Source organism: Oncorhynchus mykiss, chromosome 13 (genome assembly GCF_057628025.1).
Source record: "Oncorhynchus mykiss isolate SJ-2025 chromosome 13, ASM5762802v1, whole genome shotgun sequence".
In the NCBI taxonomy this organism is placed as follows: Eukaryota; Metazoa; Chordata; class Actinopteri; order Salmoniformes; family Salmonidae; genus Oncorhynchus; species Oncorhynchus mykiss.
Window position 1 is genome coordinate 19,502,275 of NC_143034.1, and position 135,226 is coordinate 19,637,500.

Consider the following 135,226-nt stretch of genomic DNA (forward strand, 5'->3'; position numbering starts at 1 on the left):
TTGTAAAGTGGAAATTACAAACGTTAGAAGCCTTTTTAAATTCTCAACCACAAAAGAGTGATCAAATTCAGATCCTACATCTGTACACTGCCCTGTAAGCACAGGGAAAGTAAGTAGCATGGCATCTGTCCAGTTGTTTCCTATCAGTGCAGAATCAGATGAAGGAAATGACACAAGGAGAAACAGCCTTAATTAGAACATGGACAGGGAGCGTCTCCAGTCCACACTATTGAGATGCCTTACCTCACCTGAACCTCTGTATCAATAACAGTGTTACTGTCTCTGCTGTGCTCCTCTGGTTCATGTTGTAACAAGGCAGCACCTTTCTGAGTGTGCGTGTGTGCGTGTGTGTGTGTGTGTGTGTGTGTGTTGTCTTTGTGTATGTTCAGACTTGAAAGAGAAGAGAGGCTTGTACAATCAGTCCTGAAGCTCTAGCAGGCGTGGCTCACTTTTTGAGCGAACACTAATGTGTGTGTGCTTGATTACGTGTGTGTGTGTTAGTGTACGAGGGTGTGTGTGTGTGTGTTAGTGTACGAGGGTGTGTGTCTGTGTTAGTGTACGAGTGTGTGTGTGTGTGTGTGTGTGTGTGTGTGTGTGTGTGTGTGTGTGTGTTAGTGTACGAGGGTGTGTGTGTGTTAGTGTACGAATGTGTGTGTGTGTGTGTGTGTGTGTGTTAGTGTATGAGGGTGTGTGTCAGGTTTTTGTATCCTTCCATTACCTCGAAAAGAGGGGATTCTACAGTACTCATTCTGATCCCTCCCTCCCTCCCTCCCTCCCTCCCTCCCTCCCTCCCTCCCTCCCTCCCTCCCTCCCTCCCTCCCTCTCCAGGTGGCTAAGGTGGAGTATGTGAGGAGGCGTCCTAAACTGAAGGAGGTGCTGGTGCGGCTGGAGGAGCACCTTGAGTGTATATGCACCTCCAAACGACACATCAAGGAACTCTACGACACAGACAATGGTAAATATCTTACTCTACTCTACTGCTGACAGTGTGTGTGTCAGCTCCTGTCTGAGAGTGTCTCTCTACACTGATATAAACTGATAACAGTTGAGGAATTGAAATGGTTCTCCCTCAGGGTATTCCACTCCTTTTTTCATTCCCCTTTTTTCTTTATAGACCCCCCTCTTCCCCCTCCTCCCCCTTCATTCACAGGACCCAGTAGGACCAAGGGTAAAGGGAGGAAACGTAAAAAGCTCAAAAACCTCAAAGAATTTCTCATACCTTTCTCGGGCATGTGGAAAAACATGAGTGTTTATTAGTGTCATTACGGTAGGCATTAGCACTACGGCCAATCAATGATCTGGGTTTAAACGGCAATCATGGGAATCGCCAATCAGAGACCAGTATCAATCGAACAGGAAGAGGGGGTGAAATTAGGAAGTGGTTTTAATTGGTGACTGGTGCCTTGGCTGATTACATTGGGTATGGAGGTTGTATTTGGTGGTGAAAGATGGGGGTGCTAAAGATTCATTGTTTTAAGTGGTGAACATTTGACATTGGGGGGATGACTTGAATTGTCTGATTGGCTAAGCTAACGTTTGGTACCTATTTCTCTCCTCCCATCAGGCGTAAGGTGAAGACAGATGGATGAAAGAGAGAAGAGTGAAAGAGAGGAAGAGGGAAGAGAACATGTTTCTCAGACTGAGATATGAACTTCAGCCACGTTGTGTGTGATGGCAACAAGAGAAGTGGGGACAGAGGACAGAGAACATATTCTATTTATGTTATATTCTATATCTTCCCACAAGACGAACCTTCAAAAATCAATCATTTTGATAACGTCAAAATATTGCCAGAATCGGGAATGATGTTTCTGGAAGATGGAAATAAGGACTTCGGTATTAGGAGTGGGTGTGGCTTCAATTTGATGATTGACAAGTGTCAAATAACATGACTACGCCAACTGGGAGAAGAAGAGAGGTAGATGATTGGATACTGGAGGACTATGGGAGTTGCAGTCTTTATATAAAGGACTTCTGACTACAAGACTACTCCCATGATTTTGGATGACACGCGGTTTGTAATCCTCCCAAGATGCTTCTGGATTTTTCCATCGGATTCCGAGGACAGTGACTGGGATTATGTTTTGTATATTACAAGATTCCAAGATGTACTCTCCTTCTGGAACGGAAGGAAGTCACCTACATGATGTATATCCTCTTATTTTTGTAACCCTGGTTTTCTATTGCTGACTGACTTCTTGATTAGTTTCTGGTATGTTATTCACATAAAGGAAGTTACAAGTTACTAATAAATATTTATAATGTCAATTTGTTATAATGTCTTTAGTTATAATGTCTTGAGAGAGAGAGAGAGAGAGAGAGAGAGAGAGAGAGAGAGAGAGAGAGAGAGAGAGAGAGAGAGAGAGAGAGAGAGAGAGAGAGAGAGAGAGAGAGAGAGAGAGAGAGAGAGAGAGAGAGAGAGAGAGAGAGAGAGAGAGAGAGAGAGAGAGAGAGAGAGAGAGAGAGAGAGAGAGAGAGAGAGAACTTAGTACAACTTAAGGGGTCACCTCTTATGACCCCTACTCAGACACTTTGAACATGAAACCCCTGTGAACTAGTAACTGAGTATATCTCTGCTCTCACTCATACATACCTTCAATACAGAGAGGAAGGAAGTAGATATCAAGACCAACACACTGCTAATGCCAAAGCAACTCTCAGGTTATAGAGCAGGGCCTGTATTCTAAAGCGTCTCAGAGGAAAAGTGCTGATCTAGGATCAGGTTCCACCTGTCCATTGTAATCTTATTCATTATGATCTAACAGGCTACACTGATCCTAGATCAGCAATCTTTTCTGAGACACTTTGTCAACACAGGCCCAGGTAACGGTTTTACTAAGATAGTCTTATTATTGTACTCTCTCAGTAAGGGATGAGATACTGTGTTTAGGAAAATAGTAAAAAGTCAATGCTGTTATTATTCTGTAACTTTTCAAAGAATCCCAGATGCTGACTTAGTTTCAACATATAAATCACTTCAAAGTTCTCACAGAAAGGAAATAACTTTGATAATACAGTGTATACACTCATGTATGACATGCAGTTTTTACATCTTAATCAGTGACACCTTAGTTGAAGTGGTAATATGGCATCTCTTTAGTTCCCACAATCCACCAGTGTTATAAGACGCCATGGACGGACAGACCCGGCTCCATTGGTTTAGCAAGACTTTTACTTAGTGAATAAACCAGTGAAATTGAGGAGGGATTGTGTGCCTTTGTGGTTTCTCAAAATTATATTCACCCTCTCTGCCAAACCATAAACTGCTCCCCCATAATCCTTTTCCAAACCCAAACTACAGCCCAAAATGCAACCCTCGGAGCCAGAAGCCTTTCTCTCGCTCTGTCTCTGTGTCATTATGACGTTACAGTCTATGGTGGCAGTAACACGGTACTCACTCCCAGTCAAACTCCCCTTCACATTTCCTAACGTCAAAAGATAATCATGACATAGCATAAAAATGCTACCATTTAGTGAGTGTCACAGTGGACTATATTCATAACAAACAATGAACAAAACTAATGTTTGTCGGGTTGTGGTGTGGTTTTAAAAGGAGGCGACACAAACACAGACAGACTTCATATTAGTTTGAGGTTGGGTTACATAACCAAATGTTGCCAGGGTATTTCTCTTGGATCGGTTGATATAAACGCTTACTGAAGACGTTTGCCAATATTCGAAACAGACTGACTGGGCTTTTGGACCCACCCACACACACACACACACACACACACACCCACGCACGCACGCACGCACGCACGCACGCACACACACACACACACACACACACACACACACACACACACACAGACACACCAGGCTTTTGGACTGGAGTGCCCGCTCACTGCTCGCTGCAATACATACACTTCCTAATTGAGTGAGTTATACAGTACTGCAGGACAAAGGGGACACTGTGTCTGGTGTGTGTGTGTCTGGTGTGTGTATGGTGTGTAAGGAGAAAAGCCCTTATGCTTTCATTCTACATTATGCTACAAATGAGATTTTAACATACTGTACACATGCTATGGTTGTCCAGCTTTTACCATGAGAAAGAGGGACAGAAAGAAGGCGAAAGAGGGATAGAAAATGAGAGAGAGAGAGAGAGAGAGAGAGAGACAGAGCAATGGAGTAGGAGAGGTATAGGAAGAGAGTGAGATCAAATCAAACCTTAAAATGTCCCTCTCTCCTTCCTTCCATTCAAATAAAATCTAATTGTATTTGTCACATGCTTTGTAAACAACAGGTGTAGACTAACAATGAAATGCCACATCTCAACAATGCAGAGAGAACTAAAGAGGAATATTAGAAATAGAACAACATGACACAATGAGGAACGATAACTTTGCTAACAGGGTACGGGTACCGAGTCCATCTGCAGGGCTACGAGGTAATTGAGATATATATGGGTTAGGGTAGGCCGTCATTGTAAATAAGAATTTGTTCTTAACTGACTTGCCTAGTTAAATAAAGGTTAAAAAACTTGTAAATATATATATTTAACTACAGTAACTATTTAGCAGTCTTATAGCTTGGGGGTAGAAGCTGTTCAGGCTGTTCAGGGTCCTGTTGGTTCCAGACTTGGTGCATCGGTATGGCTTTTCGTGCGGTAGGAGAGGGAACAGTCTATAACTTCGGTGGCTGGAGTCTTTGCCCATTTTTAAGGCCTTCCTCTGACACCGCCTGGTATAGAGGTCCTGAATGACAGGGAGCTCGGCCCCAGTGATGTACCCTCTGTAGTGCCTTGCGGTCGGATGCCAAGAAGTTGCCATATCAAGCGGTGATGCAGCCAGTCAAGGTGCTCTCAATGGTGCAGCTGTAGAACGTTTTGAGGATTTGGCAAATCTTTTCAGCCTCCTGAGGGGGAAGAGGCATTGTTGTGCCCTCTTCACGACTTTATCGGTGTGTGTGGACCATGTTAAGTCCTTAGTGATGTGGACACTGAGGAACTTGAAGCTCTCGACCTGATCCACAACAGGCCATTTGATGTGGATGGGGGCATGCTCAGATCTCTGTATCCTATAGTCCACCATCAGCTCCTCTGTCTTGCTGACATTGAGGGAGAGGTTGTCCTGGTACCACACTGTCAGGTCTCTGACCTCCTCCCTATAGGTAGTCTCATCAGCTCCTCTGTCTTGCTCACATTGAGGGAGAGGTTGTTGTCCTAGTATCACACTGTCAGGTCTCTGACCTCCTCCCTATAGGTAGTCTCATCAGCTCCTCTGTCTTACTCACATTGAGTGAGAGGTTGTTGTCCTGGTATCACACTGCCAGGTCTCTGACCTCCTCCTTATAGGCTGTATCATCAGCTCCTTTGTCTTGCTGACATTGAGGGAGAGGTTGCTGTCCTGGTACCACACAGCCAGGTCTCTGAACTCCTCCCTAAAGGTTGTCTCATTGTTGTCGGTGATCAGGCCTCCCACTGTTGTGTCGTCCGCAAACTTAATGATGGTGTTGGAGTTGTGTTTGGCCACGTGGTCGTGGGTGAACAGGGAGTACAGGAGGGGACTAAGCACGCACCCCTGAGGGGCCCCAGTGTTGATGGTCAGCATGGCGGATGTGTTGTTGCCTACCCTTACCACCTGGGGGAGACCCGTCAGGAAGTCCAGTATCCAGTTTCAGAGGGAGGTGTTTAGTCCCAGGGTCCTTAGCTAGGTGACGAGCTTAGAGGGAACTGTGGCGTTGAATGCTGAGCTGTAGTCAATGAACAGCATTCTCAAATAGGTGTTTCTTTTGTTCAAGTGAGAAAGGGCAGTGTGGAGTGCAATAGAGATTGCGTCATCTGTGGATATGTTGGGGCGGTATGCAAATTGGAGTGGGTCCAGAGTGTCTGGGATGATGGTGTTGATGTGAGCATGACCAGCCTTTCAATGCATTTCATAGCTACAGACGTGAGTGCTACAGGGCGATGGTCCTTGAGACAAGTTGCCTTGGCGTTATTGGGCACAGGGACTATGGTGGTCTGCTTGAAACACGTAGGTATTACATACCGGGTCAGGGAGAGGTTGAAATGTCAGTGAAGACACTTACCAGCTGGTCAGCGCAGAGGGCGGAGCGAGAGAGAGAGGGAGAGATAAGGAAGAGAGACAGAGAGCGAGGGAAAGAGGTGGAGAGGGAGGGAGGGAAAGTAGAGAGAGAGAAAGAAAGAAAGAAAGAAAGAACGAAGGAAAGAAAGAAAGCGAGACAGATGGGGTTTAAGATTGTGTGTAAGAGGGTTTGAAAGGTGAGAGGAAGGGGGTGAAATGAGAAAGAGGAGAGAGGGATGGAGAGAAAAAGAGGGAGAGCGGGGAAACCCCAGCTAAAGCCGTAGCTCGACAAAGCCAGATTAACTCTCCCCTGGGTCTCCAGCTGAAATCTGAAAGGGTCAGTGTTCTACAGGCCATGTATGACCTGCTATAAGTCTCTGTCACCAGACAACTGATCTAGGATCAGATTACCTTTAGCCCCAATCCTAACTGCAACCATTAGTGGCTGAGGACAGATCTGACCCCAGATCAACGGTTAGGAGAAAAAGTCAACCTCATATTATAAGCCGAGTAGCTACTGTTCTGGCTTTACTGTCGGGTTTCATCAGTGACTAAGCTGGATTGCTTAGTCAACTGCTGTAACAAGTCTGTGTACGCTACCGATTTGATTTGATTGTCCCATGTAATCCTGAACACTGTAGCCTGAATCCCAGCTCTATTTCAGTGATGACCTGAAACGAAGGTGTAACACAGAACATCTACAGGTAACTGCCTAAATAATGGAAACACTTGAGGAAATTAGTTATGCAAAGCATATTGAAAGCAGGTGCTTCCACACAGGTGTGGATCCTGAGTTAATGAAGCAATTAACATCCCATCATGCTCAGAGTCAGGTTTAAAAATGCTGGGCAGGCCATTATTTTGGGCATTATTTTGGCTACCATACCTATGCCCCATAGGAGGACAATGAGCCCATCCACAGGGCATGAGTGGTCACTGAATGGTTTGATGAGCATGAAAATGCATCCAATTAAACACTTATTGGGGATTCTGAAGTAGTGCCTGAGGCAGCGTTTTCCACCAACATCAACAAAATACCAAATCATGGAATTTCTTGTGGAAGAATTGTGTCCCATTCCTCCAATAGAGTTCCAGACACTGGTAGAATCTATGCCAAGTTGTATGAATCTGTTCTGACTCGTGGTGCCCCAACGCCCTATGAAGACACTTCATGTGTGTTTTCCTTTATTTATACAGTGCTTTTTAAGTATGTGTAGGTGATCCCTACAAGAATTGAACCCAGTACCTTAGTATTTTTGGGGGGTTGTATCATTTGATTCACAAATCCCCCCCCCCCCCCCCCCCCCCCCAAGGCACTGTATAAAACATTATTCCTTAAAATATACTTTTTTGAAAGTTCTAATGTTGCTGTCCCCACTACAACGAAATAATACTGAAATACATTTCATTTTGTCCTTGAAACATTGAATTGACATACAGTAGAACTCCATTCATTCCTATGGAGGACTGCTCCTACTGGGGCGTGCCAGTATGTTCAGCCTCTCATTGGCCAATACATTGCATCAGTACTTCAGGGTTTATATGCATCATTGGTTGTATGTTTTATCTTTGTGCATCAACAGCCTCCATAACGGACCAAATATGTCCAACTAATAGAAGGATGTTTTTACGAGCCCAGGACCAGACGACGATAGAAATGGTTATATCGTTACATCTAAGCATTAATAAACGAGTCCAAAATAGATACAATTTTTATATAATAAATAATGGATTCCAAACAAGTCATAACGGCTTCATTACAAAATGCTTTAGGTGTTGATTCACATCCAGGAAATTGGAATGTTCTGGAATTCTGGAATCACTGCTTCCATTTATATTACAAAAAACCCACTTAGCTTTTCAATCTGCAAGACCACGGGACAAGACCATCACATCAAGACCACGGGACAAGACCATCACATCAAGACCACGGGACAAGACCATCACACCAAGACCACGGGACAAGACCATCACATCAAGACCACGGGACAAGACCATCACATCAAGACCACGGGACAAGACCATCACATCAAGACCACGGGACAAGACCATCACATCAAGACCACGGGACAAGACCATCACATCAAGACCACGGGACAAGACCATCACATCAAGACCACGGGACAAGACCATCACACCAAGACCACGGGACAAGACCATCACATCAAGACCACGGGACAAGACCATCACACCAAGACCACGGGACAAGACCATCACATCAAGACCATGGGACAAGACCATCACATCAAGACCACGGGACAAGACCATCACATCAAGACCACGGGACAAGACCATCACATCAAGACCACGGGACAAGACCATCACATCAAGACCACGGGACAAGACCATCACATCAAGACCACGGGACAAGACCATGACATCAAGACCACGGGACAAGACCATCACATCAAGACCACGGGACAAGACCATCACATCAAGACCACGGGACAAGACCATCACATCAAGACCACGGGACAAGACCATCACATCAAGACCACGGGACAAGACCATCACATCAAGATCACGGGACAAGACCATGACATCAAGACCACGGGACAAGACCATCACATCAAGACCACGGGACAAGACCATCACATCAAGACCACGGGACAAGACCATCACATCAAGACCACGGGACAAGACCATCACACCAAGACCACGGGACAAGACCATCACATCAAGACCACGGGACAAGACCATCACATCAAGACCACGGGACAAGACCATCACATCAAGACCACGGGACAAGACCATCACATCAAGACCACGGGACAAGACCATCACATCAAGACCACGGGACAAGACCATCACATCAAGACCACGGGACAAGACCATCACATCAAGACCACGGGACAAGACCATCACATCAAGATCACGGGACAAGACCATGACATCAAGACCACGGGACAAGACCATCACATCAAGACCACGGGACAAGACCATCACATCAAGACCACGGGACAAGACCATCACATCAAGACCACGGGACAAGACCATCACACCAAGACCACGGGACAAGACCATCACATCAAGACCACGGGACAAGACCATCACATCAAGACCACGGGACAAGACCATCACATCAAGACCACGGGACAAGACCATCACATCAAGACCACGGGACAAGACCATCACATCAAGACCACGGGACAAGACCATGACCAAAGAAGCCATAATACCACAAGACCAACACATCAAGACCACATGACCACATCACCACAACATCATGAATTGAGCAAACAATATCATGTACAGCAAGCACCCTGTTCTGTCTTAACCAATCAGAAGAAGCTGTTGTCACTACCTCAGTGACTCAGCCCTTAGGGTCAGGGTAAAGGTCAGGGTTGAGTGTTTGGGATGTCAACTTGGGTTGAGAGAGGGAGCGAGGGAAGGAGAGAGAGACATCCCCCCATGCCCCCAATACCATGACATGAGAGCAACAGGTTTTCATAGTGTCTCCTCCCCTCTCTCTCCTCACTCAGATTTGCTCCTCTCCTCTCCTCTCCTCTCCTCTCCTCTCCTCTCCTCTCCTCTCCTCTCCTCTCCTCTCCTCTCCTCTCCTCTCCTCTCCTCTCCTCTCCTCTCCTCTCCTCTCCTCTCATTTCCTAATCTCCTCTCCTCTCCTCTCCTCTCCTCTCCTCTCCTCTCCTCTCCTCTCCTCTCTACCATGATTAAAAGTAAACAGGTCTTCTCCACACCCTGTGTGTCGTACTGTGGTTCTTTATGTCTGATTACCAGATAAACACATCTGCCTCCCACTGCCGGGTGATTCCCACTCACTCTCTCAATGTTCCCACCACCAGACACACCATTGCAATACTGCAGTATATAACAGAAAGTGAATGGATGCTGCAGTAATATCAGAGATGGAAGAGGAAGCGAGATATCTCACTTGCTCCTTTTTTCTGATTCATGTACATTCAATGAACTAAGCAGACCAGACTCAGCTGCTAATGCGTTGGTGCCTATGGGAGAGCCATCCCTTAAGCAGACCGGAACTGTGACCATTTTTTTCAATGTTAAACATTGTGAGACATCTTCATTTATCTAATTATTTATTTATCTTTGGTAATATGCTTCATCCTAACCCACCATAACAAATCACCTCATCCTCTTTTGTTTACTAAATTTCTGTGTTTGCGTCTCTTCTTCTCCTTCTTCCTGCCTGGAGGGCCATGGTGAATAAATTGACTATATCCCATAAAGGCTGTTTACTATTGGAAGAAATGGTCACAGTTCCATTCTACTTAAGGGATGGCTCTCCCATAGGCACCAGTTGTCATAGCAACGGGGTCTGGTCTACTTAGCTCATTGACTGTATATGAACCAGAAAAAAGAAGCCTATGAAATGTCTCGCTTTGTCTCTGGGCCGTAGGCAGGGAGACTCTATAAGGACACTGCTGACCTTCAAAACCACTAATCAAAATCTAAACTTGACCTTAACCAAACATTTAACCCTTAACCCTGACCCTAACCCTAACCTTAAAGATGCATTCCGGGATCTTAAGCACTTGCAAATTCGTAACATATTGTACCAATTGGAAATCATAATATACAGACCAAAGGTATGTGGACATCTGCCCGTTAAACATCTCATTCCAAAATCATGGGCATTAATATGGAGTCGGTCCCCCTTTGCTGCTGTAACAGCCTCCACTCTTCTGGGAAGGCTTTCCACTAGATGTTGGAACATTGCTTTGGGGACTTGCTTCCATTCAGCCACAAGAGCATTAGTGATGTCAGGTACTGATGTTGGGTGATTAGGCCTGGCTTGCAGTCGGCGTTCCAATTCATCCCAAAGGTGTTCAATGGGGTTGAGGTCAGGGCTCTGTGCAGGCCAGTCAAGTTCTTCCACACCGATCTCGACAAACCATTTCTGTATGGACCTCGCTTTGTGCATGTGGACATTGTCATGCTGAAACAGGAAAGTGCCTTCCGCAAACTGTTGCCACAAAGTTGGAAGCACAGAATTGTCTAGAATGTCATTGTATGCTGTAGCGTTAAGATTTCCCCTCACTGCAACTAAGGGGTCTAGCCCGAACTATGAAAAACAGCCCCAGACCATTATTTATTCTCCACCAAACTTTACAGTAGGAACTACGCATTCGGGCAGGTAGTGTTCTCCTGGCATCCGCCAACCCCAGACTTGTCCGTAGGACTGCCAGATGGGGTTCTCACTCTAATGGTGGCGAGCTTTACACAACTCCAGCCAGCGCTTGGCCTTGCACATGGTGATCTTAGGCTTGTGTGCGGCTGCTCGGCCATGGAAACACATTTAATGAAGCTCCCGATAAACAGTTATTGTACTGATGTTGCTTCCAGAGGTGGTTTGGAACTTGGTAGTGAGTGGAACTCGGTAGTGAGAGCTGCATCCGAGGATAGACCATTTTTACGTGCTACGCGCTTCAGGACTCGGCGGTCCCGTTCTGTGAGCTTGTGTGGCCTACAACTTCCCGGCTGAGCCGTTGTTGCTCCTAAACACTTCCACTTCACAATAACAGCACTTACAGTTGATCGGGCCAGCACTAGCAGGGCAGAAATTTAACAAACTGACTTGTTGGAAAGGTGGCATCCTATGATGGTGCCACATTGAAAGTCACTGAGCTCTTCAGTAAGGCCATTCTACTGACAATGTTTGTCTATGGAGATTGCATGGCGGTGTGCTCGATTTTATACACCTGTCAGTAATGGGTGTGGCTGAAATAACCTAAACCACACATTTTAAGAGGTGTCCACCTACTTTTGTATATATATTGTATCATACCAATTGGATGACGTGATACACAATTGTGCACAATGTTCAGGGACCCGTTTTGGCTCGTGAACACTTCTTTCAAAAATACCCTCTGAAATTACGCAGAAGCTCTGGGAGTGTCACTTTTAACCAAATTTGAACCAATTCTGATTACAGGATGTGACATCACAATATACCTATCATCCCTCCACCACCACCCACACCTGAGGGTACAGCTCTAGAATAAATACGTCCAAGAATTATCTATTTGTTTTGTTGAGCCCGACAATCTCATTTCCTGTATCGTCCCAGAAATCTTTCACTGGGAATGATTAGAATAACTCTGATAACAGATCTTGAGAAAACAAGAAATGGCTAATAATTACATATGAATCTGTTATTTGATAGGGAAAGTTTTCCCTTTCATTGTGTTGTGTCACATGACAGTAAGAAAGGGCCTGGCTGTGGCTCTTCAGTTAGTAGTGGTGTTATATTGAATTGAGAGAGACTAGCGGAGAAGAGGATAGGGAGGAGGTATTGGTGTGTTTAAGCTTACTCCAAGACATAAGAGGAAGCAGCAGGGTTTGGGCCTGGAGAAAGATGGGTAGTGGGGAGTGAGAGAAGAGGAGAGGAGAGTGGAGGAGGTGGAGGAGGGTAGAGGAGGTGGAGGAGGGTAGAGGAGGTGGATGAGGTGGAGGAGGTGGAGGATGGTAGAGGAGGTGGATGAGGTGGATGAGGAGGTGGAGGAGGTGGATGAGAGCAAGAGGGGTTGTTCAAAGAGTCACAGAAGGACCCTCGGGGGAATTTCTGCTTGATTGGTATCAAATGAACCCCCCCTCACTCCTCCCCAACCCAACCCCCATTACCCTTACCCACCTCTACCCCACTCTCCCTCCCTGATGACTATTATTCAGCTTCTTTAAAGCTTTTAAAGCTCCCCTTTAACCCCCTGACTGCCCCCCACACTATAAGAAGCCTTCCTGCTGTCATCTATAGTCACACTGTGTCACACACACACACACACACACACACACACACACACACACACACACACACACACACACACAACCCTATACCCCCCCCCCCCCTCCATCTCACATACACACACCACCCCCTTCAAACTTCTACACCTCATCAGTCCGTCAGTCCATCACCACAAAAATCATTGTCTTTAGTTGGCCCAGTGAAGAGTGTGAAAATGCCCTGCCAGTTAGTTTGTTTTAGACAGACAAAGAGACGAGAGACGTGTAGGGTCAGAGTGAATGGGAGTCAACAGGGAGAGAAGGTAGAGAGAATAGGAGTCTCTGTCTGTAGGTCGCTAAGTGCTTTTTGAGTGTCAGCTCCGGTCACACAAACAGCTGGGGGCTGGAGTGTGTGTGTATGTGTGCTTGCGTGTGTGACACTGAATTACTTAACATTGCATAACCCGACCTAACATTCTCAGTTACACCAGTCCAGCCCGTTCTCACATCTCCAGCTTCCTCTCGAAACTATTTGCTGCTGCTGCCTGTGTTGCAGATTGAGTGGTTCAGTGTGTATGAGAGGGACAGTAAGCAAAGTCTATTAACAGTTATTGTAGTCGTTAACGGTCCAGTTTACTCTGTTCTCTGGCTCTAATCCTCGATGGTGCATTTTCATTATCTTCAAACGCCATTAAGAGCCCGTGTCTGAGTCCCAAATGGCAGCCTATTCCCTGTATAGTGCACTACTTTAGACCGGTGCACGTAGGGCCATTTGGGACGCAAGCAGTGTGAGTTCTGCTAACTCCTAGCTAACACCACCGTTGGGAAAGTCCATGTTAAACCCATATACTTGTCAACTATAATGAACGTTAACTGCAGAATATAAAGAGTACATACGATATGTAGGAACGTCATCTGACCAGTGTTGTCGCAGCAAAATAATCCTGCAGCAAAGAGGATCTGAACGTTTTGTGCATAATGTTGCTTGATCTTATTATCGGGACAAAAAAAGGTTAGAGGAGAAGCGCAATGATGTTAGTGTGGGTTTTCAGTGAATTCATGTAGATCATTAAGCTCATCTGCATTTCCTGTGTTGCAGGACAATTCTCAGCAACAAAAGAGTGATCAAATTAAGATCCTACATCTGTACATTGAATAGCCTATATTGTCAAATTTAAACATGGGATGGGTATGAATGGGTCCAACAAACCCATTTCCTTTTGTAATGAAGGGAAGGGATTAGAAGAACAGAAGTTGGAGCGTGGGAGCGTGGGAGGGGAATCAGGTCAGTTTGTCACTCAGTACCATGAGGCAGGATGACATGATACTGCATGATAGAGAGAATGTAAGAGGGAGGAGGAGAACAAGAGGATAGAGGACCGGAGGTGAATAAAGCGGTTGCATTTGACTGTTTGTCATTATTGTGAACGTCAAAGTCATCAAGTCTAGTGAAGGATGCTACCATCATCAAGCCTGGTAAAGGATGCTACCATCATCAAGCCTAGTAAAGGATGCTACCATCATCAAGCCTAGTAAAGGATGCTACCATCATCAAGCCTAGTAAATGATGCTACCATCATCAAGCCTGGTAAAGGATGCTACCATCATCAAGCCTGGTAAAGGATGCTACCATCATCAAGCCTAGTAAATGATGCTACCATCATCAAGCCTGGTAAAGGATGCTACCATCATCAAGCCTAGTAAAGGATGCTACCATCATCAAGCCTACTAAAGGATGCTACCATCATCAAGCCTAGTAAAGGATGCTACCATCATCAAGCCTGGTAAAGGATGCTACCATCATCAAGCCTGGTAAAGGATGCTACCATCATCAAGCCTGGTAAAGGATGCTACCATCATCAAGCCTAGTAAAGGATGCTACCATCATCAAGCCTGGTAAAGGATGCTACCATCATCAAGCCTAGTAAAGGATGCTACCATCATCAAGCCTAGTAAAGGATGCTACCATCATCAAGCCTAGTAAAGGATGCTACCATCATCAAGCCTAGTAAATGATGCTACCATCATCAAGCCTGGTAAAGGATGCTACCATCATCAAGCCTGGTAAAGGATGCTACCATCATCAAGCCTAGTAAAGGATGCTACCATCATCAAGCCTACTAAAGGATGCTACCATCATCAAGCCTAGTAAAGGATGCTACCATCATCAAGCCTGGTAAAGGATGCTACCATCATCAAGCCTGGTAAAGGATGCTACCATCATCAAGCCTAGTAAAGGATGCTACCATCATCAAGCCTGGTAAAGGATGCTACCATCATCAAGCCTAGTAAAGGATGCTACCATCATCAAGCCTAGTAAAGGATGCTACCATCATCAAGCCTGGTAAAGGATGCTACCATCATCAAGCCTGGTAAAGGATACTACCATCATCAAGCCTGGTAAAGGATGCTACCATCATCAAGCCTAGTAAGGATGCTACCATCATCAAGCCTACTAAAGGATGCTACCATCATCAAGCCTACTAAAGAATGCTACCATCATCAAGCCTAGTAAAGGATGCTACCATCATCAAGCCTAGTAAGGATGCTACCATCATCAAGGCTAGTAAAGGATGCTACCATCATCAAGCCTAGTAACGGATGCTACCATCATAAAGCCTAGTAAAGGATGCTACCATCATCAAGTCTAGTAAAGTGTGCTACCATCATCAAGCCTAGTAAATGATGCTACCATCATCAAGCCTAGTAAAGGATGCTACCATCATCAAGCCTAGTAAAGGATGCTACCATCATCAAGCCTAGTAAAGGATGCTACCATCATCAAGCCTAGTAAAGGATGCTACCATCATCAAGCCTAGTAAATGATGCTACCATCATCAAGCCTGGTAAAGGATGCTACCATCATCAAGCCTGGTAAAGGATGCTACCATCATCAAGCCTAGTAAAGGATGCTACCATCATCAAGCCTACTAAAGGATGCTACCATCATCAAGCCTAGTAAAGGATGCTACCATCATCAAGCCTGGTAAAGGATGCTACCATCATCAAGCCTGGTAAAGGATGCTACCATCATCAAGCCTAGTAAAGGATGCTACCATCATCAAGCCTGGTAAAGGATGCTACCATCATCAAGCCTAGTAAAGGATGCTACCATCATCAAGCCTAGTAAAGGATGCTACCATCATCAAGCCTGGTAAAGGATGCTACCATCATCAAGCCTGGTAAAGGATACTACCATCATCAAGCCTGGTAAAGGATGCTACCATCATCAAGCCTAGTAAGGATGCTACCATCATCAAGCCTACTAAAGGATGCTACCATCATCAAGCCTACTAAAGAATGCTACCATCATCAAGCCTAGTAAAGGATGCTACCATCATCAAGCCTAGTAAGGATGCTACCATCATCAAGGCTAGTAAAGGATGCTACCATCATCAAGCCTAGTAACGGATGCTACCATCATAAAGCCTAGTAAAGGATGCTACCATCATCAAGTCTAGTAAAGTATGCTACCATCATCAAGCCTAGTAAATGATGCTACCATCATCAAGCCTAGTAAAGGATGCTACCATCATCAAGCCTAGTAAAGGATGCTACCATCATCAAGCCTAGTAAAGGATGCTACCATCATCAAGCCTAGTAAAGGATGCTACCATCATCAAGCCTAGTAAAGGATGCTACCATCATAAAGCCTAGTAAAGGATGCTACCATCATCAAGTCTAGTAAAGTATGCTACCATCATCAAGCCTAGTAAATGATGCTACCATCATCAAGCCTAGTAAAGGATGCTACCATCATCAAGCCTAGTAAAGGATGCTACCATCATCAAGCCTAGTAAAGGATGCTACCATCATCAAGCCTAGTAAAGGATGCTACCATCATCAAGCCTAGTAAAGGATGCTACCATCATCAAGCCTAGTAAAGGATGCTACCATCATCAAGCCCAGTAAAGGATGCTACCATCATCAAGCCTAGTAAAGGATGCTACCATCATCAAGCCTAGTAAAGGATGCTACCATCATCAAGCCTAGTAAAGGATGCTACCATCATCAAGTCTAGTAAATGATGCTACCATCAACAAGCCTAGTAAAGGATGCTACCATCATCAAGCCTAGTAAAGGATGCTACCATCATCAAGCCTGGTAAAGGATGCTACCATCATCCAGCCTAGTAAAGGATGCTACATACTATCACCAACAACTGATTACCAAGTCATCCAGCCTAGTAAAGGATGCTACCATCATCAAGCCTAGTAAAGGATGCTACCATCATCAAGCCTAGTAAAGGATGCTACCATCATCCAGCCTAGTAAAGGATGCTACCATCATCAAGCCTAGTAAAGGATGCTACCATCATCAAGCCTAGTAAAGGATGCTACCATCATCAAGCCTAATAAAGGATGCTACCATCATCAAGCCTGGTAAAGGATGCTACCATCATCAAGCCTAGTAAAGGATGCTACCATCATCAAGCCTAGTAAAGGATGCTACCATCATCCAGCCTAGTAAAGGATGCTACCATCATCAAGCCTAGTAAAGGATGCTACCATCATCAAGCCTAGTAAAGGATGCTACATTCTATCACCAATAACTGATTACCAAGTCATCAAAGACAGCGTTCTTTCTTGTTTTGCACTTAAAATATGTCTTAAATTATTGTCACATACACCATGACAAGTGTTGTTTTACAGGATCAGCACCTATGTAGTCCAGCACCTATGTAGCAAATTAGAGTTACGTGCCTTGCTCAAGGGCACATCAACAGATTTTCACCTTGTCAGCTTGAGTATTTGAACCAGCGACCTTTCAGTGACCGGCCCAACGCTCTAACCGCTAGGCTACTTGCTGGTAGGCTACCTGCTGCCTTTCACGTGTAGAATTCTATGAGTTATGAAGCTCTCTGAGAAGATAATTCATCTGGTGTTTCAACATGGCAGAGGAAGAGCCTTCAATGGGCTGAAAGAGGAAGAGGGAAGAGAGGAAGAGCCTTCAATGGGCTGAAAGAGGAAGAGCCTTCAATGGGCTGAAAGAGGAAGGGCCTTCAATGGGCTGAAAGAGGAAGAGGGAAGAGAGGAAGAGCCTTCAATGGGCTGAAAGAGGAAGAACCTTCAATGGGCTGAAAGAGGAAGAGGGGAAGAGAGGAAGAGCCTTCAATGGACTGAAAGAGGAAGAGGGAAGAGAAGAAGAGCCTTCAATGGGCTGAAAGAGGAAGATGGGAAGAGCCTTCAATGGGCTGAAAAAGGAAGAGAGGAAGAGCCTTCAATGGGCTGAAAGAGGAAGAGGGGAAGAGAGGAAGAGCCTTCAATGGACTGAAAGAGGAAGAGGGAAGAGAAGAAGAGCCTTCAATGGGCTGAAAGAGGAAGAGGGGAAGAGCCTTCAATGGGCTGAAAGAGGAAGAGGGGAAGAGCCTTCAATGGGCTGAAAGAGGAAGAGGGGAAGAGCCTTCAATGGGCTGAAAGAGGAAGAGGGGAAGAGCCTTCAATGGGCTGAAAGAGGAAGAGCCTTCAATGGGCTGAAAGAGGAAGAGCCTTCAATGGGCTGAAAGAGGAAGAGCCTTCAATGGGCTGAAAGAGGAAGAGCCTTCAATGGGCTGAAAGAGGAAGAGGGAAGAGAGGAAGAGAGGAGAAGAGGAGGGGAGGGCTAGAGATGAATAGGCCACTGGGCCAAGAGTTTTTATGACCGTGTTGAGTTGTAGAGCACAGAGAGATGATGGTCCTCTAATGAGTGGACAAACAGAACAACCCAATTCACCTAACCCAAATTCGTTAGTTCTCTTAATCGCGAACATAAATTCTCCCCACAATTCTCCTTTCTTGTTACTGTGTAACAAGCGACCTGGTCTCAGATAAAGATGTGCAATACTATACATCCTCCAACTACAACATCCATTTCGTATGCTATTGTACGACCGGTTAAGACGTATCATACTATACTTCCTCTAATTCGTACGATATTGTACGACGGCTATTCCATTCATAATGTAACCTAGCATATCAAACTAAATGGAGTGTCACAGATGTACCTACAGAATAATACAAATTGCCCTGAGACCACATTGGACATGCAAAGTTGAAGATCACTAGACTGAGGATCACGGTCAAACACACCCGCATACACATTCACAAGCATAGACACACACACACACACTCACAAACACCGGTCTGGTAGCATGCATTGTTTTTAGGCACTACACGTGTATTGAATTCTATTACTCAGTCACTCCAAACACTTCTAGTTCATCAATCCTCCGCGGACACTTTCAGAACACAATTCAAACGTGAGAAAAAAAGACTGCATCCAACTGTTGCATCCAGCTACATGCTTTCCATTTCCTGTCCAGAGATATTTGTTGATGTTGTAAATAGGACAGGACTTAACTAGGCCTATCTCAACCTCCATCTGCCGGTCTGGACACCAAAGTGCCCGTCTGAATGCTGAGGCTGGGGATCATGCTTCAGTGAAGTCCTCACAAAGTTAAAAGTCAAAGCCGCGCAGCGACCCATCAAACAGAGCCACAGTCCTCTGCTCTACACGACCCATAAACCATCTTCCTCGGACAACACAGAGGACAAAAGAGAAGGCAGGTGAAAGAAAGACTCGTCTATACATCCTCCTCTTCTCCTTGTCCTCCTCCATCTCCCTGACTTGAAAGGAAAGAGAAAAAGGATGGAGAAAGTAGAGATAGAATCTTAAGAGCACACAACCTTGAAAGAGCAGGATCTTGTCAATGTGGATTCAAGTCCATTTCTTGCATACCTCAGATAATGTGTTGCTATTTATGACTATTTCATAGTATTGATACAGTGACTCACTTACCTATTCAAAAGAGGCAGGGCCTCAGTTTAAACATACAGTTAATAGGAAAGAAGGTGAATTGATATAGAGGTACTGACCATTCATTCATCCACTTCCACATCGAGGCTCTTCTCTTAACCTCCGACCTTTAACTGGTGACCCCTGACCTCTGGCTTTGTCCACCAGTCAGGTGCCAGCTTGCCCTCCGTACAGAGACGAGATTCCACGGAGGCGCTTTCACACATGGGGGGCGAGAGAGGGGGGAGAGAGGAGGGAGGAAGGGGGAAGGGGAATCTTAGCTCAACAAAGAGAAGGGACACCAATCACTGCCCTGTCAACCCCCCCCCCCCCCTCCCCCACACACAAAAGCATGCAGGCATACAAGCAAACAGTCTACTCTGTGCTCTTGTAGGCTCGCACTCTCTTTCTCTCTCTCCCTCTCTCTCTTTCTCTCTCTTTCTTTCTTTCTTTCTTTCTTTCACTCTCTCTCTCTCTGTCCACCTCTCTGTCTCTCTCTCCTCTCTCTGTCTCTCTCTCTCTTTTCTCTCTCCCTCCTCTCTCTCTTCTCTCTCCCTCACTCACTCACTCACTGACTCACTCACTCACTCACTCACTCACTCACTCACTCACTCTCCTCCTCTCGCTCTCCTCCTCTCATTCTCCCTCCTCCTCTCTCCTCTCCCTGTCCTAAAGCCCATACAGCCCTCAGGCTTTCCTACAGTTCTGATGTCTCTGTGTCTTAATCTCCATAGGCTTATTAGGGAGACATGAAAGACACTACGGCTCCACACACAGAAACACACACACTCACACACACACAGCTTAGAGGAGACATGAAAGAGAGACACTTTGCTCTTCACTTCACTTCTGTCCTGCTGTTTGATCCTGTATACTGAGCTCCAAAATCCTCTTCATCGACAGGATGGGGGAGAAAGGGGGAGGAGGGAGGAGAAGGGGGGGGGGGAGAACAAAATAAAAATACTCAGGAACAAAGAGAAGAGAGTAGCTTGGCCAATATGAAAGTCTGATGCCAGAGTTGAGGTAACTTGACTTGGCTCCTGGTTTAATGTTGTTTTGAAACGGTGATGAGAGAAGAGGGGATAAATGAGAGTAGAGAGAGAGAATGAAAGGGAGAGAGAAATACAGAAATACTATATATAGACAGAGAGAGATATACAGAGAGAGAGAGAGAGCGAGTGCAAAGGAGAGATAGATAGATCGATAGATAGATAGATAGATAGATAGATAGATAGATAGATAGATAGATAGATAGATAGATAGATAGATAGCGAAAGAGTTAGAGAGTTAGAGTGAGAGAGAGAGACAGGGAGAAAGGTTGTGGAGATATGTCTGATATTGAAACCATGTCTGATATTGAAACCATGTCTGATATTGAAACCATGTCTGATATTGAAACCATGTGGCCATGTGAAAAGGAAGAAGTCATCATTTAGGGTAAAGTTCCAGTGCAATATCCAAGAACATATAGGATCTCTGTTGTCCTACGTACAGTACACATGTACCTACAGCACCACTGGAAGAAGGGAGGAAAGAAAAAGAGGACGACAGGATGAATGAGAGGGGAGGACAGGAGCGGAAAGATATCCCATTGTTTTGATATCTCTGTCTGATGCGTGTCTGAAATTCTTTGGCAATAGCAAATCATCCTCCTGCCAATACAGTAAAGGGATTTCTGATGAAAAGAGGGAAGAACAGACGAACAAAGACACCGAAAAGAGGAGGAAATGGAGACAGCAGATATGGGGCTTCAGTTATTGGACCCCTCAGGTGTGTGCATGTGTGCCTGCATGAATTTCTGTTTGTGTGTGTGTGTGTGTGTGTGTGTGTGTGTGTGTGTGTGTGTGTGTGTGTGTGTGTGTGTGTGTGTGTGTGTGTGTGTGTGTGTGTGTGTGTGTGTGTGTGTGTGTGTGTGTGTGTGTGTGAGAGAGAGAGATCAAGAGAGAAAGCCTCAAGAGCACAAGAATGAAAAGAGAAAGGAGTCCTGTTCATATCATAAAGACAGTTCAATTTATGACTGGATTTGATGGGATTTCCAGTGGTCTGTATGACTGGGGCTGACTGGGGGTTATGGTAAAGCTATACTATAGCTGTTGTGCAATACCTTGATGTCCCGTCATGCACACTGTCCACTGCATGCCGTGCCTGGACCTAAGCTCTGGCCAGATGTCGTTTTGGGATCTAAGCCATCAATACCCTGCATCCTCTTCCTCCGTCCTCCTCTTCCATCCTCCTCCTCCGTCCTCCGTCCTTCTCTTCCATCTTCGTCCTCTGTCCTTCTCCTCCGTCCTCCATCATCCTCTTCCACCCTTCTCCTCCATCCTCCTCCTCCGTCCTACTCCTCCGTCCTCCGCCCTCCTCTTCCATCTTCCTCCTCCGTCCTCCGTCCTCCGCCCTCCTCTTCCATCCTCTTCCTCTGTCCTCCTCCTCCGTCCTCCTCTTTCATCCTCCTCTTCCATCCTCCTCCTCCGTCCTACTCCTCCATCCTCCGCCCTCCTCTTCCATCTTCCTCCTCCGTCCTCCGTCCTCCGCCCTCCTCTTCCATCCTCCTCCTCTGTCCTCCTCCTCCGTCCTCCGTCCTCCTCTTCCATCCTCCTCCTCTGTCCTCCTCCTCTGTCCTCCTCCTCCATCCTCCTCTTCCATCCCCCTCCTCCGTCCTCCTCTTCCACCCATCTTCATCCCTTCTTTCTCATCTTCTTCACTGAAGTTCAGGGGAGCCCAACGTGCTTTATCAGTAATCCCATATCTCTGACATTCTATGGCATCACCAAGTAATCAAGTTGTGTATTCTGTATGTTGGAAAGGGAGGAGAAGGAGGTTATGTTGTGTCTATAAATATTTACTACACATTGCGGATATGTTGTAGGCTATCTGATCAGGCATTAGGGGCAAATCAAAAGTCCTGATTGGTTAAAACCACTTCCTGTACCACAGTGAGTCATCAGCATTATCAAGATGGATCCACTCTACTCAGACAGGGGTCAACGACTACCACCCTCTGTAATTTGTACATAGTCTGCACTCCCACAGTGTGTGTGTGTGTGTGTGTGTGTGTGTGTGTGTGTGTGTGTGTGTGTGTGTGTGTGTGTCTAATTTGTAAAAGCAGACCTCTTCCACAGGCCTAACCACCATGCAGTTCCCAGGAACTTCCTTCCTATCTCTCCATCTCCTCCAGACCAAAGACCCTGCTTGGCATCCCTCCACCCCAGACCAAAGGTCCGGGTGAAGCCTGGGGCTCGTGACACTCTGGGGTCCCAGCCCCTCACCGCCCAGCCCATCCCTTTGACCTTCCCCCTGGGGTGGTTGTTAAGCTATGTGGCCTCCAGCTACAGGTCAGGTCTTCACCTCCTTTTGCTCCTCCTCTTTTAACCTCCACCTCTCTTTTCTCTATCGCTTCTTCCATGAGACCACCAACGCTTTCAGCTTGTTTTTCTAGCCTCAGGTAGGTTTTTCTGGGCAGGTCGGCCAATGTCTTGTCTCTCTCTCTCTCTCTCTCTCTTTCCCTCTCCCCCCCCCTCTCCCTCCCCCCCCCTCCCCCCCCCCCCCCCCCCCCCCCCCCCCCCCCCCCCCCTCTCTCTCTCTCTCTCTCTCTCTTGTTGAGCACTTCACATACCAAGTGGAGACATAAGCCATTAGAGATGTTTGTCTTGTCTCTCAGGTTGAGAGAGAGGTGAAAAGTGTGGAGAGAAGGGAGGGCCGGGGGGGGGGGGGGGGGGGGGGGGTTAGAACTGCAGAAAACCCAGGCCGTGGCAGGATGTTAGGCTAGGTGAAGAGTTCTGTCAACAGGACAAGCTGTAGTACCATAGACATGTCATTCTTCTGTTTGAGTCCACTTGTCTTGTTCCTTGTAGCCAGCCTCTCTCTGCTTGTCTCGGACAATGGTAACAGTTGTTATATGTTACAGCTTGGCATGGCGACCTCAAAGGGTTGTGGTGACAGATGGGCTCTCTGTGTTGAGGCTGAGCACAGTCCATTTCCTGGATGCTACAGATGAAAAGTGGAAGCGAGGGACAAAGGGAGTGAAGAAGAGGAGGGATGTGGGGAAAATCTTTCAACAGTATCCCGTCGTCTCCTCCCCTCTCCTTCCTTCTCCTTCCCTCCACTGCTATCCTCCTCCTCCATCTCTACTTTTAAGCCCCTACAACTCTGATGTCTTGTGGCTGATTTTTCAAATCATTGAAACATGTGAGTCAGGCCTGGTCTCTTTTTAGAATCAGAGTCAAATGTTTTGTGGTTTGCCAAAGGGTTTCCACCAGGGAACATATTCACATTACAGTGATACAAATCCACAAATCCGGAGCCTTGATAAGTAAAGTAGCTCCGCGGACATGGTTCCCCCACAGCTATTAAAATCAGCAGAGGCAGTTATGTGTGTGTGTGTGTGTGTGTGTGTGTGTGTGTGTGTGTGTGTGTGTGTGTGTGTGTGTGTGTGTGTGTGTGTGTGTGTGTGTGTGTGTGCTAAAGGGGAACCAGACAAGGACCCAGGAGAGACCCAAAGCGGACCACCCACTCACACATAACCCAGAAATGGTGCTCTCACGAACTGGCATTGCAAAAAATATAAATGTTGGCTAACATTCCCAGTGAATTGGTCTGTTCTGCTCATAATACCCGGAACACACAGTACAGACAGACAGTACCTGGACTCAGTGAGCTGACTCTGTCTGGAGCTAGTTTGGAAAACTATCCTCAGGATATGCTACATGGTCATCCAACATACTGTTATGCATAGATACAACTGATATCCTCCCTCAAAGGAATGTGTGTCCTTACCTTTTTCATTGTCCTGGGTGACTCCATTTGTTCAGGCCTGGATACCTGACTGCAATAAATAACTTGGTCACGCATTGATTCTTTGCATCTACAGGAAACCTCTTCTGAAGTCACATTCTGATGCCATTGTAAAGCTATTGCGAAGCTCAATGCCTTAGGGCAGGGTTAGGTCCATTTTAATTCAGTCAATTTGGGAAGTAATTCCAATTCCAAATTGGAAGAAGAAATGACCCCAACCCTGCCCTAGGATTCATGACCCCAACCCTGCCCTAGGATTAATGACCCCAACCCTGCCCTAGGATTCATGACCCCAACCCTGCCCTAGGATTCATGATGACAACCCTGCCCTAGGATTCATGACGACAACCCTGCCCTAGGATTCATGACGACAACCCTGCCCTAGGATTCATGACCCCAACCCTGCCCTAGGATTCATGACCCCAACCCTGCCCTAGGATTCATGACCCCAACCCTGCCCTAGGATTCATGATGACAACCCTGCCCTAGGATTCATGATGACAACCCTGCCCTAGGATTCATGACGACAACCCTGCCCTAGGATTCATGACCCCAACCCTGCCCTTGGATTCATGACCACAACCCTGCCCTAGGATTCATGACCCCAACCCTGCCCTAGGATTCATGACGACAACCCTGCCCTAGGATTCATGACGACAACCCTGCCCTAGGATTCATGACCCCAACCCTGCCCTAGGATTCATGACGACAACCCTGCCCGAGGATTCATGACGACAACCCTGCCCTAGGATTCATGACCCCAACCGTGCCCTAGGATTCATGATGACAACCCTGCCCTAGGATTCATGACGACAACCCTGCCCTAGGATTCATGACCCCAACCCTGCCCTAGGATTCATGACCCCAACCCTGCCCGAGGATTCATGACGACAACCCTGCCCTAGGATTCATGACGACAACCCTGCCCTAGGATTCATGACCCCAACCCTGCCCTAGGATTCATGACCCCAACCCTGCCCTAGGATTCATGAGCCCCAACAAAGAAGATGACCCTAACACCCTGATCTGACCGCAATGATCAAGTCTATTCTGATGACCCTAACACCCTGACCTGAAGCAGTAACACCTCAACGATCAGGTCTATTCTGATGACCCTAACACCCTGACCTGAAGCAGTAACACCCACTCAACGATCAGGTCTATTCTGATGACCCTAACACCCTGACCTGAAGCAGTAACACCCACTCAACGATCAGGTCTATTCTGATGACCCTAACACCCTGACCTGAAGCAGTAACACCTCCTCAACGATCAGGTCTATTCTGATGACCCTAACACCCTGACCTGAAGCAGTAACACCTCAACGATCAGGTCTATTCTGATGACCCTAACACCCTGACCTGAAGCAGTAACACCCACTCAACGATCAGGTCTATTCTGATGACCCTAACACCCTGACCTGAAGCAGTAACACCCACTCAACGATCAGGTCTATTCTGATGACCCTAACACCCTGACCTGAAGCAGTAACACCCACTCAACGATCAGGTCTATTCTGATGACCCTAACACCCTGACCTGAAGCAGTAACACCTCAACGATCAGGTCTATTCTGATGACCCTAACACCCTGACCTGAAGCAGTAACACCTCCTCAACGATCAGGTCTATTCTGATGACCCTAACACCCTGACCTGAAGCAGTAACACCTCCTCAACGATCAGGTCTTACCTGATGACCCTAACACCCTGACCTGAAGCAGTAACACCTCCTCAACGATCAGGTCTATTCTGATGACCCTAACACCCTGACCTGAAGCAGTAACACCTCAACGATCAGGTCTATTCTGATGACCCTAACACCCTGACCTGAAGCAGTAACACCCACTCAACGATCAGGTCTATTCTGATGACCCTAACACCCTGACCTGAAGCAGTAACACCCACTCAACGATCAGGTCTATTCTGATGACCCTAACACCCTGACCTGAAGCAGTAACACCTCAACGATCAGGTCTATTCTGATGCCCCTAACACCCTGACCTGAAGCAGTAACACCTCCTCAACGATCAGGTCTATTCTGATGACCCTAACACCCTGACCTGAAGCAGTAACACCTCCTCAACGATCAGGTCTATTCTGATGACCCTAACACCCTGACCTGTAGCAGTAATACCTCCTCAACGATCAGGTCTATTCTGATGACCCTAACACCCTGACATGAAGCAGTAACACCTCAACGATCAGGTCTATTCTGATGACCCTAACACCCTGACCTGAAGCAGTAACACCTCCTCAACGATCAGGTCTTACCTGATGACCCTAACACCCTGACCTGAAGCAGTAACACCCACTCAATGATCAGGTCTTACCTGATGACCCTAACACCCTGACCTGAAGCAGTAACACCTCCTCAACGATCAGGTCTTACCTGATGACCCTAACACCCTGACCTGAAGCAGTAACACCCACTCAATGATCAGGTCTTACCTGATGACCCTAACACCCTGACCTGAAGCAGTAACACCTCCTCAACGACCAGGTCTATTCTGATGACCCTAACACCCTGACCTGAAGCAGTAACACCTCCTCAACGATCAGGTCTTACCTGATGACCCTAACACCCTGACCTGAAGCAGTAACACCTCCTCAACGATCAGGTCTATTCTGATGACCCTAACACCCTGACCTGAAGCAGTAACACCTCCTCAACGATCAGGTCTATTCTGATGACCCTAACACCCTGACCTGAAGCAGTAACACCTCCTCAACGATCAGGTCTTACCTGATGACCCTAACACCCTGACCTGAAGCAGTAACACCTCCTCAACGATCAGGTCTTACCTGATGACCCTAACACCCTGACCTGAAGCAGTAACACCTCCTCAACGATCAGGTCTATTCTGATGACCCTAACACCCTGACCTGAAGCAGTAACACCTCCTCAACGATCAGGTCTTACCTGATGACCCATGGCCTAACGTAGGTAGTATACATCAGTGGTTCAGCGGGGTCAACCTTCACACCTTGTACTGTGTGTGTGTGTGTGTGTGTGTGTGTGTGTGTGTGTGTGTGTGTGTGTGTGTGTGCGTGGGTGGGTGGGTGCGTACATGTTTAGTGTCAGTTGTTTAATCAGTGATATAGTAGCAGTGGTTAAGGTCTTGGTCTGGTCATGTTACCTGATGGAATGCGGTCGTCTTGACCACACCAGAATGACTCACAGGTGTGGAATCTTATTTCCTTGTGACCCGTAGGTGTTTATCTCGATAATCAGTATTTTAGACTCAATCATTTAGCAAAGCCTCTGTCCACTTTGGGTTAAGGCTATACACTCACTCTTTCTCTCTCACGCCGTCTCTCTCTCTCTCTCTCTCTCTCTCTCTCTCTCTCTCTCTCTCTCTCTCTATCTATCTTGCTCACACACAGGAATGCACACACACACTCCCTCTCTCTCTCTCACTGTTCTCTCTCAAAAACACACAGACTAACTCCCACCATTAGTGCGAAGTCCGTAGTACTTAAATAAATCTTTGAGAAAGGAGAAAGGCAGTCTTTGTGTGGCCATATTGCGTCACCTAATCTGCAGAATCAACAGCGGAGGTTTCTGTCAGGCCCCTGTGGTTCTGTGGTGGCGGGCCTGTTTGAGGTGACTGCCACGGGGCTGGCCATACATGTCTTTGGTGTCCCGAATGGTTCTGCTCCCAGCCACTGTGGTGTGAGTGTGTGTGTGTGTTTATGAATGAGTGATGTCCTATGCACACTTTGACTCAAGCACATAGTCCTAGCAATGGAGCATCCATCCATCAGATTCTTACCCGATCCTTAGTTCTGTCCCTCACTGTCACAGAGAGAACTGACTTCAACCTACTGAAGTACACACCACCCTTTGGCCTTGGCTTTGAGTAAATAGCACCACCTATAGGGACAACAATGAAATTACATAATGAGTGATTGACTGACGATTGAGAGTCTGATAGAGGGCTAGAGTCAAACAAATTGACATCCCCAAATCAAATCAAAGTTTATTTGTCACGTGCGCCGAATACAACAGGTGTTCAGTGAAATGCTTACTTATAGGCCCTAACAAACAGTGCAATTTCTAAGTAAAAATAAAATAAAAATAAAATAGGTATTAGGTGAACAATAGGTAAGTAAAGAAATAAAAACAACAGTAAAAAGACAAAATATTGGTTGTTTTGGCGGTTAGAGGCCTGTTGCATGACCTTATTGGGGACACTGTCATTGGATGCAACCAATGACACCACACCAGTTACCTCTCCAACACCGATATGTCAGCTCATACTGCAGTTATCTCTCCAACACTGATATGTCAGCTCATACTGCAGTTACACCTCCAACACCGATATGTCAGCTCATACTACAGTTACCTCTCCAACATGTCAGCTCATACTGCAGTTATCTCTCCAACACCGATATGTCAGCTCATACTGCAGTTATCTCTCCAACACCGATATGCCATACTGCAGTTACCTCTCCAACATGTCAGCTCATACTGCAGTTATCTCTCCAACACTGATATGTCAGCTCATACTGCAGTTACACCTCCAACACCGATATGTCAGCTCATACTGCAGTTACCTCTCCAACATGTCAGCTCATACTGCAGTTATCTCTCCAACACTGATATGTCAGCTCATACTGCAGTTACACCTCCAACACCGATATGTCAGCTCATACTGCAGTTATCTCTCCAACACCAATATGTCAGCTCATACTGCAGTTACACCTCCAACACCGATATGTCAGCTCATACTGCAGTTAGCTCTCCAACACTGATATGTCAGCTCATACTGCAGTTAGCTCTCCAACACTGATATGTCAGCTCATACTGCAGTTAGCTCTCCAACACTGATATGTCAGCTCATACTGCAGTTACACCTCCAACACCGATATGTCAGCTCATACTGCAGTTACCTCTCCAACACCGATATGTCAGCTCATACTGCAGTTACCTCTCCAACATGTCAGCTCATACTGCAGTTATCTCTCCAACACCGATATGTCAGCTCATACTGCAGTTATCTCTCCAACATGTCAGCTCATACTGCAGTTACACCTCCAACACCGATATGTCAGCTCATACTGCAGTTATCTCTCCAACACCGATATGTCAGCTCATACTGCAGTTACCTCTCCAACATGTCAGCTCATACTGCAGTTATCTCTCCAACACCGATATGTCAGCTCATACTGCAGTTATCTCTCCAACACCGATATGTCAGCTCATACTGCAGTTACCTCTCCAACATGTCAGCTCATACTGCAGTTATCTCTCCAACACCGATATGTCAGCTCATACTGCAGTTATCTCTCCAACACCGATATGTCAGCTCATACTACAGTTACCTCTCCAACACTGATATGTCAGCTCATACTGCAGTTACCTCTCCAACACCGATATGTCAGCTCATACTGCAGTTACCTCTCCAACATGTCAGCTCATACTGCAGTTATCTCTCCAACACCGATATGTCAGCTCATACTGCAGTTACACCTCCAACACCGATATGTCAGCTCATACTGCAGTTACCTCTCCAACACCGATATGTCAGCTCATACTGCAGTTACCTCTCCAACACCGATATGTCAGCTCATACTGCAGTTACACCTCCAACACCGATATGTCAGCTCATACTGCAGTTACACCTCCAACACCGATATGTCAGCTCATACTGCAGTTACACCTCCAACACCGATATGTCAGCTCATACTGCAGTTACACCTCCAACACCGATATGTCAGCTCATACTGCAGTTACACCTCCAACACCGATATGTCAGCTCATACTGCAGTTACACCTCCAACACCGATATGTCAGCTCATACTGCAGTTATCTCTCCAACACCGATATGTCAGCTCATACTGCAGTTACACCTCCAACACCGATATGTCAGCTCATACTGCAGTTATCTCTCCAACACCGATATGTCAGCTCATACTACAGTTACCTCTCCAACACTGATATGTCAGCTCATACTACAGTTACCTCTCCAACACTGATATGTCAGCTCATACTGCAGTTACCTCTCCAACACCGATATGTCAGCTCATACTACAGTTACCTCTCCAACACTGATATGTCAGCTCATACTACAGTTACACCTCCAACACCGATATGTCAGCTCATACTACAGTTACCTCTCCGACACCGATATGTCAGCTCATACTACAGTTACCTCTCCGACACCGATATGTCAGCTCATACTACAGTTACACCTCCAACACCGATATGTCAGCTCATACCGCAGTTACACCTCCAACACCGATATGTCAGCTCATACCGCAGTTACACCTCCAACACCGATATGTCAGCTCATACTGCAGTTACACCTCCAACACCGATATGTCAGCTCATACTACAGTTACCTCTCCAACACTGATATGTCAGCTCATACTGCAGTTACCTCTCCAACACCGATATGTCAGCTCATACTGCAGTTACCTCTCCAACACCGATATGTCAGCTCATACTGCAGTTACACCTCCAACACCGATATGTCAGCTCATACCGCAGTTACACCTCCAACACCGATATGTCAGCTCATACTGCAGTTACCTCTCCAACACCGATATGTCAGCTCATACCGCAGTTACACCTCCAACACCGATATGTCAGCTCATACTGCAGTTACACCTCCAACACCGATATGTCAGCTCATACTACAGTTACCTCTCCAACACCGATATGTCAGCTCATACTACAGTTACCTCTCCAACACCGATATGTCAGCTCATACTGCAGTTACACCTCCAACACTGATATGTCAGCTCATACTACAGTTACCTCTCCAACACCGATATGTCAGCTCATACTACAGTTACCTCTCCAACACCGATATGTCAGCTCATACTACAGTTACCTCTCCAACACTGATATGTCAGCTCATACTGCAGTTACACCTCCAACACCGATATGTCAGCTCATACTGCAGTTATCTCTCCAACACCTCCAAAACATCTGCTACGTGGTTGTCGGCCAACGCTGGTTAGCGCTGGCTAACGCTCGATCTGATTGAATCCAGGCCCGAGTTGTATCAATACACACAAGGCTTGTGTAATTAAAGGAGAATAGGAGTATGATTGAGTTGTCAAAGCATACACAAGGAGTCAGGGAGTGTCATTGCTATAGGCTAAAAAAAGGCCCTAAGGCTTCCAGTCCAACCATTAGCCTAGCTACGGTCAACCACAAACACACCACACCAGCCACATTCAAGTCCATTATTCAAAATGGCCCAGTTAATTGAAATGAAAACATCCAGAAACCCCTGTTCGAGACTCTTTCAATGTGATGTTTGTTTTCACACTCTAGAGTTCCACGATATTCTGTTTCCACATTACGATTCAACAGATGACGCCATTTTCTTTCTTATTGTGCTTTTGAAAAAAAAAAAAAGCCAACATAACAGAGGGATTAAGTTAACAGATTACAGTACATTATTATCAGACTAATCAAGCAATGTGCCACCCACATCGGTTTGAATATAATGTCTCAGTCAGTCCCAGAACTATAATATTCTAGTGAAGGAGTGAAGGGCGAGGAGAGGGAAGAGGAGGAGGAGAGAGGAGGAGGAATAAGATGAGTGAGAGATGAGGACGTAATGATGAAGATAAAGAAGAGGAAGATGAGAAGGAGAGCTGGGTCCATAGGGTAATCTCTATATGGTGAACAATGGTTACTACTGTCTGTCATGAGAGACTATCTATGGGGAAGTCACTGTGTTGTGGTGACAGTAGTGGGGCTGAGGGTTCTCTATAGTACATCAGTCACTGTGTTGTGGTGACAGTGGTGGGGCTGAGGGTTCTCTATAGAACATCAGTCACTGTGTTGTGGTGACAGTGGTGGGACTGAGGGTTCTCTATAGTACATCAGCCACTGTGTTGTGGTGACAGTAGTGGGGTGGTGGGACTGAGGGTTCTCTATAGTACATCAGTCACTGTGTTGTGGTGACAGTTGTGGGGCTGAGGGTTCTCTATAGTACATCAGTCACTGTGTTGTGGTGACAGTGGTGGGGCTGAAGGTTCTCTATAGTAGATCAGACACTGTGTTGTGGTGACAGTGGTGGGGCTGAGGGTTCTCTATAGTACATCAGCCACTGTGTTGTGGTGACAGTTGTGGGGCTGAGGGATCTCTATAGTACATTAGCCACTGTGTTGTGGTGACAGTGGTGGGGCTGAGGGATCTCTATAGTACATCAGCCACTGTGTTGTGGTGACAGTGGTGGGACTGAGGGTTCTCTATAGTAGATCAGACACTGTGTTGTGGTGACAGTTGTGGGGCTGAGGGTTCTCTATAGTACATTAGCCGCTGTGTTGTGGTGACAGTGGTGGGACTGAGGGTTCTCTATAGTAGATCAGACACTGTGTTGTGGTGACAGTGGTGGGGCTGAGGGATCTCTATAGTACATCAGCCACTGTGTTGTGGTGACAGTGGTGGGGCTGAGGGTTCTCTATAGTACATCAGCCACTGTGTTGTGGTGACAGTGGTGGGGCTGAGGGTTCTCTATAGTACATCAGCCACTGTGTTGTGGTGACAGTGGTGGGGCTGAGGGTTCTCTATAGTACATCAGTCACTGTGTTGTGGTGACAGTTGTGGGGCGGTGGGGCTGAGGGTTCTCTACAGTACATTAGCCACTGTGTTGTGGTGACAGTGGTGGGGCTGAGCTGCTGTGAGAGAGAGGAGAGGACACTGATTCTGGAGAACAGGCATGTTTGGGTGACCGTGGTGGGGTTGAGCTGCTGTGAGAGAGAGGAGAGGACACTGATTCTGGAGAACAGGCATGTTTGGGTGAGAACTACAAATACAGAGGTTTCTATCATGTCCTGTAATCTCTCCTCTGTTGTTTGAGGATTGCAAGACAGAATTTAAAACTCTCCCTTATTCACACACACACCCCCCTCATCCCTCCCTCCCCCCTCCCCCTCCCTCCCTCCCTCCCTCCCTCCCTCCCTCCCTCCCTCCCTCCCTCCCTCCCTCCCTCCCTACCTCCCTCCCCCCTCCCTCCCCCCTCCCTCCCTCCCTCCCTCCCTCCCTCCCTCCCTCCCTCCCTCCCTCCCTCCCTCCCTCCCTCCCTCCTTCCCTCCCCCCTCCCCCTCCCCCCTCCCTCCCCTCCCTCCCTCCCTCCATCCCTCCCTCCCTCCCTCCCTCCCTCCCTCCTTCCTTCTCCATCCATCGTGTTGTTTTGACGGAGTGGTGGAAGAGGTTTGTCCCCTGATATCTGTTCTCTTCTGTCCCTTCTCCCCCCTCCCCCTCCCTCCCTCCCTCCGCCACAGGCACCCTGACCTTTTAAGGTCATAAAAACAGCAGAGAAGAGAGGGATGAGAGAGAGAGAAAGAGAGAGAGAGGGGGTTGAGAGAAAGGACAAGAAGAGAAGTTGACTTACAGTAATGTACAGCAACTCTCCCACTCTTCATGCTTGCACTTGTCTTCAAACATAGCGTACATACCATACACTGTATTTTAGATTCAGAAATCTACCTATATAGTGTATCAATGGCATGAAAAGGAATTCAAGCAGTCAGCCAACACACCCCCAACCATGCAACACAGTTTATCCCATTCAATACTGTACTACTGCCACACACACACAGCTGTCCGGGTAGCCTGAGGGCAAAGTCTTAGTATCCAACAGAAACTATCAGCAGTGTGAAGAGGGGGAGGCGTCACACACACACACACACACGCACACACACACATACACACACACACACACACACACTGTGTTCTGTTATGGAGATGATAGGGCTGTTGTGGAGATGAACTCTCACTGCTTCTGCCTCTCTGGCTGTCTAACAATGTTTAGTTCTGTTCACTCACAGCACAAAGACTGTACAGCTGTGGGGTTGATAGAGAACTATGGCTGGAACCATAGAAATACAAGTCCATCCATTGCAGACCCATTGCATTGAATGGGAATGGCTGTTCTAGTAATTGTATTTCTATGGCTGGGATTCAAGGAGGAACATGTGGCTAAAGAGGTGTTTGTATGTCTGTGGAGGTCTGTAGAGATCTGAATATTTTGGTGAATGAACTGTGAGTGTTTACCGTAAGTTAGAGAGGGAGAAAGGTAGAGGTCTCTAGAGGTCTGAATGTTTTGGTGAATGAAGACGTTTACTGTGAGTGTTTACCGTAAGTTAGAGAGGGAGAAAGGTAGAGGTCTGTAGAGATCTGAATGTTTTGTTGAATGAAGACGTTTACTGTGAGTGTTTACCATAAGTTAGAGAGGGAGAAAGGTAGAGGTCTGTAGAGATCTGAATGTTTTGTTGAATGAAGACGTTTACTGTGAGTGTTTACCATAAGTTAGAGAGGGAGAAAGGGAGAGGGCTGGAAAGGAGTAAATCCATTACAGATTTAGGATCTTCAATTCAGCCAGTTTGCTACATCCAGACAGGAATCCTGCAGCAACAGGAAATGTTATTAGAATTGATGGACATTTTTGTAGGTGTGATACATTTTCTGTAAGGGAAAATCAAGTCCGAAATTTCAAAGTAGAAATTACAAACTTCCAAAGCCTTTTTAAACCTCAAATACAGTACAAGTTTTACATTTCCTGCATTGCAAGAAAGTTATTCTGCAACAAGGTGATCAAATGAAGATCCTACATCTGTACACACTTGAAACTCTCTATGTAAGTGCCTCTATGATTTAATAGAGCTGCCATGCTATGATGAAGGTCCAGCCAAGGTGTCCTCAACACAGTTCACATAAAAGCCTCAACCTTCTGAGGCCTGAAGTTGACCATGAGATCTGACCAGAAAGAAAACTCTGAGTTACGCTACAACCAAGGCCCAGAGTTTTTCCTTGTTAGGGGTATATTCATTAGTGCTCACCATAGCTAACTGCACCATAAGGTTCATTAACAGAAAACGTTTTGCAACGAAAACGAGAGTTTCTATTGGAAAGAAATCAGTTAGGTCCCGCCCTGTTTCGATCCGTTTGCTTTTGTTCGGCTCTGTTTGGTCCCTAGTGAATACACCCCAGTACACGTGCTCACACATGTTACAGTATCACCCTTCATTTAGGCTGCCTAGAGTAGTCCGGGTCACCAGTGTTTTCCCATGTAGCTTAGGCCCTGAGGTTATGGATAGCTGGGCGGCCCTCTGTCACGGAGAGAATGATGTATGGCCGTTTATTACCGTCATTCATTACCCCAAACACGGTCATTACAAGCAACAGTCAACCACAGGGTTGATGGAACGTTTAGGGCTGAACCCTCCCTGCCGACGCTTTGAACTCTGCTGGCTGGCTCTTTATGACATCACAGCGGGGTGTAGGCTAATGACTGGCGGAGAGCGGAGGGACGGGGAGAATATGGATCAGCCAGCCCAGCCCCCAGCTCAACTGACGCTGTCTCAATTCCCAAACCCTTGACCCCATGCATTTACCCACAACAGTTGAACATTCTCAACAGTTTCCCAAACAGAACCAGTTATAGGCCTACATCCAGAAGTACCAGGTTTGGTGAGAGAAACACCCTGATTCCAACCTAACAGATAATACACTATACCTTATAGATAGCATTGAAGACACAACATGGTGAGGATAGAGTTAAACACAGCCAAACATTCAGCTGGTTGTAGCATTAAAGACACAACATGGTGGGGATAGAGTTAAACACAGCCAAACATTCAGCTGGTTGTAGCATTAAAGACACAACATGGTGGGGATAGAGTTAAACACAGCCAAACATTCTGCTGATTGTAGCATTAAAGACACAAAATGGTGGGGATAGAGTTAAAGAGTTGCTCAATCTGTGCCTGTTGTTCAGTGTGATATTTACAGTAGTCCGTGGCCAATGTCAGACGTCTCCTGAAAAATGCATTCCACCAAGACAGGCCCAGCTGGGATGCTATTTAGCAGGTTGCCTTGGAGATGGAGGGGAATGGCAGAGGGAGAGAGAGAGAGAGAAAGGGAGGGAAGCGAGGGAGAAAAAAAGAAAGAAAGGAAGTTTAACTTTCTTTCATCTCTTGTCACGTCACAAGTGACATCTACTCAACAACCTCTCTCTTTCACTGACATGATAGTGACATATGTTCCTCTGAAATCCCACAGCACTTTACTGGTCGTGTTAGTGAATAGGAGAAGACAGCCCAAGCTGATTGTTCAAAGTAACACGGTGTAAAATGATCTCTATGCGATGCACACCCAACAAACTTCCACAGAAAAAAGGTATTTAAATAATATAATATAAAAAATCAGAATACACACATTTGCTACCAGAACTCAAACAGTGAGTGAATAGTCTTCTTCTTCTCTTTTCAGGAGACAGCCCAACCCAAACCTAGCACCTTTCAGTCCTTATCAATATCATGTCAATATCAAACTTGACTGGTCAGTCTGCTCAGTAGTGGTCCATCTTACAACTACACAAAACACGGTCTGACCTAATTTTGACCTCTCACTGCAGATGGGACAATTGAATTATCCCCCTATTATCTGTGGTGAGTGCTATCCCAGGATCCTTGAGACCCCCCTACCTTAAACCTTAACCCCTACCTTTACCCTAACCCTAACCATTTAAATATCAATTTCAATGGGGTACGGCCATCCCAAGGATTGCAGATATCACAGACCTATTATCTATCTGTGTCTTCTTTTGTTGACCTTTCACCCCTCATCCCTTCACTGGCCTTATGTCCATTCCGTGCAGTCAAATCCATGATGAGATTAGATTGGATTAAATGTGATGGTTGCCATGGTGACGGGCCACCATCTTGAGTTTTGATGTGAGGCTGCTTCACGTCAAGGTTGTCTGTTATTGGCAGGATCATTTTACAGGTTGTGGGAAAAGGTCTGCAGCATTGTCACATGGATCTGCGGTATTTTAGGTCATTGTCAATAGCATTGGTTTTTGACTGGGATGGATTATTTGTGGCAAAGTATCGCCATCTAGTGTTTGGAATGGGAGGTGACAGTGAGTTGAAAACAAGGAAGAGCATTCAGTAAATTTAGAGCAGTGGTGACTGCAGTGGTGAAAAAAGTACTCAAATCAAATTGTATTTGTCACATGTGCCGAATACAACAGGCTGCTGCTGCTACTCTCTGTTATTATCTATCATAGTCACTTAAATAACTCTACCTACATGTACATATTACCTCAAATATCTCGACACCAGTGTACTCTGTACCAGTACCCCCTGTATATATCCCAGCTATTGTTATTTACTGCTGCTCTTTAATTATTTGTTAATCTTATCTCTTACTTTTTTTATAGGTATTTTCTTAAAAATGCGTTGTTGGTTAAGGGCTCTGTTGTACCTGTTGTAAATTACTCAAATAAAAATAAAAGTCACCCAGTAAAATACTACTTGAGTAAAAGTCTAAAAGTATTTCGTTTTAAATATGTTGCTAAAATATACTTAAGTATCAAAACTTAAAGTATAAATAATTTCAAATTCCTTAGATTAAATAAACCAGACGGTACAATTTTATTTGTATTTTTTTTATTTACGGATAGCCAGGGGCACACTCCAACACAGACATAATTTACAAACAAACCATTTGTGTTTAGTGAACCCACCAGATCAGAGGCAATAGGGATGACCAGGCATATTTTCTTGATAAGTGCATGAATCGGACTATTTTCCCGTGCTGTGAAGCATTCAACGAGTACTTTTGGCTGTCAGGGAAAATGTATGGAGTAAAAAGTACACTCTTTGTAGTGAAGTAAAAGTTAAAAGTTAAATATAAATAGTAAAGTAAAGATACCCCCCCAAAAAACTTAAGTAGTACTTTAAAGTATTTTTACTTCAATAATTTACCCCACTGGATGGTGGGAGGCTGGTGGGAGGAGCTATAGGAGGACACTCTCATTGTAATGGCCGGAATGTAAAAAAGGGAACTTGGTCAGACATGTGGTTTCCATATGCTTGATCTGTTCTATACAGTTCTATTTATTCCATTCCAGACATTACATGAGCCTGTCCTCCTATAGCTCCTCCCACCAGCCTGGATTAGAGCCACCATGCCCAGAAATGACTCTTTGGTTTAGATACTACAGTAAGACCATTTTTTAACTGATCTGCTTGTTACCATAACCAGCGTCCTCTTAAAGCACCATTTCAAAACAGCAGTAAGCTTCATGTCCAACACCTTAGGTTTCATTGAAAGTATCAAATTGCACATCTTTCTCACCAAACAGCTATAGTCACCTGTTTGCTTTAATCACATCTGAAAATATTTTACCTAAAGGTTTACTCATTTATGCCTTTGGCTGTTTATTGCCCCAAGTCATTCATTGGCCAGATTTATACAAAACATTCATGTTTTATATTACTGCTATTCATGTTTTATATTACTGCCATTGTACAAAGTACAGATTCCTAGACGAGACGTCAAAAACCTGTCAGTACTATAGAACTGCTGGTGAAAGGTAGTTGAAGGGGCATTTGAAGTGAATGTGGTTTGGCTGATTCAACATGAAAAACCCATCTGGTGAGTTTAGTTCTGTATATTATTTTGCTCTAAATATAAAGATATAAGATACACACGATTACTAGCCTAGTCAAAACGGCATACTCTTGCCTTGGCTCAGACTTATGTTGACAATGTATCGTACACAAGCTGACACCCATTATAATGTTTGCTTTATTTTTTTTATGTGTAAAAGTAAAGTCTAAACAGTGTTCAGATTACCCCTGGCAGACAACTTGTATAATATTCAAACCTTAATAGCACTAAATCCTTCCCTCTTTTGTGTCCAGAACGTACATTGGTTGTCATCGGCAACCCTGGAGCTATATCATGGGCTGCCCTGGAAGGAGGCGAAGAGAAGCCCCTGAGGACCACCAGACTCTGGGTTACTACAGGCACCATCTCAGGACGCCCCCTCTCTGTGGTAAACATGCCTGGTGCAGTAACCACCACCCAGAGCCAGGGGGCGCTACAGGTGAGTGTGGCGTGGCATAGTCTGCTGTGCTTGTGTATGCCTTGTGTCTGCCTTGACACACGTCCCAAGGATTCCAGATAGCAAGGACCCATGTTTTTGTGTCTGCTGTTTGTCTGTTTTGGATTTCTCTGTTGTTGTTTCTTGTTCTTATTTATGTTTTTCTCTGTAGAGTGTGTTGAGACTGGGTGAATCTCAATTGTACATCCTTGATTCCACCTGTCACATCCCCTTGCCTCGTTCTGAAAATACATTGGAGGAACACCAGATCTTCTGCTCCAATCTGCTTTGAGAAGGAGACAAGGAGGGAGGACGTGAGGAATAAAGGAAATATAATTGAGATTTACCCACTGTGAAAGGCACTTCAAATAAATTGTGACAACTTATCTACAGGACTGGGCTCTGGAGTGTCTGTCCCTGTCTGAGTGTTCCAAGGGGATCCACTCTTTCCTCCTGGTGGCGCCGTTGGGTCGTCTCACAGAGCAGGAGAGAAGAGGGGCTCAATGCATCCGAAGGATGTTCGGAGAGAAGGCCCATGGCTTCACTCAAGTCCTCTTCACCTACGAGCTGGAGCAGAAGGATAGTCTTGAGGATCTACTGAAGGAGAGAGAGGCCCAGAGGCTGGTTGAGGAGTGCGGGGGACGTTTTCACGTCTGCCCAAAGAGCATTGGTGAAGAGCTGGAAGTCACAGGGTTACTGGGAAAGGTCGACTCCATTTTGGATCAGGGCACAGACCGCTGCTACACCGTGGAGATGCACCAAGAAGCTCAACCGCTATTGGTGGAGTTTAGGGAGCAGCTTAAGGGCCTATTGGATGGCTTTATCAGACTTAAGGAAATTATCAATGAAAGGGAGAGAATGCAAGTGAATGTGGAGAATTTGGAACACAGGATCTTCAGAGAGAAGCTAGCGAGGCTTCAAGATGAGCTATTGTTGAAGCAGATGGAGAAAGAAAGAGACAGTGGCATGGAGGTCCAGGCGCTGAGCTTTATATATGAGTTGGACAGGTTAGTTGACAAGCTTGCCCTAAAAAGAGTGAGAGCAGTCGAGGAGGACCATAAGAGCAGAGAGGACGTGCAGAGGTTTAGGGAGGAGTTGGGGAGGATGGTGGATGAAATGGTTACCAATCAGAAACACAAGCATAGACAGATGTGTCGGGAGAAGGGAGAAGAAGAGTGGGAGCTTCAGAACTTCAGGGAACAGCTAGAAAGACTGAAAAACAACATGAAAAAGACAGAGAAGAGAGGGAACAGGAAAGAGAAGGAAGGAGTTTGTGAAGGGGGCAGGAAAGAGAAGGGAGGGAAGGAGTTTGTGAAGGGGGCAGGAAAGGGGGATGAGGGAGAGAGAGATTCCAGAGGGAAGCACGGAGGGAGGGTTTGAAGGAGCTTGGAGGAAAGGAAAATGTGATTAAAAGGGTGCTGGAAATTATCTATAGATTCTAGCTATTGGCTACATTAATTTAATACATTATTTTTTATGGATGACATTCTATGATGCATTTTAAACAAATCAATGAATGTTGATGATATTGTGTGTCAGGTTGTTGCATGATTAACTGTTAAATATTTGTTACTAATTCATCATAGGATTAGAGAATAAACAAATAACTTTACCACGTATCATTCATGCATTAATCATATGCTTACCATGCTGAACTTGAATTCAATAAAGATGAATCCAAATAATAGCAAAACAATACTGCACATCCATAATAACTTAGAAAGATGTAAATAATCATAGAAATAAAACATTGTATCTACTCTCAGTGCTTGCCTTGCCTCTCTGACCTGTACATTTATATTTTTTATTTTTTCCATTATTTAACTAGGCAAGTCAATTAAGAACAAATTCTTATTTACAATGACGGCCTACACGGCCGGAAGTGATGCAGCCTTGATCAAACCAGGTACTGCAGTGACGCCTCTTGCACTGAGATGCGGTGTCCATATATATTGTAGCGATGAGACAAGATGTAAAATGTAAAAAAAATAAAATAATAATATATATATCCTATATCCCGCACATGCGCAGTGCACCGCCGGCCTCTGTAGCGATGCAAAGATGGCGTCCTCCCTGGCTATCTGCAATGCACGTTTACTCAACTCTGTAGGACTGTCTTCTGGCCACCGTCGGGCTTGGTTGCTGCTTGCCTCGGCTAGACATGGAGAAACCTGTGCCACGGCGATCTTGGGGATACAACGGTGCAGGATAGGGGGCGACTTTGGCTGTTTGAGACCTGAAAATGCAGTGACATTGAGACTCACAGGTGAGAGAGGAAGGACTGTCTGGAGTTGGTGTCAGTGAACTTAGGTAGTAGTTTGTTGCTATAGAAAGATATTTGTTTTGTCAATCATTCTGTATATGTCGTTTTTGTGTTTTCATGTCGCGATCAGACACTCGACACTTGGTCGGTACACCTGCAACAACATTGTGCAGAAGCTGGACGTGCATGATGTAACGTTAACTGTCCTCAGTCAATGGTCAAGCACAATATGTACATGACACAATCTACAGTGTCTACACTGGTAGTTAACTACTAACTAGCTAGTCCGTATAGCTAGCTAGCTAGTTAGCTAGTACAGTACACTTCGAAATGCATTATTCTCATTATTTGTCGAGCTAGTTAGCTATGTCTAACACAGACATGCCAAACACCATTACCCAGAATGCTCTGCTTCAATACAAGGACAGAAGTTATGGCTCTTTGACGCAGCTCATATCTCCTTCTCTCCACAGGACTGAGGTCCCCCCATGTTGTCAGCAGTAGTCACTCCTTCCACACTAGCTGCTCCTCAGCTAACAAACAGGACTTGTATGATGTTCTGGGGGTGCCTCGCACAGCCACTCAGAAAGAGATCAAGAAAGCCTACTATCAGGTGAGAGGGTTGTCTATTAGGAGAGCCTGCACCTGTAGCTCTGTTGCTGTGTGGGTAGTTGTTGTAGAAATATAGGCCTAGACTGTTGTCATTATGGAGTTCTAGAATGTTCATAAACATTGAAATAGTACATGGCCTTGTCCAGTGAAATCAGCTGGGTAGGCTATATAATACCATTGGTCTATTCTATTCCAGATGGCTAAGAAGTACCACCCAGACACCAACCAGGATGACCCTCAGGCCAAGGAGAAGTTTGCCAAGCTGGCAGAAGCCTACGAGGTAGGCATTCAATTGGTCCCTGGCCTAATTCTACAAATTCAAGTCCTGCATGTTTTCGACTGGCCAATAATTACATTTCCAATATATCAAAATGCTCTGCCAAGCCAGGCATAGGATCTGATGAGGAGCTGACCCTAGAGCTGTACCTATTTGAGCAACTTCTAGTCTCTTCTATATTATCTGTAGATTGACAGTGACACCCAAACCCCTTAGCAATGACTGGGATATTGTTCCTGATGCTGTTCCCCCAAGGTGCTGAGTGACGAGGTCAAGAGGAAGCAGTATGACACATACGGGGCGGCAGGCTTCGACCCCAGCCAGGCGGGAGGGGGGGCGGGGGGACAGCAGTACTGGAGGGCCGGGGGGGCCAGCGTCGACCCAGAGGAAATGTTCAGGAAGATCTTCGGAGAGTTCACAGGAGCGCAGGGTTTCGGAGACTTCAACAGCATGTTTGAACAGAGGCCAGAGGTGTGGTTATAACATTTTATAACAGATGAATAACCCGGTTATAACATGTTTCATGATTCGGTATAGAAGTAGAATTGGTAGAATGTACAAGTTCTAATGAACAGCAACGTTACATGATTTCATGTGAGTGTTTAGAGCTCAGTTATTCATATTCAGCCATATGTTTTAGTCTGTAACTGCTCAGTTATTCATATTCAGCCATATGTTTTAGTCTGTAACTGCTCAGTTATTCATATTCAGCCATATGTTTTAGTCTGTAACTGCTCAGTTATTCATATTCAGCCATATGTTTTAATCTGTAACTGCTCAGTTATTCATATTCAGCCATATGTTTTAGTCTGTAACTGCTCAGTTATTCATATTCAGCCATATGTTTTAATCTGTAACTGCTCAGTTATTCATATTCAGCCATATGTTTTAGTCTGTAACTGCTCAGTTATTCATATTCAGCCATATGTTTTAGTCTGTAACTGCTCAGTTATTCATATTCAGCCATATGTTTTAGTCTGTAACTGCTCAGTTATTCATATTCAGCCATATGTTTTAGTCTGTAACTGCTCAGTTATTCATATTCAGCCATATGTTTTAGTCTGTAACTGCTCAGTTATTCATATTCGGCCATATGTTTTAGTCTGTAACTGCTCAGTTATTCATATTCAACCATATGTTTTAGTCTGTAACTGCTCAGTTATTCATATTCAGCCATATGTTTTAATCTGTAACTGCTCAGTTATTCATATTCATCCATATGTTTTAGTCTGTAACTGCTCAGTTATTCATATTCAGCCATATGTTTTAATCTGTAACTGCTCAGTTATTCATATTCAGCCATATGTTTTAGTCTGTAACTGCTCAGTTATTCATATTCAGCCATATGTTTTAGTCTGTAACTGCTCAGTTATTCATATTCAGCCATATGTTTTAATCTGTAACTGCTCAGTTATTCATATTCAGCCATATGTTTTAGTCTGTAACTGCTCAGTTATTCATATTCAGCCATATGTTTTAGTCTGTAACTGCTCAGTTATTCATATTCAGCCATATGTTTTAGTCTGTAACTGCTCAGTTATTCATATTCAGCCATATGTTTTTGTCTGTAACTGCTCAGTTATTCATATTCAGCCATATGTTTTAGTCTGTAACTGCTCAGTTATTCATATTCGGCCATATGTTTTAGTCTGTAACTGCTCAGTTATTCATATTCAACCATATGTTTTAGTCTGTAACTGCTCAGTTATTCATATTCAGCCATATGTTTTAATCTGTAACTGCTCAGTTATTCATATTCAGCCATATGTTTTAGTCTGTAACTGCTCAGTTATTCATATTCAGCCATATGTTTTAGTCTGTAACTGCTCAGTTATTCATATTCAGCCATATGTTTTAGTCTGTAACTGCTCAGTTATTCATATTCAGCCATATGTTTTAATCTGTAACTGCTCAGTTATTCATATTCAGCCATATGTTTTAATCTGTAACTGCTCAGTTATTCATATTCAGCCATATGTTTTAATCTGTAACTGCTCAGTTATTCATATTCAGCCATATGTTTTAATCTGTAACTGCTCAGTTATTCATATTCAGCCATATGTTTTAATCTGTAACTGCTCAGTTATTCATATTCAGCCATATGTTTTAGTCTGTAACTGCTCAGTTATTCATATTCAGCCATATGTTTTAATCTGTAACTGCTCAGTTATTCATATTCGGCCATATGTTTTAGTCTGTAACTGCTCAGTTATTCATATTCAGCCATATGTTTTAGTCTGTAACTGCTCAGTTATTCATATTCAGCCATATGTTTTAATCTGTAACTGCTCAGTTATTCATATTCAGCCATATGTTTTAATCTGTAACTGCTCAGTTATTCATATTCAGCCATATGTTTTAATCTGTAACTGCTCAGTTATTCATATTCAGCCATATGTTTTAGTCTGTAACTGCTCAGTTATTCAGCCATATGTTTTCATCTGTAACTGCTCAGTTATTCATATTCAGCCATATGTTTTAGTCTGTAACTGCTCAGTTATTCATATTCAGCCATATGTTTTAGTCTGTAACTGCTCAGTTATTCATATTCAGCCATATGTTTTAGTCTGTAACTGCTCAGTTATTCATATTCAGCCATATGTTTTTGTCTGTAACTGCTCAGTTATTCATATTCAGCCATATGTTTTAGTCTGTAACTGCTCAGTTATTCATATTCGGCCATATGTTTTAGTCTGTAACTGCTCAGTTATTCATATTCAACCATATGTTTTAGTCTGTAACTGCTCAGTTATTCATATTCAGCCATATGTTTTAATCTGTAACTGCTCAGTTATTCATATTCAGCCATATGTTTTAGTCTGTAACTGCTCAGTTATTCATATTCAGCCATATGTTTTAGTCTGTAACTGCTCAGTTATTCATATTCAGCCATATGTTTTAGTCTGTAACTGCTCAGTTATTCATATTCGGCCATATGTTTTAGTCTGTAACTGCTCAGTTATTCATATTCAACCATATGTTTTAGTCTGTAACTGCTCAGTTATTCATATTCAGCCATATGTTTTAATCTGTAACTGCTCAGTTATTCATATTCAGCCATATGTTTTAATCTGTAACTGCTCAGTTATTCATATTCAGCCATATGTTTTAATCTGTAACTGCTCAGTTATTCATATTCAGCCATATGTTTTAGTCTGTAACTGCTCAGTTATTCATATTCAGCCATATGTTTTAATCTGTAACTGCTCAGTTATTCATATTCGACCATATGTTTTAGTCTGTAACTGCTCAGTTATTCATATTCAGCCATATGTTTTAGTCTGTAACTGCTCAGTTATTCATATTCAGCCATATGTTTTAATCTGTAACTGCTCAGTTATTCATATTCAGCCATATGTTTTAATCTGTAACTGCTCAGTTATTCATATTCAGCCATATGTTTTAATCTGTAACTGCTCAGTTATTCATATTCAGCCATATGTTTTAGTCTGTAACTGCTCAGTTATTCAGCCATATGTTTTCATCTGTAACTGCTCAGTTATTCATATTCAGCCATATGTTTTAGTCTGTAACTGCTCAGTTATTCAGCCATATGTTTTAATCTGTAACTGCTCAGTTATTCATATTCAGCCATATGTTTTAGTCTGTAACTGCTCAGTTATTCAGCCATATGTTTTAATCTGTAACTGCTCAGTTATTCATATTCAGCCATATGTTTTAGTCTGTAACTGCTCAGTTATTCATATTCAACCATATGTTTTAGTCTGTAACTGCTCAGTTATTCATATTCAGCCATATGTTTTAATCTGTAACTGCTCAGTTATTCATATTCAGCCATATGTTTTAGTCTGTAACTGCTCAGTTATTCATATTCAGCCATATGTTTTAGTCTGTAACTGCTCAGTTATTCATATTCAGCCATATGTTTTAGTCTGTAACTGCTCAGTTATTCATATTCGGCCATATGTTTTAGTCTGTAACTGCTCAGTTATTCATATTCAACCATATGTTTTAGTCTGTAACTGCTCAGTTATTCATATTCAGCCATATGTTTTAATCTGTAACTGCTCAGTTATTCATATTCAGCCATATGTTTTAATCTGTAACTGCTCAGTTATTCATATTCAGCCATATGTTTTAATCTGTAACTGCTCAGTTATTCATATTCAGCCATATGTTTTAGTCTGTAACTGCTCAGTTATTCATATTCAGCCATATGTTTTAATCTGTAACTGCTCAGTTATTCATATTCGGCCATATGTTTTAGTCTGTAACTGCTCAGTTATTCATATTCAGCCATATGTTTTAGTCTGTAACTGCTCAGTTATTCATATTCAGCCATATGTTTTAATCTGTAACTGCTCAGTTATTCATATTCAGCCATATGTTTTAATCTGTAACTGCTCAGTTATTCATATTCAGCCATATGTTTTAATCTGTAACTGCTCAGTTATTCATATTCAGCCATATGTTTTAGTCTGTAACTGCTCAGTTATTCAGCCATATGTTTTCATCTGTAACTGCTCAGTTATTCATATTCAGCCATATGTTTTAGTCTGTAACTGCTCAGTTATTCAGCCATATGTTTTAATCTGTAACTGCTCAGTTATTCATATTCAGCCATATGTTTTAGTCTGTAACTGCTCAGTTATTCAGCCATATGTTTTAATCTGTAACTGCTCAGTTATTCATATTCAGCCATATGTTTTAATCTGTAACTGCTCAGTTATTCATATTCAGCCATATGTTTTAATCTGTAACTGCTCAGTTATTCATATTCAGCCATATGTTTTAATCTGTAACTGCTCAGTTATTCATATTCAGCCATATGTTTTAGTCTGTAACTGCTCAGTTATTCATATTCAGCCATATGTTTTAATCTGTAACTGCTCAGTTATTCATATTCAGCCATATGTTTTAATCTGTAACTGCTCAGTTATTCATATTCAGCCATATGTTTTAGTCTGTAACTGCTCAGTTATTCATATTCAACCATATGTTTTAGTCTGTAACTGCTCAGTTATTCATATTCAGCCATATGTTTTAATCTGTAACTGCTCAGTTATTCATATTCAGCCATATGTTTTAATCTGTAACTGCTCAGTTATTCATATTCAGCCATATGTTTTAATCTGTAACTGCTCAGTTATTCATATTCAGCCATATGTTTTAGTCTGTAACTGCTCAGTTATTCATATTCAGCCATATGTTTTAATCTGTAACTGCTCAGTTATTCATATTCGGCCATATGTTTTAGTCTGTAACTGCTCAGTTATTCATATTCAGCCATATGTTTTAGTCTGTAACTGCTCAGTTATTCATATTCAGCCATATGTTTTAATCTGTAACTGCTCAGTTATTCATATTCAGCCATATGTTTTAATCTGTAACTGCTCAGTTATTCATATTCAGCCATATGTTTTAGTCTGTAACTGCTCAGTTATTCAGCCATATGTTTTCATCTGTAACTGCTCAGTTATTCATATTCAGCCATATGTTTTAGTCTGTAACTGCTCAGTTATTCAGCCATATGTTTTAATCTGTAACTGCTCAGTTATTCATATTCAGCCATATGTTTTAGTCTGTAACTGCTCAGTTATTCAGCCATATGTTTTAATCTGTAACTGCTCAGTTATTCATATTCAGCCATATGTTTTAATCTGTAACTGCTCAGTTATTCATATTCAGCCATATGTTTTAATCTGTAACTGCTCAGTTATTCATATTCAGCCATATGTTTTAATCTGTAACTGCTCAGTTATTCATATTCAGCCATATGTTTTAGTCTGTAACTGCTCAGTTATTCATATTCAGCCATATGTTTTAATCTGTAACTGCTCAGTTATTCATATTCAGCCATATGTTTTAATCTGTAACTGCTCAGTTATTCATATTCAGCCATATGTTTTAGTCTGTAACTGCTCAGTTATTCATATTCAACCATATGTTTTAGTCTGTAACTGCTCAGTTATTCATATTCAGCCATATGTTTTAATCTGTAACTGCTCAGTTATTCATATTCAGCCATATGTTTTAATCTGTAACTGCTCAGTTATTCATATTCAGCCATATGTTTTAATCTGTAACTGCTCAGTTATTCATATTCAGCCATATGTTTTAATCTGTAACTGCTCAGTTATTCATATTCAGCCATATGTTTTAGTCTGTAACTGCTCAGTTATTCAGCCATATGTTTTCATCTGTAACTGCTCAGTTATTCATATTCAGCCATATGTTTTAGTCTGTAACTGCTCAGTTATTCAGCCATATGTTTTAATCTGTAACTGCTCAGTTATTCATATTCAGCCATATGTTTTAGTCTGTAACTTCTCAGTTATTCAGCCATATGTTTTAATCTGTAACTGCTCAGTTATTCATATTCAGCCATATGTTTTAATCTGTAACTGCTCAATTATTCATATTCAGCCATATGTTTTAATCTGTAACTGCTCAGTTATTCATATTCAGCCATATGTTTTAATCTGTAACTGCTCAGTTATTCATATTCAGCCATATGTTTTAGTCTGTAACTGCTCAGTTATTCATATTCAGCCATATGTTTTAATCTGTAACTGCTCAGTTATTCATATTCAGCCATATGTTTTAATCTGTAACTGCTCAGTTATTCATATTCAGCCATATGTTTTAGTCTGTAACTGCTCAGTTATTCATATTCAACCATATGTTTTAGTCTGTAACTGCTCAGTAATTCATATTCAGCCATATGTTTTAATCTGTAACTGCTCAGTTATTCATATTCAGCCATATGTTTTAATCTGTAACTGCTCAGTTATTCATATTCAGCCATATGTTTTAATCTGTAACTGCTCAGTTATTCATATTCAGCCATATGTTTTAGTCTAACTGCTCAGTTATTCATATTCAGCCATATGTTTTAGTCTGTAACTGCTCAGTTATTCATATTCAGCCATATGTTTTAGTCTGTAACTGCTCAGTTATTCATATTCAGCCATATGTTTTAGTCTGTAACTGCTCAGTTATTCATAGTCAGCCATATGTTTTAATCTGTAACTGCTCACTTATTCATATTCAGCCATATGTTTTAATCTGTAACTGCTCAGTTATTCATATTCAGCCATATGTTTTAATCTGTAACTGCTCAGTTATTCATATTCAGCCATATGTTTTAGTCTGTAACTGCTCAGTTATTCATATTCAGCCATATGTTTTAGTCTGTAACTGCTCAGTTATTCATATTCAGCCATATGTTTTAGTCTAACTGCTCAGTTATTCATATTCAGCCATATGTTTTAGTCTGTAACTGCTCAGTTATTCATATTCAGCCATATGTTTTAGTCTGTAACTGCTCAGTTATTCATATTCAGCCATATGTTTTAGTCTGTAACTGCTCAGTTATTCATATTCAGCCATATGTTTTAGTCTGTAACTGCTCAGTTATTCATATTCAGCCATATGTTTTAGTCTGTAACTGCTCAGTTATTCATAGTCAGCCATATGTTTTAGTCTGTAACTGCTCAGTTATTCATATTCAGCCATATGTTTTAGTCTGTAACTGCTCAGTTATTCATAGTCAGCCATATGTTTTAATCTGTAACTGCTCACTTATTCATATTCAGCCATATGTTTTCATCTGTAACTGCTCAGTTATTCATATTCAGCCATATGTTTTCATCTGTAACTGCTCAGTTATTCATATTCAGCCATATGTTTTAGTCTGTAACTGCTCAGTTATTCATATTCAGCCATATGTTTTAGTCTGTAACTGCTCAGTTATTCATATTCAGCCATATGTTTTAGTCTGTAACTGCTCAGTTATTCATATTCAGCCATATGTTTTAGTCTGTAACTGCTCAGTTATTCATAGTCAGCCATATGTTTTAGTCTGTAACTGCTCAGTTATTCATATTCAGCCATATGTTTTAATCTGTAACTGCTCAGTTATTCAGCCATATGTTTTAATCTGTAACTGCTCAGTTATTCATATTCAGCCATGTGTTTTAGTCTAACTGCTCAGTTATTCATATTCAGCCATATGTTTTAATCTGTAACTGCTCAGTTATTCATATTCAGCCATGTGTTTTAGTCTAACTGCTCAGTTATTCATATTCAGCCATGTGTTTTAGTCTAACTGCTCAGTTATTCATATTCAGCCATGTGTTTTAGTCTAACTGCTCAGTTATTCATATTCAGCCATATGTTTTAGTCTGTAACTGCTCAGTTATTCATATTCAGCCATATGTTTTAATCTGTAACTGCTCAGTTATTCATATTCAGCCATATGTTTTAGTCTGTAACTGCTCAGTTATTCATATTCAGCCATATGTTTTAGTCTGTAACTGCTCAGTTATTCATATTCAGCCATGTGTTTTAGTCTAACTGCTCAGTTATTCATATTCAGCCATGTGTTTTAGTCTAACTGCTCAGTTATTCATATTCAGCCATATGTTTTAGTCTAACTGCTCAGTTATTCATATTCAGCCATATGTTTTAATCTGTAACTGCTCAGTTATTCATATTCGGCCATATGTTTTAGTCTGTAACTGCTCAGTTATTCATATTCAGCCATATGTTTTAGTCTGTAACTGCTCAGTTATTCATATTCGGCCATATGTTTTAGTCTGTAACTGCTCAGTTATTCATATTCAGCCATATGTTTTAGTCTGTAACTGCTCAGTTATTCATAGTCAGCCATATGTTTTAATCTGTAACTGCTCAGTTATTCATATTCAGCCATATGTTTTAATCTGTAACTGCTCAGTTATTCATATTCAGCCATGTGTTTTAGTCTGTAACTGCTCAGTTATTCATATTCAGCCATATGTTTTAATCTGTAACTGCTCAGTTATTCATATTTAACCATATGTTTTAGTCTGTAACTGCTCAGTTATTCATATTCAGCCATATGTTTTAGTCTGTAACTGCTCAGTTATTCAGCCATATGTTTTAATCTGTAACTGCTCAGTTATTCATATTCAGCCATATGTTTTAATCTGTAACTGCTCAGTTATTCATATTCAGCCATATGTTTTAATCTGTAACTGCTCAGTTATTCATATTCAGCCATATGTTTTAGTCTGTAACTGCTCAGTTATTCATATTCAGCCATATGTTTTAGTCTGTAACTGCTCAGTTATTCATATTCAGCCATATGTTTTAGTCTGTAACTGCTCAGTTATTCATATTCAGCCATATGTTTTAATCTGTAACTGCTCAGTTATTCATATTCAGCCATATGTTTTAATCTGTAACTGCTCAGTTATTAATATTCAGCCATATGTTTTAATCTGTAACTGCTCAGTTATTCAGCCATATGTTTTCATCTGTAACTGCTCAGTTATTCATATTCAGCCATATGTTTTAATCTGTAACTCTTTCTCCCTCTCTCACACCTTATTACCTTCCTCCATTTTTCTCCCACTATACCTCCATCTCTTTACCCTTTTCTCTCTCTCCCCTTTCCTGTCTCTCTGTTCCCTCCCTCTCTCTCCCCTTTCCTGTCTCTCTGTTCCCTCCCTCTCTCTCCCCTTTCCTGTCTCTCTGTTCCCTCCCTCTCTCTCTCAGTTTGTGATGGAGCTGACGTTCACCCAGGCAGCTAAGGGAGTGAACAAGGAGATGACAGTGAACCTGGATGGTGCCTGTCAGAGATGTGACGGTAAAGGTAGCGAGCCGGGAACCAAGGTCCAGCACTGTCACTACTGTAATGGCACCGGCATGGTGAGTGGTGTCAACCTACTGTCGCCGTCAGGGACCAGGGCCTGTATTCCCAAAACGTTACACAATGATTTATTATGATTTAAAAGGCGAAACTGATCCTAGATCAGAACTGCTACTTTGAGTACAGGCCCTGATGTTTTACATGGTTGTCTCCACCATGACCGTATCCCTTTTATAAAACAGGCATCTCAGGGAGGCAGTAGCCATTCTAAATTCACTATCTACTCAATTTACTTCAGGGCTTAACTTTTTTGATCCGCACTCCCATAACGTAAGGCACCTTTATTATCATTATAGTGTAGTAATAGCCATGTTAAAAATGTCTGATCATCTTAATGTTGGTCTCTGTGCTGCCCCCTGTAGGAGTCTATAAACACCGGTCCCTTCATGATGCGCTCTACGTGTCGACGCTGTGGTGGGCGGGGCTCCATCGTGACCACGCCCTGCGTGATGTGTCGCGGCTCGGGACAGACCAAACAGAGACAGACCGTCACCGTGCCTGTACCCGCAGGTGAGAGAGAGGGGTGTGAGAGAGAGACACTGACTGACGGTGTGTGTCTCTGGTTGGGCCATGATACGAGGAGACAATTGTTCAATGATGTGATGTGAAAATGCAGATTGACTTCAGACATGGACTGATGTTGTCTTGCAGGAGTAGACAATGGACAGACTGTACGTATGCCAGTGGGGAAGAAGGAAATCCACATCACATTTAGAGTAAGTGTGGACAGCATTTAGCTAGTTGTTTTTACCCTCCCCTTCAATGAGCTCCCAGACATCAGTTATACGACGCTATGCTTTTACTTTCTCTTTGGGAGATTGGGTGCGTAGATATCTGAAGTATTATTAATGTCAGTCCTTGTTTGATTGATTGTGGTTCTGATGATCCAGCTTTGCTTTGCCTGACCCACCTGAAGCCCTACTAATATTCTGGAGACCTATCCTCTATAAAAAAACATTGGGGAAACAATTATATTTTTCTCATTTGTGAGACACTTATTATGACACTGTTATATTTGTGATGGTTCTGATGGTCCGGTATCTCCTTCTTCTCTCCAGGTCCAGAGGAGTCCAGTGTTCAGACGTGATGGGATCAACATCCACTCTGATGTCCACATCTCTGTAGGCCAGGCTATTCTGGGGGGCTCTGCCCGGGCACAGGGACTCTACAACACCATAGATATACAGGTGGGAGAAAGAGTTAGATCTCTGTAGGCCAGGCTATTCTGGGGGACTCTGCTAGAGCACAGGGACTCTACAACACCATAGATATACAGGTGGGAGAAAGAGTTAGATCTCTGTAGGCCAGGCTATTCTGGGGGGCTCTGCTAGAGCACAGGGACTCTACAACACCATAGATATACAGGTGGGAGAAAGAGTTAGATCTCTGTAGGCCAGGCTATACTGGGGGGCTCTGCCCGGGCACAGGGACTCTACACACACTCACGGCCAGTTTGTAGGTACACCACACTGTTCACCAAACTGTATCGCTCCTACAAACAGTGAGTCACGTGACCATGGCTTGTTGTATAAAGCAGGCAGAAGGGCATCAAGGCATTAATTGTCTGTTGGATTAAGTGTTAGACTGGGTAAAAGGAGTGACCTAAGGGACTTTGAGTGTTGTATGATCGGCGGTGCCAGGCGCACCGGATCCAGTATCTCAGAAACGTCCGCCCTCCTGGGCTTTTCACGCACAACGGTGCGACAAACAAAAAACATCCAGTTAGCGGCAGTCCAGTCGGCTGAAACAGCTCGTTGATGAGAGAGAACATCCAGTCAGCGGCAGTCCAGTCGGCTGAAACAGCTCGTTGATGAGAGAGAACATCCAGTCAGCGGCAGTCCAGTCGGCTGAAACAGCTCGTTGATGAGAGAGAACATCCAGTCAGCGGCAGTCCAGTCGGCTGAAACAGCTCGTTGATGAGAGAGGTCGAAAGGAGAATAGCAAGAATTGTGCACGCTATCAGGCGTGCCACAAACATACAAATAACGGCGCAGAACGACATCTTGGAACGCACAAATTGTCGATCCTTGTCACTGATGGGCTATTGCAGCAGACGACCACACCCGGTTCCACTCCTATCAACTAAAAACAAGGAAAAGCAGCTCCTGTGGGCATGTGAACACTGGACACTTGAGGAGTGGAAAAACATCACCTGGAACATGACAGCGAGTTCAGTTTAGTTGAGTGGCCTGGACAGTCCCCAGACCTCAACCCTACAGAGCATCTTTGAGATGAGATGGAATGAGATGTTTGCAGCATGAATGTGCCACCAGTCCAATCTGCAGTAACTGCATAATGCCATCGCGTCAGCATGGACCAACATCCTTGTGGGACGTTTCTGACACATTGTAAATACCCCAAAGAATTCAGGCTGTTTTGGAGGCAAACGTCTGACCCGGTACGAGGTGAGTGTATACAGGTGCGAGGGAGGGAAAAGGAGGCAGGAGGGATGGAAATAAGTTGTTTTCTGCCCGGTCACAGGGACTATACAACATTATAGGCATCCATGTGAGGGAGGGGAAAAGGAACTGACTGTTGAATTTATCTACATGAAGTATTTCAATGTTTGGGTGTCATTTTGTTCAGTATTTATTTCATTACCACGTCTTTCAATCTGACAACCATCTGGATATATGACATTAGATACATTACACTGACCTAGTCAATCTGACAACCATCTAGAAATATGACATTAGATACATTACACTGACCTAGTCAATCTGACAACCATCTAGAAATATGACATTAGATACATTACACTGACCTAGTCAATCTGACAACCATCTAGATATATGACATTAGATACATTACACTGACCTAGTCAATCTGACAACCATCTGGATATATGACATTAGATACATTACACTGACCTAGTCAATCTGACAACCATCTGGATATATGACATTAGATACATTACACTGACCTAGTCAATCTGACAACCATCTAGAAATATGACATTAGATACATTACACTGACCTAGTCAATCTGACAACCATCTAGAAATATGACATTAGATACATTACACTGACCTAGTCAATCTGACAACCATCTGGATATATGACATTAGATACATTACACTGACCTAGTCAATCTGACAACCATCTAGAAATATGACATTAGATACATTACACTGACCTAGTCAATCTGACAACCATCTGGATATATGACATTAGATACATTACACTGACCTAGTCAATCTGACAACCATCTGGATATATGACATTAGATACATTACACTGACCTAGTCAATCTGACAACCATCTGGATATATGACATTAGATACATTACACTGACCTAGTCAATCTGACAAGCATCTAGAAATATGACATTAGATACATTACACTGACCTAGTCAATCTGACAACCATCTAGAAATATGACATTAGATACATTACACTGACCTAGTCAATCTGACAACCATCTGGATATATGACATTAGATACATTACACTGACCTAGTCAATCTGACAACCATCTGGATATATGACATTAGATACATTACACTGACCTAGTCAATCTGACAACCATCTAGATATATGACATTAGATACATTACACTGACCTAGTCAATCTGACAACCATCTAGAAATATGACATTAGATACATTACACTGACCTAGTCAATCTGACAACCATCTAGAAATATGACATTAGATACATTACACTGACCTAGTCAATCTGACAACCATCTGGATATATGACATTAGATACATTACACTGACCTAGTCAATCTGACAACCATCTAGAAATATGACATTAGATACATTACACTGACCTAGTCAATCTGACAACCATCTGGATATATGACATTAGATACATTACACTGACCTAGTCAATCTGACAACCATCTGGATATATGACATTAGATACATTACACTGACCTAGTCAATCTGACAACCATCTGGATATATGACATTAGATACATTACACTGACCTAGTCAATCTGACAACCATCTGGATATATGACATTAGATACATTACACTGACCTAGTCAATCGGACAACCATCTAGAAATATGACATTAGATACATTACACTGACCTAGTCAATCTGACAACCATCTGGATATATGACATTAGATACATTACACTGACCTAGTCAATCTGACAACCATCTGGATATATGACATTAGATACATTACACTGACCTAGTCAATCTGACAACCATCTAGAAATATGACATTAGATACATTACACTGACCTAGTCAATCTGACAACCATCTAGAAATATGACATTAGATACATTACACTGACCTAGTCAATCTGACAACCATCTAGAAATATGACATTAGATACATTACACTGACCTAGTCAATCTGACAACCATCTAGAAATATGACATTAGATACATTACACTGACCTAGTCAATCTGACAACCATCTGGATATATGACATTAGATACATTACACTGACCTAGTCAATCTGACAACCATCTGGATATATGACATTAGATACATTACACTGACCTAGTCAATCTGACAACCATCTGGATATATGACATTAGATACATTACACTGACCTAGTCAATCTGACAACCATCTAGATATATAACATTAGATACATTACACTGACCTAGTCAATCTGACAACCATCTGGATATATGACATTAGATACATTACACTGACCTAGTCAATCTGACAACCATCTGGATATATGACATTAGATACATTACACTGACCTAGTCAATCTGACAACCATCTGGATATATGACATTAGATACATTACACTGACCTAGTCAATCTGACAACCATCTGGATATATGACATTAGATACATTACACTGACCTAGTCAATCTGACAACCATCTGGATATATGACATTAGATACATTACACTGACCTAGTCAATCTGACAACCATCTGGATATATGACATTCGATACACGTTATAGTGACCCTAGTCTTGCTTGTCCAAGCTGAAGGGTCTACTTGGCTTGTCACTAGACACACTGGCAGATGTGAAAAGAGACTGGATTGACCGAACCACTGCCTTCTGTTTTGTAGATCCCTCCAGGTTGCCAGGCCGACCAGAAGATCCGTGTTCAGGGAAAGGGGATCCAGAGGATGAACAGCTATAGTTATGGAGATCACTATGTTCACATCAAGATCAGAGTACCTAAGTAAGAGAGAAAGAACACACACACACACACTCCCAGAAACACACACAAATCAAATCTAGTTTTATTGGTCACATACACAGATTTACAGATGTTATCGAAAGAGAAGCAAAATGTTTGTGTTTCTAGCTCCAACGGTGCAGTAATACCTAACAATACAATATCAAACACATAATACACACACAATCCCATAGGAACTAGAAACAGGGTGGCGTGTCTGTCGGCGCCATCTGGTGGAGAGTCTGACGTTAACACAGACCCATTCACATTACTCTGCCTGTTGTCTATCTAGCATGGCTTTGTGTGACTGCTGCTTTCCCTTTTTCACGGTTAGAATAGTGTGTTATTAACCCTCCCTCTGGTCTTCTACCACTGTAGGAAGTTAACCCGGCGACAGCGCTCCCTGCTGCTGAGTTATGCAGAGGAGGAGACTGACGTGGAGGGGACTGTCAACGGAGTCACTGCTGCTACCACAGGTAGGTTGTTTATACCTGGGAATGATACTATATAGTTCCACATCACCTTGTCTTCTCCTGCCACTGCTAGCCTGTCCCCTCTCAACACACACACATTTTAAATGCTTTACTTCATCTACAAATCACATTACAGCCAATAAGGATTCAAACATTTCAAACACACGCCAAGCACACAAGTGTATACACAAACACATGTTAAAACATGAAGCAAACATGGGCCGTATTTTGGATGGTGCATGTAGTACCTGTTTTTGTCTAGGTGGGGGCAGGAGTGGTCAGAGCTCTGAGTCTGGGGCAGGACAGGGCAGAACAGAGGGGCAGGAGAAGAAGAAAGAAGAAGAAGAGGAGGGCGGCATCCTTTCCAAAATAAAGAAAATGTTTAGCTGACAGCCACACCTCAGGTAGGACCCCCCCAACACCCTAAACACTAGCTGTGTAATGTGTGTTAGTCTGACTAACATGAATACTATACCTTCAGAATACACACACACTAACATATACATTTCTCCAACCTGCAGTTTGGCTGTCCTATAGTACAGTGGTTCCTATAGTACAGTGGTTCCTATAGTACAGTGGTTCCTATAGTACAGTGGTTCCTATAGTACAGTGGTTCCTATAGTACAGTGGTTCCTATAGTACAGTGGTTCCTATAGTACAGTGGTTCCTATAGTACAGTGGTCCCTATAGTACAGTGGTTCCTATAGTACAGTGGTTCCTATAGTACAGTGGTTCCTATAGTACAGTGGTTCCTATAGTACAGTGGTTCCTATAGTACAGTGGTTCCTATAGTACAGTGGTTCCTATAGTACAGTGGTCCCTATAGTACAGTGGTTCCTATAGTACAGTGGTTCCTATAGTACAGTGGTTCCTATAGTACAGTGGTTCCTATAGTACAGTGGTTCCTATAGTACAGTGGTCCCTATAGTACAGTGGTTCCTATAGTACAGTGGTCCCTATAGTACAGTGGTTCCTATAGTACAGTGGTTCCTATAGTACAGTGGTTCCTATAGTACAGTGGTTCCTATAGTACAGTGGTTCCTATAGTACAGTGGTTCCTATAGTACAGTGGTTCCTATAGTACAGTGGTTCCTATAGTACAGTGGTTCCTATAGTACAGTGGTTCCTATAGTACAGTGGTTCCTATAGTACAGTGGTTCCTATAGTACAGTGGTCCCTATAGTACAGTGGTTCCTATAGTACAGTGGTTCCTATAGTACAGTGGTTCCTATAGTACAGTGGTTCCTATAGTACAGTGGTTCCTATAGTACAGTGGTTCCTATAGTACAGTGGTCCCTATAGTACAGTGGTTCCTATAGTACAGTGGTTCCTATAGTACAGTGGTTCCTATAGTACAGTGGTTCCTATAGTACAGTGGTTCCTATAGTACAGTGGTTCCTATAGTACAGTGGTTCCTATAGTACAGTGGTTCCTATAGTACAGTGGTCCCTATAGTACAGTGGTTCCTATAGTACAGTGGTTCCTATAGTACAGTGGTTCCTATAGTACAGTGGTTCCTATAGTACAGTGGTTCCTATAGTACAGTGGTCCCTATAGTACAGTGGTTCCTATAGTACAGTGGTCCCTATAGTACAGTGGTTCCTATAGTACAGTGGTCCCTATAGTACAGTGGTTCCTATAGTACAGTGGTTCCTATAGTACAGTGGTTCCTATAGTACAGTGGTTCCTATAGTACAGTGGTCCCTATAGTACAGTGGTTCCTATAGTACAGTGGTTCCTATAGTACAGTGGTCCCTATAGTACAGTGGTTCCTATAGTACAGTGGTCCCTATAGTACAGTGGTTCCTATAGTACAGTGGTTCCTATAATACAGTGGTTCCTATAGTACAGTGGTTCCTATAGTACAGTGGTTCCTATAATACAGTGGTCCCTATAGTACAGTGGTTCCTATAGTACAGTGGTTCCTATAATACAGTGGTTCCTATAGTACAGTGGTTCCTATAGTACAGTGGTTCCTATAGTACAGTGGTCCCTATAGTACAGTGGTTCCTATAGTACAGTGGTCCCTATAGTACAGTGGTTCCTATAGTACAGTGGTTCCTATAGTACAGTGGTTCCTATAGTACAGTGGTTCCTATAGTACAGTGGTCCCTATAGTACAGTGGTTCCTATAGTACAGTGGTCCCTATAGTACAGTGGTTCCTATAGTACAGTGGTTCCCAACCTGCGGTGTGGCTGTCCTATAGTACAGTGGTTCCTATAGTACAGTGGTCCCTATAGTACAGTGGTTCCTATAGTACAGTGGTTCCTATAGTACAGTGGTTCCTATAGTACAGTGGTTCCTATAGTACAGTGGTCCCTATAGTACAGTGGTTCCTATAGTACAGTGGTCCCTATAGTACAGTGGTTCCTATAGTACAGTGGTTCCTATAGTACAGTGGTCCCTATAGTACAGTGGTTCCTATAGTACAGTGGTTCCTATAGTACAGTGGTTCCTATAGTACAGTGGTTCCTATAGTACAGTGGTCCCTATAGTACAGTGGTTCCTATAGTACAGTGGTCCCTATAGTACAGTGGTTCCCAACCTGCGGTGTGGCTGTCCTATAGTACAGTGGTTCCTATAGTACAGTGGTCCCTATAGTACAGTGGTTCCTATAGTACAGTGGTTCCTATAGTACAGTGGTCCCTATAGTACAGTGGTTCCTATAATACAGTGGTCCCTATAGTACAGTGGTTCCCACCCTGCGGTGTGGCTGTCCTATAGTACAGTGGTTCCTATAGTACAGTGGTTCCTATAGTACAGTGGTTCCTATAGTACAGTGGTCCCTATAGTACAGTGGTTCCTATAGTACAGTGGTCCCTATAGTACAGTGGTTCCTATAGTACAGTGGTTCCTATAGTACAGTGGTTCCTATAGTACAGTGGTTCCTATAGTACAGTGGTCCCTATAGTACAGTGGTTCCTATAGTACAGTGGTTCCTATAGTACAGTGGTTCCTATAGTACAGTGGTTCCTATAGTACAGTGGTCCCTATAGTACAGTGGTTCCTATAGTACAGTGGTCCCTATAGTACAGTGGTTCCCAACCTGCGGTGTGGCTGTCCTATAGTACAGTGGTTCCTATAGTACAGTGGTCCCTATAGTACAGTGGTTCCTATAGTACAGTGGTTCCTATAGTACAGTGGTCCCTATAGTACAGTGGTTCCTATAATACAGTGGTCCCTATAGTACAGTGGTTCCCACCCTGCGGTGTGGCTGTCCTATAGTACAGTGGTTCCTATAGTACAGTGGTCCCTATAGTACAGTGGTTCCTATAGTACAGTGGTTCCTATAGTACAGTGGTCCCTATAGTACAGTGGTTCCTATAGTACAGTGGTCCCTATAGTACAGTGGTTCCTATAGTACAGTGGTTCCTATAGTACAGTGGTTCCTATAGTACAGTGGTTCCTATAGTACAGTGGTCCCTATAGTACAGTGGTTCCTATAGTACAGTGGTCCCTATAGTACAGTGGTTCCCAACCTGCGGTGTGGCTGTCCTATAGTACAGTGGTTCCTATAGTACAGTGGTCCCTATAGTACAGTGGTTCCTATAGTACAGTGGTTCCTATAGTACAGTGGTCCCTATAGTACAGTGGTTCCTATAATACAGTGGTCCCTATAGTACAGTGGTCCCTATAGTACAGTGGTTCCTATAATACAGTGGTCCCTATAGTACAGTGGTTCCCAACCTGCGGTGTGGCTGTCCTATAGTACAGTGGTTCCTATAGTACAGTGGTTCCTATAATACAGTGGTCCCTATAGTACAGTGGTTCCCAACCTGCGGTGTGGCTGTCCTATAGTACAGTGGTTCCTATAGTACAGTGGTTCCTATAGTACAGTGGTTCCTATAGTACAGTGGTTCCTATAGTACAGTGGTTCCTATAATACAGTGGTCCCTATAGTACAGTGGTTCCTATAGTAGAGTGGTCCCTATAGTACAGTGGTTCCTATAATACAGTGGTCCCTATAGTACAGTGGTTCCCAACCTGCGGTGTGGCTGTCCTATAGTACAGTGGTTCCTATAGTACAGTGGTCCCTATAGTACAGTGGTTCCTATAGTACAGTGGTCCCTATAGTACAGTGGTCCCTATAGTACAGTGGTTCCTATAGTACAGTGGTTCCTATAGTACAGTGGTTCCTATAGTACAGTGGTTCCTATAGTACAGTGGTCCCTATAGTACAGTGGTTCCTATAGTACAGTGGTCCCTATAGTACAGTGGTTCCCAACCTGCGGTGTGGCTGTCCTATAGTACAGTGGTTCCTATAGTACAGTGGTCCCTATAGTACAGTGGTTCCTATAGTACAGTGGTTCCTATAGTACAGTGGTCCCTATAGTACAGTGGTTCCTATAATACAGTGGTCCCTATAGTACAGTGGTTCCCACCCTGCGGTGTGGCTGTCCTATAGTACAGTGGTTCCTATAGTACAGTGGTCCCTATAGTACAGTGGTTCCTATAGTACAGTGGTTCCTATAGTACAGTGGTCCCTATAGTACAGTGGTTCCTATAATACAGTGGTCCCTATAGTACAGTGGTTCCCACCCTGCGGTGTGGCTGTCCTATAGTACAGTGGTTCCTATAGTACAGTGGTTCCTATAGTACAGTGGTTCCTATAGTACAGTGGTCCCTATAGTACAGTGGTTCCTATAGTACAGTGGTTCCTATAATACAGTGGTTCCTATAGTACAGTGGTTCCTATAGTACAGTGGTTCCTATAATACAGTGGTCCCTATAGTACAGTGGTTCCTATAGTACAGTGGTTCCTATAGTACAGTGGTTCCTATAATACAGTGGTTCCTATAGTACAGTGGTTCCTATAGTACAGTGGTTCCTATAGTACAGTGGTTCCTATAGTACAGTGGTCCCTATAGTACAGTGGTTCCTATAGTACAGTGGTTCCTATAGTACAGTGGTTCCTATAGTACAGTGGTTCCTATAGTACAGTGGTTCCTATAGTACAGTGGTCCCTATAGTACAGTGGTTCCTATAGTACAGTGGTTCCTATAGTACAGTGGTTCCTATAGTACAGTGGTCCCTATAGTACAGTGGTTCCTATAGTACAGTGGTCCCTATAGTACAGTGGTTCCTATAGTACAGTGGTTCCCAACCTGCGGTGTGGCTGTCCTATAGTACAGTGGTTCCTATAGTACAGTGGTCCCTATAGTACAGTGGTTCCTATAGTACAGTGGTTCCTATAGTACAGTGGTTCCTATAGTACAGTGGTTCCTATAGTACAGTGGTCCCTATAGTACAGTGGTTCCTATAGTACAGTGGTCCCTATAGTACAGTGGTTCCTATAGTACAGTGGTTCCTATAGTACAGTGGTCCCTATAGTACAGTGGTTCCTATAGTACAGTGGTTCCTATAGTACAGTGGTTCCTATAGTACAGTGGTTCCTATAGTACAGTGGTCCCTATAGTACAGTGGTTCCTATAGTACAGTGGTCCCTATAGTACAGTGGTTCCCAACCTGCGGTGTGGCTGTCCTATAGTACAGTGGTTCCTATAGTACAGTGGTCCCTATAGTACAGTGGTTCCTATAGTACAGTGGTTCCTATAGTACAGTGGTCCCTATAGTACAGTGGTTCCTATAATACAGTGGTCCCTATAGTACAGTGGTTCCCACCCTGCGGTGTGGCTGTCCTATAGTACAGTGGTTCCTATAGTACAGTGGTCCCTATAGTACAGTGGTTCCTATAGTACAGTGGTCCCTATAGTACAGTGGTCCCTATAGTACAGTGGTTCCTATAGTACAGTGGTCCCTATAGTACAGTGGTTCCTATAGTACAGTGGTTCCTATAGTACAGTGGTTCCTATAGTACAGTGGTTCCTATAGTACAGTGGTCCCTATAGTACAGTGGTTCCTATAGTACAGTGGTTCCTATAGTACAGTGGTTCCTATAGTACAGTGGTTCCTATAGTACAGTGGTCCCTATAGTACAGTGGTTCCTATAGTACAGTGGTCCCTATAGTACAGTGGTTCCCAACCTGCGGTGTGGCTGTCCTATAGTACAGTGGTTCCTATAGTACAGTGGTCCCTATAGTACAGTGGTTCCTATAGTACAGTGGTTCCTATAGTACAGTGGTCCCTATAGTACAGTGGTTCCTATAATACAGTGGTCCCTATAGTACAGTGGTTCCCACCCTGCGGTGTGGCTGTCCTATAGTACAGTGGTTCCTATAGTACAGTGGTCCCTATAGTACAGTGGTTCCTATAGTACAGTGGTTCCTATAGTACAGTGGTCCCTATAGTACAGTGGTTCCTATAGTACAGTGGTCCCTATAGTACAGTGGTTCCTATAGTACAGTGGTTCCTATAGTACAGTGGTTCCTATAGTACAGTGGTTCCTATAGTACAGTGGTCCCTATAGTACAGTGGTTCCTATAGTACAGTGGTCCCTATAGTACAGTGGTTCCCAACCTGCGGTGTGGCTGTCCTATAGTACAGTGGTTCCTATAGTACAGTGGTCCCTATAGTACAGTGGTTCCTATAGTACAGTGGTTCCTATAGTACAGTGGTCCCTATAGTACAGTGGTTCCTATAATACAGTGGTCCCTATAGTACAGTGGTCCCTATAGTACAGTGGTTCCTATAATACAGTGGTCCCTATAGTACAGTGGTTCCCAACCTGCGGTGTGGCTGTCCTATAGTACAGTGGTTCCTATAGTACAGTGGTTCCTATAATACAGTGGTCCCTATAGTACAGTGGTTCCCAACCTGCGGTGTGGCTGTCCTATAGTACAGTGGTTCCTATAGTACAGTGGTTCCTATAGTACAGTGGTTCCTATAGTACAGTGGTTCCTATAGTACAGTGGTTCCTATAGTACAGTGGTTCCTATAATACAGTGGTCCCTATAGTACAGTGGTTCCTATAGTAGAGTGGTCCCTATAGTACAGTGGTTCCTATAATACAGTGGTCCCTATAGTACAGTGGTTCCCAACCTGCGGTGTGGCTGTCCTATAGTACAGTGGTTCCTATAGTACAGTGGTCCCTATAGTACAGTGGTTCCTATAGTACAGTGGTCCCTATAGTACAGTGGTCCCTATAGTACAGTGGTTCCTATAGTACAGTGGTTCCTATAGTACAGTGGTTCCTATAGTACAGTGGTTCCTATAGTACAGTGGTCCCTATAGTACAGTGGTTCCTATAGTACAGTGGTCCCTATAGTACAGTGGTTCCCAACCTGCGGTGTGGCTGTCCTATAGTACAGTGGTTCCTATAGTACAGTGGTCCCTATAGTACAGTGGTTCCTATAGTACAGTGGTTCCTATAGTACAGTGGTTCCTATAGTACAGTGGTTCCTATAGTACAGTGGTTCCTATAGTACAGTGGTCCCTATAGTACAGTGGTTCCTATAGTACAGTGGTTCCTATAGTACAGTGGTTCCTATAGTACAGTGGTTCCTATAGTACAGTGGTTCCTATAGTACAGTGGTTCCTATAGTACAGTGGTTCCTATAGTACAGTGGTTCCTATAGTACAGTGGTTCCTATAGTACAGTGGTTCCTATAGTACAGTGGTTCCTATAGTACAGTGGTTCCTATAGTACAGTGGTTCCTATAGTACAGTGGTTCCTATAGTACAGTGGTCCCTATAGTACAGTGGTTCCTATAGTACAGTGGTTCCTATAGTACAGTGGTTCCTATAGTACAGTGGTTCCTATAGTACAGTGGTTCCTATAGTACAGTGGTCCCTATAGTACAGTGGTTCCTATAGTACAGTGGTCCCTATAGTACAGTGGTTCCTATAGTACAGTGGTCCCTATAGTACAGTGGTTCCTATAGTACAGTGGTTCCTATAGTACAGTGGTTCCTATAGTACAGTGGTTCCTATAGTACAGTGGTTCCTATAGTACAGTGGTCCCTATAGTACAGTGGTTCCTATAGTACAGTGGTTCCTATAGTACAGTGGTCCCTATAGTACAGTGGTTCCTATAGTACAGTGGTCCCTATAGTACAGTGGTTCCTATAGTACAGTGGTTCCTATAATACAGTGGTTCCTATAGTACAGTGGTTCCTATAGTACAGTGGTTCCTATAATACAGTGGTCCCTATAGTACAGTGGTTCCTATAGTACAGTGGTTCCTATAATACAGTGGTTCCTATAGTACAGTGGTTCCTATAGTACAGTGGTTCCTATAGTACAGTGGTCCCTATAGTACAGTGGTTCCTATAGTACAGTGGTCCCTATAGTACAGTGGTTCCTATAGTACAGTGGTTCCTATAGTACAGTGGTTCCTATAGTACAGTGGTTCCTATAGTACAGTGGTCCCTATAGTACAGTGGTTCCTATAGTACAGTGGTCCCTATAGTACAGTGGTTCCTATAGTACAGTGGTTCCCAACCTGCGGTGTGGCTGTCCTATAGTACAGTGGTTCCTATAGTACAGTGGTCCCTATAGTACAGTGGTTCCTATAGTACAGTGGTTCCTATAGTACAGTGGTTCCTATAGTACAGTGGTTCCTATAGTACAGTGGTCCCTATAGTACAGTGGTTCCTATAGTACAGTGGTCCCTATAGTACAGTGGTCCCTATAGTACAGTGGTTCCTATAGTACAGTGGTCCCTATAGTACAGTGGTTCCTATAGTACAGTGGTTCCTATAGTACAGTGGTTCCTATAGTACAGTGGTTCCTATAGTACAGTGGTCCCTATAGTACAGTGGTTCCTGTAGTACAGTGGTCCCTATAGTACAGTGGTTCCCAACCTGCGGTGTGGCTGTCCTATAGTACAGTGGTTCCTATAGTACAGTGGTCCCTATAGTACAGTGGTTCCTATAGTACAGTGGTTCCTATAGTACAGTGGTCCCTATAGTACAGTGGTTCCTATAATACAGTGGTCCCTATAGTACAGTGGTTCCCACCCTGCGGTGTGGCTGTCCTATAGTACAGTGGTTCCTATAGTACAGTGGTCCCTATAGTACAGTGGTTCCTATAGTACAGTGGTTCCTATAGTACAGTGGTCCCTATAGTACAGTGGTTCCTATAGTACAGTGGTCCCTATAGTACAGTGGTTCCTATAGTACAGTGGTTCCTATAGTACAGTGGTTCCTATAGTACAGTGGTTCCTATAGTACAGTGGTCCCTATAGTACAGTGGTTCCTATAGTACAGTGGTTCCTATAGTACAGTGGTTCCTATAGTACAGTGGTTCCTATAGTACAGTGGTCCCTATAGTACAGTGGTTCCTATAGTACAGTGGTCCCTATAGTACAGTGGTTCCCAACCTGCGGTGTGGCTGTCCTATAGTACAGTGGTTCCTATAGTACAGTGGTCCCTATAGTACAGTGGTTCCTATAGTACAGTGGTTCCTATAGTACAGTGGTCCCTATAGTACAGTGGTTCCTATAATACAGTGGTCCCTATAGTACAGTGGTTCCCACCCTGCGGTGTGGCTGTCCTATAGTACAGTGGTTCCTATAGTACAGTGGTCCCTATAGTACAGTGGTTCCTATAGTACAGTGGTTCCTATAGTACAGTGGTCCCTATAGTACAGTGGTTCCTATAGTACAGTGGTCCCTATAGTACAGTGGTTCCTATAGTACAGTGGTTCCTATAGTACAGTGGTTCCTATAGTACAGTGGTTCCTATAGTACAGTGGTCCCTATAGTACAGTGGTTCCTATAGTACAGTGGTCCCTATAGTACAGTGGTTCCCAACCTGCGGTGTGGCTGTCCTATAGTACAGTGGTTCCTATAGTACAGTGGTCCCTATAGTACAGTGGTTCCTATAGTACAGTGGTTCCTATAGTACAGTGGTCCCTATAGTACAGTGGTTCCTATAATACAGTGGTCCCTATAGTACAGTGGTCCCTATAGTACAGTGGTTCCTATAATACAGTGGTCCCTATAGTACAGTGGTTCCCAACCTGCGGTGTGGCTGTCCTATAGTACAGTGGTTCCTATAGTACAGTGGTTCCTATAATACAGTGGTCCCTATAGTACAGTGGTTCCCAACCTGCGGTGTGGCTGTCCTATAGTACAGTGGTTCCTATAGTACAGTGGTTCCTATAGTACAGTGGTTCCTATAGTACAGTGGTTCCTATAGTACAGTGGTTCCTATAATACAGTGGTCCCTATAGTACAGTGGTTCCTATAGTAGAGTGGTCCCTATAGTACAGTGGTTCCTATAATACAGTGGTCCCTATAGTACAGTGGTTCCCAACCTGCGGTGTGGCTGTCCTATAGTACAGTGGTTCCTATAGTACAGTGGTCCCTATAGTACAGTGGTTCCTATAGTACAGTGGTCCCTATAGTACAGTGGTCCCTATAGTACAGTGGTTCCTATAGTACAGTGGTTCCTATAGTACAGTGGTTCCTATAGTACAGTGGTTCCTATAGTACAGTGGTCCCTATAGTACAGTGGTTCCTATAGTACAGTGGTCCCTATAGTACAGTGGTTCCCAACCTGCGGTGTGGCTGTCCTATAGTACAGTGGTTCCTATAGTACAGTGGTCCCTATAGTACAGTGGTTCCTATAGTACAGTGGTTCCTATAGTACAGTGGTCCCTATAGTACAGTGGTTCCTATAATACAGTGGTCCCTATAGTACAGTGGTTCCCACCCTGCGGTGTGGCTGTCCTATAGTACAGTGGTTCCTATAGTACAGTGGTCCCTATAGTACAGTGGTTCCTATAGTACAGTGGTTCCTATAGTACAGTGGTCCCTATAGTACAGTGGTTCCTATAATACAGTGGTCCCTATAGTACAGTGGTTCCCACCCTGCGGTGTGGCTGTCCTATAGTACAGTGGTTCCTATAGTACAGTGGTTCCTATAGTACAGTGGTTCCTATAGTACAGTGGTCCCTATAGTACAGTGGTTCCTATAGTACAGTGGTTCCTATAATACAGTGGTTCCTATAGTACAGTGGTTCCTATAGTACAGTGGTTCCTATAATACAGTGGTCCCTATAGTACAGTGGTTCCTATAGTACAGTGGTTCCTATAGTACAGTGGTTCCTATAATACAGTGGTTCCTATAGTACAGTGGTTCCTATAGTACAGTGGTTCCTATAGTACAGTGGTTCCTATAGTACAGTGGTCCCTATAGTACAGTGGTTCCTATAGTACAGTGGTTCCTATAGTACAGTGGTTCCTATAGTACAGTGGTTCCTATAGTACAGTGGTTCCTATAGTACAGTGGTCCCTATAGTACAGTGGTTCCTATAGTACAGTGGTTCCTATAGTACAGTGGTTCCTATAGTACAGTGGTCCCTATAGTACAGTGGTTCCTATAGTACAGTGGTCCCTATAGTACAGTGGTTCCTATAGTACAGTGGTTCCCAACCTGCGGTGTGGCTGTCCTATAGTACAGTGGTTCCTATAGTACAGTGGTCCCTATAGTACAGTGGTTCCTATAGTACAGTGGTTCCTATAGTACAGTGGTTCCTATAGTACAGTGGTTCCTATAGTACAGTGGTCCCTATAGTACAGTGGTTCCTATAGTACAGTGGTCCCTATAGTACAGTGGTTCCTATAGTACAGTGGTTCCTATAGTACAGTGGTCCCTATAGTACAGTGGTTCCTATAGTACAGTGGTTCCTATAGTACAGTGGTTCCTATAGTACAGTGGTTCCTATAGTACAGTGGTCCCTATAGTACAGTGGTTCCTATAGTACAGTGGTCCCTATAGTACAGTGGTTCCCAACCTGCGGTGTGGCTGTCCTATAGTACAGTGGTTCCTATAGTACAGTGGTCCCTATAGTACAGTGGTTCCTATAGTACAGTGGTTCCTATAGTACAGTGGTCCCTATAGTACAGTGGTTCCTATAATACAGTGGTCCCTATAGTACAGTGGTTCCCACCCTGCGGTGTGGCTGTCCTATAGTACAGTGGTTCCTATAGTACAGTGGTCCCTATAGTACAGTGGTTCCTATAGTACAGTGGTTCCTATAGTACAGTGGTCCCTATAGTACAGTGGTTCCTATAGTACAGTGGTCCCTATAGTACAGTGGTTCCTATAGTACAGTGGTTCCTATAGTACAGTGGTTCCTATAGTACAGTGGTTCCTATAGTACAGTGGTCCCTATAGTACAGTGGTTCCTATAGTACAGTGGTTCCTATAGTACAGTGGTTCCTATAGTACAGTGGTTCCTATAGTACAGTGGTCCCTATAGTACAGTGGTTCCTATAGTACAGTGGTCCCTATAGTACAGTGGTTCCCAACCTGCGGTGTGGCTGTCCTATAGTACAGTGGTTCCTATAGTACAGTGGTCCCTATAGTACAGTGGTTCCTATAGTACAGTGGTTCCTATAGTACAGTGGTCCCTATAGTACAGTGGTTCCTATAATACAGTGGTCCCTATAGTACAGTGGTTCCCACCCTGCGGTGTGGCTGTCCTATAGTACAGTGGTTCCTATAGTACAGTGGTCCCTATAGTACAGTGGTTCCTATAGTACAGTGGTTCCTATAGTACAGTGGTCCCTATAGTACAGTGGTTCCTATAGTACAGTGGTCCCTATAGTACAGTGGTTCCTATAGTACAGTGGTTCCTATAGTACAGTGGTTCCTATAGTACAGTGGTTCCTATAGTACAGTGGTCCCTATAGTACAGTGGTTCCTATAGTACAGTGGTCCCTATAGTACAGTGGTTCCCAACCTGCGGTGTGGCTGTCCTATAGTACAGTGGTTCCTATAGTACAGTGGTCCCTATAGTACAGTGGTTCCTATAGTACAGTGGTTCCTATAGTACAGTGGTCCCTATAGTACAGTGGTTCCTATAATACAGTGGTCCCTATAGTACAGTGGTCCCTATAGTACAGTGGTTCCTATAATACAGTGGTCCCTATAGTACAGTGGTTCCCAACCTGCGGTGTGGCTGTCCTATAGTACAGTGGTTCCTATAGTACAGTGGTTCCTATAATACAGTGGTCCCTATAGTACAGTGGTTCCCAACCTGCGGTGTGGCTGTCCTATAGTACAGTGGTTCCTATAGTACAGTGGTTCCTATAGTACAGTGGTTCCTATAGTACAGTGGTTCCTATAGTACAGTGGTTCCTATAGTACAGTGGTTCCTATAATACAGTGGTCCCTATAGTACAGTGGTTCCTATAGTAGAGTGGTCCCTATAGTACAGTGGTTCCTATAATACAGTGGTCCCTATAGTACAGTGGTTCCCAACCTGCGGTGTGGCTGTCCTATAGTACAGTGGTTCCTATAGTACAGTGGTCCCTATAGTACAGTGGTTCCTATAGTACAGTGGTCCCTATAGTACAGTGGTCCCTATAGTACAGTGGTTCCTATAGTACAGTGGTTCCTATAGTACAGTGGTTCCTATAGTACAGTGGTTCCTATAGTACAGTGGTCCCTATAGTACAGTGGTTCCTATAGTACAGTGGTCCCTATAGTACAGTGGTTCCCAACCTGCGGTGTGGCTGTCCTATAGTACAGTGGTTCCTATAGTACAGTGGTCCCTATAGTACAGTGGTTCCTATAGTACAGTGGTTCCTATAGTACAGTGGTCCCTATAGTACAGTGGTTCCTATAATACAGTGGTCCCTATAGTACAGTGGTTCCCACCCTGCGGTGTGGCTGTCCTATAGTACAGTGGTTCCTATAGTACAGTGGTCCCTATAGTACAGTGGTTCCTATAGTACAGTGGTTCCTATAGTACAGTGGTCCCTATAGTACAGTGGTTCCTATAATACAGTGGTCCCTATAGTACAGTGGTTCCCACCCTGCGGTGTGGCTGTCCTATAGTACAGTGGTTCCTATAGTACAGTGGTTCCTATAGTACAGTGGTTCCTATAGTACAGTGGTCCCTATAGTACAGTGGTTCCTATAGTACAGTGGTCCCTATAGTACAGTGGTTCCTATAGTACAGTGGTTCCTATAGTACAGTGGTTCCTATAGTACAGTGGTTCCTATAGTACAGTGGTCCCTATAGTACAGTGGTTCCTATAGTACAGTGGTCCCTATAGTACAGTGGTTCCCAACCTGCGGTGTGGCTGTCCTATAGTACAGTGGTTCCTATAGTACAGTGGTCCCTATAGTACAGTGGTTCCTATAGTACAGTGGTTCCTATAGTACAGTGGTCCCTATAGTACAGTGGTTCCTATAATACAGTGGTCCCTATAGTACAGTGGTCCCTATAGTACAGTGGTTCCTATAATACAGTGGTCCCTATAGTACAGTGGTTCCCAACCTGCGGTGTGGCTGTCCTATAGTACAGTGGTTCCTATAGTACAGTGGTTCCTATAATACAGTGGTCCCTATAGTACAGTGGTTCCCAACCTGCGGTGTGGCTGTCCTATAGTACAGTGGTTCCTATAGTACAGTGGTTCCTATAGTACAGTGGTTCCTATAGTACAGTGGTTCCTATAGTACAGTGGTTCCTATAGTACAGTGGTTCCTATAATACAGTGGTCCCTATAGTACAGTGGTTCCTATAGTAGAGTGGTCCCTATAGTACAGTGGTTCCTATAATACAGTGGTCCCTATAGTACAGTGGTTCCCAACCTGCGGTGTGGCTGTCCTATAGTACAGTGGTTCCTATAGTACAGTGGTCCCTATAGTACAGTGGTTCCTATAGTACAGTGGTCCCTATAGTACAGTGGTCCCTATAGTACAGTGGTTCCTATAGTACAGTGGTTCCTATAGTACAGTGGTTCCTATAGTACAGTGGTCCCTATAGTACAGTGGTTCCTATAGTACAGTGGTCCCTATAGTACAGTGGTCCCTATAGTACAGTGGTTCCTATAGTACAGTGGTTCCTATAGTACAGTGGTTCCTATAGTACAGTGGTTCCTATAGTACAGTGGTTCCTATAATACAGTGGTCCCTATAGTACAGTGGTTCCTATAGTAGAGTGGTCCCTATAGTACAGTGGTTCCTATAATACAGTGGTCCCTATAGTACAGTGGTTCCCAACCTGCGGTGTGGCTATCCTATAGTACAGTGGTTCCTATAGTACAGTGGTCCCTATAGTACAGTGGTTCCTATAGTACAGTGGTCCCTATAGTACAGTGGTCCCTATAGTACAGTGGTTCCTATAGTACAGTGGTTCCTATAGTACAGTGGTTCCTATAGTACAGTGGTTCCTATAGTACAGTGGTTCCTATAGTACAATGGTTCCTATAGTACAGTGGTTCCTATAGTACAGTGGTTCCTATAGTACAGTGGTTCCTATAGTACAGTGGTTCCCATAGTACAGTGGTCCCTATAGTACAGTGGTTCCTATAGTACAGTGGTTCCTATAGTACAGTGGTTCCTATAGTACAGTGGTTCCTATAGTACAGTGGTCCCTATAGTACAGTGGTTCCTATAATACAGTGGTCCCTATAGTACAGTGGTCCCTATAGTACAGTGGTTCCTATAATACAGTGGTCCCTATAGTACAGTGGTTCCCAACCTGCGGTGTGGCTGTCCTATAGTACAGTGGTTCCTATAGTACAGTGGTTCCTATAATACAGTGGTCCCTATAGTACAGTGGTTCCCAACCTGCGGTGTGGCTGTCCTATAGTACAGTGGTTCCTATAGTACAGTGGTTCCTATAGTACAGTGGTTCCTATAGTACAGTGGTTCCTATAGTACAGTGGTTCCTATAGTACAGTGGTTCCTATAATACAGTGGTCCCTATAGTACAGTGGTTCCTATAGTAGAGTGGTCCCTATAGTACAGTGGTTCCTATAATACAGTGGTCCCTATAGTACAGTGGTTCCCAACCTGCGGTGTGGCTGTCCTATAGTACAGTGGTTCCTATAGTACAGTGGTCCCTATAGTACAGTGGTTCCTATAGTACAGTGGTCCCTATAGTACAGTGGTCCCTATAGTACAGTGGTCCCTATAGTACAGTGGTTCCTATAGTACAGTGGTTCCTATAGTACAGTGGTTCCTATAGTACAGTGGTCCCTATAGTACAGTGGTTCCTATAGTACAGTGGTCCCTATAGTACAGTGGTCCCTATAGTACAGTGGTTCCTATAGTACAGTGGTTCCTATAGTACAGTGGTTCCTATAGTACAGTGGTTCCTATAGTACAGTGGTTCCTATAGTACAGTGGTCCCTATAGTACAGTGGTTCCTATAGTACAGTGGTTCCTATAGTACAGTGGTTCCTATAGTACAGTGGTTCCTATAGTACAGTGGTTCCTATAGTACAGTGGTTCCTATAGTACAGTGGTTCCTATAGTACAGTGGTTCCTATAGTACAGTGGTCCCTATAGTACAGTGGTTCCTATAGTACAGTGGTTCCTATAGTACAGTGGTTCCTATAGTACAGTGGTTCCTATAGTACAGTGGTTCCTATAGTACAGTGGTTCCTATAGTACAGTGGTCCCTATAGTACAGTGGTTCCTATAGTACAGTGGTTCCTATAGTACAGTGGTTCCTATAGTACAGTGGTTCCTATAGTACAGTGGTCCCTATAGTACAGTGGTTCCTATAGTACAGTGGTCCCTATAGTACAGTGGTTCCCAACCTGCGGTGTGGCTGTCCTATAGTACAGTGGTTCCTATAGTACAGTGGTCCCTATAGTACAGTGGTTCCTATAGTACATTGGTTCCTATAGTACAGTGGTCCCTATAGTACAGTGGTTCCTATAATACAGTGGTCCCTATAGTACAGTGGTCCCTATAGTACAGTGGTTCCTATAATACAGTGGTCCCTATAGTACAGTGGTTCCCAACCTGCGGTGTGGCTGTCCTATAGTACAGTGGTTCCTATAGTACAGTGGTTCCTATAATACAGTGGTCCCTATAGTACAGTGGTTCCCAACCTGCGGTGTGGCTGTCCTATAGTACAGTGGTTCCTATAGTACAGTGGTTCCTATAGTACAGTGGTTCCTATAGTACAGTGGTTCCTATAGTACAGTGGTTCCTATAGTACAGTGGTTCCTATAATACAGTGGTCCCTATAGTACAGTGGTTCCTATAGTAGAGTGGTCCCTATAGTACAGTGGTTCCTATAATACAGTGGTCCCTATAGTACAGTGGTTCCCAACCTGCGGTGTGGCTGTCCTATAGTACAGTGGTTCCTATAGTACAGTGGTCCCTATAGTACAGTGGTTCCTATAGTACAGTGGTCCCTATAGTACAGTGGTCCCTATAGTACAGTGGTTCCTATAGTACAGTGGTTCCTATAGTACAGTGGTTCCTATAGTACAGTGGTCCCTATAGTACAGTGGTTCCTATAGTACAGTGGTCCCTATAGTACAGTGGTCCCTATAGTACAGTGGTTCCTATAGTACAGTGGTTCCTATAGTACAGTGGTTCCTATAGTACAGTGGTCCCTATAGTACAGTGGTTCCTATAGTACAGTGGTCCCTATAGTACAGTGGTCCCTATAGTACAGTGGTTCCTATAGTACAGTGGTTCCTATAGTACAGTGGTTCCTATAGTACAGTGGTTCCTATAGTACAGTGGTTCCTATAGTACAGTGGTTCCTATAGTACAGTGGTTCCTATAATACAGTGGTCCCTATAGTACAGTGGTTCCTATAGTAGAGTGGTCCCTATAGTACAGTGGTTCCTATAATACAGTGGTCCCTATAGTACAGTGGTTCCCAACCTGCGGTGTGGCTGTCCTATAGTACAGTGGTTCCTATAGTACAGTGGTCCCTATAGTACAGTGGTTCCTATAGTACAGTGGTCCCTATAGTACAGTGGTCCCTATAGTACAGTGGTTCCTATAGTACAGTGGTTCCTATAGTACAGTGGTTCCTATAGTACAGTGGTTCCTATAGTACAGTGGTTCCTATAGTACAGTGGTTCCTATAGTACAGTGGTTCCTATAGTACAGTGGTTCCTATAGTACAGTGGTTCCCATAGTACAGTGGTCCCTATAGTACAGTGGTTCCTATAGTACAGTGGTTCCTATAGTACAGTGGTTCCTATAGTACAGTGGTTCCTATAGTACAGTGGTTCCTATAGTACAGTGGTTCCTATAGTACAGTGGTTCCTATAGTACAGTGGTTCCTATAGTACAGTGGTTCCTATAGTACAGTGGTTCCTATAGTACAGTGGTCCCTATAGTACAGTGGTTCCTATAGTACAGTGGTTCCTATAGTACAGTGGTTCCTATAGTACAGTGGTCCCTGTAGTACAGTGGTTCCTATAGTACAGTGGTTCCTATAGTACAGTGGTTCCTATAGTACAGTGGTTCCTATAGTACAGTGGTTCCTATAGTACAGTGGTTCCTATAGTACAGTGGTTCCTATAGTACAGTGGTCCCTATAGTACAGTGGTTCCTATAGTACAGTGGTCCCTATAGTACAGTGGTTCCCAACCTGCGGTGTGGCTGTCCTATAGTACAGTGGTTCCTATAGTACAGTGGTCCCTATAGTACAGTGGTTCCTATAGTACAGTGGTTCCTATAGTACAGTGGTCCCTATAGTACAGTGGTTCCTATAATACAGTGGTCCCTATAGTACAGTGGTCCCTATAGTACAGTGGTTCCTATAATACAGTGGTCCCTATAGTACAGTGGTTCCCAACCTGCGGTGTGGCTGTCCTATAGTACAGTGGTTCCTATAGTACAGTGGTTCCTATAATACAGTGGTCCCTATAGTACAGTGGTTCCCAACCTGCGGTGTGGCTGTCCTATAGTACAGTGGTTCCTATAGTACAGTGGTTCCTATAGTACAGTGGTTCCTATAGTACAGTGGTTCCTATAGTACAGTGGTTCCTATAATACAGTGGTCCCTATAGTACAGTGGTTCCTATAGTAGAGTGGTCCCTATAGTACAGTGGTTCCTATAATACAGTGGTCCCTATAGTACAGTGGTTCCCAACCTGCGGTGTGGCTGTCCTATAGTACAGTGGTTCCTATAGTACAGTGGTCCCTATAGTACAGTGGTTCCTATAGTACAGTGGTCCCTATAGTACAGTGGTCCCTATAGTACAGTGGTCCCTATAGTACAGTGGTTCCTATAGTACAGTGGTTCCTATAGTACAGTGGTCCCTATAGTACAGTGGTTCCTATAGTACAGTGGTCCCTATAGTACAGTGGTCCCTATAGTACAGTGGTTCCTATAGTACAGTGGTTCCTATAGTACAGTGGTTCCTATAGTACAGTGGTTCCTATAGTACAGTGGTTCCCATAGTACAGTGGTCCCTATAGTACAGTGGTCCCTATAGTACAGTGGTTCCTATAGTACAGTGGTTCCTATAGTACAGTGGTTCCTATAGTACAGTGGTTCCTATAGTACAGTGGTTCCTATAGTACAGTGGTTCCTATAGTACAGTGGTCCCTATAGTACAGTGGTTCCTATAGTACAGTGGTTCCTATAGTACAGTGGTTCCTATAGTACAGTGGTTCCTATAGTACAGTGGTTCCTATAGTACAGTGGTTCCTATAGTACAGTGGTTCCTATAGTACAGTGGTCCCTATAGTACAGTGGTTCCTATAGTACAGTGGTTCCTATAGTACAGTGGTTCCTATAGTACAGTGGTTCCTATAGTACAGTGGTTCCTATAGTACAGTGGTTCCTATAGTACAGTGGTTCCTATAGTACAGTGGTTCCTATAGTACAGTGGTTCCTATAGTACAGTGGTTCCTATAGTACAGTGGTCCCTATAGTACAGTGGTTCCTATAGTACAGTGGTTCCTATAGTACAGTGGTTCCTATAGTACAGTGGTTCCTATAGTACAGTGGTTCCTATAGTACAGTGGTTCCTATAGTACAGTGGTTCCTATAGTACAGTGGTTCCTATAGTACAGTGGTTCCTATAGTACAGTGGTTCCTATAGTACAGTGGTTCCTATAGTACAGTGGTCCCTATAGTACAGTGGTCCCTATAGTACAGTGGTTCCTATAGTACAGTGGTTCCTATAGTACAGTGGTTCCTATAGTACAGTGGTTCCTATAGTACAGTGGTTCCTATAGTACAGTGGTTCCTATAGTACAGTGGTTCCTATAGTACAGTGGTTCCTATAGTACAGTGGTCCCTATAGTACAGTGGTTCCTATAGTACAGTGGTTCCTATAGTACAGTGGTTCCTATAGTACAGTGGTTCCTATAGTACAGTGGTTCCTATAGTACAGTGGTTCCTATAGTACAGTGGTTCCTATAGTACAGTGGTTCCTATAGTACAGTGGTCCCTATAGTACAGTGGTTCCTATAATACAGTGGTCCCTATAGTACAGTGGTCCCTATAGTACAGTGGTTCCTATAATACAGTGGTCCCTATAGTACAGTGGTTCCCAACCTGCGGTGTGGCTGTCCTATAGTACAGTGGTTCCTATAGTACAGTGGTTCCTATAATACAGTGGTCCCTATAGTACAGTGGTTCCCAACCTGCGGTGTGGCTGTCCTATAGTACAGTGGTTCCTATAGTACAGTGGTTCCTATAGTACAGTGGTTCCTATAGTACAGTGGTTCCTATAGTACAGTGGTTCCTATAATACAGTGGTCCCTATAGTACAGTGGTTCCTATAGTAGAGTGGTCCCTATAGTACAGTGGTTCCTATAATACAGTGGTCCCTATAGTACAGTGGTTCCCAACCTGCGGTGTGGCTGTCCTATAGTACAGTGGTTCCTATAGTACAGTGGTCCCTATAGTACAGTGGTTCCTATAGTACAGTGGTCCCTATAGTACAGTGGTCCCTATAGTACAGTGGTCCCTATAGTACAGTGGTTCCTATAGTACAGTGGTTCCTATAGTACAGTGGTCCCTATAGTACAGTGGTTCCTATAGTACAGTGGTCCCTATAGTACAGTGGTCCCTATAGTACAGTGGTTCCTATAGTACAGTGGTTCCTATAGTACAGTGGTTCCTATAGTACAGTGGTTCCTATAGTACAGTGGTTCCCATAGTACAGTGGTCCCTATAGTACAGTGGTCCCTATAGTACAGTGGTTCCTATAGTACAGTGGTTCCTATAGTACAGTGGTTCCTATAGTACAGTGGTTCCTATAGTACAGTGGTTCCTATAGTACAGTGGTTCCTATAGTACAGTGGTTCCTATAGTACAGTGGTTCCTATAGTACAGTGGTCCCTATAGTACAGTGGTTCCTATAGTACAGTGGTTCCTATAGTACAGTGGTTCCTATAGTACAGTGGTTCCTATAGTACAGTGGTTCCTATAGTACAGTGGTTCCTATAGTACAGTGGTTCCTATAGTACAGTGGTTCCTATAGTACAGTGGTCCCTATAGTACAGTGGTTCCTATAGTACAGTGGTTCCTATAGTACAGTGGTTCCTATAGTACAGTGGTTCCTATAGTACAGTGGTTCCTATAGTACAGTGGTTCCTATAGTACAGTGGTTCCTATAGTACAGTGGTTCCTATAGTACAGTGGTTCCTATAGTACAGTGGTCCCTATAGTACAGTGGTTCCTATAGTACAGTGGTTCCTATAGTACAGTGGTTCCTATAGTACAGTGGTTCCTATAGTACAGTGGTTCCTATAGTACAGTGGTTCCCAACCTGTGGTGTAGCTGTTCTATAGTAGATAATATGTAGGTCTAGATATACCTGCTGCTCATTCCTCTGTTCTATAGAACCAGCCTCACACCTGTAGATGTCTCCCACCAACCCTGACTAATATAGTCACTTTTGGAAGCATTTGTCTGACCTCGTTCCCCCCCATTTCCTCTCCCCAGGTAAGAGATCAACAGGACAATAATGGGAGAAGGTTAGCGACTGGCACTCTGTCCCGCTCACTACCCTCCCTCACATACCGCCTGGATAGAGGGAGAGAGAGGGAGGTAGAGAAATTGAGAGAGGGGTTTGGATTTGTAAGATCATCCATTTAGACAAGGAACGGGCCACCAAGAAAGCCAAACCCTGCCACACTGTTCGGTCCCAAAACACACAGGTGTTGGGTTGAGGAACTAAAAACTCATTTCACCTGGAGGGGATTCAAAATGGACGTCAGCAAGGAGTACAGGAGAAGATTTGCAAAGAGAAGCGAAGACAATAATTTGAGCAAGCTTTTCACAGTGAGTGTGTTTCAGATACACAAATTCTGCACAGATGATCAGGACCTGTATTCAGAGTAGGAGTGCTGATCTAGGATCAGTTCCCTGTTGTCCATTCATTTTAATCTGAGGCTAAACTGATCCCAGATCAGCATTCCTACTATGAGACGCTTTATGAATACGGGCCCTGATCTTACAATGGCTGGTCTGGAGAAGTGTCTCAGGAACCACGTCCATAAGAGAGTGTTTGTATAATCTGTGCAGAATGTGTCTAGAACACAGCCATTGGCATCATGTTGTGGTCTGATAAAGGCTGATGCATTTAGTTGTATTGTCATTGTGGTGTTGTTGTATGTGTAAGGGACAACACAGCTCTGCAAGACTTTGTTAATAAAATACAACTTCATCATACATAAAAATGCTTAATTGTGGTCAACATAGTTGATAATCATAGTTGTATCAGTGCATCTCTAAACCCTTCTGGAGTACAGTATAGGTGGACCATGTTTATTTGGCAGCAATTGGAAAACATAGTAACAAAGTAGTAGATAAACTATATCTACTACAACAATATAGCCACATCAATCTATATGCACAACAATAACAATGTTGGTTTCTCCATGTGATCTGTCACTCTTTTCCCTCATCATTCCCTTTTCTGTTGTTCCCCCCCCCCCCCCCCCCCCCCACATTGTTTACCAGTCTGCCTCGCTGTTCTCTGAACCTCAATCTTCTCTCGATCTCCTTCCATTCAAATCCAATTTGATTTGTAGCATACTTCATAAACAGGTGTAGACACAGTGAAATGCTTACTGGTCCACCCCAACAGCGTAAAGGAGAAAACAATAGAAAAATAGTAACACAAGGAATAAATACACAATGAGTAACGATAACGTGGCTATATACACAGTAGCGTATGTGATGAGAGCAAGTGTGTGTTTCGACAGTATGCTTGTGTGTGTGTGTACACACACACACGCGTGTTGCAGTGTCAGTGTGAGGGTAGAGTCAAAATAGTTAGTGCAAAAAGGGTCCGTGCATATAGGGTCTGTGCATATAGGGTCTGTGCATATAGGGTCTGTGCATATAGGGTCTGTGCATATAGGGTCTGTGCATATAGGGTCTGTGCATATAGGGTCTGTGCATATAGGGTCTGTGCATATAGGGTCTGTGCATATAGGGTCTGTGCATATAGGGTCTGTGCATATAGGGTCTGTGCATATAAGGGTCCGTGCATATAGGGTCTGTGCATATAGGGTCTGTGCATATAGGGTCTGTGCATATAGGGTCTGTGCATATAGGGTCTGTGCATATAGGGTCTGTGCATATAGGGTCTGTGCATATAGGGTCTGTGCATATAGGGTCTGTGCATATAGGGTCTGTGCATATAGGGTCCGTGCATATAGGGTCCGTGCATATAGGGTCCGTGCATATAGGGTCCGTGCATATAGGGTCCGTGCATATAGGGTCCGTGCATATAGGGTCCGTGCATATAGGGTCCGTGCATATAGGGTCCGTGCATATAGGGTCTGTGCATATAGGGTCTGTGCATATAGGGTCCGTGCATATAGGGTCTGTGCATATAGGGTCTGTGCATATAGGGTCTGTGCATATAGGGTCTGTGCATATAGGGTCCGTGCATATAGGGTCCGTGCATATAGGGTCCGTGCATATAGGGTCCGTGCATATAGGGTCCGTGCATATAGGGTCCGTGCATATAGGGTCCGTGCATATAGGGTCTGTGCATATAGGGTCTGTGCATATAGGGTCTGTGCATATAGGGTCTGTGCATATAGGGTCTGTGCATATAGGGTCTGTGCAACTAGGGTCCGTGCATATAGGGTCCGTGCATATAGGGTCCGTGCATATAGGGTCCGTGCATATAGGGTCCGTGCATATAGGGTCCGTGCATATAGGGTCCGTGCATATAGGGTCCGTGCATATAGGGTCCGTGCATATAGGGTCCGTGCATATAGGGTCCGTGCATATAGGGTCCGTGCATATAGGGTCTGTGCATATAGGGTCTGTGCATATAGGGTCTGTGCATATAGGGTCCGTGCATATAGGGTCTGTGCATATAGTCTTAACTATTTATCAGTCTTCTGGTTTGGGGGTAGAAGCTCAACAGGGTCCAGTTGGTTCCAGTCAGCCGGTGCATTGCAATATACTGTGCATGTTTTTGTTTTCTTCGTGGCTTTTTTCATTATTTGATCTTAGCGAATCACATTACAGCTGGGCATGGCACCAAATCAAGACATTCTCTAACTCAGCGTCTCATCTCCCCTCTCATTTTCTTAAATAAATTGTGTATCCAATGTAGAACCTGGTCGAACATCACATTAAATTTGATAATCATCGACGTTGTCAGCGTCGTCCTCCACTGCATCACGGTGCCGAGGGGCCCCCCAGGTTCATCACGCTGACTGATCTCAGTCTGCTCCCAACTCACTGTGACAAAAGGTAGAAGCAAAATTGAGTGTTGGGGTGGGACACTAAGGACTTGTAATAACTGGAGGGGGATCAGAGTGGACGCCAGCCAGTGTCTGCATGCTTGGCAAGGAAGGGAAGACGAGAAGATTAGCGGCAAGGAGAAGAGAGAACATGAGCGAGCACTTCACAATGAGTGTGTTCCAGACACCAACATTCTGCACAGACGCTCAGGGCCTGTATTCATAAAACTTCTAACAGTAGGAGTGCTCAGTGCTAACCAAGTCTATATGATATAACGATCCTATAATCTGCACAGTATTAGGGTGTCTAGAACACAGCCATTTGCATCATGTTGTGGTCTGATAAAGGCCGATGCATTTAGTTGTATTGTCAATGTGGTGTTGTATGTGTAAGGGACAACACAGCTCTGCAAGACTTACCTAGGTTTAAATAAATTAAAATGTTATAGTAAAAACAATACTCTGTTATTACTGCCTTTTCAATCATGTGTGAATGAAGAATCAACCCATTGCAGATTACTTCATTTTGGTACTATTTTCACATGGTGTGTACATTGTATAACATCTTAATTGCCATGAAAGTGGAAATAAGTGACTAAGTGACAAATACATCAGACAATATGTCCAGAATAAGACAATACGTCTAGAATAAGACAATACGTCTAGAATAAGACAATACGTCTAGAATAAGACAATATGTCCAGAATAAGACAAGACATCTAGAATAAGACAAGAGGTCTAGAGTAAGACGAGGTCTAGAATAAGACAAGAGGTCTAGAATAAGACAAGTCTGCAGTAAGACAAGAAGTCTAGATTAAGACAAGAGGTCTAGAATAAGACAAGAAGTCTAGAATAAGACGAAGTTGAGAACAAGACAAGACATCTAGAATAAGACAAGAGGTCTAGAATAAGACAAGAGGTCTGCAGTAAGACAAGAAGTATATAATAAGACAATAAGTCTGCAGTAAGACAAGAAGTATATAATAAGACAATAAGTCTGTAATAAGACAAGAAGTATATAATAAGACAATAAGTCTGCAGTAAGACAAGAAGTATATAATAAGACAATAAGTCTGTAATAAGACAAGAAGTCTAGAATAAGACAATAAGTCTGCAGTAAGACAAGAAGTATATAATAAGACAATAAGTCTGCAGTAAGACAAGAAGTATATAATAAGACAATAAGTCTGTAATAAGACAAGAAGTATATAATAAGACAATAAGTCTGCAGTAAGGCAAGAAGTATATAATAAGACAATAAGTCTGTAATAAGACGAAGTATATAATAAGACAATAAGTCTGCAGTAAGGCAAGAAGTATATAATAAGACAATAAGTCTGTAATAAGACAAGAAGTATATAATAAGACAATAAGTCTGCAGTAAGACAAGAAGTATATAATAAGACAATAAGTCTGTAATAAGACAAGAAGTCTAGAATAGGCCCTCCCGAGTGGCACAGTGGGCTAAGGCACTGCATCCCAATGCTTGAGGCGTCACTTTGTTCCCAAACTGTGTTACAACTGGCTGTGACCGGGAGTCTCATAGTGTGGCGCACAATTGGCCCAGCGTCATCCGGATTAGGGGAGGCTTTGGCCGGGGGGGGGGGATTTTCTTGGCCCATCGCGCTCTAACGATTCCTTGTTGCTGGCTGGGCGCTTGCAGGCTGACTTTGTTCTTCAGTTGAAAGGCGTTTCCTCCGACACATTGATGCTTGGCGGGTCATGTTTTGGATTACTCATGACTCGACTTTCGCCTCTCCTGAGCCCGTTGGGGAGTTTCAGCGATGAGACAAGACCGTAATTGTATTGTAATTAGATATCATACAACTGGGGAGATAAAAAGGGGTAAAATACATAAAAACAACAACAATAAAGTCTACAATAAGACAATAAATCGAATACGTCTATTATAAGACAATAAATCTGCGGCGGCAAGTAGCCTATTGGTTAGAGAGTTGGGCCAGTAACCGAGAGGTTGCTAGATCAAATCCTGAGCTGACAAGGTAAAATCTGTTGTTCTGCCCCTGAACAAGGCAGTTAAGTTAACCCACTGTTCCTAGGCTGTCATTGAAAATAAGAATTTGCCCTTAACTGACTTGCCTAGTTAAATAAAAAAAATCTGTAATAAGACAGTATGTCTAGAATAAGACCTTTTCCCCCTCATTCTCTCTGTGCTCAGGTGTTCAGAAACATCTTCTCATTCTTACTTACAATAGAGGTGTTCAGAAACATCTTCTCATTCTTACTTACAATAGAAGTGTTCAGAAACATCTTCTCATTCTTACTTACAATAGAAGTGTTCAGAAACATCTTCTCATTCTTACTTCTAGTAGAGGTGTTCAGAAACATCTTCTCATTCTTACTTACAATTGAAGTGTTCAGAAACATCTTCTCATTCTTACCTCTAATAGAGGTGTTCAGAAACATCTTCTCATTCTTACTTCTAGTAGATGTGTTCAGAAACATCTTCTCATTCTTACTTCTAGTAGAGGTGTTCAGAAACATCTTCTCATTCTTACTTCTAGTAGAGGTGTTCAGAAACATCTTCTCATTCTTACTTACAATAGGTGACTCCAAATGACCCAATATATTATTCACCATTCAGTTCCTATTCGGCAAAACACAACGAAAACAAACAGCAAATGTATCCAACAAGTTTGTCAACTTTATCAAAAGCTTGATTACTACAGAGCTCCAGTATCTAACATTGTACCATGTACGTAGGCCTACTACTTCCTTGTGGATTGGACTGTTGCTTAGGCCTCTCCCAAGTATAGTCTACTACTCTGATCTGTTCTAGGTAAGACCGTTCTAAGTGTAGAAGAGAAGGACAGACTGAAAAGGAAAGCCTGCCTGTAGCAGAAGGGGTCTCCATAGTGATTGAGACAGTTGCTGTGTGACCGCGTTACATTGTTTGATGTTTTTCTGTGCCGACACCTGATCCAGGGCTGTAGAGATTCTGGTCCAGAGGTTTCCAATAGACTGTGGACTTTAGTGCCATTGGTCTTCATGAGACAGACCACATGTCTTATGCCATATCATAAGTACCAAGAGGGTGAAAGTGAAAACAGTGTTGAGTGAGCTTGCTTATAAACCTACTGCTTTTACATTAGGGTGTCGTGTCCCAAAACACATTTAAAAAGTATATAACCTTCATTTAAACACATATTCGGTCTTTGTAACAATTATTTTATTGAATTGACCCTTACTAAAAGTCAGTGCTGTCGGTGGGTCTACACCTAAAAGTCAGTGCTGTCGGTAGGTCTACACCTAAAAGTCAGTGCTATTGGTGGGTCTACACCTAAAAGTAAATGCTGTCGGTAGGTCTACGTATAAAGGTTAGTGCTGTCGGTAGGTCTACACCTAAAAGTCAGTGCTGTCGGTAGGTCTACACCTAAACGTCAGTGCTGTTGGTAGGTCTACACCTAAAATTCAGTGCTGTCGGTAGGTCTACACCTAAAAGTCAATGCTGTCGGTAGGTCTACGTATAAAGGTTAGTGCTGTCGGTAGGTCTACACCTAAAAGTCAGTGCTGTCGGTAGGTCTACACCTGATATATACAGTAGATGGCGCTGCTAAACTGTGAATAATCCAACCAAGTCACTGGCAGCTGACATATCGCTAGCGCCCACACACACACACACACACACACACACACACATACGCCCTCTACACACACTTCCCTCATAATGGCCAGTGATTACTAGATCAGCAGTGAAGTTAATTTAACAGGCCTGTTTCTTGGTTTCCTGTGATTATGGCTTTGGGTGCTTCTGCAGCATAGTCTCTCTGACTGTTAACCAGCCTGGCCTTAATGCTGCTTATGATTCATTACTCCTCAGTTCATCTCATCCATCAGTCCATCTCCTTCTCTCCCAGGCCTCATCTCCAACCTCAGCCCAGGGATGAAGAGGCTTTAGGCCCCTGTGACAAGCCCAGGGTCCCCCTCCACCACCACGGTACCCACCAGCTAGTGTGGCTCCAGAGAAAACAGTCATAAAGCAGGCATAAACCACCTAGATACAAACAGGGCTAAAATCCCTGCCTTAACTCTGCCCCACACTAACCAACCACAGGCCTGAGACTACATACCTACAGCACAGAGAGATCCCTGTGAAGAACCGTTAAGACTGGCCTCAAGTCATAGTGATGCTGAGACTACATACCCACAGCACAGAACGATCCCTGTGAAGAACCGTTAAGACTGGCCTCAAGTCATAGTGATGCTGAGACTACATACCAACAGCACAGAGAGATCCCTGTGAAGAACCATTAAGACTGGCCTCAAGTCATAGTGATGCTGAGACTACATACCTACAGAGAGATCCCTGTGAAGAACCGTTAAGACTGGCCTCAAGTCACGGTGATGCTGAGACTACATACCCACAGCACAGAGAGATCCCTGTGAAGAACCATTAAGACTGGCCTCAAGTCACAGTGATGCTGAGACTACATACCCACAGCACAGAGAGATCTCTGTGAAGAACCATTAAGACTGGCCTCAAGTCATAGTGATGCTGAATCTAATACTTAGTCACGTATCTTGGTCAAATGTATGGTCACGTAAACACTGTACATAGGAAATACTGACACCTGAACATACTTTGTCTCTCTCTCTCTCTCTCTCACACACACACACACACACACACACACACACACACACACACACACACACACACACACACACACACACACACACACACACACACACACACACACACACAGACACACAACCCAGTTGAGTAAATGGGAGTGTGGTTTCCAAATATTGTTTGTTTGATACAATCCATATATTCCATTCCAGCCATTACAATGAGCTGTCCTCCTATAGGTCCTGCCAACAGCCTCCTCTGACTAACACACACAAGTTACCCTGCACACACACCGTTTTTTACTTAAGGAAGCAGCAGCTGTCCAAGCATAAAGACAGACAGCAGACAGCACAGTTCATTGTCAGGTTGAGTTCATAATGAATCTTGGCCTCTTGCTTTAATGAAAGGTCATCCACTACTCTTCTCTCCCAGCTCTCCTCTCAGCTCCCTTTGTGTTGCACTGAGAGGGACTGTGCAGTTATTGGGTGGTCACTGTCTGAGTTGTGTACTGTACAGGCAATAAGAAGGCCCCCTATTAAAGGACTCAGGACCCCCAAGCTGCTTACATCCTTTTCCCAGTCGTCCCCGGCAACCAGCTGTCAATTAGACATGATTGGCAGCCAGGAAGCTCTTGTGTTTGTGTAGTCTGTTTCTATACACCTTTCTGGACGTATAAAGGGTTCTAGAATGACTTTGAGTTAACTAGTTTGTCAGTAATTGCCCTCCACTCTGTTTTTTTTTTACATTTCTGTTAACAGTTTTGATTTGATGTTTTGTAAAGCTGAATCCCTGTCTGTCTTGGCATGGTCTATATGGCCTGACCTCACTCTCTAAATATGCTAGGAAGTTTGTGTGTGTGTGTGTGTGTGTGTGTGTGTGTGTGTGTGTGTGTGTGTGTGTGTGTGTGTGTGTGTGTGTGTGTGTGTGTGTGTGTGTGTGTGTGTGTGTGTGTGTGTGTGTGTGTGTGTGTGTGTGAGGGGAATCTAAAATTGTCTGAATTGAACACACATGTCAACCGCCATGCTTATTTACCTTAATAAGGCGGATCTGTGCGATGAAGAGATTGGAGGTTATTACCTCAAATTACACAGGAGGGAAGGAGAGGGGGAAGGAGAGGGGGAAGGAGAGAGGGAAGGAGAGAGGGATGGATAGAGGGAAGGAGAGACTGAAAGAGAGAGGGGAGGAGAGAGGGATGATAGACTGAAAGAGAGAGGGGAGGAGAGAGGGATGATAGATGGAAAGAGAGAGTGGAGGAGAGAGGGATGATAGATTGAAAGAGAGAGGGAGGAGAGAGGGATGATAGATGGAAAGAGAGAGGGGAGGAGAGAGGGATGATAGATGGAAAGAGATAGGGGAGGAGAGAGGGATGATAGATGGAAAGAGAGAGGGGAGGAGAGAGGGATGATAGATGGAAAGAGAGAGGGGAGGAGAGAGGGATGATAGATGGAAAGAGAGAGGGGAGGCCTGGTGGGATCAAGTCTATTATTAAATATAATCTCTGTATTTCCTTCTTCCTCTCCTCAAACCCAGGGAGTATTAATGTCTCCTTATAATCATGAGATTTTACTGACTGACCCACATGCACACCCACTCCCACAGGTGTATAGAATATGGAAAAATTGGCCTCCCGGGTGGCGCAGTGGTCTAAGGCACTGCACCACCAGAGACTCTTGGTTCGAGCCCAGGCTCTGTCGTAGCCGGCCGCGACCGGGAAGTCCATGTGGCGACGCACAATTGGCCTAGCGTCATCCGGGTTAGGGAGGGTTTGGCCGGTAGGGATATCCTTGTCTCATCGCACATTAGCGACTCCTGTGGCGGGCCGGGCGCAGTGCACACTAACCAGGTCGCCAGGTGCACAGTGTTTCCTCCGACACATTGGTGCGGCTGGCTTCCGGGTTGGATGCGCGCTGTGTTAAGAAGCAGTGCGGCTTGGTTGTGTTGTGTATCGGAGGACGCATGACTTTCAACCTTCGTCTCTCCCGAGCCCGTACAGGAGCGATGAGACAAGACAGTAACGACTAACAATTGGGGAGATAAAGGCGGTAAAATTATAAGGAGACATTAATACTCCCTAAATAATAAAGAAACAATAAATAAATAAATAATAAATAAAAAGATTATGGAAAAATGGACATGGGCCCATGTAAACCCTTTGTTTAGTGGCACACTGCTGATTTCAGCAACACTCATAATATCTCGCTTTCTCACATAAAACATCTCTCCATCCATCTCTCTCTCCCTCCCTCTCTCCATTTCTCACCAACCACACTGGGTAGAGAGGGAACGGAGGAAGGAGGAGAGGAGAAGGACAGAGCCCTGGTTCTGACCGCCTTGACAAACGATGGTGGTTTTGACCTCACCACCGAGAGCTTAGTGTCAGGGCTGGGCACACGGAACACGGAACCATGGAACCCAACTCATGATGACATCATAATGAAGGGACTAGCAGTGATTTAACACTAGGAACCACAGCTACGGTAGGAGGGGAAGGGAGGGAGGACAGGGCTGAGACTGGGATAGGAAGGGGCTGTAGTGGGAAAACTATTTCTGACCCAGGTTGAATATAGGATCAAACCAGGGTAGAGAAATCAAGAGGCTATAGACTATGTCGGAGAATTAGCTGTGTTGGTCTGAAGTATGAGAAATCTGTAATATAAAACAGTTCTCTTTCTGCCTCTATTGTTCACAAACATGAACACACTCATAAACTCTGAGACAAAGTAGCCTGACGTCTGCTCTCTCCCAGTGAGCCTTCACTATAGTCACTTCTCCACATTACTCAGAATAAAATCACCAGCAACTGTGTATGCGTGTTCTTGCATGCATCCTTCCATGTGTGTGTGTGTGTGTAGCACTGGCCCCCTGTTTCCCATTTCCCCATAATCACAGTTACCCCCCAATTTACCCCTCACCCCTACCCTCCTCACCCCCATCCCTGTTGATTAGGACTCTAGATCACTGCCAGATGCAGAGGGATGTGTCTGTGTTAGCATGTGGTCCGCACGGTGTGTGTGTGTGTGTGTGTGTGTGTGTGTGTGTGTGTGTGTGTGTGTGTGTGTGTGTGTGTGTGTGTGTGTGTGTGTGTGTGTGTGTGTGTGTGTGTGTGTGTGTGTGTGTGTGTGTTTTAGCACACCATTTACATAGCAGAGGTCACAGAGATGTGCCTAGACCTTTTCTACAGTAGTATTAAATTATTAACCCCGAATTCAGAATCAGATTACTAGATTACAAAATGGATACCCTGTGTTTAAAAAAAAATACTGAACAAAATTATAAACGCAACATGTAAAGTGTTGGTGACATTTTTCATCAGCTGAAATAAAAGATCCCAGAAATGTTCCATATGCACAAAAAGCATATTATCTCAAGATGATCCATCCACCTGCCAGGTGTGGCATATCAAGAAGATGATTCAACAGCATGATCATTACACAGGTGCAGCTTGTGCTGGGAACAGTAAAAGGCCACTCTAAAATGTGCAGTTATGACACACAACACAATGCCACGGATGGCTCAAGTTTTGAGGGAGCGTGCAATTGGCATTCTGACTGCAGGAATGCCCAACAGAGAGGTTGCCAGAGAATTTAATGTTCACTTCTTGACCATTAGCCGCCTCCAATGTTGTTTTGGAGAATTTGGCAGTACATCCAAACGCCCTCACAACCGCAGACCACGTGTAACCACGCCAGCCCAGGACCTCTACCTGCAGCTTCTTCACCTGTGGGATTGTTTGAGGGGGGCAGGGGTGCTGAAGAGTATTTCTGTCTGTAATGATGCCCTTTCGTGGGGAAAAACTCATTCTGTTTGGCTGAGGTGGCTTCCCAGTGGGTGGGCCTATGCCGTCCCAGGCCCACCCATGGCTGCACCCCTGCCCAGTCATGTGAAATCCATAGATTAGGGCCTGTTTTATTTATTTCAATTGACTGATTTCCTTATATGAACTGTAACTCAGTCAACTCTTTGAAATTGTAATAATACTTAATGGATATTCTGGGCTCAGTTCTCATCCCTCCAAACCTCCATGCATCCAACTGCAGTTAAACAGTGAAATATGATGACATAGTGCACACAAACTGATGACCTCATGCCTGGTAATGTTTTTGGAGGTAATTTCAGTGCAATGTGTAATATTGAGGATTCAGAAGGCCAGAAGTAAAGTTCCTTTCTCCAAACTATCAATTTACTGCCTTGGAGATTCTGAAAGGTTCTGTAGATTTATCGTAGTGATTCCGTAACAGAGGGCAGATGTGGAATATCCATTATCTGGGTTAGAGTGAGCTCATGGTGTGTGTGTGTGTGTGTGTGTGTGTGTGTGTGTGTGTGTGTGTGTGTGTGTGTGTGTGTGTGTGTGTGTGTGTGTGACAGTGAGCTCATGGTCCTGTGGCTCCTCCATATGATTGAATTAAAAGAGTGGTAGTCGAGCAACACAACAGAGACTACAGAACCGTTTGGGTCTGTCCATTAAGACAAAAAACAAGGTCCTTTGAAACTCTTTGACCCGTGTTGCAACAGCTGTGTTTGTGGATGGGATTGAGGGCCCATACGTTTCTGAGAGTATGTGTGCAGATGTGACTGTGTGTGCTTGGATGGGTGTATGCATAGTTTGTTTTGTGTGTGTGTGTGTGTTTTCTACTATGGGTCCTCTGGTGTCTAACACTAACTACACCAGAGGAGACTGGTGACTTGGTGTGTGGGAGACGATACTTAGGATTTTCTCAAAATCAAAGATTACACTGCAAGCTGCGCTGTGGTCAGTCGTCCTCTTCTCTCTACTCTCTCCTGTCTCCTCTCTCCTCTTTCCTATCTCCTCTCTCCTGTCTCCTCTCTCAGGTCTCCTGGCTCCTCTCTCCTCTCTCCTCTCTCCTCTCTCCTGTCTCCTGTCTCCTCTCTCCTCTCTCCTGTCTCCTCTCTCCTGCCTCCTGTATCCTCTCTCAGTTAGGAGAGATGGAGTGGTGGAGAGGGGGAGTGAGGGAGTTAGTGGAGAAGAGGGATGGATGGAGGGGGGGTGGAGAGAGAGACAGAGTGGGATAAAGAAAAGAGACAGAAGAAATGAAAGAGAGAGAGAGAACTGAACGATGACAATGAACAATAAATTGGAAAAGATGGAGAATGAGATGAAAAGAAAGACAAAGAAATGAGAAGAGGAAAAAGAAAGAAAGACGTAGACAGAGAGAAAGAACTGAAGTCTACATACAGATAACAGTGTTGTTAGAGAAACATACAGATAACAGTGTTGTCAGAGAAACATACAGATAACAGTGTTGCCAGAGAAACATACAGATAACAGTGTTGCCAGAGAAACATACAGATAACAGTGTTGTCAGAGAAACATACAGAAAAAGTATTGTCAGAGAAACATACAGATAACAGTGTTGTCAGAGAAACATTCAGATAACAGTGTTGTCAGAGAAACATACAGATAACAGTGTTGTCAGAGAAACATACAGATAACAGGGTTGCCAGAGAAACATACAGATAACAGTGTTGTCAGAGAAACATACAGATAACAGTGTTGTTAGAGAAACATACAGATAACAGTGTTGTCAGAGAAACATACAGATAACATTGTTGTCAGAGAAACATACAGATAACAGTGTTGCCAGAGAAACATACAGATAACAGTGTTATCAGAGAAACATACAGATAACAGTGTTGCCAGAGAAACATACAGATAACAGTGTTGCCAGAGAACATTCAGATAACAGTGTTGTCAGAGAAACATACAGATAACAGTGTTGTCAGAGGAACATACAGATAACAGTGTTGTCAAAGGAACATACAGATAACAGTGTTGCCAGAGAAACATACAGATAACAGTGTTGCCAGAGAAACATACAGATAACAGTGTTGCCAGAGAAACATACAGATAACAGTGTTGCCAGAGAACATTCAGATAACAGTGTTATCAGAGAAACATACAGATAACAGTGTTGCTAGAGAAACATACAGATAACAGTGTTGCCAGAGAAACCTATAGATGACAGTGTTGCCAGACAAACATACAGATAACAGTGTTGTTAGAGAAACATACATAGAACAGAGTGATGCCAGCATTTCAAGAAGTCATTTTGTCAAACCTCTGCCTTGCTAGAGCTTCCCCGGGTCAACTGTAAGTGCTGTTATTGTGAAGTGGAAATGTCTAGGAGCAACAATGGCTCAGCCGCGAATTGATAGGCCACACAAGCTCACAGAACGGGACCACAGAGTGCTGAAGCTCGTAGCTCGTAAAAATCGTCGGTCCTTGGTTGCTCACTACCGAGTTTCAAACTACCTCTGGAAGCAACATCAGCACAATTTCTATTTGTCGGGAGCTTCATGAAATGGATTTCCATGGCCGAGCAGCCGCACACAAGCCTAGGATCACCATGCTCAATGCCAAGCGTTGGCTGGAATGGTGTAATGCTCGCCACCATTGGAGCAGTGGAAACGCGTTCTCTGAAGTGATGAATCATTCTTGACCATCTGGCAGTCTGATGGACAAATCTGAATTTGGTAAATGCCATGAGAATGCCACCTGCCTCAATGCACAGTGCAAACTGTAAAGTTTGGAGGAGGAGGAATAATGGTCTGGGGCTGTTTTTCATGGTTCGGGGTAAGTCGCTTAGTTCCAGTGAAGGGATCTTAACCCTACAGCATACAATGACATTCTAGACAATTCTGTGCTTCCAACTTGTGGCAACAGTTTGGGGAAGGCCCTTTTCTGTTTCAGCATAACTATGCCCCCGTGCACAAAGCAAGGTCCATACAGAAATGGTTTGTCGAGATTGGTGTGGAAGAACTTGACTGTCCTGCACAGAGCCCTGACCTCAACCACATCGAACACTTTTGGGATGAATTGGAACGCCGACTGGGAGCCAGGCCTAATCGGCCAACATCAGTGTCCGACCTCGCTAGTGCTCTTGTGCCTGAATGGAAACAAGTCCCCGTAGCAATGTTCCAACATCTAGTGGAAAGCCTTCCCAGAAGAGTGGAGGCTGTTATAGCAGCAAAGGGTGGACCAACTCCATATTAATGCCCATGATTTTGGAATGAGATGTTCGACGAGCAGCTGCCCACATACTTTTGGCCAGGTAGTGTATGTTGTGGCCCTGTTGATTATATCTTCTCTTCTCTCTTTTACATTTCTGTCTCCCGGTTTCCTGGCAACGATTCCCACGGTTTATCTTGGTGGGATGACTGTGATGTTCACATCTGGAAGATAAGTCCACTCAGAGATGTGATTCACTGCTTCATCTAAATCAGCACAAGACAGTATGGGAATCTATATGTTTTCTCTTTAATTAAACACACACAAGGGCAATGGGATACACACACACGCACACACGCACGCACGCATACACACACACACACAACCGCAAAGGGACAAATAGAATTCAGTACTGTAATTACTCAAGACAAAAATACATGGGAAATCCGTTTTCTTTTCTGAATTGAAGCCTTTGGCTAAAGTAAGGTGTCAGAACAGCTATAGTACATCATATGGCGTTATGCTAAACCTCTGCTCCTTTCTCATTCGCTTGTATCTAAACTAAGCATTTGGATATATCTGAACTCTGTCATTTGGTGGTTCGTCAAGCATAAGTGGTTTAGTTGGTGACAGGCTCAAACAATTGAATTGTCACCAGAATTTATGTCACTGTCACTTTACTCTATGTTTCAATAGTAAGTGGGTATACTTATTAAGATGATATAGCTGCAATATAGCTGCAATGTAGTTGTGATCTCTCTCTTTCTCCCTCCCTCCCTCCCTATCTCTCTCTCTCTCTCTCTCTCTCTCTCTCCCTCTCTCCCTGTGTATTTTTTTTTTTTTCTCTCTCTCTCTCTCTCTCTCTCTCTCTCTCTCTCTCTCTCCCTCTCTCCCTGTGTAGTTTTTTCTCTCTCTCCCTCTTCCTCACATTTCTCTCACTACTTTGTTGTGTTGTCACCCAGTTTTCCACCACGGAGCCCTGACTCTACTGGAGGGGCCACGGAGCCTCTGCTGAGAACCAGCCCAGGGTTAGTCACTTTTCCCTAGGTACGTGTTGGTCTGTGGGTGGGTAGGCTGGGTGGTGGGTGGTTGTACTAGAACTAGCACATAGTGGCCCAGGGGAAAATGGGGAGAGGAAAAGGTTGTCCTGACCCAACTGGAAAAGGTTGTCCTGACCAAACTGAAAAGGTTGTTCTGACCCAACTGGGAAAGGTTGTTCTGAACCAACTGGAAAAGGTTATTCTGACCCAACTGGGAAAGGTTGTTCTGACCCAACTGGAGAAGGTTGTTCTGACCCAACTGAAAAGGTTGTTCTGACCCAACTGGAAAAGGTTGTCCTGACCAAACTGAAAAAAGGTTATTCTGACCCAACTGGGAAAGGTTGTTCTGACCCAACTGGAGAAGGTTGTTCTGACCCAACTGAAAAGGTTGTTCTGACCCAACTGGAAAAGGTTGTCCTGACCAAACTGAAAAAAGGTTATTCTGACCCAACTAGTTGCAGTAGTGTTCTGAACATTTGCTTTCTCCAGAGTGGCCGATTTCTACATTCCATGTCCTGGTCCTGTACTATGGGCATGGGAACCATGAAACAGACCAGTACGACCATGATCCCTTTCTTGACCCCTCATGACCTCTCACCTTTGACCTATTGTTTGTGTTCTATCCAGCAGTACATCACCAATAGTTAATGTCCTAGCAATGCCACAAAACGAAAACTAAATCAACACAAATCAATCACAACCTAGAAGGTCATATTTTTGGAGACTGTGTGGCACATCCAGTAATCTAAATTTAAGATAAAACAACAGTTGCAGGCTGAGGTCATTTACTAACATCATGATCTCATCACTCCCAGCTGACTATGACAACATCCCATTGAGGTAACTGAATTGATTTCACCCAACATGGCAACCCAACCTAGTGTCTAATAGAACCAATATGACCACTAGAACATTTGGCCTTTGGGAGAGATGGTATGTCCTGAATGCCACCCTATTCCTATACAGTGCACTCCTTTTGACCAGAGCCCTATGGGCCCTGATCAAAAGTAATACACTTTACAGGGAGTAGGTTGCCACACATTTTGGGATGCATTCATGGTGTGGGTTTGGTTGGCTGGCTGGATGAAGATCGTCATCTTACTCTTCTGTTCTTGTTGTCATGGTCGACTATACAGTAATTGCCTCCTCACTAAATTAAAAACAACTGTTAAACCATCGAAGCATATCCTCCACTTCTCCTCACTTCTCCTCACTTCTCCTCTCCTCTCCTCTCCTCTCCTCTCCTCTCCTCTCCTCTCCTCTCCTCTCCTCTCCTCTCCTCTCCTCTCCTCTCCTCTCCTCTCCTCTCCTCTCCTCTCCTCTCCACTCCTCTCCTCTCCTCTCCTCTCCTCTCCTCTCCTCTCCTCTCCTCTCCTCTCCTCTCCTCCTCTCTCCTCTCCTCTCTTTCTCTATTCTTGTGCTCATGGTCAACTACAGTCATGGTCACTAAATTAAAACCTTCTCCTCCTCTCCTCCATGTCCAATGTGTTGTGTCTGTGGTGTGAATATTACATCTGTCTCTATGACCCATTACAGATGATGCTGTAAACAAACGTTGGTTTGGTTGTTTCCCACACTAGTATGCCTGTGTGTGTGACTAAATGTCATTGGCTCAAATGGAGGGTCATGTGGGTGCTATATATATATATACAGTCTTTCCACCATAAACACAAACAAAGAGGAGAGTGTGTGTGCATATGCATTCATGTATGTATGTGTGTGCTTATAAAAGGGGGGTCTGTGATAACAGGCTGCATGGGGGTTAAGGGGGTCTCCTTATCTCCTTAAGCCCTGGCAGTTTTACAATGAATATCCCCATTCATCTCTGGGTTAGTGGAGAGGTCTGTGTGCTGTTGGTTTATGTCTAATGTACACAGACTGTCGGGTCCACAGAGTAAACAGAAGTGACTGGCTGTGAGGATGGGTCTACAGGCAGGTCCATGTGAGAGAGAACAGTGGCCGTCTATAGGCCAGGCTTGGTGGTCATATTCAGTTTCACAAGTAGAGTGAAATGCCTTTCTCGCTTGCTCTTTCCCAACAATGCAGTAATCAATATCAGTAGTACTATAACAAAATGCATGAAAAAGTAATGCAGAAAACACATGAAAAATATAATTAATAAGAACAGGAGAAAGTAAGTAAACAGTGTACAGGGTGAGAGTCAGGGTCAGAATCAGAGTCAGGGTCAGAATCAGGGCCAGAGTCAGAGTCAGGGTCAGAGTCAGGGTCAGAGTCAGGGTCAGAATCAGGGTCAGAGTCAGAGACAGGGTCAGAGTCAGGGTCAGAGTCAGAGTCAGGGTCAGAGTCAGGGTCAGAGTCAGGGTCAGAATCAGGGTCAGAGTCAGAGACAGGGTCAGAGTCAGGGTCAGAGTCAGGGTCAGAATCAGGGTCAGAGTCAGAGTCAGGGTCAGAATCAGAGTCAGGGTCAGAGTCAGAATCAGGGTCAGAGTCAGGGTCAGAGTCAGGGTCAGAGTCAGGGTCAGAGTCAGTCAGGGTCAGAGTCAGGGTCAGGGTCAGTCAGAGTCAGTCAGGGTCAGAGTCAGTCAGGGTCAGAGTCAGGGTCCGTCAGGGTCAGAGTCAGGGTCAGAGTCAGTCAGGGTCAGAGTCAGTGTCAGGGTCAGTCAGGGTCAGAGTCAGATATACAGAGACTATAGAACTATAGGTTACTCGTTCGGAACTGACACAACTAACACCTAATGATTAGTAAGCGGTTTATAAGGACCTATATTAAACATCTTATGCATGGAGTAATGGTTAATAAATGATGAATAAAGTATTAACTAACCCGTTATAAATTCTTTATTACACTGAGTTATTATACAGTGCTACCGGGTTAAGATCCCTCTTCACCTCTATGAACCAGGTTGAGCTTTGTCTGTCCCACTGGACACCCAGTCTCCCTGACCAGACCCCTGACCCGCTGGACACCCACTCTCCCTGACCAGACCACTGACCCACTTGACACCCACTCTCCCTGACCAGACCCCTGACCCGCTGGACACCCACTCTCCCTGACCAGACCACTGACCCGCTGGACACCCACTCTCCCTGACCAGACCCCTGACCCACTGGACACCCACTCTCCCTGACCAGACCCCTGACCCACTGGACACCCACTCTCCCTGACCAGACCCCTGACCCACTGGACACCCAGTCTCCCTGACCAGACCACTGACCCGCTGGACACCCACTCTCCCTGACCAGACCACTGACCCGCTGGACACCCACTCTCCCTGACCAGACCCCTGACCCACTGGACACCCAGTCTCCCTGACCAGACCACTGACCCGCTGGACACCCACTCTCCCTGACCAGACCCCTGACCCGCTGGACACCCAGTCTCCCTGACCAGACCACTGACCTGCTGGACACCAACTCTCCCTGACCAGACCCCTGACCCGCTGGACACCCACTCTCCCTGACCAGACCACTGACCCGCTGGACACCAACTCTCCCTGACCAGACCCCTGACCCGCTGGACACCCACTCTCCCTGACCAGACCACTGACCCGCTGGACACCCACTCTCCCTGACCAGACCCCTGACCCGCTGGACACCCACTCTCCCTGACCAGACCACTGACCCGCTGGACACCAACTCTCCCTAACCAGACCACTGACCCGCTGGACACCCACTCTCCCTGACCAGACCACTGACCCGCTGGACACCAACTCTCCCTGACCAGACCCCTGACCCGCTGGACACCCACTCTCCCTGACCAGACCACTGACCCGCTGGACACCCACTCTCCCTGACCAGACCCCTGACCCGCTGTACACCCACTCTCCCTGACCAGACCACTGACCCGCTGGACACCCACTCTTTCTGACCAGACCACTGACCCGCTGGACACCCACTCTCCCTGACCAGACCCCTGACCCACTGGACACCCAGTCTCCCTGACCAGACCCCTGACCCACTGGACACCCAGTCTCCCTGACCAGACCCCTGACCCACTGGACACCCACTCTCCCTGACCAGACCCCTGACCCGCTGGACACCCACTCTCCCTGACCAGACCCCTGACCTGCTGGACACCCAGTCTCCCTGACCAGACCACTGACCCGCTGGACACCCACTCTCCCTGACCAGACCACTGACCCGCTGGACACCCACTCTCCCTGACCAGACCACTGACCCGCTGGACATCCACTCTCCCTGACCAGACCACTGACCCGCTGGACACCCACTCTCCCTGACCAGACCCCTGACCCGCTGGACACCCACTCTCCCTGACCAGACCCCTGACCCGCTGGACACCCACTCTCCCTGACCAGACCCCTGACCCGCTGGACACCCACTCTCCCTGACCAGACCACTGACCTGCTGGACACCCACTCTCCCTGACCAGACCACTGACCCGCTGGACACCCACTCTCCCTGACCAGACCCCTGACCCGCTGGACACCCACTCTCCCTGACCAGACCCCTGACCCACTGGACACCCACTCTCCCTGACCAGACTCCTGACCCGCTGGACACCCACTCTCCCTGACCAGACCACTGACCCGCTGGACACCCACTCTCCCTGCTCTCCCTTCCAGGCCGTAGTCACTCATCCTGGGCCTCGTGGATATTTTAGCGGGGGAAGAAGGTGAGCTCAGAGCGCTGCTATTTTAGCGGGGGGAAGAAGAGAAGGAGAGTCATGTCAATGTCCGTCTATCTGTCTATGTTTCTTTCTCTAAGAATGTGTCCTTAGAATGAGTCCAAAATGTCTGTTTGCACTCTAATGCCTTAAATTCACTAAGACAGAATGTGTCTTTATTTAAACGAACAATCTCTCAGAGTGTGTGTCCATGTATGTGTTTTAGATTAAAGGGCTGTGCATACTGCTCATAGTTTTGGGCCGGTGTTGGCAGGAGAGACGGGGATCTGGTAAGAGGCAGGGGAAGAAGGGAGGGAAAGAGGGAATAGATTTTGAATCCTGGCCCAGTATTTCAACATTTCTCCATCCTCTGCTGCTTTTGTGCTTATTTAATTGAGAGAGAGAGAGGAAGGGGGGCATAGAGAGAGAGAGAGAAAGAGAGGGAGGGGGGGGCAAAGAGAAAGGGAGAGAGAGAGAAAGAGAGGGAGAATGGGATAGAGAGAGAGAGAGAGAGAGAGAGAGAGAGAGAGAGAGAGAGAGAGAGAGAGAGGGAGAGGGAGAATGGGAGAATGGGATAGAGAGAGAGAGAGAGGTGGGGGGTGAAGAGAATGCGAGACAAAACATATATATATATATATATATACAGAGAGAGAGAATAGAGAAAGAGGAGAATGATAGAGAGCAAGAGAGAGAGAGAGATGGCAAAGAGACAGGAGGAGAGAGAGAAAGGAGGAGAGAGAGAGAGAGAGAGAGAGAGAGAGAGCAAAGAGAAAGGGAGAGAGAGAGAGAGAGGGCAAAGAGAAAGGGAGAGAGAGAGAGAGAGAGAGAGAGAGAGAGAGAGAGAGGGGGGGGCAAAGAGAAAGGGAGAGAGAGAGAATACAGGAGAAAATTAGAAGGAGTAGGAGGAGAAAGATTGAGAGAGACAGAGACAGAAAGGAGGCGAGCATAACCACAGGCTGAGTACAGCATGGTGTTGTGGGTGGGTGCCGGTGATTACAACATAAGTCTCCATTTCCTGAACTGGAAAACTGAAAAATCACTGTTGTAAGCGCCCAGGAGAGTATGAGCATGTGTGCCTGTGTTTGTGTGTCTTCTCTCTCTCTCTCCTTATAAGCATAATCATCTCCAATTGGACCACTATGTATTTTAGAAAGTCCCTTCTCACTGGGCACAGACGTCAATTCAACGTCTATTCCATGTTGGTTCTGCCAGTGTGTGCCCAGTGGGCAGTCAGCAGTATGTTAATACAGAGTAATGTCTCCTTCTACATTGTTAACCAAACACACAGAGTGAACAATATCCCTTATCCTCCAGCTGGTAACACACAGAACAATATCCCTTATCCTCCAGCTGGTAACACACAGAGTGAACAATATCCCTTATCCTCCAGCTGGTAACACACAGGGTGAACAATATCCCTTATCCTCCAGCTGGTAACACACAGAGTGAACAATATACCTTATCCTCCAGCTGGTAACACACAGAGTGAACAATATCCCTTATCCTCCAGCTGGTAACACACAGAGTGAACCATATCCCTTATCCTCCAGCTGGTAACACACAGAGTGAATAATATCCCTTATCCTCCAGCTGGTAACACACAGAGTGAATAATATCCTTTATCCTCCAGCTGGTAACACACAGAGTGAACAATATCCCTTATCCTCAGCTGGTAACACACAGAGTGAACAATATCCCTTATCCTCCAACTGGTAACACACAGAGTGAACAATATCCCTTATCCTCCAGCTGGTAACACACAGAGTAAACAATATCCCTTATCCTCCAGCTGGTAACACACAGAGTGGACAATATCCCTTTTACTCCCCTGCTGGTAACACACAGAGTGAACAATATCCCTTATCCTCCATCTGGTAACATACAGAGTGAACAATATCCCTTATCCTCCAGCTGGTAACACATATAGTGAACAATATCCCTTATCCTCCAACTGGTAACACACAGAGTGAACAATATCCCTATCCTCCAACTGGTAACACACAGAGTGAGCAATATCCCTTATCCTCCAGCTGGTAACACGCAGAGTGAACAATATCCCTTATCTTCCAGCTGGTAACACACAGAGTGAACAATATCCCTTATCCTCCAACTGGTAACACACAGAGTGAACAATATCCCTTATCCTCCAGCTGGTACCCACAGAGTGAACAATATCCCTTATCCTCCAGCTGATAACACACAGAGTGAACAATATCCCTTATCCTCCAGCTGGTAACACACAGAGTGAACAATATCCCTTATCCTCCAGCTGGTACACACAGAGTGAACAATATCCCTTATCCTCCAGCTGGTAACACACAGAGTGAACAATATCCCTTATCCTCCAGCTGGTAACACACAGAGTGAACAATATCCCTTGTCCTCCAGCTGGTACACACAGAGTGAACAATATCCCTTATCCTCCAACTGGTAACACACAGAGTGAACAATATCCCTTATCCTCCAGCTGGTAACACACAGAGTGAACAATATCCCTTATCCTCTAGCTGGTAACACACAGAGTGAACAATATCCCTTGTCCTCCAGCTGGTACACACAGAGTGAACAATATCCCTTATCCTCCAACTGGTAACACACAGAGTGAACAATATCCCTTATCCTCCAGCTGGTAACACACAGAGTGAACAATATCCCTTATCCTCCAGCTGGTAACACACAGAGTGAACAATATCCCTTGTCCTCCAGCTGGTACACACAGAGTGAACAATATCCCTTATCCTCCAACTGGTACACACAGAGTGAATAATATCCCTTATCTTCCTGTGTCTGCTATGCATTTCTCAATTTATCTGTTTTTTAATTTTCTCATCTGTATTCGTTCTTATTCTTCTACAGCTAATTCTAAAATGCATACACACACACACACACACACACACACACACACACACACACACACACACACACACACACACACACACACACACACACACACACACACACACACACCATTCTAACTGATTGACCTAAGGTCTACTCAACAGAGCAGCATATTTCAGTGAAGTTCAGTCTAGGTTCAGATTGAGATGGATAGATAGGGGATGGCTTGGATCAACTTTAGGAGGAATCATCAGGAGATTTGGCAGTGAAGCACAGTATGTCTTACTATTCCTATACATTTGTAGCATAGGGAGTCATAGACAGTACATCCATATATCCAGAGCTATCTTTTTTTTAAATTTTTTTTTTACATTAGGATGAAATATGTAACATTTTCAGTTGTAGACAGTGCAGCCATGTATCCACTACATTCAGTACCTCTAGTATGGCTGATCTATATATCATGTTTCTACGTAAACCCCACCCATTCTATTCCATCTCAGAATAATAAGAACCACTTGTGCTTTCCAATCATCTGTTTCATTTGACATAAAACAGAATTTTGCATATTTCATCCCCTTAACACTTCAGAAATGCAAGGCTTCAAAAACAACATCCATAATTTTGGTAAGAGACAGTGCCAAGAAAAGGGGGGCTGTAGTCAGAAGCACATACTGTAACGCTAATGAGAATTACCCAGAGTGCACTTTAACGAGGACGTCTGGAAAAGGGCTTTGTCTCTCTCTCTCTCTTTCTCTCTCACTCTCTCTCTCTCTCTCTCTCTCTCTCTCTCTCTCTCTCTCTCTCTCTCTCTCTCTCTCTCTCTCTCCTCTCTCATTTTTAATGGTCGCTTTTAATGTGCCAATTATGGTGTAATTCCGGAATGTTCTCCATTCTCATGGAAAAATAAGTATGTGTCTGGAATGGCACCCTTCTCCCTGTTTAGAGGCCCTGTAGGGGAATGGTTGTAGGGAATATGAAGAGAATTCACTATGTAGGGAATATGAAGAGAATTCACTATGTAGGGAATATGAAGAGAATTCACTATGTAGGGAATATGAAGAGAATTCACTATGTAAGGAATATGAAGAGAATTCACTATGTAGGGAATATGAAGAGAATTCACTATGTAGGGAATATGAAGAGAATTCACTATGTAGGGAATATGAAGAGAATTCACTATGTAGGGAATATGAAGAGAATTCACTATGTAGGGAATATGAAGAGAATTCACTATGTAGGGAATATGAAGATAATTCACTATGTCGGGAATATGAAGAGAATTCACTATGTAGGGAATATGAAGAGAATTCACTATGTAGGGAATATGAAGAGAATTCACTATGTAGGGAATATGAAGAGAATTCACTATGTAGGGAATATGAAGATAATTCACTATGTCGGGAATATGAAGGGAATTCACTATGTAGGGAATATGAAGAGAATTCACTATGTAGGGAATATGAAGAGAATTCACTATGTAGGGAATATGAAGAGAATTCACTATGTAGGGTATATGAAGAGAATTCACTATGTAGGGTATATGAAGAGAATTCACTATGTAGGGTATATGAAGAGAATTCACTATGTAGGGTATATGAAGAGAATTCATTATGTAGGGTATATGAAGGGAATTCATTATGTAGGGAATATGAAGAGAATTCACTATGTAGGGTATATGAAGAGAATTCACTATGTAGGGTATATGAAGGGAATTCACTATGTAGGGAATATGAAGAGAATTCACTATGTAGGGTATATGAAGAGAATTCACTATGTAGGGTATATGAAGAGAATTCACTATGTAGGGTATATGAAGAGAATTCACTATGTAGGGAATATGAAGAGAATTCACTATGTAGGGTATAGGGTGCCATTTCAGATGCTGACTAAGATTGTTTAGAACTGACTTCTAGGGAAAGTTGAAAGGGCAGTGTTGTCGTCTTGGCTACTGTGAAAACAGTCCAACATCTCAATCAAATCAATCAAATGTATTTATAGAACCCTTCTTACATCAGCTGATGTCACAAAGTGCTGTACAGAAACCCAGACTAAAACCCCAAACAGCAAGCAATGCAGGTGTAGAAGCACGGTGGCTAGGAAAAACTCCCTAGAAATGCTGGAACCTAGGAAGAAACCTAGAGAGGAACCAGACTATGAGGGGTGGCCAGTCCTCTTCTGGCTGTGCCGGGTGGAGATTATAACAGAACTTGGCCAAGATGTTCAAATGTTCATCGATGACCAGCTGGTCAAATAATACTGGATAAGACAGGAGAAATACTCCAGATATAACAGACTGACCATAGCCCCCCGACACATAAACTACTGCAGCATAAATACTGGAGTCTGAGAGAGGAGGGATCGGGAGACATCTCACCTTGTTTGGAAAGCAACAGCTGTTGATCAAGTGTGTGTGTGTGTGTGCGTGCGTGCGTGCGTGTGTGTGTGTGTGTGTGTGTGTGTGTGTGTGTGTGTGTGTGTGTTCGTGTGTGTGTTCGTGTGTGTGTTCGTGTGTGTGTGCCTGCCTTTCTAACATCGTAAACACTCTCTGATGACAGTTCTCACAGGTTTTTAAGTATACTCCCTGCGTTGTAACAGTTTATGATACTTCCATTTAAACATTTATCAAGCTATTGTTTTGTTTACTTAGCTGACGTCATCCAGGTAGTTTCACACAGGAAGAGAACGACATGATATAATCTACCCCAGGTGTTGTATTTGAACAAGGTCATGTTATTGTTGTAAGGGATTTTCAGGTGTAAAGTAAAGGCTTTGCCTCACTTAACTTGGGAACTAAAATGAACTGGACCCTGCTTGACTTAGGAACTAAAAAGAGGGGAAAATGAGAGACGTCATTGGTCCATCAACAGGTGTGATTATGGTCGGTTCAAAGAGGCACCAATAGTGGTGCTTAAGTCCTTTCTATGGAAGAACTTGCTCTATGATTTCCTTCTGCCGTACATGTTGGGAGTTGCAGTCCATCTTGACAGTTACGTTGGTCCGTCAGCATGTCGTTATGAAGTGGGTCAGAGGGGAAAATATATTATCTGTTCAGTTGTATGGAGCCTCTTCTGTGAGTGTGGTATGCTGGGAGTTGCAGTCCATCTTTGCACTTGCAGTCTTTCACAGGGCATGATGGTTGTCATCCTTGTCTTCAGTCCTCAAAGCCTAGTGTTGTTTTCCTCTGCTGTTGCTAGTATATCCTTTAAGTTGAAGTACTCAACTCTCACCCCATCTTTATGTCCCCCATCATTCTCAAATCCCCTCCACCAGCCCCCCAGAGCAGAGCTGGAGCTCATCCGTCAGCAACACACAGACACACATAAATACACACACACACGCTCCCCAGTGAACTCTCCGTGCCCTTGGTTTAGGCCCTGGGCTTAGTAAGCGTAATGAGAGGAGTGTGTCAGTGAACCGGGTCGAAGAGTTCTGGCGCAGGGTACTGATTAGGCACTGTGTTTGCGTGTGTGTGTGTGTGTGTGTGTGTGTGTGTGTGTGTGTGTGTGTGTGTGTATGTGTATGTGTATGTGTGTGTCTGTGTCTGTGTCTGTGTCTGTGTCTGTGTCTGTGTCTGTGTCTGTGTCTGTGTCTGTGTCTGTGTCTGTGTCTGTGTGTGTGTGTGTGTGTGTGTGTGTGTGTGTTTATACCGGGTGTTCCTGTGGCAAACCCAGGTCCCCAGTGATGAAGTGAGACAGACCACACCCCTCCACAACACAAACACACACAGACACACAGATCCAGTTCACTTCCTTTACAACACACACCCATCGTCTATCATCTGACGGGCGTGGTATCTCTCTGTTTTAAACATGTCGAGTGTGTGGGGGAGTGGGGGAGTGTGAGAGGCTGTGAGCCTGTATTTTTACAGTGGTGGAACAAGTACCCCGTTGTCATACTTGAGTTAAAGTAAAGATACGTTCATAGAAAATGACTCCAGTGAAAGTCGACCTGTAAAATACTACTTGAGTAAAAGTCTAAAAGTATTTGGTTTACTTAAGTATCAAACGTAAATGTAATTGATAAAATGTACTTAAGTATCAAAAGTAAAAGTATAAATCAGTTCAAATTCCTTATGTTAAGCAAATCAGACTAGCATGTTCTTGTTGTTTAAAAAAAATATATGCATAGCCAGGGGCACATTCCAACACATTCCAACAGAAATCATTTATAAACAAAGCATTTGTGTTGAGTGAGTCCACCAGATCAGAGGCAGTAGGGATGACCAGGGATGTTCTCTTGATAAGTGTGTGAATTGGGCCATTTTCCCATCCTGCTAAGCATTACTTTTAGATGTCAGGGAAAATGTATGGAGTAAAAAGTACAATAATTTCTTCAGGAATGTAGTGAAGTAAAAGTAAAAGTTGTCAAAAACAAAAATAGTAAAGTACAGATACCACAAAAAGACTTAAGTAGTACTTTACACCACTGTATGTGTGTGATTGTGTGTGTGTGGTTGTGTGTGTGTGGTTGTATGTGTGTGGTTGTGTGTGTGTGGTTGTGTGTGTGTGGTTGTATGTGTGTGGTTGTGTGTGTGTGGTTGAATGTGTGTGGTTGTATGTGTGTGGTTGTATGTGTGTGGTTGTGTGTGTGTGGTTGTATGTGTGTGGTTGTGTGTGTGTGGTTGTATGTGTGTGGTTGTGTGTGTGTGGTTGTATGTGTGTGGTTGTGTGTGTGGTTGTGTGTGTGTGATTGGGTGAGTCATTGCCAGCATTTGTTTGTTCAAGTTCCTCATTTTTTAAACTCCAGAATCAGTAAAGATGGTGAAACAAGGACATTGATAGAGAGAGGGAGATGGAAAAAGTTATATAGAAGGAAAGACAGAGAGGGAGATAAAGACAGAGAAGGGGAGAGAGAGAGGTCTGACTTCCCAGTAAGAAGGTGAGGAAAACAGAGAGAGAGCGAGAGAACGACAGGCAGAGAGAGGGAGATAAAGACAGAGAAGGGGAGAGAGAGAGGTCTGACTTCCCAGTAAGAATGTGACGGAAACAGAGAGAACGAGAGAACGACAGGCAGAGAGAGGGAGATAAAGACAGAGAAGGGGAGAGAGAGACGTCTGACTTCCCAGTAAGAATGTGAGGAAAACAGAGAGAGAACAAGAGAACGACAGGCAGAGAGAGGGAGATAAAGACAGAGAAGGGGAGAGAGAGAGGTCTGACTTCCCAGTAAGATTGTGAGGAAAACAGAGAGAGAACGAGAGAGCGACAGGCAGAGAGAGGGAGATAAAGACAGAGAAGGGGAGAGAGAGAGGTCTGACTTCCCAGTAAGAATGTGACGGAAACAGAGAGAACGAGAGAACGTATACATATGAAATGGGTGATGCAATATGTAAACACAATTTAAAAGTGACTAAGATACTGTAGAATAGTGTGGAGTGCAGATTATACATATGAGATGAGTAATGCTAGATACGGAACAATATTAAAGTGGCTAGTGATCCATTTCTAAAAGTGGCCAGTTATTCCTTATCTATGTCTATAGGCAGCAGCCTCTGTGTTAGTGATGGCTGTTTAGCAGCCTGATTGCCTTGAGATAGAAGTTGTTTTTCAGTCTCTCGGTCCCAGCTTTGATGCACCTGCACTGACCTTGCCTTCTGGATGATAGCGGGGTGAACAGGCAGTGGCTCGGGTGGTTAATGTCCTTGATGATCTTTTTGGCCTTCCTATGGCATTGGGTGCTGTAGGTGTCCAGGAGGACAGGAAGTTTGCCCCCGGTAATGCGTTGGGCAGACCGCACCACCCTCTGGAGAGCATTGCGGTTGTGAGGGGTGTAGTTGCCATACCAGGCGGTGATACAGCCTGACAGGATGCTCTCAATTGTGCATCTGTAAAAGTTTGTGAGGGTTTTGGGTGACAAGCCAAATTTCTTTAGCCTCCTGAGGTTGAAGAGGCGCTGTTGTGCCTTCTTCACCACACTGTCTGTGTGGGTGGACCATTTCAGTTTGTCAGTGATGTGTACGCCAAGGAACTTGAAGCTTTCCACCTTCTCCTCTACTGTCCCATCGATGTGCATAGGGGGGTGCTCCCTCTGCTGCTTCCTGAAGTCCACGATCATCTCCTTAGTTTTGTTGATAATTTTCCTGGCACCACACTCCCAGAGCCCTCACCTCCTCCTCATCATCGTTGTTGGTTGTATGAATTAGTCCTACTATTGATTATATTAATTAGGATGTTATAGGATTATATGAATTAGTCCTGCTATTGATTATATTAATTAGGATGTTATATGAGTATAGGAATTAGTCCTGCTATTGATTGTATTAATTAGGATGTTATATGTATTATATGAATTAGTCCTGCTATTGATTATATTAATTAGGATGTTATATGAGTATATGAATTAGTCCTGCTATTGAAGATATTAATTAGGATGTTATATGTATTATATGAATTAGTCCTGCTGTTGAAGATATTAATTAGGATGTTATATGTATTATATGAATTAGTCCTGCTATTGATTATATTAATTAGGATGTTATATGAGTATATGAATTAGTCCTGCTATTGAAGATATTAATTAGGATGTTATATGTATTATATGAATTAGTCCTGCTATTGATTATATTAATTAGGATGTTATATGATTATATGAATTAGTCCTGCTATTGATTATATTAATTAGGATGTTATATGAGTATATGAATTAGTCCTGCTATTGAAGATATTAATTAGGATGTTATATGTATTATATGAATTAGTCCTGCTGTTGAAGATATTAATTAGGATGTTATATGTATTATATGAATTAGTCCTGCTATTGATTATATTAATTAGGATGTTATATGATTATATGAATTAGTCCTGCTATTGATTATATTAATTAGGATGTTATATGATTATATGAATTAGTCCTGCTATTGAAGATATTAATTAGGATGGTATATGATTATATTAATTAGTCCTGCTATTGAAGATATTAATTAGGATGTTATATGATTATATGAATTAGTCCTGCTATTGAAGATATTAATTAGGATGTTATATGATTATATGAATTAGTCCTGCTATTGATTATATTAATTAGGATGTTATATGATTATATGAATTAGTCCTGCTATTGAAGATATTAATTAGGATGTTATACGTATTACATTAATTAGTCCTGCTATTGATTATATTAATTAGGATGTTATACGTATTACATTAATTAGTCCTGCTATTGATTATATTAATTAGGATGATATACGTATTACATTAATTAGTCCTGCTATTGATTATATTAATTAGGATGTTATATGATTATATTAATTAGTCCTGCTATTGAAGATATTAATTAGGATGATATACGTATTACATGAATTAGTCCTGCTATTGAAGATATTAATTAGGATGTTATATGCATGTCACGCCCTGACCTTAGTTATCTTTGTTTTCTTTATTATTTTGGTTAGGTCAGGGTGTGACGAGGGTGGTTTGTTAGTTTTTGTATTGTCTAGGGGGTTTTGTATGTCTAGGGGTTTTTGTAAGTCTAGGTGTTCATATGTCTATGTTTGCCTGAATTGGTTCTCAATCAGAGGCAGCTGTTTATTGTTGTCTCTGATTGGGGACCATATTTAGGTAGCCATATTCCTTGGGTATTTTGTGGGTTCTAATTCTATGTTTAGTTACCTGTCTGCACTACTCATATTTGCTTCATGTTTTGTTCAGTGTTCTTTATTTAATAAAGAAGTGTGTACGCTCACCACGCTGCGGCTTGGTCTCCTCCGTACAACGACCGTGACAATGTATTATAGGAATTAGTCCTGCTATTGATTATATTAATTAGGATGTTATAGGATTATATGAATTAGTCCTGCTATTGATTATATTAATTAGGATGTTATATGTATTATATGAATTAGTCCTGCTGTTGAAGATATTACTTAGGATGTTATATGTATTATATGAATTAGTCCTGCTGTTGAAGATATTAATTAGGATGTTATATGTATTATATGAATTAGTCCTGCTATTGATTATATTAATTAGGATGTTATATGTATTATATGAATTAGTCCTGCTGTTGAAGATATTACTTAGGATGTTATATGTATTATATGAATTAGTCCTGCTGTTGAAGATATTAATTAGGATTTTATATGATTATATGAAGATATTAATTAGGATGTTATATGATTATATGAATTAGTCCTGCTATTGATTATATTAATTAGGATGCTATATGATTGTTTTGAGTGGAGTCACAGTATGCTGACTAGAACTGCGTCCCAAATGACACCCTATTCCCTACATAGTGCACTACTGCTACCTATGGGCTCTGGTCAAAAGTAGTGCACTATATAGAGAATAGGGTGCCATTTGGGATGCTGACTGGCTGTTTACATCCTCCATGTTAATCCATGGTCTCCCCATCACTGAGGAGCTGAAAAGCCCTCCATGACTTTTAATGGCCTGGTACGTTGTTGAGGTCATGTCAGTGGTTAGTACAACATCAGACAACCCTCCTCCTTTCTTTATTATGTTCAGTTGTTCTTTCTCTCTCTCTCTCATTCCCCCTCATTCTATTCCCGTTCTCTCTTTCTCTCTCTCTCATTCCCCCTCATTCTATTCCCGTTCTCTCTTTCTCTCTCTCTCTCATTCCCCCTCATTCTATTCCCGTTCTCTCTTTCTCTCTCTCTCATTCCCCCTCATTCTATTCCCGTTCTCTCTTTCTCTCTCTCTCATTCCCCCTCATTCTATTCCCGTTCTCTCTTTCTCTCTCTCTCTCATTCCCCCTCATTCTATTCCCGTTCTCTCTTTCTCTCTCTCTCATTCCCCCTCATTCTATTCCCGTTCTCTCTTTCTCTCTCTCTCTCATTCCCCCTCATTCTATTCCCGTTCTCTCTTTCTCTCTTTCTCATTCCCCCTCATTCTATTCCCGTTCTCTCTTTCTCTCTCTCTCATTCCCCCTCATTCTATTCCCGTTCTCTCTTTCTCTCTCTCTCATTCCCCCTCATTCTATTCCTGTTCTCTCTTTCTCTCTCTCTCATTCCCCCTCATTCTATTCCCGTTCTCTCTTTCTCTCTCTCTCATTCCCCCTCATTCTATTCCCGTTCTCTCTTTCTCTCTCTCTCATTCCCCCTCATTCTATTCCCGTTCTCTCTTTCTCTCTCTCTCTCTCTCTCTCTCTCATTCCCCCTCATTCTATTCCCGTTCTCTCTTTCTCTCTCTCTCTCTCTCTCATTCCCCCTCATTCTATTCCCGTTCTCTCTTTCTCTCTCTCTCATTCCCCCTCATTCTATTCCCGTTCTCTCTTTCTCTCTTTCGTTTATTCTTTTAACTTCTTTCATGTATATCTCTCTCCCACTCTACCTCTCTCTCTCCCTCCCTCCTTTCCCTCCATCTCTCTCTCTCTCTACAGAAGGGTGGTGGTCTGTTTCATGCGGTCCTGGTGAAATCAAATTCGGAGAAGCGGAAATATTCCAATTACAGAGGACTTGTTAAAAGCTGTAAATGACAAAAGGCATTACTCACTGTTTGAAGGGCAGCTAGGCAGGAAGAGAGAGACACACACACACACACACACACACACACACACACACACACACACACACACACACACACAAACACCCAACCCTCGTCCCACCTACTCCAACCCTCTCCCACACTCTTCATCACATCTGGAATCCGCCTCCTCCTTTATGTGGTTCTAGAAGTCTCTTTTTGTGGTTCCACACTCTAGAACTCTCACTCTCCTCTCTGATTGTTGTGAGGCTGTCCACAACCAAGGCTGCGTCTCAAATGGTACCATATTCCCTTTATAGTGCTCTACTCCTGATAGGGCTCTGGGTCAAACCTAGTGCAATACACAGGGAATAGGGTGCCATTTGGGATGCACTCCAAAAACCGACGACTCATTGGATGCGTATGGTGCTCTACTCCTCTCCCTGTTCAGTCATTTCAGGACACTGTGTGAAAGCCAGTTCAATCATGTTGAATTATTGCTTGGATGAAGGCCCTGTGTTAAACTAGTGTCCTGTCCATGGTTGTACTCACACTACAGAAACAGGAGATCGGCTCTTGCCTCATGGGCCGTTTTGGTCAAGGCTACTTATTTTATTGCTGTGATTTGTTTTCATGTTTTCTATATCGAGGCCATCAATAAATCAATTCACAAAACATATTCTGCATCCTAAATGCCACACTATTCCCTACATAGGGCTCTACTTTTGACCAGAGCCCTAGGAAATAGGGTACTATCATGTACCCATACATGATGTGCTGAACATGACTCCTTCCAGAATGTTGCAAGATGCTCAGCGTAATTGGCTCTTGATGATTCTTACACCTGGACCATTGAATGATGTCCTCATATCGTGTATCCTTGGGAAGTATGTAGTTGCATCAGGGATAACATATCAGGGCCAACATATCTGGGCTAACAAATCGGGGCAAACATATCAGGGCTAACATATCGGGACTAACATCTGGGCTAACAAATCGGGGCTAACATATTCGGTGCTAACATATCAGGGCTAACATATCGGGGCTAACATATCTGGGCTAACAAATCGGGGCTAACATATTCGGTGCTAACATATCGGGACTAACATATCGGGGCTAACATATCTAGGCTAACAAATCGGGGCAAACATTTCGGGACTAACATATTCGGTGCTGACATATCGGGGCTAACATATAATTTTACATTGACATTTTAGTAATTTATCAGATGCTCTTATACAGAACAGCTTACACGAGCAATTCGGGTTAAGTGCCTTGCTCATGGGCACATTGACAGATTTTTCACCTAGTCGGCTCTGGGATACGAACCAGCAACCTTTCGGTTATTGGTCCTACCCTAGGCTAACATATCAGGGCTAACATTTGGTAGTGGCACCGGAAATGCTTTGTTGAAGCCCATCTCAACTTAAATGGGGATAGAGACAGAGCGGAAATAACAAACAATATGCTCACTCCAAAGGTTTAAATGGGGATAGAGACAGAGCGGAAATAACAAACAATATGCTCACTCCAAAGGTTTAAATGGGGATAGAGACAGAGCGGAAATAACAAACACTATGCTCACTCCAAAGGTTTAAATGGGGATAGAGACAGAGCGGAAATAACAAACAATATGCTCACTCCAAAGGTTTAAATGATTCAAACTTGACCTGTTTTAGGGTCAAGAATTTCCTCAGGATTTGGAGAGAGAAAAATTGAAGTATCTTGTGGCTTCTACAGGTGGCCCTATTGGGTGGTAAGAAGAGGTGAGACACCAAGAGGCCTGAGAAGGGACAAGAAGGCTATTTTTGGATCAAGCTGAGTCAAAGTTGCTATGGGATGCGGATTCAGTTGGGTGGCCATAGGGTTACTACCCGCCTACTCTTCCCTGAAATGCTAACGTGTTGGTTATTACATTCAACTATTTTAAACACGGCCACCACAAGCCCATGAGACAAAGCCAAACTCCCACGAAAATACTCACCCTACGGAAAATCCTTCTCAATAACATCAATAATACACACGTCTCTGATTGCTATCGTGATTTCATGCGTTCGTGTGTAAGTGCATACAACATGTGTGTTGGCGGAATGGGCGCCAGAGTGTATACATTGAGCTGATTGAAGGAAAGAGGTGGACAGGATATAAGGCAGATAGATGGTGACTCAGCAGTTTATGGGTAGGTTCTGGGTTCTACCCTGAGTTCTCTGCCAGCTGCTGAAAGCCAACACTGGTGAGAAAGAAACACACTGTTCACATGGCCCCACTATCAGCCCACACACAGCCATAGACACACACACACACACACACACAGGCGCAGACATACTGTACACACACACAGAAGGCGCAGACATACACACACAGACGGAGACACACACAGATTCAGAGTTCAGAGACACAAACATGTCTGTCTTAAAATGAGGTATTTCTAGCATATTCACAAGAAAACTCCCCTGTTTCTCTCTCTCTCTCCCCCAACTCCTCTTCCAACAGTAACAAGCCCTGACCTTGACTTACTCTTTCCTCCCTTCCTTTCTCTACTGCTCTATTTGTTCCTCTTTTCTGTACTTTCCCGTCTCTCCAAACCACTCATATCCTCCTCGTTCTGCAGTTGTCTCCAGTCATCTTATTCTCCTTCTCAATCCTCCTGAAACCCTAACTCTAGCCACAACCCTAACCTCAGGAATCTGCTAACACATTCCATCCCTTTTCTCATCCTATTTCTTCCCTTCTCTCCTTTCTTTTCCTCATCTACTCCCCTCCTCTACCTCTCTCCTTCCCTCCTCTCTCCTTTCTTTTCTTCATCTACTCCCCTCCTCTACCTCTCTCGTTCCCTCCTCTCTCCTTTCTTTTCCTCATCTACTCCCCTCCTCTACCTCTCTCCTTCCCTCCTCTCTCCTTTCTTTTCTTCATCTACTCCCCTCCTCTACCTCTCTCCTTCCCTCCTCTCTCCTTTCCTTTCTTCATCTACTTCCCTCCTCTACCTCTCTCCTTCCCTCCTCTACCTCTCTCCTTCCCTCCTCTACCTCTCTCCTTCCCTCCCCTGTCCTTTCTTTTCCTCATCTACTCCCCTCCTCTACCTCTCTCCTTCCCTCCTCTACCTCTCTCCTTCCCTCCCCTGTCCTTTCTTTTCCTCATCTACTCCCCTCCTCTACCTCTCTCCTTCCCTCCTCTGTCCTTTCCTTTCCTCATCTACTCCCCTCCTCTACCTCTCTCCTTCCCTCCTCTACCTCTCTCCTTCCCTCCTCTGTCCTTTCCTTTCCTCATCTACTCCCCTCCTCCATCTCTCTCCTTCCCTAATTTCTCTTGGCACAGGATTTTTCCAGTTTGAGGATGTAACTTCTCTCAGGACTATTCATTCCACCCACTCCTCCACTTTATCCACCTCTTCTCTCTCCTCTTCAACTTTTCCCTCTTCAATCATTCATTTTCAAAGGTTAGGACTTAAACTATAGTGCATGTAACAAAGTTTGGCCACGTCTAGGAAGTGCTGGAGAAGCATTACCTTTCTAGTTAGTGTATTCAACCTGCAATTCACCAGCATCATGCTCAGCTGGCACAAGAACAGAAACTGAAAATTAATCATTTTCATTGGACAAAATCAGGCATGTCAGATTCAAAAAGTTTCATCACATTTAAAAGCTACTGAACAGGACCCAGGTGGGTCGGAACAGGGCCCAGGTGGGTCTGAACAGGGCCCAGGTGGGTCTGAACAGGACCCAGTTGGGTCTGAACAGGGCCCAGGTGGGTCTGAACAGGACCCAGGTGGGTCGGAACAGGGCCCAGGTGGGTCTGAACAGGGCCCAGGTGGGTCTGAACAGGACCCAGTTGGGTCTGAACAGGGCCCAGATGGGTCTGAACAGGACCCAGGTGGGTCTGAACAGGGCCCAGGTGGGTCTGAACAGGGCCCAGGTGGGTCTGAACAGGACCCAGGTGGGTCTGAACACGGCCCAGGTGGGTCTGAACAGGGCCCAGGTGGGTCCCGTTAAGATACAGCAGCATTTCTCCCAGTACTCTGGTAACTACTGAAAGCATCCTGCTGTTTCTGTCCACTGGAGCGAACCACTTAACCTGTCCTGCCTCAGTCAACATTGTACTGTTTCTATTTGTTTTCTCTATGGACTGTACCAAAACAACAGGAAGCCAGGGGTCATCCCAAGGCCATGGTCTATGCCAATAAACAGAGGTTTGTGAATAATCACCACTAATGGTTTAGCCCATTCTACAACTGTATGATTCTACGGATTCTAAGAAGGCTCTCAAGTGTTCTTATTATTCTTTAGAAACCTGTTGAAATGACTTTTCAGTACACAATACTTACAGCACTAACTGTCAACATAGCCCCAAGACCATGAAAGTCCTTTGTATTCCCATGAATAATACATGTTACACTATACTATACAAACAATACAGTGTAACAGGAGTACAGTGCAGTCATCTCAGTAACCTCATCCACCAGTCGGCTCTCTCTAGCTACTGAGCCTGGGGGAGAGGTCAGCAGTACAGTGCAGTCATCTCAGTAACCTCATCCACCAGTCGGCTCTCTCTAGCTACTGAGCCTGGGGGAGAGGTCAGCAGTACAGTGCAGTCATCTCAGTAACCTCATCCACCAGTCGGCTCTCTCTAGCTACTGAGCCTGGGGGAGAGGTCAGCAGTACAGTGCAGTCATCTCAGTAACCTCATCCACCAGTCGGCTCTCTCTAGCTACTGAGCCTGGGGGAGAGGTCAGCAGTACAGTGCAGTCATCTCAGTAACCTCATCCACCAGTCAGCTCTCTCTAGCTACTGAGCCTGGGGGAGAGGTCAGGAGTACAGTGCAGTCATCTCAGTAACCTCATCCACCAGTCAGCTCTCTCTAGCTACTGAGCCTGGGGGAGATGTCAGGAGTACAGTAAACTAAAGTGTTACTCTTCATTCAAAACGTTCAGATAATGTGAATGTACTGTAATGTGGTTCATAGCCATGTAGTCATGTTATCAGCACAGTGTGAGAGGATTGAGTGGGTGATTACATAAATATAATCTTATCTTCTGGCTCTGGGTCAAATAGAGAGGATGTGTTTCGGGGGTCGTTATACACATGAAAGACTGTCAATCTCAAAGGGAACCCTATTATCTTTATAGTGTACTACTTTGTCCTGGGGACCATAGGGTTGTGGTCAACATTGGTCTGCTATATAGGGAATAGGGTGCCCTTTGTGACGCTGCCAGTGTGTTACTGCAAGTGTCAAGGGATTGGTGAGGTAGTGTGTATGTGTGGGATAGGGGTGAGAGGGGAAGAGTGTTGTCATTTTTTCCTCCTTCCTTCCCTCTGTCCCTCTCTACGGACGGACACGGATCCCCCCTTTCTCTGGATCTGGCTCAGGGAGGCCGTGGGAAGATTTTCTGTTAAAAAAAAGAGGGGGAAGAAGAAAAAAGAAAACAAATTGTAAACATAACTGAAACAACATACAGTCCTCTGGTGAAGACATCCAACACGGGCTCTATTATTATCAATGGCCAGAGAGGACTAGGTGGAGTTTGGAGGCCTGTAGACCCCACTGTGTGTGTGTGTGTGTGTGTGTGTGTGTGTGTGTGTGTGTGTGTGTGTGTGTGTGTGTGTGTGTGTGTGTGTGTGTGTGTGTGTGTGTGTGTGTGTGTGTGTGTGTGTGTGTGTGTGTGTGTGTGTGCGTGTGTGTGTGTGTGTAAGAGGGAGAGAGAGGGAGAGATAGAGAGAGAGTGCATTCCCTGTAGCGGGACCTGAGCGTGCATATGGACCAGCCTGCTGTTTCACATTTACCACACTTTAACCCTTTCAACCGGTGTGTTTAGAGGGGGAGAGAGATATTACAACACAGTGCACTGTGGAGAGTACTGCATGGGAAGCACATCCGTTTGTCTCAGAGGAAATATCTGTTGGAGAACTATGAGAGGAGAGAGAGAGAGGGACATACCAGTTAAATAGTGTATTGTATGGAGAGATATAGTCCTGATGTGTAGCTCCCAAGTGTCTTAGGGGGACTATATAATACCCATTGGAGAACTATGGGAAGAGGTGGGAGTGAGAAAGAGAAGGAAAAATGAGAGGAAGAAGAAAGGGATGTGGGGGAGGAGATGTGGGGGAGGAGAGAGGTAGCTGTTTCCAATTATAATGTAAAATGAGGTAGTAGTTGGGGGGGAGAGAGAGGAGGGGAATGGAGGAATGAGACAGATGGTTTGCTTACAGATTTCCCTCCATCCCCACTTCTTTCTCTCTCTCTTTACTCTCGTGCGCTCTTTTATCTCCCTTTCTCCCTCTCGTTCTTTCTCTCTTTTTCAGCTGGACTCTGTAAAAGAACAAGGGAAGTGAGTGTCAGGAGGATAGGAGAATAGGAACAGGCAGGCATGGAGACCACTGAACCATCAAACAGTGTCCAGCACATATTAGGGAGAGAGGGACTGGCATGGAGACTACTGAGCCATTAAACAGTAGCCAGCACATATTAGGGAGAGAGGGACTGGCATGGAGACCACTGAACCATCAAACAGTGTCCAGCACATATTAGGGAGAGAGGGACTGGCATGGAGACCACTGAGCCATCAAACAGTATCCAGCACATATTAGGGAGAGAGGGACTGGCATGGAGACCACTGAACCATCAAACAGTGTCCAGCACATATTAGAGAGAGAGGGACTGGCATGGAGACTACTGAGCCATTAAACAGTATCCAGCACATATTGGAGAGAGAGGGACACCTGGAGACTACTGAGCCATCATACAGTGTCCAGCACATATTGGAGAGAGAGGGACACCTGGAGACTACTGAGCCATCATACAGTGTCCAGCACATATTGGAGAGAGAGGGACACCTGGAGACTACTGAGCCATCATACAGTGTCCAGCACATATTGGAGAGAGAGGGACACCTGGAGACTACTGAACCATCATACAGTGTCCAGCACATATTGGAGAGAGAGGGACACCTGGAGACTACTGAGCCATCAAACAGTGTCCAGCACATATTGGAGAGAGAGGGACACCTGGAGACTACTGAACCATCATACAGTGTCCAGCACAGAAAAAAAGGAAAGAGGAACACATGGGATTGTTCTCTGAGTAATAATTATATTTGGACTTTTCAGAGAATAGTTGTGTACGTTGGAGGGGTCAACTTTTGGGAGGGGGCACAAAGGGAGAGATTGATAGAGAGAGGTATTAAGAGAAAGCGAGTGAAATCTGGCCCTGCAGGCCCCTGTGTAAACACCAGGCTGGTGTGTGAGCATGTGCGGGGGCGCGCGGAGGGGTGGGGTGTGTGGGGGGGGGGGGGGGGTGGAGGGTAGAGGAAGGTTATAAAGTTGTACACCCTTCACATAGGCCTCTCTCTCTCTGTCTGTATTTCTCTCTTTCTGTCACGCATGCACACACACGCACGCACGCACACACACACACACACACACAGACACACACACACACACACACACACACACACACACACACACACACACACACACACACACACACACACTGGATGGCTCAATACTTCACTCAGTTGGCCACACAGACACATGCCGGGTCCAGAATTTAAACCATCCCCTTACACACACAAACACACACATCACAAATACAAAGCTCTGCACCTAAATACACATACAGCCAGCCAAGTGTAACAGAGACAGCCTGCCACAACCCACCTTTACACACACACACACTCACCACACACATGCACACATACATTTCCAGAATGATCCAGCTTTGTTGCATTGCTCGGCAAAAATACTCTGTAAGTCTATTATTTTGTGTGCATTTTGCATATTTCCCATCACCTAATGAACAACCACAATACCAGTCTGGTGTTAAGCTTTCTGTGTTGTATTGACGTCTCCTGAAAATGACATCTGCTGCTTTAGAATGAACAGTCATACCTCAGTTAATGTTTTCATATCAGCAAAAAATCATCTATTTTCTGTACTTTCAGAGTGGGAGCTGATCAAGGGGTCGGAAATGTAGATATTGCCAGATGTATGTTCACTCTCCGAGGAACAGGCCGTGGAAGCTTAATTGCTGGGTAAAGTGTCCATAACCAGAGGTAATTAAACTGTTCTGTGTTCTTTTTCTCTCTTCCTCTCTGCCTGTCTTGTTGTACATGGAACCTGTTTCACATCCATTCATTAAAAAACCATTAAGATGTCAGCTGCTCATTTGAAGATTTACACCACATAAACACTCAGCAGTTTTCACTGGACTATCAAGCCCCTGTTGCTGCCAAATGTATCGTCACTAATACAGATGTGTTTCTTTTGACCAGATTCCATATGTGGAGGACCTGCTTTATCAGGAGAATCATCTGGAATCTGGAAACACTGACAATGGGGTCACTGTTCCTGACATCCCATATGCCCCCTGTCTACTGAGAATCTTGCTGTGCTGCAACGTCAAGTGAACCCAACCACTGGACATATACAGCTCTGGAAAAGATGAAGAGACCACTGCAAAATGATCCGTTTCTCTGGTTTTACTATTTATAGCTCTGTGTTTGGGTCCAAATTTCACAGTGGGTGCGAGACACTGTGGCTTGTAGGCCTCTCCAGGTCTCGCACCCACTGTGAAATTTGGTTGTCCTGTAAGAAAACTTGCTTCCTTCTGCGCTGACAATGTTCCCCAACTCTGAGGATTGGTTTTTCCAGTAGGACAATGCTCCATGCCACACAGCCAGGTCAATCAAGGTGTGGATGGAGGACCACCAGATCAAGACCCTGTCATGGCCAGCCCAGTCTCCAGACCTGAACCCCATTGAAAACCTCTGGAATGTGATCAAGAGGAAGATGGATGGTCACAAGCCATCAAACAAAGCCGAGCTGCTTGGATCTTTGCGCCAGGAGAGGCATAAAGTCACCCAACATCAATGTGAAAGACTGGTAGAGATCATGCCAAGACGCATGAAAGCTGTGATGGAAAATTAGGCTTATTCCACCAAATATTGATTTCTGAACTCTTCCCAAGTTAAAACATTAGTATTGTGTTGTTTAAAAACGAATGTGAACTTATTTCCTTTGCATTATTCAAGGTCTGACAACACTGCATCTTTTTTATATTTTGACCAATTGTCAGTTTCTGCAAATAAATGCTCTAAATGACAATATTTTTACTTGGAACTTGGGAGAAATGTTGTCAGTAGTTTATAGAATAAAACAAACATTTTAATTTTACCTTAACACATACAGTACCTATAAATAGTAACACATACCTATAAATAGTAACACATACCTATAAATGTACATGCGTGCTCTTCAATTAGTTATGAGCCTCCAGCCTTTTTAGGTGCAGTCCTCCCACACTATGTAGGATATTGTTTTAAGGGGGGGAGGGTGAAAGGATAGCAGGCCCTGCTGTCAAAGTGAGAGAGTAGGCTATTCTGGATAGAGCAGGTACTTTTGTGTAGTCTATTTCTTGTGAGGTTTTCTGTCCTCAGATGCAGAGAGCTGTGAAAGCCTGTCTGCAGATGAAGAGGTCGAAGGGCAGCGGTTCTCAGTCCTGTTCCCATGGGACTCAAAGGGGGGCACATTGTTGTTTTTGCCTTAGCACTACACATCTGATTCAAATGATCAAGTCATCATCAAGCTTCAAGGGGTATTTATCTATTCATTTGTGACGCTATCCTTGATCTGATCCTGCTATTGTCACATCCTACACAAGCACATGCATCTATCTATCCAATGTTATCATGATTTGTTATAAGGGATACTACACTTATATTATACAGGAAATATTATTAACGAGATGCTTTACATTGAGATACAGATAGAGATGTAGTAGTCCCAGAGTTAATGATCCAAGGTCAGCTTTGCATTTCACCTCCTGATGACTATGATGACTGACCGTGTTTTAAAAACGTAATCATGCTCTCTCTCTATCCATCTGTCTCTCGTCTGCAGGTATGTTTTGATGTCTGCAGGTATGTTTTGATGTGAGAGAGGAAGCCAGTCCCGTCATCGCCACCTCACCCACCCATGAACTTTCAATAAAGCGTTTCACATTCTCCACTGGTTGAAATGAAGTCTCTCACTGAAATACTACACCTATCCTGTGTCCTCAGATTAATGCAGATGAAGGGAGTTAGATATGCATAGGTTTAGTTCTGTATATATGAATTACAAATCAGCCTTTACTTAAATCATGTTTCTAGTCTGTTGCATAGTTACAATGTGTAATCATTGATGTCCCAGGAGCAGGAGTGGTAAACACTGTTGAAGTGTATCATTGTAATACATACATGCAGACACAGCATCATTCAAAGAATGCCGTTTGATACTCCTGGTATTGGATATGACTGAAAAATAATGTCTCACAGAGATTTATACCTGAACCGCACCTTCATTTGTCAAGGAAGAGTACATGATCAGTGAATATATTCAATGTACAGGCTACAATGTGGGGATCTCATGCGTGGTGATAACTACAGGACATGGTCAGTGAATATATTCAATGTACAGGCTACAATGTGGGGATCTCATGCGGGGTGATAACTACAGTACATGATCAGTGAATATATTCAATGTACAGGCTACAATGTGGGGATCTCATGCGGGGTGATAACTACAGTACATGTATATTGGACTTGCATCCTTGACACATTAAAGTTATTATATTCTACTCAATCCATAGGCATCATTAATGCCATTCAGACTTGAAGTCCATATAACAACTATGATAGCTGAGGTTCATAGATAGGTCCTAAACTAACATTCATACCAAAAGTATAAGGGTCCATACACAGATCGGCTGCATACTGTAGCCAGCTACACATCCATAGGCATACAGTTATTTTTATCCTCCACTACACAATAAGCAAATAAATAGTTAGCTTGCTGTGTTACTTCAGCTGTATTGCATGGCAAATACAAGCAATTGTACATTCATTTTGCAGTAAATGATTTAGCTAGCTAGATTCTTTACATCCACTGTTTCCCAAGACGACAGCCTGGTTTGCTGGTTTTCTCAGGAGTCCCTAAAACATTAAACAACACAAATTACAAAGTCATACTCATGTCATAACACTAGCTAGCTAGCTGGCTAATGTTAGCTAGTCAGCTAACTTGCTAAATAGCGATTTTTGTAAATTAACATTATGACAAAAAAATATGCACAATCATTTTGTCTCTACATTAACTTACATATTCCTCTCAATTGTAAATTTTTTGCTTGACTCGTTATGACGTTATAACTACTTACATTTTCTTCCACTGGAGTAATGAAGCTGTGACGCTGGGTCTCTCTAAATCCCGCGGTGTAAGCTCACAACTTTTAAAGGAGGAACCACTGTACAGTACCAGTCAAAAGTTTGGACACACCTACTCAATCAAGGATTTTTATTTATTTTTACTATTTTCTACAGTACATTGTAGACTAAAAGTGAAGACATCAAAACTATGAAATAACATGTAGTAACCAAAAAATAAAATAAAATATATTTTAGATTTTAGAATGCTGTGGTAGCAATGCTGGTTAAGTGTGCCTTGACTTCTAAATAAATCACAGACAGTGTCACCAGCAATGCACCCCCACACCATCACACCTCCTCCTCCATGCTTCACAGTGGGAACCACACATGCTGAGATCATCCGTTCACCTACTCTGCGTCTCACAAAGACATGGTGGTTGGAACCAAAAATCTCAGATTTGGACTCATCCAACCGAAGGTCTAATGTTCATTGATCGTGTTTCTTGGCCCAAGCAAGTCTCCTCTTCTTATTGGTGTCCTTTAGTAGTGGTTTCTTTGCAGCAATTAGACCATGAAGGCCTGATTCACACAGTCTCCTCTGAACAGTTGATGTTGAGATGTCTGTTATTTGAACTCTGTGATGCATTTATTTGGGCTGCAATTTCTGAGGCTGGTAACTCTAATGAACTTATCCTCTGCAGCAGAGGTAACTCTGGGTCTTCCTTTCCTGTGGCGGTCCTCATGAGAGCCAAGTTCATCATAGCTCTTGATGCAACTGCACTTGAAGAAACTTTAAAAGTTCTTGACATTTTCTGCATTGACCGACCTTCATGTCTTAAAGTAATAATGATCTGTCGTTTCTCTTTGCTTATTTGAGCTGTTCTTGCCATAATATGGACTTCGTCTTTTACCAAATAGGGCTATCTTCTGTATACCACCCATACCTTGTCACAACACAACTCAAACGCTCAAACGCATTCAGAAGGAAAGAAATTCCACAAATTAACTTTTAAGAAGGCACACCTGTTAATTGGGTGGCTATTATGAAGGTTCTCAAATATAAAATAAAATATAAAATTTGTTTAACACTTGTTTGGTTAATAAATTATTCCATATGTGTTATTTCATAGTTTTGATGTCTCCACTATTATTCTACAATGTTGAAAATAGTAAAAATAAAGAAAAACCCTTGAATGAGTATGTGTGTCCAAGCTTTTGACTGGTACTGTACGTGCGCACGCACGCACACACACACCGACTATGGATGAGGGGATTTCCAGCCCACTCTGCACCACAGCTGCAAGACTGCGCCCGGCGAGCCGCCGACCTGACGCACACTGATGACCTCATCGAAAGGGGAGCGACTGTCAAAACAAACCGCACACGCTCCGGAACACACACTGAGAAGGACACACACACATACGGACACACAGACAGACACACAGACACACACACGTCTGTGAGACAAAGGCTTCAGACTATGCTTGGCCTAAGCACACTCGGTACACTGTTCACACAGCCAATCAGTAATAACGGTGTCATGGTGGTTATTCTAGGAAACAGCAGTGTACAGCACACCAAAAGGTTGTGCATTAGCTTTTGGTGAGGATATGAGGGAGAGGAGGATGACTGAAAGATGAAGATCCCTAGCAGAGAAATGTACGAGACCCCCACCTTGTATCTTCAACATTCCCATACCCCCCCTCTCTAGAACATTCCAACGTTCTAACTTTCCCAGGTCAGTTAAGGGAATTGCGTCTAGCGAAACGGGGAACGTCGGTACGTCAAGGTCGGAGTTATTAGCAAGTTGGGATCGGGAGGGGAAGTTGTTTCTCCCCTGTTGCCTGTTAGGAATAATTACAGTTTTACTGCTGGGTCTGACAAGTGATTCTTAAATTCTTAAGCTCTCCTCAGCATGAGATAGTTAATAAATGATGGGGCTGTGTTGTAAGGTTGGGGAATAGGGACAATAAGGTGAATAGGGACAATAAGGTGAATAGGGACAATAATGAGAATAGGGATAATAATGAGAATAGGGACAATAAGGGGAATAGGGATAATAAGGGGAATAGGGACAATAAGGGGAATAGGGATAATAAGGGGAATAGGGACAATAAGGGGAATAGGGATAATAAGGTGAATAGGGACAATAATGAGAATAGGGATAATAATGAGAATAGGGACAATAAGGGGAATAGGGATAATAAGGGAATAGGGACAATAAGGGGAATAGGGATAATAAGGGGAATAGGGACAATAAGGGGAATAGGGATAATAAGGGGAATAGGGACAATAAGGGGAATAGGGATAATAAGGGGAATAGGGACAATAAGGGAAATAGGGATAATAAGGGGAATAGGGACAATAAGGGGAATAGGGACAATAAGGGGAATAGGGACAATAAGGGGAATAGGGACAATAAGGGGAATAGGGATAATAAGGGGAATAGGGACAATAAGGGGAATATGGATAATAAGGGGAATAGGGACAATAAGGGGAATAGGGATAATAAGGGGAATAGGGACAATAAGGGGAATAGGGATAATATGGGGAATAGGGACAATAAGGGGAATAGGGACAATAAGGGGAATAGGGATAATAAGGGGAATAAGGGGAATAAGGGGAATAGGGACAATAAGGGGAATAGGGATAATAAGGGTAATAGGGACAATAAGGGGAATAGGGACAATAAGGGGAATATGGAGAAGTTGTATGGAGTGGGAACAGAGATGGATAGTGGGAAGGAAGGTTAGAGGTTGTTCATCATAGTTCAGAGACAGATAAAGAAGAAACAGGGAGAAGAAGGGTTCTCATTAAAACTCTCTCCTGACCTCTCTATGGGGCTTCTGGCCTTAGTATGAGAGGATGGATTGAGGGAAAGAAAGAGAGAGTTGGAGAGAAAGAGGGCCAGTTGCTTTACTGACGTCATGAAAGTCACTCATCCGTGAGGAAGAGTGGTGGAATTAGAAAATGAAAAATCTCCCTCTTCTCTTTTCGTTTCACATTTGGCCGTTCCGCTTTCTTTCCTCCCATTCTCTCTCTCTTTCCTTCGTTCATTTCTCATATTTTATGAGCCAGTGCTCTTTGGAAATCTTGCTCAGCATTTGTGTCTGAATCTCTCAACTCACTTTGGCACAACTCTGTTTTTCCACACTAATTGCACACAAATGGCTGCTAAAATGAGCAATGAGGCCCCAGCGTGGGTCCACCCTTGACACAAAATGGCTGATGTTGATTGGCTCTGGCCTCCTTTGGTGTTACTCAACCCTTCTGTGCACCTCAACTTGGGCCAGAAGTTTATATTGGCCAGGAAAAGGTTACACAACTCCAGGCCCTAGTTGTGTAACCCATGAATTGGGCTAGGATTTGTCTTTGTCTGGTAACTTAGCCTGGAAAAACTCATAGTGTAACTCAATATTCCATTTGCTGTTAGAGTTGACTGGCCTACTCTAACAAACCTAGCACCCATCACAAACAACTACAGTATAATTAAAAACAACAACACTGAAATTACCATACAGCATCAACAGAGTTATTATTTGAGGCCTGTTATCTTTAGGCCAGTGGTTTCACAGTACATTGAGAACCATGTCTGCTCTGTGAAAGCTATTATAGATTACAACCATTACCAAGCCATTGTCGACATCCTCGGGACACTAAGGAAAGAGATTCAACTAGTCTGGTCCCAGATCTGTTCGTGATGTCTTGCCAACTCCTATGGTCATTGAAAAGACAGCAGAAACAGATCGACATACTCAGGACACTAAGCACAGAGTAGCTATGGACACAAATATATACCACTAGTTGAGGGCTCATCCAGGTTCTGCACTCACACATCGTCTGTTGTGTTTGTTGACCTTGACTCTGAGAGAGAAAAAGGGAGTAAGATAAATAGTAGGATAGAAGGTAGGGTATTGTGTATAGAGAGAGAGAGAGAGAGAGAGAGTTTTTCAGTTTTTCTGCGGTGTTGTTGTTTTCCTGTGATGTTGTAGTTCTTTTGTTCACTTAACACTTAACTTGTAGGCTCACATGTTATCATCTTTCTCAGCTCTCTTGTATAATATGAATACAAGTATATATTTGTATTACAAATATACAAATATAATATTTCAGACATCTAAAACACCCAGACAGTACATTTCAGAATTTCATGGAACTGTCATTCAGTTTATTTTCAACAAAATAACATCTTTCCACACAATGTGGATGGTATTTTATGCGTGTGCCCCATTTGCATTCCTTTTGTCATTGTAGAGTCTTCAGATCCCTGCGCAGCAGATACATACACAGACCTCAGACTGTGTCTCGTGAAACAGGACCTGTGTGTGCACGTGTATGTGTTTATAATTATGAACACGTTAAACAAGTGTAGCTTGTAATGCACAACCTCCATGTAACCTCTCTGTCATCAACCTCCATGTAACCTCTCTGTCATCTACCTCCATGTAACCTCTCTGTCATCTACCTCCTTATAACCTCTCTGTCATCAATCTCCATGTAACCTCTCTGTCATCTATCTCCATGTAACCTCTCTGTCATCTACCTCCATGTAACCTCTCTGTCATCAACCTCCATGTAACCTCTCTGTCATCTACCTCCATGTAACCTCTCTGTCATCTACCTCCATGTAACCTCTCTGTCATCTACCTCCTTATAACCTCTCTGTCATCTACCTCCATGTAACCTCTCTGTCATCTACCTCCATGTAACCTCTCTGTCATCAACCTCCATGTAACCTCTCTGTCATCAATCTCCATGTAACCTCTCTGTCATCAATCTCCATATGACCTCTCTGTCATCAATCTCCATGTAACCTCTCTGTCATCTACCTCCATGTAACCTCTCTGTCATCTACCTCCATGTAACCTCTCTGTCATCAACCTCCATGTAACCTCTCTGTCATCTACCTCCATGTAACCTCTCTGTCATCTACCTCCATGTAACCTCTCTGTCATCAACCTCCATGTAACCTCTCTGTCATCTACCTCCATGTAACCTCTCTGTCATCTACCTCCATGTAACCTCTCTGTCATCAACCTCCATGTAACCTCTCTGTCATCTACCTCCATGTAACCTCTCTGTCATCTACCTCCATGTAACCTCTCTGTCATCTACCTCCATGTAACCTCTCTGTCATCTACCTCCATGTAACCTCTCTGTCATCTACCTCCATGTAACCTCTCTGTCATCTACCTCCTTATAACCTCTCTGTCATCTACCTCCATGTAACCTCTCTGTCATCTACCTCCATGTAACCTCTCTGTCATCAACCTCCATGTAACCTCTCTGTCATCAATCTCCATGTAACCTCTCTGTCATCCATCTCCATATGACCTCTCTGTCATCTACCTCCATGTAACCTATCTGTCATCAATCTCCATGTAACCTCTCTGTCATCTACCTCCATGTAACCTCTCTGTCATCTACCTCCATGTAACCTCTCTGTCATCAATCTCCATGTAACCTCTCTGTCATCAACCTCCATATAACCTCTCTGTCATCAACCTCCATGTAACCTCTCTGTCATCTACCTCCATGTAACCTCTCTGTCATCTACCTCCATGTAACCTCTCTGTCATCTACCTCCATGTAACCTCTATGTCATCTACCTCCATATAACCTCTCTGTCATCAATCTCCATGTAACCTCTATGTCATCTACCTCCATGTAACCTCTCTGTCATCTACCTCCATGTAATCTCTCTGTCATCAACCTCCATATAACCTCTCTGTCATCAACCTCCATGTAACCTCTCTATCATCTACCTCCATGTAACCTCTCTGTCATCAATCTCCATGTAACCTCTCTGTCATCTACCTCCATGTAACCTCTCTGTCATCTACCTCCATGTAACCTCTCTGTCATCTACCTCCATGTAATCTCTCTGTCATCTACCTCCATGTAACCTCTCTGTCATCAATCTCCATGTAACCTCTCTGTCATCTACCTCCATGTAACCTCTCTGTCATCAACCTCATGCATAGTGAATGTACATGGAATGCACACAAGACAACAGATCAGTTTGAGTGGCATTGTATTCTCTGCAATTTTTCTGTGTGACTCCAATCCATTGTGTATTCTGTGCCTTCCATGCTTTTTACAGTTAGCAGAGTACAGTCTCTGCCTGTCTGTACCAGACCAGTGTAACAGCACCTCCACATACCTCTACAATCTCCTCATAGTGAAATGACTGTGTGTATACTGTATGCAGGGCTCCTGAGTGGCGCAGCGTACCTAGGCACTGCATCTCAATGCTAGAAGTGTCACTACAGACCCTGGTTTGATTCCAGGCTGTATCACAACTGGCTGTGATTGGCAGTCCCATAGGGCGGGGAACAGTTGTCCAGGTTAGGGGTAGGCCGAGGTAGGCCGTCGTTGTCAATTAGCATTTGTTCTCAACTGACTTGCCTAGATAAATAAAAATAAATGCATTGTGTATTATTTGCCATGATTTGTTGGGCTGCAGTCTGAGTTTTAAACCAGTGGAGCAGCTAGTCTGGTAATGACAGATGATGTGTCTATTGTCCGGGGCGACGCCCTGACGTTGAGTTCTGTCCTTTTAGTCTTGTTGTGTGTGTTGTTTTAGTCTTTCACTGTCAATAATGATGTGCTAATCTTACTGCAACACTACTGTAACGACACCAGCGTGTTATGTTGCTTCACACACACATACTTGTGCACACACACACACAGATCACACGCGAGTAAAAGTGTGCAAACACACACAAAATAATAACATGCACGCATGCACACACACACACACACACACACACACAGGTTTTCCCTTCCTGGCTCCAGAGTTACTGCCCCACAGGGACAAGAGAATGTTGGACCCCCTGTGTCTTTAATGACTGTCACTGAGAGAGGAGCTTCAGCAGTCATTGTCATCTGGTGAAAAGATGCTTGACACCCCGCTCTCTCTCTCTTTACCTCCCTGTCGCCCTCCCTCCTTCCTCTTTAGGATGTATTTATTGGAAAGGGTACAAAGTCAAGAACAGTCAGCAAACATTATTTTGTTCTCCCTCTTTCTCTCTCTCTCTCTATCTTGTTCTGCCGGTTCTCTGTAGAGGGCTCTAGTCAAGAGCCATTAGCAAATATTACCACTCTTCCTCTCCCTCTCTCATTCTCTCTGTCTTCCTAGCTCTCATTCCCTCATCCATTTTAGTTTGATCTCTCTCTCTCTCTCTCTCTCTCTCTCTCTCTCTCTCTCTCTCTCTCTCTCTCTCTCTCTCTCTCTCTCTCTCTCTCTCTCTCTCTCTCGGTTGTGGTTACGTTCAGTATACTTCTCCTGTTTTGCTCATCTGCCTTTTATTATCATTAAACTCACCTTCTGCACCTGCTTCCTGACTCCCAGTATAAATGTTACAGAGTATTTTAATCCATTGTGTTAAAAAGTAATCCAATCTATTCACCCCAAATATCCTGTGTTGTATCAACCTCATTAATCAAAATCAAATCCCCTAGCTAGTGTAACTAGCGGCCGGGTTCAGGCCATTTTAGCCCTGTATGTTTCCTCGCGTCTGTTCTCAGACATTTTGTTTTCTCTTGGGCCCAGGAGGGCGAACCAGAAGTCTAGACGCTGGTCGGGGAGTGTGGTGGTTGAGGTTTGTCTTATCAGATCACAACGTTCCATTTGACTTGTTCTGGAGGAACCGTTACTGTCACGCTGCTAGTATTCACCCTGAAAGTTTGTTTTCTCAGATAAAAAGAAAGGAACTTGTTCTCTGTGGACTGGCTCAAAATGGCCACCGACCTTGCAGGTAAAAAATCTAGTGATATGCACTTGACCCTAATTGCTCCTGTAAATTGCTCTGGATAATGAAAATGACCTTCGGCCTTCAGTGAAGTATCCTGCTAGGCATTATGGGTAGGCTTTGTTGCTGTAGAAAGTAGTAAAGCCACATTCTAATTCTATGAACTGTATCTCACTTCCCAGTTCTAGAACACTATTTACACACCATTACTTTGAGAGATCGCAGCCCTGAGAACTGGAAAACTGAAGATATTGTTTAAATCTTCATAATCCAAATAGTAATTCATTTCTCTCGAGTATCTTAGTTACAGATCACTATTAATGTCTCTGCAACCCTCTTGAGCTGTCTAACACTACGGTTCTGTTAGGGCAGGCATTGGGTACACACACACACACACACACACACACACACACACACAGGGAGAGAGAGAGAGATACGGATCTGAACTACGAGGAAGCTCCAACTCCGTGTGTCTTGGGAAAGGTTGCAGGAGTATAAGCAACGTAGCGGAGACAGTGGTGGGAATGTTTAGGATGCAGTGTGTGTGTGGGTAGAGTACAGTTTATTCATTGTATAGATTAGTTGCTTTGTACAGGATGTCTTGTCAACTTTGTCAACTTTGTGCACTTAGGATGTCATCCTCCCTTCAGCAAAGCTATAGGCCTACAAATCTCAATGCTAAAGTTGACAAGTTCAGTTAACACTCCTCTCCCTTTTCCCTTCCATTCTTGTCTCTTGAATTCTGAGTAAATTACAAGTCTGGTGCCTCAGAAGAGTATTTATCTCTCTTTGGCTCCTTTTTGAGGGACAAACTCACACAGTCATTTGTTTTGAAAGAAGATGGATCCAACAAGAAAAAAAGCACCCGACCAACGTCTTCTGGTTTAATCCAAACGTCATGCTGGCTTGGCAAAAATACATACAAGATGGTGTGTTGGCTGAGTTAGGAGAGCTGTGTGTCTATGTGTGTGTTGACTGAGTTACGAGCGCTGTGTGTGTGTGTGTGTGTGTGTGTGTGTGTGTGTGTGTGTGTGTGTGTGTGTGTGTGTGTGTGTGTGTGTGTGTGTGTGTGTGAGTGTGTGTGTGTGTGTGTGTGTGTGTGTGCGTGTGTGTGTGCGTGTGTGTTGTGCTACATAAAGAATACATGTTTTTTTTAGGGATTCTAGAGGTGGTGAAATGTATTGTGTGGTCGTTGAGCTCAGAGGAGACAAAGAAACCGGTAGAGACAGTTTTTTTTTTGGTCTGCTTTCGAAATGTGAGTCTTTATGAATCTTTATAGCAGAACGGGGAGAAGGAGAGAGAGAGAGAGAGAGAGAGAGAGAGAGAGAGAGAGAGAGAGAGAGAGGGAGAGGGAGAGGGAGAGGGAGAGGGAGAGAGAGAGAGAGAGAGAGAGAGAGAGAGAGAGAGAGGGAGAGGGAGAGGGAGAGGGAGAGGGAGAGAGAGAGAGAGAGAGAGGGGGGGGGGTAAAGGAACAGAGTGGGGTAAAAGAGAGAGAGAAAGAAAGTGAGAGTGATATAGCGAGAGAAGGAAAGAAGGACAGAAAGCAACATGTTTTATCCAAAATGTTTCACAGGCACATTTTGACTGCCTCTGGAACACTTGACTTGTATTTTCCCTCATTCTTTCTCTCTCTCTATTTCTACATAAACACGATCATATAAACATAATAAGACCCCCTGGCCTACGATCACTTCTTACGTCCTTCTATCAAAACCATCTGAACGGATGAATAGGTCTACTATGTACCAAACAGCTGGTCCATGTCAATGTTGCCGTTTTACAATGTTGGGTGTATGTTGGTTTGATGTTTCAACAATGTCGGAAAGCCTTTCTTTTTGGGTTGCAGTCCGCACAGAGGAGGTCTATCAGCGTTCTGGCTCTGTTTAATACAGTCAATTACTTACACCATATCGAAACCATCTGACGATATAAACATGTATCAAGTAGCCTGGCAATATGTCAATGTTGAGACAATGTTGTTTTTACACTGCTGCTACTCGCTGTTTGTTATGTATGCATAGTCACGTTACAGATTACCTCAACTAACCCGTTCCCCCGCACATTGACTTGGTACCGGTACCCCCTGTATATAGCCTCGTTATTGTTATGTAATTACTTTTTGATATATATTTTTTTTTCACATTAGTTTATTTAGTAAACATTTTCTTAACTCTATTTCTTGAACTGAATAGTTGGTTAAGGGCTTGTAAGCATTTCACAGTAAGGTCTACTATACCTGTTGTGTTCGGCATTTCACAGTAAGGTCTACTATACCTGTTGTGTTCGGCATTTCACAGTAAGGTCTACTATACCTGTTGTATTCAGCATTTCACAGTAAGGTCTACTACACCTGTTGTGTTCAGCATTTCACAGTAAGGTCTACTACACCTGTTGTGTTCAGCATTTCACAGTAAGGTCTACTATACCTGTTGTGTTCAGCATTTCACAGTAAGGTCTACTATATCTGTTGTGTTCAGCATTTCACAGTAAGGTCTACTATACCTGTTGTGTTCAGCATTTCACAGTAAGGTCTACTACACCTGTTGTGTTCAGCATTTCACAGTAAGGTCTACTATACCTGTTGTGTTCAGCATTTCACAGTAAGGTCTACTATACCTGTTGTGTTCAGCATTTCACAGTAAGGTCTACTATACCTATTGTGTTCGGCATTTCACAGTAAGGTCTACTATACCTGTTGTGTTCAGCATTTCACAGTAAGGTCTACTACACCTGTTGTATTCAGCATTTCACAGTAAGGTCTACTATACCTGTTGTGTTCGGCATTTCACAGTAAGGTCTACTATACCTGTTGTGTTCAGCATTTCACAGTAAGGTCTACTATACCTGTTGTGTTCAGCATTTCACAGTAAGGTCTACTATACCTGTTGTGTTCAGCATTTCACAGTAAGGTCTACTACACCTGTTGTGTTCGGCATTTCACAGTAAGGTCTACTATACCTGTTGTGTTCAGCATTTCACAGTAAGGTCTACTATACCTGTTGTGTTCAGCATTTCACAGTAAGGTCTACTATACCTGTTGTGTTCAGCATTTCACAGTAAGGTCTACTATACCTGTTGTGTTCGGCATTTCACAGTAAGGTCTACTATACCTGTTGTGTTCAGCATTTCACAGTAAGGTCTACTATACCTGTTGTGTTCGGCATTTCACAGTAAGGTCTACTATACCTGTTGTGTTCAGCATTTCACAGTAAGGTCTACTATACCTGTTGTGTTCAGCATTTCACAGTAAGGTCTACTATACCGGTTGTGTTCAGCATTTCACAGTAAGGTCTACTACACCTGTTGTGTTCGGCATTTCACAGTAAGGTCTACTATACCTGTTGTGTTCAGCATTTCACAGTAAGGTCTACTATACCTGTTGTGTTCAGCATTTCACAGTAAGGTCTACTATACCTGTTGTGTTCGGCATTTCACAGTAAGGTCTACTATACCTGTTGTGTTCAGCATTTCACAGTAAGGTCTACTATACCTGTTGTGTTCAGCATTTCACAGTAAGGTCTACTACACCTGTTGTATTCAGCATTTCACAGTAAGGTCTACTATACCTGTTGTGTTCAGCATTTCACAGTAAGGTCTACTATACCTGTTGTGTTCAGCATTTCACAGTAAGGTCTACTATACCTGTTGTATTCAGCATTTCACAGTAAGGTCTACTATACCTGTTGTGTTCAGCATTTCACAGTAAGGTCTACTATACCTGTTGTGTTCAGCATTTCACAGTAAGGTCTACTATACCTGTTGTGTTCGGCATTTCACAGTAAGGTCTACTATACCTGTTGTGTTCAGCATTTCACAGTAAGGTCTACTATACCTGTTGTGTTCAGCATTTCACAGTAAGGTCTACTATACCTGTTGTGTTCGGCATTTCACAGTAAGGTCTACTATACCTGTTGTGTTCAGCATTTCACAGTAAGGTCTACTATACCTGTTGTGTTCAGCATTTCACAGTAAGGTCTACTACACCTGTTGTATTCAGCATTTCACAGTAAGGTCTACTATACCTGTTGTGTTCAGCATTTCACAGTAAGGTCTACTATACCTGTTGTGTTCAGCATTTCACAGTAAGGTCTACTATACCTGTTGTGTTCGGCATTTCACAGTAAGGTCTACTATACCTGTTGTGTTCAGCATTTCACAGTAAGGTCTACTACACCTGTTGTATTCAGCATTTCACAGTAAGGTCTACTATACCTGTTGTATTCAGCATTTCACAGTAAGGTCTACTATACCTGTTGTGTTCAGCATTTCACAGTAAGGTCTACTATACCTGTTGTGTTCAGCATTTCACAGTAAGGTCTACTACACCTGTTGTATTCAGCATTTCACAGTAAGGTCTACTATACCTGTTGTGTTCAGCATTTCACAGTAAGGTCTACTATACCTGTTGTGTTCAGCATTTCACAGTAAGGTCTACTATACCTGTTGTGTTCGGCATTTCACAGTAAGGTCTACTATACCTGTTGTGTTCAGCATTTCACAGTAAGGTCTACTATACCTGTTGTGTTCAGCATTTCACAGTAAGGTCTACTATACCTGTTGTGTTCAGCATTTCACAGTAAGGTCTACTATACCTGTTGTGTTCAGCATTTCACAGTAAGGTCTACTATACCTGTTGTGTTCAGCATTTCACAGTAAGGTCTACTATACCTGTTGTGTTCGGCATTTCACAGTAAGGTCTACTATACCTGTTGTGTTCAGCATTTCACAGTAAGGTCTACTATACCTGTTGTGTTCGGCATTTCACAGTAAGGTCTACTACACCTGTTGTGTTCAGCATTTCACAGTAAGGTCTACTATACCTGTTGTGTTCAGCATTTCACAGTAAGGTCTACTACACCTGTTGTGTTCAGCATTTCACAGTAAGGTCTACTATACCTGTTGTATTCAGCATTTCACAGTAAGGTCTACTATACCTGTTGTGTTCGGCATTTCACAGTAAGGTCTACTATACCTGTTGTGTTTGTCGCATCTGACAAATGACATTTGATTTGATTTGATGT

General features: G+C 43.8%; 3 protein-coding genes across 8 annotated transcripts in view; all 3 read left to right on the plus strand.

Annotated features, from left to right (window-relative positions):
* The window catches only part of LOC110485559 (platelet-derived growth factor subunit A), a 12,287-nt gene extending 10,019 nt beyond the window's left edge, over positions 1-2,268 (plus strand). For 2 of the 3 annotated variants that reach the window (XR_016485726.1, XM_090195573.1), the window contains 2 exons: positions 829-955; positions 1,565-2,268. Coding sequence is in view for 1 of the 3 variants with exons in the window: in XM_090195573.1 (XP_090051699.1) it covers positions 829-955; positions 1,565-1,575 (138 nt within the window). In the remaining 2 variants the exon portion in view is untranslated. Of the gene's footprint in view, positions 1-828; positions 1,268-1,564 lie in introns of all 3 variants that reach the window. The other variant, XR_016485725.1, reaches the window with a different exon arrangement.
* A 36,276-nt stretch (positions 2,269-38,544) lies between these two features.
* Positions 38,545-40,910, plus strand: LOC110485564 (GTPase IMAP family member 2). Its single transcript, XM_036942589.2, has 3 exons — positions 38,545-38,694; positions 38,964-39,148; positions 39,539-40,910. The coding sequence occupies exons 1-3, from the start codon at positions 38,679-38,681 to the stop codon at positions 40,523-40,525; spliced, it is 1,188 nt and encodes a 395-aa protein (XP_036798484.2). The 5' UTR covers positions 38,545-38,678; the 3' UTR covers positions 40,526-40,910.
* Positions 40,911-41,044: 134 nt separating this feature from the next.
* LOC110485561 (dnaJ homolog subfamily A member 3, mitochondrial) lies at positions 41,045-121,269 on the plus strand. Of its 4 annotated transcripts, XR_016485727.1 has the most exons (13): positions 41,045-41,411; positions 41,882-42,021; positions 42,217-42,300; positions 42,553-42,768; positions 51,802-51,954; positions 52,318-52,465; positions 52,607-52,671; positions 53,014-53,142; positions 56,950-57,065; positions 57,441-57,538; positions 57,798-57,939; positions 119,209-119,319; positions 119,539-121,269. XR_016485727.1 is itself a non-coding variant. In XM_090195575.1 (12 exons), exons 1-11 carry the CDS (start codon positions 41,207-41,209, stop codon positions 57,923-57,925), a joined length of 1,482 nt encoding a protein of 493 aa, XP_090051701.1. In that variant the 5' UTR covers positions 41,045-41,206; the 3' UTR covers positions 57,926-57,939; positions 85,711-86,429. The 4 variants fall into 4 exon arrangements, 3 of the variants coding, with proteins under 3 accessions (XP_090051701.1, XP_090051700.1, XP_090051702.1); XM_090195575.1 differs by lacking the exons at positions 119,209-119,319; positions 119,539-121,269 and adding an exon at positions 85,711-86,429; XM_090195574.1 differs by lacking the exons at positions 119,209-119,319; positions 119,539-121,269 and adding an exon at positions 79,065-79,801.
* The last annotated feature ends 13,957 nt before the right edge of the window (positions 121,270-135,226 follow it).

Bases quoted from the DNA above. Each gene is read 5' to 3' on its own strand.
- LOC110485564 (XM_036942589.2), top strand. The intron at 39,149-39,538 runs GTGAGTGTGGCG...ACTTATCTACAG, and splicing joins AGAGCCAGGGGGCGCTACAG to GACTGGGCTCTGGAGTGTCT.
- LOC110485561 (XM_090195575.1), top strand. From the start codon at position 41,207: ATGGCGTCCTCCCTGGCTATCTGCAATGCACGTTTACTCAACTCTGTA. The intron at 42,022-42,216 runs GTGAGAGGGTTG...ATTCTATTCCAG, and splicing joins TCAAGAAAGCCTACTATCAG to ATGGCTAAGAAGTACCACCC. The intron at 52,672-53,013 runs GTAAGTGTGGAC...TCTTCTCTCCAG, and splicing joins AAATCCACATCACATTTAGA to GTCCAGAGGAGTCCAGTGTT.